Raw genomic sequence first — 103,476 nt, 5'->3', positions numbered from 1 at the left:
GTTGACATCGACTTGTGCCGTATTACACACTATGTTTCAATAAAGTTTAAATAAACAGAAACAACCAATCAATCAATAATATTCAGAAAGTGAAGGAATACAATGACAGAAAAAGCCAAAGTGGAGCTGATGTGGCGTTAATATCCATCTTTCCAGCTACCAAGCCAACCAAGTACCGCCTCCGCTCCCATACATCAACATTCAGTCATCTGAACTTGAGATTTGTTTATTTTGGGAAACCATTGACAAAATCTACAAACTGCTGATGTTTGGTTCTGGTTAAACTGGTGTGAACGTGGCTGGTTCACCAGAAAACAGAAATGCTCTGAGACTTCAGTCCAGAACCAGAACCATGTGAGAGCAGACCTCCGTCCTCTTCTGCTACCTCTTTGGTATGTGAGCATGCCTCATGTCTTCTCAGTTTCAGATGTATACCTGGAAGTGTTGCAGCGCCGCTCTCAGGCCTTATACTAATGGCATCTAGGAGTGACACAGGTAGTCGCTCATTCCATTGCAGTCCACCTCTCTGTGTTGGTCCTGTGATGGACATGTGACCTGTCCAGGTGTCCCCTGCCCCTCATCTGGTAGTGCTGGGACAAATTCCAGCTCCCGCTACCCTGCACTGGAATGATGGATGGACAGAATAAAGACTTCCCAACTAATAAAATGAATAAATGATTAATACAGTTACTTACCTACGTAAAGCAACCAGTTATAAAGTGTTTTAGTAAAAAAAAGAAAGTGCCCACTTACATTAAGAAGCCACCTGTGAACATAAGTTATCTCAACTTTTTCAGATATTTTCAACATTACGGGCTGTTTCAGTTCAAATACACAAGTAGTTTTCCAGTTGTCGTCTCTTCTCATCTGGAAATTTAATTCATTCCAGCTTTTTATGTGCAGTGTTCTGTTCGGCTGAGGGTCAGATTGCTCAGTAGTCTGGAGAAAAGTCTGTAGTTTTCCCCTCTCTCTGTACTCTCTTCTTCTTGTTGTCTGAGTGAATTCTGTCTGAAGGGATCCTCCTGAGCTGGGCTAAGCTTCCAGTTTTCCAGATGATGATACTCATAAAACATCCTACCATGGTAGGTGCACTTAAGTTTGATCACTTACATGTCCCATGAAAGGGCAGAAATCCAATATTCAGTACTAATGAAAAATTCTACATAAATGTGACCATTTACATAAAAAATAAATAAATGGGATCTAAAACCGAACACTCCAGCACCGTGTGAACAAATTCTGAACACATACCATCATGTTTAATGCACTGGGTCCTTTTACTGAGATCATTTGTGAACCAAGCAACTGCATGCTCTGATAGTCCCAATTCAAAGAGTCTAAATTTTAAAATATCATAGTCCACAGTGTCAAATGCTTTTCACAAATCAATAAAAAATTATGCACAATGTAGTTTCTTGTCTTTACGAATAATGTTATTCACCACCTTCCTCACAGCTGTGTCATGGTTCAAGGTGTATGTTCTTGTTTCATGTGTCTGAGTTTTGTTGTTTTCGTGGTTTATCTTCTTGGTTTCTTGTTTAGGGTCATGTTTATTTCTGTGTTTTCTAGTTTCTGCAAATTAGTTCACCTGGTTAATTAGCTCATTCACTTCACCTGTGCCACGTTAGTTCCTCCCTTGCCCAATGTTGTTCATGCTGTTTCGGTTACCTTGATCTTTGAAATTAAACCCTGGATAATCACGCTTGTCCGTCTCCTGCCTCATCAGTCTGCATTTGGGTCCTCACCTCCTGTCCTGTGTCCTTTTTTTCTGAAGACTGAAACTTAGATAAAATGTGATTTGAATATAAAAACTCCTTTATTTGATCACTCACAAGAGACTCAAGAATTTTGGCCAAAACTGAAAGGTTAGATTTAGAGCCATAGTTAGTTAAAATCACTGGGTCACCACTTTTTTAATAGAGAGAGAACAAAAGCTGATTTCAGGATTGTAAGAGGCTCTGCCACAAAATCAGCTGCCAGTTTTAAGAAGTATGGATCTAATAAATTAGGGCCACATGATTTAATAATCTAAATCTTTAAGAGTTCTATGAACTTCCTGAACTGAGAGAGGTACAAAATCGAAAAGTTCACCAGCAAACATCTGAGAAATCTGGTAAATCTGTGCAGGGTTTCACAGAGACAGCTCTCTCCGAGTCAGACAAAGAGCCAGAAGACACGAAATGTTCATTAAAACCATTTAAGATCTCCATCCTATCACATATATCCTGCAGCTGAACCCTGATTTTACTGAAAGTCTCATTTAAATTTGAGTTTTATTAAGTTTTATTTATGTGTGTTGACTAACTTTAAATTCACATAGAATTTTTTATTCATCTATTTATTTATTTATTTTTTTATTTTTTTAAGGTGTACAGTCAAAGTGGTCTTTAGCATCATTTAAACCATGCAACAGACAGTATACAGCTCAGTGAAACTGCTTCCAGTGAATAAAACAGGATGAATTATATTGAGACAGAAAGATGACAAGCATGGCCTTACTGAACAATATGATTGCCAGTTAATTATATATTTAAAAGGTTGGTGTACAAACAGCCGGATTATAAACATCCACTGTTCTCCTGAACTTGAGACTCTGACCGCTCTACGTAGGCCCTCTTATCTGCAGAGAGAGTTAACAGCTTGTCACCGCAGTCTATGTACTCCCCGGTGCTACGAGGCAGCGCAAGGCTTATCCCGAGGTGGCATTTACTGTGGCACCATAGTTTGTGCAATATGTACAAGGTCCCACCAGAGGTTAAAACATACTCGACCAGGTTTTCTCAAACCTGAAAGAGGTATACAAAACAACACCCCTACTCCACCTGAGCCTTTCAGTCCACATCTTGCTCATTGTCCCAGCCTATAAACCCCCCAGGAGAAGCATCCAGCCAGTCAGGGGGACTGTGAAAACCTGGATAGAAGGAGCACTCTGCCAACTCTAGGACTGTCGACAACACAGTCTGGACTGTCTTTGATTGCTTGGAGTTAAATGAATACACTGAAACTGTTCAGTTTTACATTAAAACGTGCACATACAACCTCACAGTGGACCAATAGTTCAGAGTGTTTAGCAACTGGAAACCCTGGATAACAACAGAGGTGTAGTCTCTGATGACAGCTGAGACTGCTTTTAAAACTGGGGACCAGGTTGCTTATGCCGTGGCCAGAGCGACTGTGAGGAGGGGCATCAAAACTAAATCTCTTCTTCACCCGCTTTGAGGCAGAGAGATTGCACACTGCTCCCCTGACCTTAAGGCCTTCCTACAACCATCTGCTCGAGCTGCAACATCAGGTCAGAGGGGTCCTGAAAGCTGTAAACCCCCACAAAGCAGCAAGTCAGGAATACCGAGCAAAGTACTGAGGGCCTGTGCAGACCAACTATCAGGGGTCCTGATGAGGATTATGAACACCTCCCTGAAACAGGTCACCGTCCCATCCTGCCTGAAAGCAGCCACCATCATACCTGTCCCCAAAAAACCCACAATAGGCAGCCTGAATAACTACAGACGGGCAGCACTAACCTCTGTGGTCATGAAGTGTTTTGAGAAGCTAGTAGGGGCCATCTACCTGCAAGCTTTGATCTACAAGGCAAAGAGGTGAACAGCTGACGGCACTGTGCTCCACACTGCTCTGAACCACACGGAGGAAAACGGAAACTGTGTCAGGATGCTTTTTGTGGACTTCAGCACAGTGTTTAACATCATCCTGGCGAACATCCTCATCAAGAAGAAGACTGACCTGGACTTCCCACTAGCCACCTGCGCCTGGAATCAGAGTGGGGCCTCACACGTCCTCCATTCGTACACTCAGCACAGGTTCCCTTCAGGGATGTGTGCTGAGTCCCTCCTGTTCAAGCTCTACACTCGTAACTGTGTCCCCCTCCACAACTCAAACATCATCATCAAGTTCACCGATGACCCCACAGTGCTGGGTCTCATCTCCAGCAGCAATAAGACGGCGTACAGGGAGGAAGTCCAGAGGCTGCTCACGTGATGTTCAGCAAATAACCTCTTACTGAACACCAACAAAACGAAGAAGATGGCGATGGACTGGAGGAAGAGGAGAGCAGACCACACCCGCTGCAGGTTAACGGTGTCGGCGTGGAGAGGGTCCCCTCTTTCAGGTTTCTGGGTGTTCATGTGGCTGATGACCTCACATGACACCGACACAGCAGCAGTGGTCAGCAAAGCTCGGGAGAGACTGCACTTCCTGAGAATGCCCAGGAAGTGTCACCGGGAGGCAAATCTGCTAAGAACTTTCTACTGTTTCACAGTGTCGAGTGTGCTAACCTCTGTAGTATGCTGGCTGCACTGGAGAGGACAGGAAAGCTCTGCAGGGGGTCATAAAAGCAGCAATGAAAGTCACTGGCAGCCCCCACCCCACCTCCCTGGAAGACATTGCTGTCATTTAGTGGCTAAACAGGGCGAAGTGGATCCTCCGGGATCCATTACATCCTGGTCATAGCCTCTGTAACCTGCTGCCCTCTGGCGGAAGGATCTGCACAGACTCAGAAATAAAGTATTTTCTCTTATTCTAATTTTTAAAAAAGAAAACAACTATGAAATAATTCCTCATCAGGGCGTTAATAAAGCAATTTTCTTTTTCTTTTAAAAGTAGGAATATGTTTTTTAGGCTTCAGTGTCATCACTGCAGAAATGTTTTTCTTTTAGGATGATGTAGTAAGATCTCTTTTTTTATTTTTAATAATTTATTTATTTGTTATAAATAACTAAAAAAAAATCCAAAACAAACATTATTCCAGAGCCTGATGTCTGCTGTAGGTATGACAGCTTGAACCTTAGTGTTCCACCTGACCTGAAGAAGCCTCTGACTGAACTGTGTTGTGAAGAGAGGATGTGCAGAACTGGCCGTCATGTTTAGCAGCTCTTGCAGCTCCAAGCATCTTTAAGAGCAATATTTGTGTTTTCCAGTAGATGGCAGCAACAGCTGTGGTCTGTCAACAGTTTATGCTGCTTTTCATCAAAACAAATGATCTAACAGAACTATAATGTGGTAACAATAATAACAGCTTCATCACCATGGTTACAATCACCACCATCACTGATTTCTGCAGCTCCAGAAGACAGACAATGTGATTTCAATCTACTGGATAAAAGCCATCAGAATGAAAGCTCTGCTTCTTTCTGACCTACGCTGCAGTGCTGCTCTTCTCAGTGGCTTGTAAAAGGCTGAGTGGGCGCTCACCTGGTCTGTGATTCCTAGTGGGTCATGCAACACATCAGTGGGACAGAAAATGTCTGTTTCTTTTTTTTTACATCTCGGTATCTATTTGTTTTGGTGAAGCTTTTGAAAAGTTTGGTTTATTACGGTGAGACATGGGGCTCCCCATCTTCTTTCCCCACCTTAATTTCAGTTACAGCATTCCAGTAATACCATGAGCTTCCACCCCTGCTGTAGGTCCCATCCCAGTCATCAGAGTATAAACACCTAATTCTACAGCATGTTGGTGAGATACAGTTCAATAAAACTCCATTTTAAACATTAAACAGTAGTACGTGCATTCAGAAATTTAGGGAAAGTCAAATTAAGTTCACCTTTAAAGGTTTTAGTGGATTTTAGGTCCATCTGACATTATAGAAAATTAACTGTCTTTATGTGAGCAGTGTGTATAAAATGAATTAATTCAAACAATAAAACGCAGCAACACAGATATTATCAGGAACGTGGACCTAAACCATCTACCAGGTTTTAGTAATATAAATAATCTGCAGGACTTCCATCATGAATCGGTAAAGAGACAGTCATGATTCCTGAAGACATTTTTAAATCACCAAGACAAGTATGAGGTTATTTATATCCCTTTACAAAACAAGGCTCTCCATCTTCAGCCCTCATGGCCCTGCAGCCTTTCAATGCTTCTCTGCTTTAAAACACGTGACTCAAATTAATGGCTCAATAGCAAACTTGTACCTTTCCAGAGATCCATTTAATTTAAATCAGGTGTGTTGCAGCAGGTAAACATCTAGTACCTGCAGGACAGTAGTGCCGTGTGTTGCTGCATGTTTAGCTCTCAGCTCCAGCTCCGCCCACGACACTGCTTTGTTTGGATTGGCCCGCATGGACAGGCGGCCAATCACATGTGAGGATATAGGATCATACCATCATGTGAAACAGAGAGGATATAAGGCGCTACACTGCGAGTGAGACAGCCGACAGCGTGAGTGCGTCGTCTCATCAAACCCCGACAGAGAGAAACCGGATCAGCTTCCAAGATGAGGCATCTTCTGTTTCTGAATGCCGGCCTGCATCGAGGACATTGATGCTGCTTTGAGTTTGGTTCTCGCTCTGTTTTCTGGATTTTTTTTGCTGTTTTTTGTTCATTTGTGCAATATAAGATTTTTGTTGAAATGGTAAACAAAAGTAGTGGTTTTGTATCAATAAATGCAGAAAAGGAGGCAAATATATGGCTTCTTGTAAAAATGCTGAACACAAAAGGGTTTTCAAAACACAATTGATTCATTTTTGAGAAGTTAAGGTAAATTATGGGACTAAAAAAGATGCTAAATTAAGAACGTTCCGGAGCCAAAAGAGCCGAACATCCCATCACTACAGGATAGTGGGCCGGGAGGACCAGGGTTGGGGATCACTGCTCTAGAGGATTAATTACTCTCTGATTATTACGTCACATATGCTGGAGCCTGTCTAAGATATATTCATAGCTTACTTCATTTTTCCTCCAGTTCCACTCAGAGATGTTTCATCAGAGAAAAGATCCTCTCCGACATGTTTATGTAGTTTTATTCTTTAATCACACCTTTTCTTAAACTCCTATAAACTGGACATTAGAAAAACCGATGCTCAGCACCGAAAACATTACAGAAGAGAGTCCAGACTACTCTGGTTTCAGCCCGGTGGTCACTGAAAACCAGTCTGACCAGCAGTGTTCTGGTGGAAGAAGCTGTGGATCTGCTGGGCGCTGGCCTGACCCACCACGGTCTCCAGCTCAGCAGCAGAGACGTTACAGAGCTGCTGGATGGTGGAGAAGTTCTGTAGCAGAGTCTGACCTTTGACCCTGCCCACCCCAGGAATCTGCTGGACCAGAGCCAGGACCAGCGGGTCCAGCAGCCGACACGTACTCTTCCTTCTGAAAGGCTTCTCTCTGGCTTCCCCATGAACCTGGAGACATAGAGACGAAAAAGATTTTCCTCTGTTCCTTTACAAACCATCAAATCTACCCTGATGCCTTAAAATGCAACACGATGAATGCAACACCACAAACTCAACACTGCGACTACAACAGGAAACACACACTGAAACACACAACTCATACACACAACTGAAACCAAAAGCACAGAAAGGTCCGTTTCTGCTGCATTTCCCACGAGTCTTTGCGTCTGCATTCCCCCTGGAAGCGTCTCTGTTATTGGTCCAATCAGAGCATCATGGTCTGCTGAGCTTTTTCTTGCTCTTTTATCTTTGCAGCCATTTATCTCTTTCCATAAACATAATTATTCATAAGCTTCCATTATTATATGTTCCTCACTTAAAGCAGCACCAAGGAACTCAGGAGTTCTATCTGGATGCTCTGACAGGTTTAGTCGACTCCACCGTCTTTTTTTACTCTGGATTAGGGCTGGGCGATTAATCAAATTTTAATCACAATTACAATCTGGGTTTATAACGATCATAAAAATTACTTTTGTCCTTCGCAGTTTCCTCTTGTGTTTTCAGTTGCAAATCGAGCGCCGCCGGCATTGCAGCGCTCTGCTGCAGACTCCTCCCACTGCCGCAGACTCCTCCCACAGCTGCAGACTCCTCCCACAGCTGCCGACCTCTTTGGTTTTATTTAATGTGAGTTGCCAACACCCCTGCACAGTCGTGACTAAATAATCCACCAGCTCCCAGAAACACAACAAACGTTATAAACAAACAGAACTTTTTTCTCAGTTAACACAGAGAACAACTCAGGATTTAAGAAACTCATCAACACGTTGGACAAACGGTATCACTGCCATCTCACCACCATTTTAGTAGAGTGTCTCTTCCTGCCTTGTAAGATGAGGATGATGAGGGTGTTGTGAAGGACGTGGCTACAGTCCGATGTTTCGCCACCACTACGGACCTGTGGTCAAGCCGCCCTATAGGGCCGTATAGCAATCGCACGCTACATTCATTTTATTGACGCGGATTTCAACGTGAAAACAAAATGTCTAGACTAATTTTTTCCAGACCACACAGGGCAGAACGTAGCTGCTGGTCTGAGACACACAATATGCGGACCTGGTGAAAAGAAACTAGTCTGTATTACCACCGACAAGCTTCAAATGTCACACTGGAAGACTGAATTCTACTTCTTGCCACGACCCTCGAGTTGACTCGACTGATAATCTTAAATACTTACGATTTGAGTGATGAGCTGTGAGGCTTCCGTCTGCCCGCCTACCGGCAGCAGAGACAGATCCAAGTCAAACGCCACAAAGGTCTGCACAGCAGAGAAGTACTGCTCACTGAGTCTGGTCCTCTCCACCAACACCAGCTGCAGGAAGCTGCTACTGACCTGAAAACACCAGAAAGAAAGCAGCTTCAGACAAGAGAAAAGAGCACAGAGAAGCCAACATAGATCTGGTTGGTCTGGCTTCATACGTTACGGTAGCGAACCAGCTTCCTCTTGTAGCCGTTTCCTGCTACGATGTCACACTCAGACACGTACAGGATGCTGGTTTTGTTGGGAAGGAGGAAATCTGCTACGTCAAGTTCATTTTCAAAGAGGATCCTCACATCTCCACCTACAGCAGAAACTCAGCTTGTTTAGGGAGGTCTTCTTCACAGAGATGTTCAGAAACACAGATCATGTCAGGGTGCTGTGGCACTCTTCATGTGACACAAAAAGCTTCTTAAAGAGCAAATGGTTCCCAACATACATTTTAGATTTAAAAACATCAGGTTTGTTCCTTCTCAGAGACACGAGGGATAAAAAAATTTAACTGTTATCCCCATAACAGGAGGAAACACAACCAATCAGATGTTGTGTCTCAAAGCAGATCTTAGTGCCATCTAAACAATCTGCTTCACTCCAGGACATCAGTGTTCGTCTCCCTTTCAGTTTGCTGTTTTACAACGTTAAAAAGGACGCTGCAACCTCAGCCTTCTATGGAAAACGTTTATGTTTAATCTAACACTGAATGATGACGTCCCTTCTAGTTTGAATTCTTGCTTGTGTTGTTCTTATTCTCAGATGTAATCTGATGGAGAAAAACATCTGCCAAAGGACTGTAGAATAGAATAAAATAGAACAGAAGAATCTCACTGCAACTTCACCCCCAACTTCTTTCCAGATAGATCTATTTACTTATTTCTGTTTTTTTTTTTATATTGAAATAACGATACAGTGCACAAAAATAAAGAACCACAGTGACTTTTTTCTTAAGGACCCGATAAGAACCTGCAGCCCCACATACAGAACACCTGTTCTACCAGGTGAGCTGTCTGACCCCTCCCAGTCATATACAGAGTAAACACATTCATTTGGGTTATTATCTTTCCCCCTGTTTGTTAAACATTATAATAACCCACATTAATAGGTTTACCCTTTTATCTTAGCAACTGTGAACACACACATTTGTATATTTAGATTATTTAGATGTATTAACATACTTCATGTTGAACACGTTTGTTTGTTCTGGCACATTGTTGAAGAGTGACTTATTTACTTACATTTTATGCATCAATAGATTTTAGTTTTATTGCAGCATCATTATTATTTCTCGGGAACATCAGAGGTTTTGAGCTGTGATGCTACTGGTCACTAAAATCATAAATACCTTTTAATCCTTGAATTAGAGAAGAATTCCTCCATTTCTCGCTGCACACGATGTGCCCATAAGGAGGACCAGCGTTAAGGGAAACTGCTGGTTTAGACTCCATTTAACGGGACAGAGAGAAGCTTCATCCGGACAACGACCGACCGGCCAGAGGATAAAGAGTTCCCGACAGATTAACACATGAAGAAAACAACTACACTTCCCACAAAAACTTCCCCTGACTGAGTTTTTAATTTACCTCCAGACCGGAACAACGTCTTCTTCTGGTCTTCTGTGAATTGTGTATCTTCTATGCTGCCACCTACAGGCCAGAAGGAAAAAGGCCTTCCTGCTTCTTCTTCGTGGACTGTTTAGTTCACATTCTATCCCTCTACCGCCACCTACTGAACTACACCGTCAACCACACTTCTCTATCTATCTATCTATCTATCTATCTATCTATCTATCTATCTATCTATCTATCTATCTATCTATCTATCTATCTATCTATCTATCTATCTATCTATCTATCTATCTATCTATCTATCTCCATATACATATACATATATATATATATATATATACATATATATATATATATATACATACATATACATATATACATATATATATATATATATATATATATATATACACTTAAAAAACTTAAGTTTTTAAGTACTTTAAATGACACTAACTTTAGGGCGGTTCAGTTTTGGCCAGGGATGTTTTCTATTTCTTTATCAACTGTTTTGAAGTGAAATGGAATTAAATGCATTTTTCTAGACGTTCCTGGAGCTTAAGTTTACAATATCGAAGTCCACTAAAATCCATTTAACCCTTGTAGGTAATCGGGGACTCTTTTTGTCCTTTTGGGGAATTTTGCGCTCAACTTTTGGCCACCATTTTTGTTGTGTTGCCCCAAATGGTATGATTTTTTGTAAAAAGTGTTTCTTTTAACGAACGTTGATATTCCAGTTTCAGTTTCATTCAAAGCGCAACAAGTCGCTGGGGACAAATTTACTATCCTTTCGTGGAGGGCAAGTAAAGTTCCCTCCTAAAAATTGCTATTAAAAAATTACGGAATAATATGTTTTTGTTGCTCAGATGTTTTAATCATCTTAAGTCCTAATCAAAAATACCAAATATGAAATCATTCGAATTATTTTTAACCATTTAAATGCCCATTTTCTAACACAAAGCCACTGTTTTTATGAAACAAAAAAACAGAAAAATTGAGTTTTTTTTCCATATAATATATTTTGGGTGGTTGGGGACTTCATGTAAAGATCTTAGATATACAATAAATTAATAACAATCGATTTAGCTGCAATTTTAGTTTTTTTTTTGGCAGAGTCACATTAATGATTTACTATCCTTTCAGGTCATAGTGGGACAAACAAGTTCCACTGACTCCCATTAAAACCACATTTTTTAACACAATGTAATCATGCATCCTCTAATGTCAGAGAAAAATAGTAAAATTAGTCATTTTTACTATTCATCATGACGTTGTGCCATCATAGGCCAATACTTGAAACATCTGTCATTTCTCAATGGTACAACCATTATAAAACACTCTAATAACTCTCCCTCCCATTTTCTCTGAAACTTTTAAACCAGCATCAAATTTCTCAATAATAACATTTATTTTGCATATTGCAACATTTTTAAAACCACAATCAGTACTCAAAATCAAAGGGATGGTTAACATCACTAATTACAGGTTATTCTCACCGTATGCTCGTTGTGATAAAAACTCTCCAGTGAAAGTTTAACATCAGCTGATGTCAGACGGCTGCTTCATTTGAAAGGAGAACCTGATGTTTCGCTTCCAGTCAGAAATACAAAGAAAGCAAAGCATCACTTTCACCATCGTTTTTAGTGCCGTGGCGTCTGATATTCAGCCATCTTCCTTTGTCACACAAATCCATCCAGAATCTTCTGATGACGTATTGTCCTGGAAATGATGGAAAGTTAAAGTTTATCTAACATTAGCTTGAAATGGTTGAATCTCCTCCTATCTTTTCTTCTGAGGCTGTATTTTTACATCCATCATGTTAATAATTCAGCTTTATTTTCACCATCACTTACATTTCCAGCTTTTTGTTCCCTCCATCTCCACCTTTCTGTCAGATTTAAGATCAGCTAATATCAGAATACACTAAACTGTTGACTGTAAATAGAAGCAGGTATATACATGCAAATCACTGTTGTTTTATTTACATTTAGTTGTTTACAGGAGTTTGCTACTTGTGGGCTGCAGTCATGGAAAAGTTCAAGTTTTAACATCTGGATCTGACTGACATTAGAAAATTATGTCCAGAAATGTCCACTGGTGGTTACAGAAAGGTTCAGAGACAATCAGTCAGAAACGTATGAGACTGAAGACAACACTTTAATTCAAGATAAGAGCTTGAATTTAAAACAGAAGCCTTACTTTTACACTTTACCAAAGTACAAAGTAATGTAGGGCCCAGAAAAGCAAACAAACACAATAAAAACATGAAAAAAATAAAAAAATCAGCTTACGCTGACAGATGCCACTTGCTTGTGAGATGACCGAAATCTGAAGATTAGACTTCAGGAAAAAGGAACACAAACAAAATAATTATCCCTGATCAGCTGATCTTCTCACGAATCTTACACCCGAAGGAGGTCCAACGTGTGTCTCAGCCTGGTTTTATGTCTCCTCATCCCTCATCCTCAGAGTCCAGTGGTCCTCGGTTCAGAGGGAGGGATGGTCTGATTCGCTGCCAACGATTTGGCGGCCAGATGATGTGAGAGGCCCGACCATGAAGGAGCCCCACGGACACCTGAGGACAGAAGAGACATCATGTCCAAACATGTCCTCATTACAGATGTCCCACCATGACAAACAACTGGAGAATAAAGTAAACCCTCAGTCATCTGTACAGTTCTGCATGGAGTAAAACAAGATAAATGATATTGTAGTAGAAAGTAGAAAAAAGTAGAAGAAGAGATGAGCTTGGTTTCTGACCAGGACCGATCTGTGACTTTACTGCAGCTGCAAAAGAAGACATGATGACGGAACTCGCCCTCTGCAGCCGAAGAGCCGAAACATCAACATGATTAAAGCGGAGGATGAAACAGCTGATGGCGTCATCATGCTGTAGCCTGATTGGCTCATTAACTCTACCTAGCTTAGAAAGATTTCAAGGTTTCTAGTAAATTTGAAGCTCAGTTTTGGACTCACTGGCTCTGTTGGGACTTGGTGGGCTAGACCAGTCTGACCAGTCTCTGACCACTGTGACCATTATCAGGAATAAGACTGTAATATAACATGCAGAGTAAGGTAAGCTCTGAACTCTTTCAGGATGAACTATCCTCCGTGTCCCAGCTGTACGTGTGTGGTAGGAGTGATCTTTCTATTAATATCTGGGAGTTGTGGTAGCCGCGGATCTCTGGACTGTCCAGCAGAACTGTGGCTTTGTCCAGTCACTGCAGGCTGGAGACTTAAACATTAACCTTTTATTGTTGTTTGATGTTTTACTTTGTATTATTATTTTACCTGTGCAGCACTTTGGATACCTCTTATAAAAAAAGATTGGTTTGATTTGAAAAACCAGACCAGCTTTGCACAGCTGCTGGTCTATATGGGATGGCATTTTTCTCACTTCTTGGATAGATTTAGTCTTGCAGGAAACCTGGGCGTCTTGTCTGGCCTGTAATGTGCTATCCATATCAATCACCTTTTTCTCTGCTGAAAATGTATACAGGTTGACAGGAGCAAACAGCAGGCAGAGGGCCTGAGTCAGTATGGGAATGTTAAGAGATGAGGAGGAGTATGAACCTCAGGCTTCATGAAACATGTAGAAAATTATTCAGTTCATGATTCAGATTATGTAGTGTGTATGCAGTTCTATAGAAACATGCACTCATCCTCTACCCTGAAACCTTAACAACTACAGACAGAGAATAACATCAGAGTACAAATATCAGCTCCAAACAGGTTTATAGATCAATCTGGTTCAACATCTTTCTGTCCAGATGAAACTATGACCAATTCTGTCGGACTAGTCCACCTCAGGATCCACCAAGCCTTTCATGAGCTTCCTTCTTCATCAGCCTGAACATGCTCCTGTCAAAATCTGCCTGAGGATGATTTTTTTAAAATCCCTGTCTAATAAATCATCTTTAAACTTTCTCTGCTCTTTTAACACAAATACTGCTGTAATGAATGTGTTTCAGCGTCCACAAAGTTATTTGACTCAACTGATGTGATGAGTAGCTTCTCATTCCTTAAACAACTATGTGGGAAGACACATCAAGTCAAGTCAGGTCAAGTCACTGGTATGCTTTAAGCAGAGGAAACATGGCAGAAACCATGAACACTGAGTTAAATTCAAATTCAAACTTTATTTGTATAGCCCTTTTCATACATTGTCATGCAATACAAAGTGCTTTACAGTGTAAAAACATATATTAAAAATCTAAGAGTAGAATAATGCAAATGCTATCTACTTTACATTTGAAATCACACACATTCACACACACACACACACACACACCCAAGCGCGCAACACACAGCACAAACAGATGATGCCACTCTTCTTTTCATAGAATTAAAAGTATTCCTTCTAGTTCCTGTCTCTTTAACTGAAACGGTTTAAGAACAAAGTTTGAGAGAGAGATCTAAAAGACAAGATAAAAGACGATTGGCTTGACACCACTGTGAGGAAGCAGTACCTTGGGGACCCATCCACACCATGAGCGCCCCGCCAGCAACCACAGAGGCCATCGCCACAGGAGCCGCCAAGATCGGGTCAGGCGAGGGCCCCCACCACAGCCACAGGACTGCAATGCAGGGCCCGTCAGCCATCCCGTCCAGGTCGACCCCCGCAGCGACAACCCTGCAGGCCGGAGAGACAGCCCACGATGTGGAGGATCCCCATGAGGGAACACCGGAGCTAGAGGATAAAAGATAAAAAAAAAAAAAAAAAAAAAAAAAAAAAAGATAAAAGCTGAAAATAAAACACAGTATAAGATACTTAAAAGAGCATAAATAAATCAACGTAATAAGAACAATAAAAGAAAATTAATATATATTAAAAAGTCAATTTAAGACCAAGATACAAATGACTGATAAAAATAAACAAAATAGATAAATAAATTAATTAAAATAACTGAATAAATAAACTAATGATATTGTTAGTCAAATAACTAAATGATTAAGAAGTTCAATTAAAAGCTAAGCTAAAAAGATGTGTCTTGAGCCTCTTTTTAAAAGCATCTACAGTCTCTGCAGACCCGAGGCCCCCTGGCAGGCCGTTCCACAGGCGAGGGCCACAATATTGGAACGTGGCCTCGCCATGTGTTTTGGTCCTCGCCTTAGGAATGACCAAAAGGCCGGTACCAGAGGACCTCAGGGTCCGCGAGGGTTTGTAGTCTAAAAGCAGGTCAGATAAATAAGAAGGCCCAAGACCATTAAGACATTTATAAACAAGTAAAAGAACCTTAAAATCAATCAATCCTGAAACGCACGGGGAGCCAATGCAGCGATTTTAAAACTGGTGTAATGTGTGTGAGTTAAGAACTGTCCAACGTACTATTAAAAACTGGAAGGATAGTGAGGAACCATCATCTCTGAGGAAGAAAAAAATCATGAATGGTGGTGAAAAACACCAGAAGAACTCATGGCTATGTTTAATAGTGAAACATTTCCCCACATGCAATATGAAAGGAATTCAAGGCGATCGAGACTGAACAGCTGTTTATGTCATGATCAGTGTTTTTGGTTTTTTATGGTCTTGTCATGTTAAGATTTGTGTTGCTTTGTGCTTCTTGTCATTAGTGCACCTGGTTTGGTTTGGCTCATTACTCAACCTGTTTCCATTTATCTCACATGTATATATACCCTTTGGTTTAATTTATCCCCAGCCAGTCCATTGTTAGTAGATTGTTAGTTTGTTAGCCTTGTTAGTCTTCATGTTCTTTAGGGTTCATGCCAAGTTTAGTCCCACAGTGTTGCCTTCATGGTCTTTTGTTTTGTAAGTTTGTTTTGTAAAATCCACCTGCCTCCTGCGGTGCTATGATCTTGGGTTGCTGCAGTTGGTCAGGTCTAGGTTCAGGTCTAGGTTCAGGTCTAGGTTCAGCAACATTATGTGCCCAGTGAATGAGGTCAGCTGATACCTGAATATACTAAATGAGCAGGTTATTCCATCTTCCCTGATGGCACAGCCATATTCCAACATGATAATGCCGGGATTCATCTGGCTCAAATTGTGAAAGAGTGGTTCAGGGAACATGAGACATAATTTTCAAACATGGATTGGCCTCCAAGTAGTCCAGACCTGAACCACACTGAGAAACTATGGGATGTGCTGGAGAAGGCTTTGCACAGTGGTGGGACTCTCCCATCATCAATACAAGATCTTACCGCACCACTGAATGGAAATAAATCTTGTGACATTGCAGAAGCTAATTGAAACAATGCAACCATGAACGTTGCTTTAATCAAAGCTAAAGGTAGTCCAACAAAACCCCTTTGGTTTTGGAGGAGACTCTTGTTTGTATTCTCATTCAGTGGAGGGGGAAAAGGGTAAGGAAAAGTAATAAAGTAATAACGAAGAGTGGGGAAATTAATAGGTGTACATTAGGAAGAGTGGAAATGTGAAAAAGTAATTGCAAAAGAAATGACCTTGTCCTTGCACATCTGCTTCGTCAGCCTTCTTTTTTTTCTGCCCCAGATGGATAATTCCTCTTCATAACGAAGCCCATAAACCACTCACTGAAACAACCTTCTTCGGCAGGGGGCCCCCTGCTGGTGCGGGGCCCTAAGCGGTCGCTTAGTCTGCTTAGTGGGAACACGGCTCTGCGTTGATGTTGCTGTTGTTTCCCGTTTCTCCAGATTATGTGTGTACGGCATAGTCGGGGAGGTAGGGACATTCTCCCGCCAAGTTCTGTCTTTATAAATTGTGTATACCAGTTTTTGACCATATGCCTGCTTTATAAATGAGGCCCCAGATCTCAGTCCACTGGAGCAGCTGTGAACATCCAGCCTCTTTAGCAACAACCCTTTGTGTCTTCCCTCCTTGTACAAGGTGTCAATGGTCGTCTTTTGGACAACTGTCAGGTCAGCAGTCTTTCTCATGATTGTGTAGCCAACAGAACGAGACTGAGACCATTTAAAGGCCTTTGCAGCTGTTTTGAGCTAATTATCTGATTAGAGTGAGGCACCAGGTGTCTTCAATATTGAACCTTTCCACAATATTCTAATTTTCTGAGATACTTAATGTGGGATTTTCCCAAGTTGTCAGTTATAATCATCAAATTTGAAAATTTGAAATATGTCAGTCTGTGAGTAATGAATATCTACATTATACAAGTTTCACTTTTTGAATGGAATTACTGAAATAAATCAACTTTTTTCATGATATTCTAATTTTATGACGAGCACCTGTACATTGTGACTTGTTTTAATATTTCTGGTCCATTTTCATCATAGATTCATCAGATTAAATCAGTAGTGTCATGATGCTCCTTTCAAACATATAGTGATAATTTTTAAGCTCATCTTTTCTAAACCTTTACAACCTTATAATTTTAGACACAAATATCATGTAACAGCAGTGTGATGGGTCCATACCGGTCCGAAGCTGTTACTGTCCAGACTGTGTCCATGATGATCCCCCTCAATCCAGAAGTGGCCATCAGGGACTCGAACATAGCGGTTCTTGTAGCCCAGAGTCCTGAACAGATGGTCAGAGGAGTGTTGAGTTTACAGAGATAAGTTAGTCTGTGTGTGTATGCATGTGTGTGCGTGTGTGGAGAGACTATAATGAGTGTTTTTTTAATGGCTATGTTATCTATTTTTGGTGTGTGAAGGCTTATTTTAATATGCATGAATTGTTTTTGTTTTATCTTGTAAAGCTCTTTGTGTTGCCTTCAGCATAAAAACCGCTTTATAAATAATCTTTGATTTGATTTGATTATATTTAATGAACTTTTATCATTTTAGAAAACATGAGAAATATTGGTGAAGTTTCAACAAAATTTGTTTATTGTAATATAATATTTTAATGTAATATTTATTTTTTTAATATATTATAAATTTATTGTTTAAGAATTTATTGAATACATTTAACATTAAAAATTTTTATAAATCAGATATTTTTTTGGGGATTTATTTGATTAATTTACATACTTATTTTACATATTTATACACTTATATATTTACACATTTTGTCCAGATCACAGTGGCTCTAGAAAACCACCAAACATTTACTTCCAGGTATCTGGAACTAAAGTATCCAGTATTACACATTATGATCCGAGTTACTTTTTAATTAAGTTTTAAATGTACATGTATGTACATTTTGCACATGTGTGTAGTAATCCTGAACACCTGAACTGACCCACCTCCTAATAAAAACTGAAGCCAGATAATAAAGGTGTGAAAAATAGAAGACGTTACACCCCTGCCTTGAAAAATGTTTCAGAATTAAACATAAAAAATGAAACCTCATGTGGACAAATAAGGAATTATAGTTACTTTTATTAAATAATTATAGTTAATATCTTCTATGTTACTTTCATATTTACCAAATTCACCCTGCAGGCCAGACTGGACATACATTGCACTGGTTTTGGCCCCCAGCCTGTATGCTGACAACCCTGTGCTAAATCATCCCTGCTGGTCACATAAACCACCAGATCATTGGTCAGAAAGAATATGAGATGAAAACACACCGAGTCCAACTGCACCAAAGGGGGGCAGTGCTCCTCCTCTCCTGTAGCTGCTTCATTCAATCATAACCCAAAGCTCTTCATCACCACTCTGGACTGTTATAGGCTTGTCCTGATTTATAATCAGAGGTTGTAGCCGCAGTGACCTTTTAAATGAAAATTTGCCTGCAGCTCCTGTGGTCTGTTCCCAGAGAAAAAGCCCTTTAGTCCTGTTGACCTTCACATCATTACAGAAATGAAGGCCACGTTCTTGGAAGACTTCAATAAAAAGTAAGAAAAATTCTATTGAAAGTGAATGTGTGTTTAGTGTGTGTTACGGTTTTTCGTTTTATTTTTTTAAATGGTGAAAATAGTTGTCGTGACTAAGAGCTCAGTAATAGCTTTGTAACTGGGCTATCATCAGACACACTCTTCAGTCCTGTCCTTCATGAATGAAGACAAATCAGAGACTGGACATACCTTAACTGAGGCGTTAACCTTACACAAGATGGTAAGTTGCTATTTTTGGATTTATTCCACACCTTATCACTTTTGCCTACCTCTGTTGTGGTCAGTCCATGTTCTCTCAAACACATGCATACAAAAACACAAACACTAATAGAATTTCTAACAGTGGATTTATGTCTGAGTATTAACACATGTGTAGTAACAGTGACACTGAGGGCAGAGACAGGGAATTTGAGAAAGAAACCCAATGCCAGCTGAAGATAATCCTCAAAACAAAGATGAGCCAACTGCAGGTGTGTTTTTAGGGTGGTGTAAGCAAGCACGTGACATGTTTTAATAGTAATAGTTTAATTTATTTTGTGATGAGAATATTGTTTTATAAATAAAGCTCATAATTAATCTTACAGATAAACAATTTTAGGTAAGGCAAGTTTATTTTTATAGCACAATTCAACGACTGGGTGGTTGAAAGTGCTTTACAGAATCCAAGAATCATAATTAAACATTAAAATCAAAAGAAAAAGGAAAAAGAAAGAGCTGGTACTGTACTGGTGACAATTTTAATGCCATTACTCAAGTGGAATTTACATGTAGCAAGATGTGTTATTTCTTTTCTTTTTCTTAATTTATAGAGATTTTGTTTTAGGTGTCTGTTTCTACAAGTAACGTATTTGTTTTCCATTTTCTTATTTAGACGATGACCCTTCCCCAAGAAGATGAAGGCTTTGTACCAGATGTTCAATGACATGATAGAAACAAAGTCGCCACTCAAGTCCTCAAGGGACCTTGCAAAAGATGAAGTCTGGAAATTCAGAAACCATAATCCTTTGCCTTTGGATGGCAACGTCTTACGCTGGAGGAGAGACCAGCTGGATCTGCCAAGACTGTCTGCACTGGCTAAAGGCCCATTTATGCTCCCTTACATGTGCAAATAGTGACGTCGCTGTACTCATACTTCCATGCGTGTTTTGCGTTGCCGTGGTTGTTAAGTCAGTTCCTCCACTAGTGGGCAGTCCTTGTCAGAGTTCATTCCTGTGAGCCAACGTCAGTTTCAGACACCATTTGGCAGCAGTAATGAAGTTGTTTAGGATGCCCAGCGTGCCCTAACACTCGCAAATCCTTTCTGCAAAAGCTTGTGAAATTTCTACAATTGCTGTCCTCATCTTCAGTCTTCTTCTGCTTTTTGTTCCCTCCCTGACCCTCCTCTTCTTCTCTGGTTTGTTTCTTTTGCTGGTCACATGTCAGCTATTCTGCTCAGCAATTTTTGGTGGTATTACTCCATCTTCTGTGTCAAGCGAGGGATAGCGAAGTTCCCTGAAAACAGACAAAATTACAAGCATAACTGACGCAGGTCTGTCAGTCTGCCTATCCATCTTCTGCGTCAAGCATAAATGGGCCTTAAGACTTCTTTGTGCATACCCTCCACTAGTGTACCATCTGAAAGTGTCTTGAGTAGTGCAGGTGACATTAGAAGAGACCATGTTGACCAGTTAATCTTCCTGAAAAAGAATTTGGAGTAGAAGTACTGTTGTTTGGATTTTTGAGGTTTTTGTTTGTATGTATGTGCTAAACATAAACCTAACTTTATTTTTCACAACATTGCAAGCATTGGGTGAATAATTTCAGGTGGCACACAAGTTCCTTTTTTCACCACAACGAACAAAACTGTTTAAAAGGCCAAAAAAATGCCAATTTTTTATGTTTGAAGATGTCATTTGAAGATTGTGTTTTGTTGCTTGAAGTTAAAAGCTCAAGTGAAAAAAAAGCATTATGCTGTTAAAACATGCACTTTTATTTATAAATATAAATGCCAAATTTATACTAGGGCTGGGCGATTAATCAAATTTTAATCTCAATTACGATCTGGGTTTATAACGATCATAAAAATTAAATGATCCGATTATTTTTTGCCCTTCGCAGTTTCCTCTTGTGCTGTTTTCAGTTGCAAATCGAGCGCCACTGGCACTGCAGCGCATAACTTCGTTTTGTCGCCAAAGACCAGCACTCAGTTAACACAGTGAACAACCCGGGATTTAAGAAACTCAACAACACGTTGGAAAAACGGCATCACTGCCATCTCGTCTCCATGTTAGTGGAGAGTCTCTACTGCCCTGGATGATGAGTGTCGTGAGGGTGTTGTGAAGGACGTGGTTAGCCACCGCTACGTGGTCAAGCTGCACCATAAAGCCGGATATAAATCTCACGCTACATTTCATTAGCAAAACGAAATGTCTCCAGACTCATATTTTCCAAATCACACTAGGCAGTACATAGCTGCTGGTCTGAGACAAACAATAGTTACTGGGACCTGGTGGAAAGAAACTAGTCTGTATTACTACAGACAACATCACAGACAAAATGTAACACTGGCTGCCTATATATACATATATGTGTGTGTGTGTGTGTGTGTAGGTACGTAGGTAGACAGAAAGATATACATTCACATTATTAAAGTGAATAATGAATAATTGTGTTAAATAATCCAGATTTCAATTTTAATCAAAATAATCGTGATTCTCATTTTTGCCATAATGGAGCAGCCCTAATTTATACTAAACTTATTGCACTGTATCGTATTGTCACAGAGTTAGCCGAAGCTTTTTATGTATCGACTTATGGACCATGTATGTGTATTGAATCGTGTGTGAGGGAGAGATACACACCCTTACTCTCTACTTTTAAGATCAGGCTTCAGACTTTCCTTTCTGATAAATCTTACAGTAGTTCTGGCTTGGAGACCTTTTTCCATCTCTTTAGTTCTGCTGCTATAGGCCGAACCTGCTGACTGTTTTTTTTCTTAAAAAACATCAATCTACAGATATGTTAATATTTCTGTTATAAGAATAATGTCACTTCCTACCGAATGAAGTCACCCTCCAGGCCAATAACACGTTTGATGATCTTCTGTTTGGGATTTCTGGGGGACCTGAAGAAACAATACAAATGGATATAAATATGAACAGAGAAAAGGCAACAGACATGAAACCCAACAAAGACACAGCCATTGTCTTTGTTGGAAGTCATTTCATCTGGATGACTGCAGTGTTTTATTAACACACGAACATGAACACACAGGTCGACAAACATAATGACCTGGTGTTTAGCATAATTCCTTATATAACCAGTAATGATCTGGGAACTGTCTCAGCCCCTGGTGTAGGACCCCTGGAGTGAGGTTTACGATGACTGACCCTAGCAGGAGGATAATATACTCCTTTAACAGCTGTTCTCGTGCTCAGAGACACACTGAAGCAGTGTTTCTCAATCCAAGTCACCAGGACCCACTGCGTCACATGTCTTAAGCTGTGTCCCAATTCAGGGTCTACGCACTTCGAAGTGCAGATTCGTCAGCTACATGTGTCATTGTGGTGCGCCAAGCACTGTCCTATTTAGAAGGAGCCTCCAAATCCACCCCACAAATCCGTACTTCGTTTGGCCTCCAACGAAGGCTGCTGGTGATGCATCCATACACAACCTCTTTTCTCCCAGAATTCATTGCGCACAAGACGGTTGCGAGACCTCGAAGGAACCATTTTTTTTCTTTTTTTAAATAAAAATACTTTAGAAACATGATAAAACCAAGAAAATTAAAACATCTTTGTTGAACAATGGCATTAAAATTCTTTAATATTTTGTATTCGTGGGTTTTTAAGGGGTTACTGAAGTGTCTATCGGCTGGAAAACAACATAGCGTCAGACAGTTTTTTTTTTAAACATTATTCCTCGGTGGTGTTAACGTGCACTAAAATGTTCTATAATATGTAAACTTAGTAAATTCAGAGGTTTAAGTGACTCAGTGTCCTACGTTGCTGTTATGGGAAATTCTTGTTGGCTAGGAAGGTTGTCTCATCTCACAAACGTTAAGCAGACTTCAGAGTATTGAAAATAGTATCGAGTATCAAGCATTATTCTTAGTATCTATATCGAGATACTAGATACGCAATACTATTTTCGATGCTATAGAGGGGGAAAAAATTATTGTTCCTGTAATCAAAGTCAGAAGACTACAAAAATAACAACACAATATAAGCAATACAACAAAAATACACTAATAAGTATAAGAAAATACATTAACAGCTTAAAATAAATGCATAATTTTAAAGCTCCATTAGTTTGTGCAGAGATAGTCTTCATATAGTCTAACAGTGTTGTCAGGCAGTTTGCTCACTGTGGTGCAAAAAATAAAAACTGAAAAAGCATTTCAGCCACTAGTTAGTGTATTTATTTATATAAATGTCTTTTTCTTCACGCTTGATACGAGATCAAGCAAATATAACGAAAAAAACTAGTTAAGACTATCTACTTTTAAACTACATTAATTAAAAAACATTAAAAAGATGAGCTTTTAAAATGTTTTTGTAAACAGCCCACATTAAAAGGCTTTAATATCTGACTGTAAACCAGGGTTTGATCATCCAGTAGCAGCTTTGTGCAAATCATTTTCAGGCTGGGTATGGAGCAGAAGACGAAGTCTATGGGGAAGACGTCTACGGGGAAGACGTTGTCTACAGGGAAGACGCCTACGGGAAGACGACGTCTACGGGAAGACATCTACGTGGAAGACGTCTACGGGGAAGACGTTCTCTACAGGGAAGGCGTCTACGGGGAAGATGATGTCTACGGGGAAGACGACGTCTACGCGGAAGACGTCTATGGGGAAGACGTTCTCTACAGGGAAGACGCCTACGGGAAGACGACGTCTACGGGAAGACATCTACGGGGAAGACGTCTACGGGGAAGACGTTCTCTACAGGGAAGACGTCTACGGGGAAGACGACGTCTACAGGGAAGACGACGTCTACGCGGAAGATGTTCTCTACAGGGAAGACGTCAACGGGGAAGACGACGTCTACGGGGAAGACGTTGTCTACAGGGAAGACGTCAACGGGGAAGACGTTGTCTACAGGGAAGATGTCTACGGGAAGACGACGTCTACGGGGAAGACGACGTCTATGGGGAAGACGTTGTCTACAGGGAAGACGTCTACGGGAAGACGTTGTCTACAGGGAAGACGTCTACGGGGAAGACGTTGTCTACAGGGAAGACGTCTACGGGAAGACGACGTCTACGGGGAAGACGACGTCTACGGGGAAGACGACGTCTACGGGTGTTCCTGCAGCTCGAACACGAGCCTCTTGTGAGTGCTTCTGGATGGGGGAGGGGCCTGCGGGATAATCTGCGAGAATTGTAAACAGCCAAAGTGGCATTTAGGTATTGATACCCTGTGCTAATTAACATCCAACTAGATATTAAATTTTAGAATTGATTAGTATCTGAGAATTGATTTTTTTGACAACACAACACATAGAAAAGAACAGGAGCACATTTTCAAAACAAACTGAAGAGGAAGAAGTTGCAGAACACCGTAAATCTTTGCGAAGACTTATGCCATATCAATATCTGCTCAGTCGCCTGGAAGTAATCTCTCTACATCTGGAGCCGTTAGCGCTGTTAGCTGCCTGTCAGCAGCTCTGGAAAGCTGTGGAGACTCGCGGCTGGTTGTGGCAGCTGCAGGAAGAGCAGCTGGAAGTTGCTGCTGCTACGATTTGAGCTGCTGTATCTCGTTAGATGAGGTAAAGAATAAAGTCCGGTGTTACTTTTACGCCACATCCTCAAATAATTGGTTTGGGTTTGAACTGTTTGATTTGGATGCCTTTTATCAGAATATCTCCCCCATTTTGGTATGCTGCATGTTAGGACTGCTGCCTTCTAGGGTGTGCAAAAAAAATTTTTTCAAACTAATTCTATCTGTATTTCATGTCTTATGTCTGCTGTTCATTTTATTTGTGGCTTTTATTCTAATTTTATGCACAGCAGTTGGTACAATGCTGTTGTTTTAAAGTGGTTTATAAATAAAGCTGGGTTGGATTAAAATTATGCTGAGTTGCCATCTCAGCGAAGAGGCTGTGTACTTTCAGCTCTTCTGGGTACACCTTATCCATCCCAGAGCTCTGAGACACATGGAGCTTTTTGACTTTCATAATGTCTTCGTCATTATTCAGTTTCCATAAAGGCACCAGTCCTCCTCATCTGTATCCTCTTCTGCTTTTCTTCTGTTTAACAGTTCATCAGATCATATCCTCTTTTTTAATTCATCCAGTTTACCTCTTTTTTCTTCCCCAATTCCCCCCTCCATCACCTCCTCCCATCCGTTACCGTGGGGATACAGGCGATCATGGCTGATTGACAGCTTGAAAAGCCAATGAGATTCACCAGAGCCACAGAGCTGAACACTGACTGGCTGATCCCATGGGAGCTGCAGCGTATCAACGTGTGCATTAGTGTGTATTCATACTGTGTGTGTGCAGAGTGACGGGTGATCTCCTCTTCAACAGAAGAAGAAGGTTCACTCACTCTTAAGGTCTCTCACCCCTCTCCCTCTTTTATATTCCACCTCTCTTTCTGTCTCTCTTCCCATCTCACTGTTGCTGCTGAGAGCAGAGGAGAGAAGTCATTTGTTCCTGGAGATTCTGGTGGAAAACAGGACGTTAACATGCAGCGCTGCGTGTCGTAAATAAAACACACACGCTGCAGCCATGCCAGGAATACCTGCTGGTGGAAATCTGCTGGAAGCTACGTGGGATGTTCATGGTGAGTGTTGATTGCTTCATTAACTGTATGTTTGGTTAGACTGCAGCAGTCCTTCAGTGCTGTGGCGACTCAGACAGATGAGAGGAATAAAAAACAGGGCTTTGGATTTTTGTCGCAGGTTTTAAACCGGCCCGAGGATGCTGCTAGTCCAATTCTTCAGTCCTCACCTGGTGAATCTAAAAGTGTCTCTTTCTGGATCTGCTAGCTTGTTTGTTCAGAATTGAGCAGCCTGGTGAGAGAGGAATGTGGAGCAGTGTTTATGTCACTCCACAGGTTCACCTACTGAAGTCAAAGGCAGACTGTGCAACAAGATCAGCCCATGCAGGGGTCTGATTTTTTTTTTTTTTTTTCAACTTTCTGAAAAAGCAGAGAAGATTCAAACTGAAATCACTTTGACAAGAACCCCCGAAAAACTAAGCCACCTGCATCATTACAAAGGTAGAGGTCTACTTTACTAATTCCTACGACTACTAAACTCATTCCTATGACTATTTTACTAATTCCTAGATGAATTGGGCTGCTATCCTCTGGCTTTTATTTTAGGTAGATATAAACATTTACATTTTCTACTGTTTTCCAGGTGAATTTACTCAAACACAGTAAAACATAACTTTATTCTGGCACTCTAGTAGTAATCACGCCTGTCTCAGCTTTCTTTTGAGACCAAGATTATACATACAGCCCTTGCAGTTCATTTGTTTTGGGTGTCATTTCAGACAGGAGGTAGATTAAAGAGGCCTCGTCAAGAGGTTAACTGGTGTGGATAGAAGATTTATACTGGTGTCAATAGATGATTTTAACTGGTGTGTGATGCTTAAACAGGAATCAGGAAAAGCTCAGCACAGCTTCCAGGTGTAGTTAGAGTTTAGCCGTTCAGGGCACAGGATTGGCTGTAGGGTGATCCACTTCCACAGTAAAACAGACATTTACACACACTACTCACCTAATCTAACCTAATCTTACCTCTTACCTCCAGTCTTTATACTCATAAATAACATCTGTGCTTGTAGTGAAATTCAGCACATTTGAGCTGCAGCTAAACAATGATCAAGTAAAAAGAAATACAGATTTTCTTAATGCTGCACAAATAATCTGCTTTGTAATGTCTATATGCAGCAAAACCAGAATCTGGGATTCTGAGCTTCGGTTATGAAGACGATAAAAACACAAATGACTGTTCAGTAGTTACACGTCCATGGTTGTGACATGATGACATCAGCAACTGCTCCTCTTAGACCACAGAAGTCCTCAACCTTCCCATTATTGTCCCCATTCCATTCACTTTTATTCTGCAGCCACTTGTTACACACCTGCTTTACACTCACCATGTAATGGTTCCAGTTAGAAGTTAGAAAGCTGCACCATCACACGGCAACACAGAGCTTAAGTGGTCATGGTTCCCATCACATGACACGGCTTGGTTTAGTACAGACGCCGTATTATACGCCTGACAATGTTGTCATCACAATATTGAAGCCAGTCACAGTAATATATCACTGTGACTGGCTTCCGCCATCAGTGTGTGAATGTGTGTGTGAATGTGATGATGTAAAGAGCTTTGAGTGTTATTCCAGGTACAGTAAAGCGCTATATAAATACAGGCATTTACCATTTGCCATAAATCTGGAGAAATTAAAACCACAGGTGTCACCAGGTGACTAACTGGCCCTCCAGAGGGCCCATTTGGCTGATGGTTTTAATTTGGTAAATTTAAAAATGACGTAGAACATATTATCTGCAGGATTTTCATTAAGGCGGGACATGGCAAGCAAAAACCCTGTTTTTTCATCACCTGGTCAATTTTGAGATTTTAGTTTTTTTCTGCCTTAACATGTTTTCTTTCAGACTAGTTTGAAGAAAATGGAAAAAAAAACACACTTGATGTTTATTTCATAAAACTTTGTCAGCATGCACACCCAAATCTGTTCAAAATTCACCGAAAATTTCCCTTTTTATACGAAGTGCAGCACCGCGGTGGTTGTCTGCACTCCACCAACTTTGGTATTACTTAACGTTTTGCTCATTCCTGTCAAAGACAACACAAAGCGCTTTACAAGATAAAAATAATTCATGCAAATTAAAGTAAAACAAGCCTTCACACAGCAAAATAAGTAATATAGCAATAGAAAACAAAAAACAACGCACCCATTATTATCTCTCTCACACACAGTCCCATTTCCTGATCCTCCTCTTCTGGTTTGTTTCTTTTACTAGTTGCATGTCAGCCATTTTGCTCATCACTACCCCCATGAATTCCGATGATATTGCTCTGTTTTCTGTGTCAAGCGGCGGATAGCTAAGCTCCCTGAAAACGGACCAAAACTGTCCGTCCATCTGCGTACCGGTCTTCTGCATCGAGCATAAATAGGCCTTAAGCCTCTTACATACCAAAACCAGTCAATATTCTTGTCACCAAGAAGAAAAATATCCTTACTTTCATTCCACACTAGATCTACATTTTCACATAGTTTACCCAGATATTCAATATTAGAACTGGGCGGCCTGTAACAACAACCTATTAAACGAGCTTACAGTATGTAGGGTGATTCTCTAGCCAAATTACTTCAATGTCAGAACTTGTAATGTCACTCTGTAGAAAAACTGGAATGTGATCGTTAAAGCTCATTAGGCCAGTGACTGACTTTGTTCCGCCTTGTGGGTGATAACCAGCTTTTCATACGTCAAGTTGGCTCTATCACCTTTCTCTCTGGCAACTTTCAACTTCGGCCACAGCGCTTTCCTCTGCAGCTGCACAGCTTCCGAGAAATCTTCTTTAATGTAGGTGCCCTTTCATTTCTTGGCAGAAGAAAGAATTTGTCTTTAATACGAAGAATTAAGGAGGTACCTATTCTCTGGCCACGCTTAATGTCCATATTTGTGCCATCAAGGCCCAAGTCTTTTGAAAGCCTCTTTTTCTCTCTTTTACTCCAATTCTCTCCCCCTCCTCTCAATTAAAATGTTTGTTCTCCTGCTTCGTTTTCCAGTTAATCCAGCTTGGTGAACATTCCATCCAATAACTGCTTGGAATTTATCGTGTATATCATGTATATCCAAGGCTGGAAAAACTATTATATTTGACTGATGGGAAATATAACAGCACTGCAGCAACAGAAGCAAGTGTTGACAGTAAGTAGTACCAGGGTCATTGTTACTGCTGCATAAAAAAGGTCATGAAGAATCTCAGCTGGTGATCATCATGTTTAGAAATAAATCTGCAGCTCGTCACCTGCCGTCTCACCTGTATCACACATTCATTAACCACTCAGCTCACTTCCTGCTGCTGCTGACTGCATGCTGCTGCTGGCGGAGGCTTTGAAAATATCAAAGTTTTATCATCCTGTAGTGCTTTCCTTGTATTAACTTAAAAAAATCTCAATTAGGCTACTGACCAATCAGCATCACCTGTTATTGCTGACTGATAAGAATAAAACGTTTAGTCTGTGGATGGGTGCCAGTATCCGGCAGGCCAATCAGATGCACCGATGTAGAGCATCGTGACATTTTCTTTTTTTTTCACCAGCAGGCAAGTCAGTAATTGTAATTGGCTGGTTGGATACGGTGTTTATGTTAACAGGAAGTTGGACAGGTGTACCTGGTAAAGTGGATGCTGAGTTTATGTAAAAATTGCTTCCCATCAACTTCAAACAGCAACTTAAAATAAATAAATGAGTAATTTTATCATTCTGTAGTATTTCTGTTTTAGACCATGTGTCCTCTAAACAAAAGTCTTCAGCATGTCCCTGTTTATGTTTCCTCATTAGGAACCTTTTTTATATAACCAGTAACCTCATCAGGACCAGCAGTCTGCATGGGGTCAAAAAAAGGGTCCTAATGAGGCAGAAAACCATTTGTGTGATTCTGGGTTGAGGTGGGAAATAGGTTCAGATAAATATAAAAGAAACCAATAAAAAGAAACCAATACAGTGTCATATAAAGATAGGATAATAAAGAAAGTATAACAAGTCTCTCTGTGTCTGAAGAAGGTTCCCAAACTTTTTCTGCAAGGCCTCCCTTTTCATCGACAAAAATAATGTCAAGCCTCCTCGATCCCACTCTCACATGCACCCAAATGCTTACAAAAAAACGTACAGAGAAATGTACCACAAAATAGTCTTTAGTTTACTGGCTGCTGCTTCGTTGACTACAGTTAAAACCATGCCAGTAGCAGAGGGAACGATCGGTTCCTCTGCTGTAGTGTGAGGCGTCTGAACCGGGAAACTAAAAACTACTTCAGGTGAGTTGATCTTTTGATGAGACAGATGCTGCTTTAGTAAAACAACTCTGCTATTTATGACTGTTGAGTAGTGTATTTCTAAAGTAATCAATAGGTTTTCTTTGTGTTCAGGATGAGACTTTCCCAAAGTGGGGTTGTAACTTGTTTGGCTTCATACTGTCAGATGCTGATATTTTGAGACACACATTACACTGTGTTCTCTCTTCACTATCCATCATGACGAGTCCAGGTTTTCCTTTTTTTCCAGTAGTGGCTTGATGACAGCTGTTTTTAGGGTCTGTGAGAAGACACCTGAAAGCAGAGATGTATTTACAAACTGTAGATACGTAAGGCCAGGGCTCGAATTACACCGGAGTTTTTGGGGGCCTTCGTTGAGCGTGCACCGTGACTTTGCATATCATGTGCACAAGCATATGTATTAGTGCACATAGCGCGGTCAAAAATATGGTTACTACAAAAAAACCCTCTGCTGCTACTGTATGCAGCCTGTTTAATCAGACACAGGGATGGAAAGTTCTTTAAACAACCATAAAAGAAAGCATTAAAGCTTTTTTTATGTGGACGCTCACAGCACGCTACAGACAAACAACACTGCTGTCTGCGGTGCTGAAGGAACCAGAACGGATCACATTTGGAGGATTTAATTAATTAAAATAAATAAATAAATCAAATACAAAGCTGAGAAATTATTGCTATTCTTTTTGAGACACATCAGGAACCTTTTTGAAAAACTAAATGTAACCTGAAAGTGAACTATTTTTAGTATCAGCTGAATGTCTTTAGGGGACATTTAGACAAGATCCCCTTAGCTCCCCCAAAACTCAAACCCTGTCTAAGGCCAGCAAGTGGAGGTTTTTAGATGGCCAAGGATCTCCTCCAGTTTTTAGGACTGATTGAAAAAGTGTGTCATGGTGTTCATGTCTCTGAATGAACACACTAGCGTGTCCTGCCACTGGCATGGAAGCACTGACTGGCTGGTTTTCTGAATTTTGTCAGTAAAGAAAGAAGCAAACTCCTTTCAGGCCCGGTTGGATAGAAGTTCTGGGTTACTGACCCAGGAGGATCAGTTAGCCTGTCAACAGTAACGAACAAGGCTCGAGTTTTATTGCTGTTCTTAGCAATGATGTCAGAAAGAAAGATGGTCTGTTTTTCTCAGCTCCAGATTAGAAATCCTCAGCCTCTCTTTAAAGATCTCATAGTGAACCTGCAGCTTTGTTTTCCACCACCTGCGTTCAGCGTTTCCACATTCTGGTTTTCCAGCTCTTACCAGCGTGGCATTTTTCCATGGAGCTCTCTTTTTGGCAGCGATCACTTCCACCTCAGTGGGATCAATGACATCAATAATGCTGTAATTTTACCATTGAAATGACCCACAAGCTCATCAACTGAAGGCCGGGGGAGGGGTGATGGAGAGAAAGCTGGTAGAAACATTTCAGTGGGATTTTCACCAATTTACCTTGATAACCTCAATAACAGCATCTCAAAGAAAACACAGGAATGATCAGACAGAGCAACATCCACCACCACAACCTGGAAACATTCAGGCCTTTAGAGATGACCAGATCCAGACAGGGTCCTCTGTTGTGCGTTTTTTCTTTCACACGGTTAGGCAGACCAGAGTTATCAAGAACACAATTCTTTGGTCTCTTTGTCCTTCGGGTTATCAGCATGAATGATCCCCAACAATAACTACACGGTCAAAGTCAACACTGATTATTAATAGCAGTTGAGCAAAGTCATCAAAAAACGTAGTATTTAGGTGGCCTGTATGTGTCAAGGAACAACACACGAGAGGGATAAGTCATCTGGAGAGCCACTTATTCGAATGAGGAAAAGTTTTTATTACATATCTGCTTGTAATTTTAATGTTTTTTTTCTGTCTGTGTATATATATATATATATATATATATACACACATGTATGTATATTAACTGCACTTATTTTTCACTATTTCAGGTTGTTCATAATGTTTTCTACAAAGATAATTTATTAAATGTAAACATCTTGATAATGTACTTGTACTTTTTTGTACTAAAACAAGGGGCAAAATGTGGAGTTTTCATTATTTATAAGTTATTATACTAATATTTTGCTGGTCTGACCCCCTGGAGATCACATTGAATGTGGAACCAGAACTAAAGTGAGGGTGACACCCCTGATCTCTGATCGAAACATTACCTGATCTAATACATAACACTCACAGATAATATGAACTATAATATGAATAATATAATATTAAATAGTATGAAAGCCAAAGATACTGGACAGGGGGAATAATGTGATGTAATAGCTTCCATACACATGCAGAAATTTACATGAAGCTGCTTCAGTCTTCACAGACCACCTCCGTCACTGCTGAAAATTCAGCTTCTGCACCAAAGGTTACCCACAAAAGAAAACAATGATATAAATAATTATTATAAATAATGCAGAAAGCGGTTGAAGAGACCCAGCAGAGGACCAAAGACTTGCTTAGACAACAAGGTGTGGTTGCTCCGCCATCCTTTCAGGTTGTAAAACTGTTAGCATGTTGTTGTGAGCATGTTGTTGATCAGTGTGTAAAGATCCTTCAACTGTGTGTTGACTTGTCCTTCATCCATGAGAAAATCATCTTGGGATTTGAACCAGTCAAATGTTCTATATGATTAATGATAGGTTAATCTTAACCCATAACTCAGATGCTGGGAGGAGAGCAATAAAATTAAATAAGGCTGAGTTAGTCTTAATTTTACCAAGAATCAATATACCTCTCTATCTCACGTTGGCCTTTTATCTGTCCTCTCTCCCCAGATGAAAAGTGACAGCAGTGACAGGAACGGAGGATAATCATGATGGACGGCAGACTGATCTGTCCCCAGCCACAGGAACAGCATCCCTCAACCTCCCCTTGGCTATGTAGTACTGCTCCCTGAAGGATACATCGACCTTGACATATCTCAGCGAGCATGACAACCTGGCACAGACTGAACAGAAAGCTCCTCTCTCTTTGCCAATAGCTGCTGCAACAACAGTTTCAGGGACCACACGTCAGCAGAAATCCACTTTGTCCTGCTGCAGGAACAAATGAGGTCTTATTTGTGAAGTTAGCACCGCTAACGGTTGACTCCATAAGGGCCAATTACTGGCTAAAAGGAAGACAGGCCAAAATGCAGGAGACAGTGGTTGTGGCTTGTCTGCTGGCTGAGCTGTCTCTTCTTCTGGCGCTTGAGGGGGTTTCTTATTGCCCTGCAATGTGCCGATGTGAGATACGACCATGGTTCTCTCCCAGTTCAATTTACAGTGAGGCTGCCACAGTGGACTGTAATGACCTGGGCCTCTCCGTGCTACCGGAGGGACTCCCCTCAGAAACACAGGTACTGCTACTGCAGACAAACAACATTGTTAGTGTGGAGAAAACTTTAGATAGCTTGGCCAACATCTCTGAGATTGACTTGTCTCAGAACAACATTTCTTCAGTGAGTGATGTTTGTCTGGGGTCTCTCCCCCAGCTGCTGTCACTCCACATGGAGGAAAACTGGGTCCAGGTGCTTCCTAACAGCTGCCTGGCCTCTCTACCAAATCTCCAGGAGTTCTACATCAACCACAACCTCATCTCCTCCATCAGCTCCGGGGCTTTCCGGGGCGTCAGCAGACTGTTGAGGCTCCATCTCAACTCCAATCGACTGACAAGCATCAACAGTCAGTGGTTCCAGCCTATCCCCAACCTGGAAATACTGATGCTGGGAGAAAACCCCGTCCTCTATCTGTCGGACATGAACTTTAAACCTCTGGTTAACCTCAGAAGCCTTGTGCTTGCAAGGATGAATTTGACAGAGATACCTGATAATAGTCTGGTTGGACTTGAGAACTTGGAAAGCATTTCTTTTTTTGACAACCTGCTGAAAAGAGTGCCTCACCTGGCACTAACAAGAGTCAGGAACCTAAGATTTTTGGATTTAAACAAAAATCCTATTGAGACAATCCAGAGTGGTGACTTTAAGGACATGATGCACATTAAGGAGCTTGGCATCAACAACATGCCTGACCTTGTATCTATCGACAGTTTGGCCATGAACAATCTGCCAGAGCTGACGAAAATTGAGGCCACTAACAACCCTGTGCTGTCCTACATCAACCCGCAGGCCTTCCACAAGCTGCCCAGGCTGGAGACTCTGATGCTGAACAGCAATGCTCTGAGCGCGCTCCACTACAGGACTGTGGAGTCCCTGTCAAACCTACGAGAGGTGAGCCTGCACAGCAATCCGATTCGATGCGACTGTGTTATCCGTTGGGTCAACATGAACAAGAGTGCTGTTCGTTTCATGGAGCCGGATTCACTGCTCTGTGAGGAACCTCTGGAGTATAAAGGCCAGTATGTCAAACAGGTCCACTTCAGGGAGATGGCAGAGACCTGTTTTCCATTGATCTCAGGTAGGAGCCTTCCAGATCAGGTTAAAGTCCAGAAATGGAGCTCAGTGTTGTTGCATTGTCGCACATTTGGAGAGCCAGAGCCAGAAATCTACTGGGTGACCCCGTCTGGTGACAGAGTGCCGCCTGGCAGGGTGTCTGGTAAGTATTACCTGCACCCTGAGGGAAGTCTGGGCATCTACGATATCACAGAGCAGGAAGCTGGCACATATATCTGTGTGGCCCAGAACCTTGTTGGAGCAGATCTGAAGTCTGTTTTAGTTTTTGTAGACAGAAATACTTCCATACCTTCCAGAAAACCTCTACAGGTCCACATCACATCTGTTCACTCTCATTCTGTTATGGTTTCCTGGGAAAGTTCAGGTGCTCTGTTAACCCTCCTAAAGTGGTCTGTTTTAACAGAAAATCATCGTCTCATGGTACCGTTTAGAGCCAGGCTTCCTGCTGATGTAAAACAGTACCACATCCAGCAGCTGCAGCCATCTACCTGCTACCAGGTGTGTGTTAGAGTCACCGTACCACAGCCTGGGTACAGCCAGGACTGTGTCAACGTGACCACCAAACAGACAGCTGTCCCAAGGCAGAAAACCCAGAACTGGACAAGTCTGGTGATGGCAACCTGTGCTGTGTTTATTATCCTACTTTCTGTGGCTTGCTCTATTATCTGTATGTCTCCATGCAACCAGGTGTTTTACAGGAAACTGACAGCTAATCCAGCTGAAGCATCACTTATTCCCATCCCTCATTCCTCTTTCTCCTCCAGTCGCCTTCAAGTTGACAAGGATGGGATGTAGGTGGGAGAAACTGACAGACTTAGCAGAGGACTCAGATAATAACCAACCCTGTATGTAACTGTACTGTACTGTGGGAAAAACGGAAGACACTGGATGATATGGTTTCATTACACAATGTTTGTACCAGAACTCGGCTGAATGGCATCACAGGAAAATTCATACACAGTTAAAATGACCTTTGTGTATCTCAAACTTTGTACTAGTGCAGTGTTTCTCAATCCAGGTCCTTAGGACCCCCTGCCCTGCCATTCATTTCATTCAGGTGTTTTAAAGTAGGGTTGCCTCTAAAGCATGCGGGGCAGTGGGTCCTGAGGACCTGGATTAAGTCTAACTGTCTAGCGTCACAAAGCAGATATATTAAATATAATAGTAGGTAGGTGGCTACTGGTCATTAATAAAGCAGAAAGTATTCTGTCTAAAGAACAAAAAAGAGCTTCTGTATCTGCTGTTAAATTAAATTGTGCAGAGCAAACATATCTTATAACACCAAGTTAAAACAACTTGTTAGCTAAAAAACTGAGTATAATGTAAACATTTTTATGAACAAATACATTTTTCATTAAAACCGTGTGGTGTCTTATAAATACTATAGTCTCTTCTTAAGTGTGGACAAAATGCCAGTTAGTCTCATCTTCATCTGAATCACACAACTATGGAAATGTGGGTCATGTGGGGCTCCCTTCAGATCCCTTCAGATCCATTTTCTTAAATAAATTTTAATCTTTTTAAAAACTTCATATATGTTACTTTATATTTTCATTGCATGCTTTTTCTAATAAAATATTTATTTATTTTACATATGTTTACATATAAATATGTAAAATAAATTTTGATGATATTTTATTTATATATTTACACATTTGCACATTAATCACAACTTCCAGGTCACAATGGATCTATGAAATCACCAGAAATTTAATCCCTGGTATATAAAAAAGATACAACAACTTATCTCCGTGCCTTGGAAATGTTTTCGATTTAAACAAAAAGAAAGAAAAATCAAATCTGAAATGGGCTAATTAGGAATTACAGTTACTTGTATTCAAATATTAAAGTTCATATCTTGTATGCTATTTTCATATTTACTGAATTTATCCAGTGGGCCAGATTGGATCCTCTGGAAGGCCAGCTTTGGCCCCCGGGCTACATGTTTGACACCCCTGCTTTGACACTTTAAAGTAAATAGAAAGTAACAGTCAGAGCTTGAGCTGTTTTATTGGTAGTATCTTAATAAGTAGGTATGTGTAAAAAAGTGTGAAAACATTGGCAAAGCCACTGTTTTTTAAAATGGACAACATTCCCTGTAATTAAATATCCAATATGGATTCCCAGCACAATGCCCGGTGCAGTGATGAATCGGCTCCATGTGGAAAGTGATGGGGGGCATTTATCAGCAGGCCTGGTCATATATCAACCCGGTTTTAGCAGCTTGGACGGGGCTTTTAGAGCAGGGCCATTTGTCTCCGCCACAGCAGCTAAAATATGAGCCATTAGAGGAAGGTGCTGAACGGGTCACACGCTGCCCCAGCCATGCCCTTCCCTGGATGACCCTCCACAGCTCATGGCTACTGGATTCTTCTGGTGTCGGGGATGAGCTGGGACCACAAAACCAGGACAAAGCATTTCAGTCCAGAATAGGGTGGCGAACACTACAACTGGTGATAATGGCAGCCACTCGCCAATTAAGAGTATTTCAGCTATTAAGATGGAAAAAGGATGATGTAGAGGTGATATCACGTCATTTAGAGCAAGGGTGTCAAACACAAGGCCTGGGGGCCAAAACCATTCCCCAAAAGGGTCCAATGTGGCCGGCAGGATAAATTTGGTAAATATGAAAATAACAGAAGATTTTAACTGTAATGTTTTAATAAAAATAACTGTAATTTTGAATTTGGCCACAGTAGGTTTAAATTTTATATATGTAAATCTAAAACATTTCGAAGGCAGGGAGATAATTTGTTCAGTCTTTTATATCTTTCTTAACAGATCTGACTTCAGTTTGTATTATGACCTGAGTCAGTTCACTATTACTACACACATGTGGAAATGAACATGTATATACATTTAAAATAACTGAGATTTTGAAAGGTTACTCTAATCCTAATGTGAAATTTCAGTTCCTGATACCTGGGATTAAATTTTTTTTATCATAATTCGTTGCTCACTGGCTCTAAACACACAGAGAAACCACATGCAGAGAATTCAATTGCCACCAGTTAAAGGCTTGGGTCCAAGAGCCAGAAGGGGCTCGAGGGCCGACTAACCTAGACTCGCTACAGAGCAGTGACACGGTGGCGAGTTTGCATTGACAGTGGTCGACCGGAGCAGAACTCCCTAACGGGACCCACCGCCACTCGTCAGTCAGTCTTGCTGCAGTGCTGCGTCTCATGTAAACAAACTGGAAACAGGTTTATCAAAATGAAGAGACGTTTTCTGTCTGGCACTTACCGAGTCCGTCTGGTGACATCAACATTAAAAAAAAAACAAACAAAAAAAAAAACTTGTGGCCATGGGTTACTGATGCAATGAAAATAGACAATTAACTTTAGACCATGTGATAATTAAGCACATATTTATGGGCAGTTAATATATAATCTGATTGTATTTTAACACTGAGATGCAGTGGTCCCTCGCCATATCAAGTTCATCTTCTTCATCTTCATCTTCATCTTCTGCAGTCTCGCTGTTTCACAGATTTGTTTTTGTATGCAGCACTGCATATTTAAGTATATGTAAATCCTATTTCAACCATTCTATGTCCAAAGCTTACGGTAGGAATCAGCCCACCGTGTGTTGTGTCTTGATTGGTTGGTAAACATCAATGTGCCGTTAAGATTAAGATGATTAAGAAATTCATGTTGTTAAATATATGTGTGTGTTTAAAGTGTGTGAGAATGTTATAAATGTTCATTATAGTTTGGGAAAGGTCTATAAAAACCCAGAGGAGGGATAATTAGGCCTTAACTTGTATTTGAACTGAGAAAAATTAATAAGGTCATCATTTTGCAGATTTCATTCAGAGTGTAACCCCTCAATAAACGAGGGACCACTGTATATATAAATATAAATAATAACTGTAACTGAGCTTACTGGGTGTCATACTTAAAGTGTAACTACAACCCTGGGGGAACATATGTCCAACTCAAAAGCCCAAAAATTATTTACTGCAATGGTCTGTTACCATGACATCCGTGGCCACGACTTTGTAATCTGGTGTCATAGATCAAATCATGATTTATCACAACACAGCACTTCAGTAAGAGACACTTCATTTGGGTGCTGAAGGTGCACAGCTTGAGATAAAACATAGGCAGTAGTCATTCATGGCCCTTCGCGTTAGTGACAACAAAAGAAATTTGAAAAGAATTTTTTTTCATTAACAAAACTAATAAAAACCTTTGTATTAACAAACATATTTATTTACTTTTCCATGTAATTTTCAGTTTAATCTATTTATTTATTTGGTGCTTTTTAAAAACTCTCTCCTCTTTTATTAATTTTCCTGTATTTACTTTATAGACCCGAAGGTTTTTTTTTTTGTTGTGAAGACGTAGGGTCCTCTTATAACCGGGCTCTAACCATTGACACATGCTAACTGTTGTCTGGGGTTGTGACACAACCGTAACAGCAGAGGGCGCCGGCTTTGTTTAAGCCAGTGACCTCACTGTGGCTGTAACAGCAGAGAAGAAGTGACAGGACATGAAAAATGGGCTGTTTCCGAATGTCCACCCTACTCCCCAACCCCCCCTTCACTACATAGGGCTGCACTACATAGTGACTCATTCTCTTGGCGATTCGAACACGAAGCTGCCTATTTTTTCCTCGCCACAAACCACGTGATTACCGTCACCACGGCAACCACAACCCACGTCAAGATGTCATTCCAAACCCAATCCAAAGTTGTGTGTAAATATTTTTATTTTACGCCTTATGTTGTATTTTATTCTTTGTTTGTTTGCTTATTGGTAATTTCTCACAGCTCAATTTTTTCGCCTCCTTGCGCCATGTTGAGCTTCTGCCCGCAATGCATTGTGGTCTATATTGACCTGTCTAGGGACCATTGATGCTCACTACTTTTCAAGGTGCATTGTGGGTTATTTTGAGTGCCCTACTTTTTTCTCTCTGGACATTCGGACACTCCTATATACCCTCTATATAGGGCACTATGTAGGGAGTAGGGTGGACATTCGGACACAGCCGTGGAGAGGCGCGGTGATTGTCCAGAGCAGAGTGGACCAAAAGCCTGGTAAGTTAACAGACAAGTGAGGCAGAGTCATGATGGCAGTTGTAGGAAAATGGTGTTTCATGCAGGAGAGGCATCAAACAACTGACAGGCAGCCAAGAAATATGGAGTTACAGAGGGTAAAGTTCGAAGATGGAGCGTCCAAAAAGACAGTCTGAAAAATGCTAACATTGAGAGAAAAGCATATCGTGGTCCTCAAAGCGGCCACTTCCAAGAGAAACGGAAAAAAGGCATGCTCATTACCGGAGCTATCATTCACCTGAAAGCCATTACCAAGGAGTTAAACATACCCACCTCCAAGTTTAAAGCCAGCATTGGCTGGTGCAGAAGGATAATGCATCGAAGCCCTAAAGCTGAAAGTGAAATAAGATCCATTTAATAATGATGAGATACAGAATCCGATTGGTCGACTAGTCGTTTTATTAGTCGGTGACTAATCGACCATCAGAATAGTCATTCGTTGCAGCCCTAGTTGACAGTGCACAAAAAGGTGAGAAGTGTGTTATTGTGAAGTCAACTAGAAATGAAAATAGTTGGGTCACCGCCATGCAGACGGGACAAAGTTGCCCCCATATGTCATTTTAAAACGCAAAGTGCTGAAAGAGGCAAAGCCGGCTGGCATTGTTGTACGTGTTCAGGAAAAGAGCTGGATGGAGAGTGAACTTGTGGGAGACAGGACTTTTAGAAAAAAGAAAAATATGCTCTTTATTGATGCTTTCCGTGAATAGCTGACTGATGCTGTCAAAGAGAGGAAGATGAACAGCGACTTACCACGGGGGTGACGAGCCAGATACAGGTGTTGGATGTGGTGGTTAGCAAGCCTTTCAAGGATAATCTGCACAACAGTGTAGCTCCTTTCCGGTGATCACACACTCACACCGTCTGGAAAAATTCAAAAGCCAGCTCTATGCGGGCTTTGTGAATGGATCCTCCAGGCATGGGATGAAGTAACACCAGAGAGCATCATCAGTGGATTTAAACAGTGCAGCATATCAAATGCATTGGATGGGAGTGAGGACGATGCTCTGCAGGAAGAGAGGAGGACTGCAGCATGAGTGGGAGTGACGGCGAGGACAGCGAGGCAGAAAACGTGAGTAAACGACTTGTGATGAGACATTTACTGAGCAAAGTTTAGACAGTTTGCCTTCTAGCTGCAGCATTGCAAGACTTAAATGTTTCATTGCAACGATATTTCTGCTACGGTTCAATATTGTTTTACTGCACAGATCTTTTAATGCAATATTATGTTTGCTGTTTTTTTATATTCAAACTGCTTCACAAAATGATCTCACTTTTATGGTTCATGAATTACTAGTATTTAAATTCTAAATGGCTGAGTGAGTGGTTCATTTACATGTAGATATTACATATGCAATACAGATCAAAAATCACATTAGTCTGGAATTATTATTTCAATGATTTTCTCAGAATTTCAATAAAACATAGTTTATTTAAGCAAAGTAAATCTTGTTTATCAAAGTGTTTTTCTGATGATTAATCTTAGTCTTATAATCAGGGTTGTCCTGTATTCAGATCAATTTTCAATTTTCTTATCTCCAAAATTAATATTTCTGTATTTTATCTGACATCTCAATCATTCATTCACTTTTTTTTCCAGTCATATTTAGTCTGCATGATTTCCAATCTTACATTTTCTTCCTCTATTAATTTCTCCAAGCGTAATAATTCCTGTGTATCCTTTTTACTTTTCTTTGTCATTGGTCCAACAACATGGAGCAGGTCATAGGCTCTGAGTGCACGGTGGACTATGCAGCCCATCCAGCTCGCTGTTAAAATACAAACATACCACAAGTCTGACGTGGCAGTCTATGGACAGATGATGGACACAGCGATCAAAGACCAAAAGATATGACTGATATCCACCTCCTGAGCAGCATCTTGTTTACTTCATGTAACCTCTTTCAGAGAAGAAGAGTGTGGTGTGGAAGTCAGTAAAAACAAGAAACTCTGAACCAGGAGAGTCAAACTCCTTTTAGTTCAGATTTTCACATTTAATCTGATCTCCAGTAAAAAAAACAGCAAAATAACCTATAAAAAGTGACACTGTTCATGTCATGCACCAAGTTATTTTTGTCAGGTGATGGAGAGTAGAGATGCAGAATGACATGCAGGAGTAAACGCTGGAGGAGGGAGAGTAGGAGAAGCTGGAGGAGATGGAGGAGAAGAGGATGGAGGAGGGAGAGTAGGAGAAGCTGGAGGAGATGGAGGAGAAGAGGATGGAGGAGGGAGAGTAGGAGAAGCTGGAGGAGATGGAGGAGAAGAGGATGGAGGAGGGAGAGTAGGAGAAGCTGGAGGAGATGAAGTTGGAGGAGGGAGAGTAGGAGAAGCTGGAGGAGATGGAGAAGAAGAGACTGGAGGCTCAGAGATGAGGTTAAAAGAATAATCATGTGTTAGTCATGACATGAAGCATTATGACAAACGCTAGCGATGATAATCTGGATCAGAGCTTTCAAAGTTCAAACACCAGACATCATGAGAGGCATGCTGCCTGAAGTCAGAGGTCTTTTTGATCGGGTGGAGGTCCTTGTTGACCAGGTAGAGGTCTTGTTGACCAGGTAGAGGTCTTGTTGACCAGGTAGAGGTCCTTGTGATTGTTGTTGATTCTTCCAACATGTCCACTGAAGCTGAGGAGGTTAAAGACCTGGCTTTGCACCTGTATGAGGCAGAAACACCTTAATGTGGCCGTTTGTCACATACACGAAGAAAGAGTTGATGCCTGAACAAGAAGAAACTGTCAGGAATTTATTTCTGCCAATGATCTGTAAATGATGATATTCCATAAATATGTAAAACATGAGTTTGGAAACTTTGGTTGAGTTCATTATGTTGACCCTTCTGAAGTTTGCTGTTCACTTTTCATTTACAAAAAAAATCAATGGTTCTGTGTTACACTTATTTAAAATAAAATGTAATACTTCATTATGAATAATGGACATTTTATTCAGTTTCATTCCTCCTGTGGTGCCAGTTTGACCTGCCCACCACTGGGTGGTGCTCTGTAAATGATGATATTCCATAAATAAGTAAAACTGGTGGTACTGAGTTGGTGTGAAGATGACTAACAAGGTGAAACACAGAATTGAGTGAAATGTTTTGCTATATGCTTTACAACCAGTCAAACCAAGAAAGGTATTAAGCTTAAAAGCTGCAACATAAACTAGAAGAACGACTAGAAAACACGGTGAGCTGAAAGATTAGTTTTATTAAAATACGTCTGCCCCCCCCCCCCGAAATCAAAACTTCGTCCCTGATTTTTTCTATTCTTGCATAGATACCAGCGTAAAGATGGTAAGTAGTTACTTTTCATTCATCAGATACCAGACACGTCAAACGGAGAATCCTGGACCAGAGAACGACCTTCATCTCTACCTCCACCCTGCTGCATTTAGTCAATGCACATGTTACATCGACATGTCCTCTTGTCCTTATTCCTATCTCCATTATTATCTCCAGGGGGCTTGTAGGTGTCCTTAAAGTTCCAGTTAAGGAACATCAGATAACTAGAACAATTAACTCTGCCGATCGATCGTTGATGGCAACCATGATGCAGCCTCAGCCAGTCGGCCGGGCAGCATTGCTGCTGCTGGGGTGAAAACACACCAGACTGCCTGAATCTTAAAAACCTTCCAACACTTCAAATACAGACAGATTCCAGAAGAACATCAGTAATTCACAGGTTGTGGACTGAAACCATCATAGTCCCATCCTAACATGGCTTCAGAAAGAAAAATACTATGGTCGCACTTGATCTAAATGAAAAGATCAGTGATGCATTTGAACAAGGTAACTATGGCATCAGCATTTTTTCTAGATCTATCAATAGCTGGGTGTCTCCGAGGTCTGAGTCATGCCATCGTCCAAGGCTCTTAATGGCTTTCTCTGGGACTGTTGGAATTCGGCTCATCGCTGATGTAGAACCGCTTGCTTATTAATTGGCCTTTGACCACAGAGATGCTGTGTAACTTGCCTGCTTTAAACTCCATTCTTGCCCATGATGTTTTCCTAGAGTACATGAAGTAATCGTTTTGTTGCTGTGATGAAGGCCATGTCAACCATGCAGGCTCTAATTGGCGGAAGCTGCAGGCTGCTGTAGGTCCTCACACCTCCCCCTATTCACTTTGTATATTATTGACTTTGTTCATTTATTGTCTGCATTACATAAAATATTATTTACTGATGACACAAGTTTGTTTTTATACCAGAAAAATCCAAACAAACTTGAAGAAATCATAAATAGTGATTTTAGTTTCAGTGCAACAAACTTTTGTTTTCTGTTCTAATAAAAAAAACCTGATACCAAACAAATTTGTCTCATAAATAGAGATGAAATTACAAGAGTCTGCTTTACAAAGTTCCTGGGATCCTTATTGATGAATTCATTCATTTCAAATATAGAGGAAATACGTATACGCAGCTTTGTTCTTAATATCGTCTTCTGCTCTCTGTACGTCTCACCCTTTAGAAAACTTCATTTGAGCCTCATTATTTTATCTGGTGTAACACATAGTATGGTTCCTCATTGTTATCTCGTTAACCTCATTCCTACCTCATTCCAGTTTTCCTTCCTTTGCACTTTTGTGCAGATCTGGAATGAGCTGGATGAGAAATTAAAAATGTCTCATTCCATCTCCATCATCAATAAAAAAAGCAACTCCCAATACTGTTCAGCTAATTCTGGACTAATTATTAATTGCATCATGAACTCTGTCATCAGATGAGTTAATTTTCACATCATTGTTGTTTCTATTGTGTTCTAGTGTCCTGTTTCTCTTCAATAGTGTTGCAGAAATGTTCAGTTATGCCTTGACCATATTTATCAATCTAATGTATTCAGAATGCAGAGATTATTTGTTTTAATGATATAACCGGCCCATGTTATGTCTAAAACCATTATGTTTGTAGAAAACTGGGTCTCTATTATAAACTTTAAGTAGCTTCTGTCCACACTCCTGACACTGTCAAATTCACAGACGACTTAGTTATCGTATCGATGACCTGATTACTGAAATCCACTGACTGGTGTAGGTCACCCTACTTAAATATTACAACAGAAATGCTTGTTGACTTTCGAAGGTGTCCTCCACTGAGACCCAAGCAGAGGAGATTGTTAATAACTACACTAATAACACTTGGATGAAAAACTGTCCTGTGATCTTCATGTTGATGCTGTCTGCAACAAGGCTCATCAGCAAATGAATTTTTACCGAAAGGTTCACAGTTTTGATGTTGATGTACTTTTATGCAACTGTTTACTCTTTTTTATTTACTCTTGTTTATCCCTCTTAACTTTCTCTTTTATTTTTTAATACAGCTCCCTTTCCCTCAAAAATAAAAACAGATTGCAGGGGGATTGTAAGAACGTGTAGTAAAATTGCAGGGATTAACCTGAAGGACCTCTCAGCCTTTTATCACATCAGAGTCATAAGCAAGGTCCATTCAGTCCTTACGGATCAGAGCCCCCCCCCCCCCAGCTCCTGTGTTCCTGCTGCTTTCATCAGGGCACAGGTACATCTTACCGAAATGCAGAACTAATAGACACAAATATTCATTCGTCCCTGCAGCCATTGCTCTGCTGAACAAATTTCTTTATTCTCTGTTATTTATCATTATCCTTTTGCTATTTATTGTTGTTTCTGTCTCATTGTTGCACCGATTGATTGTTTTACGGCTTGCTGCATAGCAAATTACCACACAGGGATAGTAAAGACTCCTTTAACTGTGAACCTTTATCTACTGCCCATGTAAACATATCAGCTGGAATCTGATCAGACTGATTTTAATCAGATAGTTAAAATATTTGTCCTTCTAAATGTAGCTAAAGACGTCTTCTATAAAGATTATGTCTGTACGAAAATACAGCATTCATATGAGTACTGTTTAATGAAAGAAACAAAAATAATAACCTCGTGAGAATACAAGTATTTTATACGCAATATTCAAACATTTTATTCAACATGGATGAAACCCATAAGATTACAGTTTGATTCATTCTCTTTTCCTTTTAATGACGATCTGACCACAGATCAGTTTCCCAGTTTGCCTCCTGGTTTTTACAGACGTGTGGCTGCCATCAGATTCAAAGTTAGCTAATATTTTCCATGAAATAGTAAAATGTCTCAGTTTCAACATCTGATATTTGTTTATCTTTTATTGTGAATAAAATATGGGTTGATGAGATTTAGAAATAATTAAATTCCATTATTTACATTTTACACATGCAGATTTTTGGAACTGGGGTTTTAACTGAGCTCAGGCATCCCCGTTTTTGTTTACGTATTTGTTAGTGTTTACATAAACTCATGTATTACAGAACTGGTCTGATTTTAATGCACTCTTGCTTGGACCCGGGGATCACAGCCACCCATTTCTGATGGATTTCACTGGATTTTATGAAAAAAAAAATCTTTTTGTTCATTTGTTTTCAGGATCAATAAAAAACTACTACATTTTATGTAAGTCTGTGTATTGCTGGAGGCAAATGAAAGAAAATATATGGGTGCAGGTTGAGATGAATTTCATTAAAACAGTCAAACACAGCATTGGAACTGACTCGCTCTCACATTCAACCTGTCAGCAGGCCTGGACCTGGTCACGGGCGTAGACAGACAGTAGCCTGGGACTTAAGTGGCCTGACTGGTCTGCTTGAAACTCTTCATGACCCTTTTAAGTAGCTGTAATAGTGAACTTGGTACTACTTACTGTCAAAACGTCCTTCTATTGCTGCAGTGCTGTTATTTCTCCTATTAGCCAAAATATAAAACTACTGGTTATTCAAACCTTGGATATAAAGGAGGTCCCATATGGGATTTCCTGGTGTCATAGATAAAATATTAGCTAGTGTGCTGTGTTAAACTGACAGGTGGATATTTTGATAATATGGCTCCTTGGTCTGTACACAGGTCCACATCTGTCCTTGTCCAACTCAGAAACAGCTCCAAGCAAGTCACGTGATCAGATGGCAGCTTAGGCCAATCCACTCAACCCAGCATTGCCAGCATTTCTGGTGATTTTCACCACTGTGACAACTATTTTTATGCCATTTGTTTCTACTACCATTTGTAAAAACATCATGACTGATTCAAGCAAGACATCTGAACCAGGTCTTGCTGTAAAGACGAGAGGGATGTCTGGTCATAGAAAAAGGTTGTACTTGAGAAACAACATGGCTACCTGGAGGTACAATTTGGTAAACTCCAGCAGATGGGGGAATATGTGGAAGAAAAGTTATGAGCCATACAACTAGACTTAGTATCAGTAACCGAAAGCCTTAGCACCATCATTGTGGAGCTGAACAAAATACGGTCTGTATGGCTAGTTAACCAGGAGGGCCCGATGCAGCTAAAGCTAGCGGACATGGAGGACCGTAACATTGTGCCACTGGTCTACCAGAAAGTCTCGAAGGCTCCACTGCTGTGCAGTTTCTCAAAGAATTGCTCCCGAAGTGGTTCTACACTCTGGGTGATATGGAGGGCGAGCTCATGCAAGCTCACCTTGTGTTCAGTGACGAGAGAAAAGATGCCCCTGCGCACTAATCTTTATTGAGCTTAGGTACAGAACTCAGCAGCTTATTCTTCATGCTGTAAAGAAATCTTCACTCATAATAGATGGTAGATCGGTTTGATTTTCACCAAACTACAGCAACAATACTGTCAGGCGTCAGCAGGCTTTCTCTCAAGCCTTTCATACGGCCCGAGCTGAAGGAGTTCACCCTGCTTTACCCGCCACACTGAAGATTAAAGCAGCCAGCAAAACTGAAGTTTTTCATTCAACAGACAAAGCTAAAAAATTTATTAGCTCCCTCCCGGCGACGCGACCCCCACCTGTGTGGAGCAACTGCATCCCGGAGCCGTGACAACCAGACGAATATGTCGGCTAGCAACGGATCTTTGGTTATGATGCATCGCCCAAACGCTGGTTTGCTAGTTAACCTGCATTGCTGGTGTTTTTCCTCACTTTTATCATTGCAGTTGGAAGGTACAGTATGTGATTTTTTCCAGCCTGAGCCGTGCTAGCACTTAGTTTATTATCCTTCTGGTCCTCTCTGAATAGATTCCCGCTCTAATTTTGTAATTGACTGTGACTCAGATCATGTTTGAATGCTCAATTATTCATTTTCTAATGTTACATAAATCACATCCGGTGAAGCTGCTGCTGACTACTTCTTTTTACTGTGGTAGCAAATATTGGTGTTGGTGTAATACATGTACTACAGTAGACTGGCATCTAAATGATTTGCTGACAAGATGATTCAGTCATGTTGTTTATCTCAACATAAACCATCATTAATACAGGAGTCCTGTTTTCACTGTTGTATTGAACCTTTTGATGAGGGTACAGAAGAGAAAAACATTGGACGAGTGCTTTTTGTAGTTTTATGTGAATGTTGGTCCATAATAAATAGCTTTGGTGATTACTTAGTCCGTGTGTGTGTGTGTGTGTGTGTGTGTGTGTGTGTGTGTGTGTATACATACACTTGTGTGAGCATATGCATGTAGAATATGAGTTGTGGGGGCCTGAGTAAGTGTACGACTCCCAACTTGATCTTGTGTTGCCTGTCAGTGTTCCTATTTTCAAACACCTGAATGTGAAAAGAACAGCTGCACCATCTGGAGGAATCATGTACGGTTTTTGTTTAGGTGATTATCGGACTTTTAAATAATAACACTGAGACGTATAAGAGTGTCTGATGAAGAGGAGAAACACATCCAGCACAAAGATGTGGACAGCACAATGCAATCAGCTTTGGACATTGCTGTTACCATGGAAACCGCCCACAATGGCAGTCTACACATCAAACCACCAAAACACACTTTCTCTCTCTCTCTCTGTCACACACACACACAGACACACCCTCAAAACAGTGTGTTAAAGAGGCCGCACTGCCAGTAAATTAAAGGGCCAATGACATGTTTCCTGCAGTAAAATAATGTGTCATCACCTCAAACTAAAGAAACACGTTTGTTTTATTTTATTTTATTTTATTTGCAAGGGTTTCTATTTGTCTGGTCGTTTCAAACTCTTTCTTACCATCCTGGAAACTCTTCAGTCATAGTTCCTGGTTTTCCGGGCATGATCCAGTTTGTCCGGAAGTGCATTCCAGTTAAAGCCCATTTATGCGCGATGCAGAACTGCATGTACAGGTTGGTCTGCCTTCTGCATCGGTTACGCGTGTAATTTGGTCGGTTTTCAGGGAGCTTAGCTATCCATCACTTGATGCAAAAGACGGAGCAAATCCAGCAGAAATTGTGTGGCAGTGCTGAGCAGAATAGCTGACATGCGACCAGGGAAACAACAACAAAAAAAAAACCAGAGAGAAGAAGTAGATCAGACGATGGCAACGCCAAACATGCATGGAAGTATGAGGACAGCGACGTATGGCGGTTGAAACAGACGTTGCTATTCACACACGAAAGGGAGCATTAATGGGACTTAAAGCTGCATCTAACAACCAAAACATTTCTATCTTTGTCAAGTCACTTCATTTTTTAACTTAATTCTTATTTGCTGTTAAGATCTCATATTTAGTAGATTGTGTGTTCGGAAGCCTGACTTTTAAATTTGTTTAGTAGGAGCCTGATTTTGCTCCATGAAATATTATCCTATTGGGCGTCTTGTTGTATGTGCAGTTTCAGGTATGACAATGACAACATTTAAAACGGACGTCGCTATTTTCTTTGTTTATATTTCATTTCTTTTAAAGTTTGTTTTCAATGCAGTTATTCTTCCAGCTCCCTGCTGTTGTGTCTGTGTGGTGGAGCGTGTCCTGTCCTCCTGCATCATTGCGTGGCATGGCAGCTGCTCGGCGGCAGAGAAGGCAGCTCTGCAGACGGTGGTGAAGGCTGCACAAAGGACTGTGGGACGCAGTCTACCCACCACCACGGACATTTACACCTTCAGATGCAGGAAACGGGCCTCCTGCATCATGAAGGACTCTACTCACACCGCACACGCACCGTTTGTCCCTCTCCCCTCAGGCAGGAGGCTGCAGAACACTAGGACCACCAGACTGAGGAACAGCTTCTTCCTGGAAGCTGTGAGACTGGCGAATTCTGGAGGACCCCTGTAGCCCCTGCTGCCCTCCCCCATGCAAAACATGTGGAATACACACGCAAACATTTGGTATTGAATCTTCATCTTCATTTTCATGTTGTCCACATGTGCAAAACTGTGGTTTTGAAACATTTTCAAATATTTCCTACATGGAGAATTTGATCCATGTGTGAAGAATACATGGTGCACATGTGAAAGCAGGACTTTAAAACATTTTCATGTGACCCACACATGAAGAACATGTGATTTACATGTAAATGCAAATGTGAACCATATTTGGTCCATATTTGCATGCATGTGGTTTTGAAACATTTTCATGTGATCCACATGCAGTGTTGGGGAGTGACAGAATACATATACCGCTGTTACGTATTTAGAATACTAATTATGAGTAACTGTATTCGGTTAAAGTTACTATTTTAAATCTGGGCATGTAGAATACAGTTACTTTTGTAATACCATTGCAATGCTTTTATGTTTTTATGTTGTTTATCTTCAGCGCTCCGTGTGCGTGGCCTGGACACAGCTGAAGCCTGCACGTAGCACTCAGCTAAAGCTAAGTAGTTTGGAAAGGTGCTAATGCTAGGCTAAAGAGCAGCAAGATGCCTTCCATCTCCACAGACGACTACCAAGACCTATTTAAGAAGATAACAGCGATGGAGGCGAAAGTTTGCCGCCTTGAAGTCAATATTGAAGTAAATGGACTGCATGGAAATGAAACAACCTTTTCATTGACCCACAACAGCGGCGGTGAGCAAGCTAACAGATGGCTACAAGGCACAGATAACACTACTAAAAAAGAAGCAGCCTCTATAAATTACAATAAATCATCAGGTAAAAATCCTCCCTGGAACTGTCTTGGTGCAAAGACAAAAGTAAATCATGCCTTCTGGAAAAGGGAGGACAACGTATCACGGGTCGGACGCAACGAGCTGAAGTCTATGATGAGACTGACTGGCCTCCGCTCCCTACAAAACAAAGGACTTCTTTTACCCTCTACATGGTAGGAAACAGGACTGGACAACCCAGACTGGGAAGGTTAACAACAAACCTCCAAAGCACCTGAATGTGGAACTACAGAACAGATTTGCTCCACTATCAGAGGACTCGGGATCTTCATTGGACGACCATCTGTCCCAGGACTGCGAGGTGAGGACTAAAAGCCGATCAGAAAGGAAAAGGCCCCACGGGGAAAGCTAAAGGCTGGTCCTGAAACTCTCATTATTGGTGATTCTACTGTAAATGATGTTCAGTGGATGTATGGAAAGAATACCGAAGTCCTCTGCTTTCCTAAAGATTTGATCAGTGACCTGCAGGACAGAATTCAGAAGCTGTGGCTGATCACCCAGATGTGAGAACCATGGTTCTACATACAGGGTCACATGATGTGTCCAAGCACCAATCTGAGGCTCTGAACCAGGACTTTACTGGACTGTTAAACACAGCGAGCTCTCTGAAAACAGCAGTTTTCATCAGTGGACCTGGTCCTCCATCACAAAAGGAAAGATTCAACAAATGTATGTATGTGTGTGTACATGTTCGTACAGTATGTGAATGTATGTGTGTATATTTGTATCATTTCTGGGTTTCTCTCACTCTGTTTGAACGCTGGCATGTTGTTGTTGTTGTGTGTGTGTGTGTGTGGGTGTGTTTTTGTTTTTTTTTCTGACCCTGAATGTGGGATGTCGAGGGTGGGGGGAGGGGACTGTTCACAAGTTTAGTTTATGTGTGTATATATGACTCCATTATGCAAAATCAATAAAGATTGTATAAAAAAATAAAAAAAGAGAAAGAGAGCTCCGAGCTGCTGCATCTGCACGCACCACCATGTTAGAAAAACTGTGTGTGAACTAGCTCACATGTACACGTTTTAAGAATAACTTCAGTTTCCCACCATTAATCAAGAATTGATTAATTAATTAGACTCTGCACTGACTATTAAAGAACTAAATACAGGCCTACAAAACAAAAATTTTTAAAGAGCCATGACCTGATCAGTTTCTGGTCAGTTTTTTTAAAGCTTTTCATGCTAGACTTATTCCATTACTTTATTATGTTTTTGTCAATTCTGTCATTTGGTTCTCTCCCTTCCTTCTACATTGAGACAAGTCTATTATTATTCTAAAGGACAAGGGTCCTTTTCTTTGTACATCCTATAGATCAATCTCTTTAATGAATGTAGATGCAAAAATTGAAGCAATGGCCTTAGCTCACCGACTTGAAAAGGTTCTTCCAACAACCATTTTCAAGGAACAGAATGGCTTTATAAAGATGCATCATCTCTATTATAACGCTCACACTCTGTTGTAATCTACTCAAAAGAAACAAAAGTTACGCCTGAAGTAGTAATATCAATCAATGCTGAAAAGCCTTTCGATCAACTTGAATAAAATAATCTATTTACAGTTTTCGCTAAATTTGGAGAAAGTTTAATTTCATGGATACACCTTCTTTATACACTTTATACCTTTGTGCCAGTTCTACCACTAATAACATTCAATTCATTTTTTCTCCCCTCATGTTTGCACTTGTAATATCTATTTGAGGACCTCTCTCACTTTTAATGGCATTACCAGGACTCATACAAAAGTCAAACTATCGTTATATGCTGATGACTTAAGGCTTTATGTCGTAAATCCAGTAACAGCATGTCTTGTTATTGTTTCATTCTTAGATTCAGTGTATTCTTAGGGTATAAAGTTAACATTGCCAAGAGTAACTGTTATCCTATCAACAAACTAGCCTTGCAGCTCTCCCAATCTGAAATTACTTTAAACTGAGCCCTTTGGGGTTTAGGTATCTTGGGGTCAACATAGCTAATCACTTTACGCTGAAGATTTCTTCCCTTATTAGCTGAGATCAAGGCAGATTTTCAAAAATGGAGTTCCCTCCCTGTTTATTTTTTTGGGAGAATAAATAGTTAAGAGGAACGCCCTGCCAAAATATTTGTTTTTGTTTTGATGTCTGCCTGTTTTTTTACCACTTTATTTTATTTTATTTTATTTTTTTTACAGAAAACTCAATTATCTTTCTTTTTTTGTGGGATGGCAAAATACCCAGAGTTAGATAAAAAGTACTTCAGAATTGTAAATTATATGGCGGCCTCTCTCTGCCAAATTTTCAATTCTACTACTGGGCTGTGAACATAATGTAACCCACATAATATAAATGATCCGCCTTAATGTTACAAATATATGGACACAGTTTATGATATGACTGGACAAACCAATCATATAGTTAATAGATCAAATTATTTCTGCTCATCTACTTCCTGTTCTGGTCAGACCGTGTCTGTGTAGCTGTGCATGCAAAGATACCACGCTGGTACTGCATTGTGGGAAAAAGTTAATTATTTCATGGAAAACACCAGAAAACTTGCGCTTGAGCTTCGGATAGAGTCCACGGTAGGGGTTATAACTGCTGCTGATCGGTGCAAGTACATTTAATCAACTCCATAGCTGTGTTATTGTTAGCTCCAGTGTGCTAATGCTAAGGTGTCATGTTGACAGATGAGAACAGAAAAAAAAAAACAAACAAAAAAAACCTCTTTTGTGTGTGTGTGTGTGTGTGTGTGTGTGTGTGTGTGTGTGTGTGTGTGCAAGTACAGGTGTGTATATGTATGCGTATGTGTCTGGGTCTGGGAGTGACAGACAGAGATTACACTAGAGTCTCCAGACAGAAGATGCATTTCAGGAAATCATGGCCATTTCTCTGTATGGCTGTAAAGCCATACCTACTGTATGCTGCATATTTGAGGATTTTAGTTGGCCATGAGTTCTTAGGTTGTTTTGCAGCAGAGTTCTCCACGGCTCCTGTGGTCTCAACTCCAAGCTGCCTGTAGCTAAGAGCTAACCGAGCTAGCCCGGAGCTAACGGTAGCTCACTAGCTAACAGAGGTAGGCGAGCTAAAGCTAAGGCGTGCTGTTAGCCGGCTAAAAACCGTGGTTGTGCTGCACTCTCCCTTCTTGCCGCGGATATTGGATACCTGTCAATCAAAAGGACACGCCCCTAATTATGCCGAATTTCATGATTAAATAACATCTAAACGATAATTAAACCCCCACCCCCCCCCCCCCAGTTGTCATGAAGGTAAACTTGACTTGACCTATTAATCCTAAAATGGATTTTTGTACCAGGCCCCTAGTGGATGAGGGGGGAACTGCAATTTTTTGTACTTCTACACGGATTATGGCGTCATTATGTGGAACTTGCTGCTGAACTTTTTCTGCTGAACCCCCCACTCATTTATATTATTTTCTTTTGTAAAAACCAGGCATAAGTTCAAAGCTACACCAATGCCTCAGAAAGTCATTTAAACCCTCCACAGTGCTCCTGTAGTCTAACCTACTAGTCCATCTAGCATTCCTTTTATTCCTTTTTACATATTTGTCCACAAGGGTGCTACAAGTTTTTCAATAACTACAGTTACATCCTGGTACAAATCAATTAGTGTACCTTGGTGTCAACTGGCAGCACAGTCATGTCTCAGTCTCTCTCTCTCTCTGCTTTATTAACTGGTCCAATCACCGCGAACCCCTCTGGCCTTACCTGCAACCCTGTGGTTTTCACTACCATTAAGATATCATTTTTATTTACTGCTCCCACGGTTTTAACCCCACTATTAAAAAATCCTGCGTTTAAACCCACATTCACCACTCCCTCTTTCTCCTTATGGCAGGATAAGTGGCTGAAATTATTTTTTTAAGGATAGACATGGCTGCTGAATTCTTCCACCCTTCCAACCTTTTAGATATTTCCAAGTGAGGAACCGTGCAAAATCTTTTTTCCCCGACGTCCTGAACTTTGGGGTGAACTTTTACAACTTAATCCTTTGCAAAGGTCTTTAAATTAAAAAATATATAGTTCTATTCAGTTATATGGTGATTTAACCACCATCACAAAAGAAACTTAGGAGCATGAACTAGGATTGATTTTTGATAAACAGTGGTGGAAATACACACTGAAGGTCATTCACAAAACCTCTATTTGTGCCTGTCTGACCTTAATACAGTTTAAGGTTGTATTTAGATGTCATTACTCAAAGACAAGGCTGGCACAGAGTTTTGCAAATACAGAATTACAAAGTCAGCCTACCATCACCTTAAGAACATATCAAGGGTAAAAGATGTGATGTCTCAGCAGGACCTGGAAAAACTAGTCCAGCTTCCATCTTTAGTCGGCTTGATTATTGTAACAGTGTTTTTACAGGTTCTACCTAAAACATCAGTCAGACACCTGCAGCTGATCCAGAACTCTGCTGCTCCAGTCCTCACTAAGACCAAGAAAGTGGACCACATCAGTCCAGCTCTGAGGTCTTTACACTGGCTGCCGGTCCATCAGAGGATAGACTTTAAAGTTCTGCTGCTGGTCTAGAAAGCTCTGAATGGTTTAGGACCAAAATACATCAGAGACCTCTTGACCCAGTATGAACCTACCAGAACCCTCAGGTCATCTGGATCCAGGTTCTTATCAGTTCCAGAGTCAGAACCAGACATGGAGAAGCTGCATTCAGCTTCTATGCTCCACATGTCTGGAACAAACTGGAAGAAAGCCTCAGATCAGCTGAAACAGTTTATTTAGATCCAGGTTAAAGACCCACCTGTTCTCTGCTGCATTAACTAGTTTTTATTTAGAAGTCAAAATCTACATTTGGTTCTTTTAAGCTGGAATCATGTTTTAATATTGTCTTTCCCCACACTGGAACTTTATTTCTTGCATTTTATCTATTTTATTTTAACATCTTCGTTCTGTTTTTATTTAATTAATTGCATTTCTTTTAATCTTTGTTTTTTATGCACTTGCACTGCTTTCTGCTCCCTGCTGTAATGTTTTATGTAAAGCACTTTGAATTGTCTCGTACATGAAATGTGCTATACTAAAAAATTTGCCTTGCCTAGTGACAGATGTGGTGGCTCACCCTGCAATCTTATGCAGATGTTTTTCTCTTGTCCAGTCCTGACAAACTTTTGGCAAATTTATTTCAACACCATGTCCAAGATACTCTTAAAATCTTTTGACACTTCACTACACGCTGGTATTTTTGGTCTTCCAGAAGAATACTGTTGACACTCTATTTATAGGAGCCAAGTGTTTGTGACTGTAGTTCACCTTGTTCCTATTGGGGGGGTCTGTATCGTTTCATGAGGAGGCAATGTGTGTATCTAAGAGAAAGACATCACTGATTAGATGTTTGGCCCAGAAGGGCAAAAAGTTTTTGACTGCAATAGCATTAGGCTAAACTTTATGTATGTTCCTTTATGTACAATCAAAGGAATAATTTGTTACTTAGCTTGCATCAAGAAGAAATAGAGTCGACATTTAATCATTAAAGGCAGTGTAATGGCAAAAATGTGCATCAACCTACTCCAGGGTCAAGCACTCTTAGTAGCTTCGCTCCTTTAACACTATTAAAGAACTGGAAGTAACAGCTTTTATGTCTGTAATTGCTAGATGACACCTCTTTCCTAACTGCAGATCCACAACAGCTCCTTACACAACAGAACACAACGGGTCAATGAGGTTCTGTCTTTTTAAAAGTAGAGAAAATTACATACATAAAAAGGGGATACTTAAATTCTACAACAGACCGGGCTTTGTGCTCTGCTGCTCTCTGAAAACCTGAGGGCTCCATGGACTTAGGAAAGATTTAAGAGGACTCAAAACCTTCCCTTTGAAGAGACAATTTGATTACTAAACTGTTTTATTTCCTGTGTATTGATGAGAGTTTATTTGCTAATATCTTTTTCTTTGATTTTAAAGTAAGATCTTTACAAATAAAATGCATTTTTATTATTATCATTATTATTTTTATTGTTGTTGTTGTTGTTCACACTGTTTCACATGAGATTTACATGTTTTTCACATGTTAAGTCATATGTGGATGTAACGCGAACTAGTTACCAGAGTGTAATATTAACCCAAATTCTCTCCTTCATCATATTGAAACTGAACTAAACAACCACTTCAGAATAAACTGCTGTCACTAGTCAACACTCAGCTACATTAACAACCACAGTAGAAATGTTAAGGCCCGTGAACTTTTTAACCACTGACTGAAAACCAGCAGGTTGACTAAACCTGCATCATTTTGTAGTCATCCTTTAACCTCCATGTCAGTGTAATGTGTGATAACCATTACACAAGAAGCAGCTCCCAGTAGCAGAAGAGCCTCCTCAGTGATCATTGACTCTGTCATCATTCTGGCTAAATGAGTGTAAGGATGCAGGGTCACACAGCGGAGCTAACTCTGTTTGGGATCTGTGAATTACAAGGAGCAGGAGCAATATGGAACAAAAGACTCAGAGACTCATCCTGTCATGGATGCTGCTTGTGGACCAAATGACAATAACTTAATAGAAACAATAGCTTTTTTTAACCTCATGAGCCTAAATTCACACAGCAGCAGAAACTTACACCCTAACAGGAAGAGCAGGATTTACATTTTCTGCCTCCACCTGCTGCATGTAGGAGTGTTGCTCCTTCCAGCATTAACATACAACCTTCATCCTGCCCCCAGTATGTCATCTGACTAACAGGCTAAGGTAGGGAGGGATCTGCTGCTACTGAACGGGCAGATGGGAAATATTACAAGTGGAGGCAATTCCCTGCTCACTGAGGGAGGAAAGCAGAGTTTGATACTGGTGTGATGGAGAGGAAGGACAGGAAACCCGGGAGGAAAAACAGTCAGAGGGCAATGCCAACACATCCTGTTACCCAGCATGCTGTACAGAGCAGAAGAAAGAGAAATGATGCTCACATATAGAAGGATTTACCAGCAGTACAGCTGTTCATTACAAGGCTGTACGCATTATTGTTGAGAATGACTGTGATCTGGTGTCTTCTTTCTTTAACAGAATAATAAAACAAAGAATAATACAGCAGGAAAAGTCATAAACAAGTCCTTCCTCCCCCTGCTGACCTGCTGTCCAGAGGTGGGGTTTTCAGATAAATGACTTTATCTGGCCAATATAAAATATAATCTATCAGTGAATGCAGAGAAACAGTCTTCATAGTGTTCTCAGCAAAAAAAATACAAAACTAAAAAAACTTCAACCACTAGTTAGTGTACTTATTTTGTCATGGTCTGTGTGTTTTCTTTTGGTTTTGCGGCCCTTTTGGTTCATTGTCTTGTCTTGATTTCCTGTTTTATTTTGAAAGTTCGTTCCTCTTGTGCTTTATATTATGTTTTGCTTCTTGTTCATTAGCTCACCGGGTTTGATTTTCGCATTCACTTCAGCTGTTCCTTATTAGTTCCTCACTGTATTTATACCCCTTGGTTTCAGACTCATGTCAGATTCATGTCATGCTTCCTTGTCGTGTGTTCCCTGAGTTTTTTGGTTTGCCTTAGTTGCTGCCTTCTGCCTCTGAGTCCTGCTATTGGTTCCTTACCTCTGCCACACCGTGACATATTTATATAAGTGTCCTTTTCTTCACAGTATTTGAGATGAGATTAAGTAAACAACAGAACAAACAAACTAGTTGAGATCATCTACTTTTTTTTTCTTCTAGTTTTTCAGAGTGTGAGTTTCAGAGTTTCAAACCAAAGCTGCCAAAAGTCCCCCCATCGCAACTCGCAGCGGTGCAGAAGAAAAGTCCAACTGCCCAGATTTCAAAGTAAAATTGAATCCTTACAAAATGATGTTTGGAGAAGATTTTAACATTTCAAAACTTAGGTTTCAAAACTTTTTTGCAAACTAATGTGGTGGGAAAACGATGCCACATGTAAAACTCTGAACACGTAGACTTGAAAACAGCAAAGTTACAACTAGAGGTTTGAATCCCTGAAAATGTGAGACTGAAACTCTGTAAAATGCATCTTGCACTTATGAAAAATAAAAATTCCAAGTACAAAATTATTTTTGCAGAGATTCAAACTTTTTAAAGACTTTCAAAATACTTTCCAAGGTTTCAAAACTTATTTTCAGACTTCAAACACTGACTTTCAAGGTTTCAAAACGTTTTCTTTCAGTGTCAGATTATGGCAGGATTCTCTCCCATAATTTCTGCTGTGAAGTGGGTCTGTTTAACATGGAGTCTGTGGGGATTTCCAATTTTTTGCTGCATAGGCTTCACATTTTACCAGCATAGGTTGCTGCTTGGGTAGCACCCACAACTCACTAAGAAGAGTTTTCACATCAGTCTCAAAGTCTACAATAACACCAGAAAACATGGCTAAATTTGCTGCTAGTTGATGTTTTTGTTTTTTTTGTAATTTAACTTTATTTTAAATTTTTCTGCCTAACACAAAACAGACACATTCTTACATGTTCGCTGTCCAGTGATGATGTACTTGTGAATCATTTCAAACTGAAAATAAACTCCGAGTTTAAATTAAATTAAATCAAATAAACAAACACAGCCGTATATCAGCAATGTTTCATAATACGGCCATCAAGCCACATGTATTTACAAGGAAGCCATTCCAACACTTTCATCCTTTCAGCTCTGATTCTGGCCAACATTTGTTTAAAGGAGACTGATTCCAGTCACATACAGGGTGTGCAGAATTATTAGGCAAGTTGTATTTTTGAGGATTAATTTTATTATAGAGCAACAACTATGTTCGCAATGAACACAAAAGACTCATAAATATCAAAGCTGAATATTTTTGGAAGTTGGAGTGGGGCTTTTTTAGTTTTAGTATCTTAGGAGGATATCTGTGTGTGCAGGTGACTATTACTGTGCATAATTATTAGGCAACTTAACAAAAACCAAATATATACCCATTTCACTTATTTATTTTCACCAGGGAAACCAATATAACAACTCAAAATGTACAAATATACATTTCTGGCATTCAAAAACAAAACAAAAACAAATCAGTGACCAATATAACCACCTTTCTTTGTGAGGACACTCAAAAGCCTGCCATCCATAGATTCTGTCAGTGTCTTGATCTGTTCACGATCAACATTGCGTGCAGCAGCAACCACAGCCTCCCAGACCCTGTTCAGAGAGGTGTACTGTTTTCCCTCCCTGTAGATCTCACATTTGATGAGGGCCCACAGGTTCTCTATGGGGTTAAGATCAGGTGAACAAGGAGGCCATGTCATTATTTTTTCTTCTTTTAGACCTTTTCTGGCCAGCCACGCAGTGGAGTACTTGGATGCGTGTGATGGAGCATTGTCCTGCATGAAAATCATGTTTTTCTTGAACGATGCTGACTTCTTCCTGTACCACTGCTTGAAGAAGGTGTCTTCCAGAAACTGGCAGTAGGACTGGGAGTTGAGCTTGACTCCATCCTCAACCCGAAAAGGTCCCACAAGCTCAGCTTTGATGATACCAGCCCATACCAGTATCCCACCTCCACCTTGCTGGCGTCTGTGTCGGAGTGGAGCTCTCTGCCCTGTACTGATCCAGCCACGGGCCCATCCATCTGGCCCATCAAGACTCACTCTCATTTCATCAGTCCATAAAACCTTAGAAAAATCAGTCTTATGATATTTCTTGGCCCAGTCTTGACGTTTTATCTTGTGTGTCTTGTTCAGTGGTGGTCGTTTTTCAGCCTTCCTTACCTTGGCCATGTCCCTGAGTATTGCACACCTTGTGCTTCTTGGCACTCCAGTGATGTTGCAGCTCTGAAATATGGCAAAACTGGTGGCCAATGGCATCTTGGCAGCTTCACGCTTGATTTTCCTCAGTTCATGGACAGTTATTTTGCGCCTTGTTTTTTCAACACGCTTCTTGCGACCCTGTTGACTATTTTGAATGAAATGCTTGATTGTTCGATGATCACGCCTCAAAAGCTTGGCGATTTTAAGAGTGCTGCATCCCTCTGCAAGACATCTCACTATTTTTGACTTTTCAGAGTCCGTCAAATCTCTCTTCAGACCCATTTTGCCAAAGGAATGGAAGTTGCCTAATAATTATGCACACCTGATATAGGGTGTTGATGTCATTAGACCACACCCCTTCTCGTTACAGAGATGCACATCACCTGATATGCTTAATTGGTAGTAGGCTTTCAAGCCTGTACCGGTTGGAGTAGAACAACATGCATAAAGAGGATGATGTGATCAAAATACTCATTTGCCTAATAATTCTGCACACACTGTATATTGTGCTCTGGTTTCTAAAAATCTGGAGGAAAATAAAAACCCTACTATTGCTAAAAAAAAGTTCTAGTGTGTTTTTGAACAGAAGATCAGTTCTGACTAATGACAAAATTTTGCAATTTATAAGGATTTTTCATCTCTTAGGAGACATTACATGTCAGATAAAGGTTGTTCCCTACACACAAAGCCTTCAAAGCACTTGTTCTTTAAAAGAAATTAACAATAAAAATTCTGTATCAATATTATCTACGTTATCAAAGACGTTGTTTATCACCCTGTTCCCACCTGCTTCTGTTTATTCAGTGTTACATGAAGATGACGATAACTGACCTGAACACCAGCAGCATGTTCTGAAGTAACCACAGGTTCAGGGAGCTTTGTTAGGATATATACTAGTGATGAATCACACTGCCTTGTTTTTGGCTAACTCACATAACAGAGACGATGTCACCTCGTTGGACCTGGTAGTTCCTCACACTCCATCGGTTCAACAGGACCACATCACACTCTGATCCTCCACCTGGGTTCAGAAATGGCTGGAAATAAACAAAAACACACAGCAACAGAATTTATTTAATCATCACAACTACAGGATTTATTAAAAACACTGGTTGGAGATTGTAGAAAGGCAACAGGAAGTCCAATCAGCACTGGTTCCAACTGAGGTCTGCAGAACATCTGAACACACAACACGTCCGGCAGATGGTTTACAGCAGCAGAACACACACCGGGTGCCTCCTGCCAGCAAAGACCAGGAAACTGAGGCTACAATTCACACACACTCACCAACACTGGACAATAGAAGATGGAGAAACGTTGCTGGTCTGATGAGTCTCCATTTCAGCTCCACATTCAGATGCTCGGCTCAGAGTCTGCTGGAAACATCATGAAAACATGGATCCATCCTGCCTTGGATCAACGCTTCAGCCTGCTGCCGGTGTAATGGTGTGGTGGGTATTGTTTTGGCACACTGTGAGCACCTTAGAACCAACCATGGTTTAAAGCTGGATTTATACTCAATCTATACTAGATACAAACTTCAATGGTGACGGTTTTACAGATGTCCTTTAAAACCTCTGATTTGTTTTTCCACAAACGAAAACAGGATGTGTGTAGGTCATTTCATGATTGCTAGGACATTTCATAGACAACTGCAGCAGCTGTGCGATCTCTGAGTGCTGCTAGCCTGCAGGTTAACTTAATCAGTTACACGTTTCATCACATTCCCCCACAAGAGTTTCCTTCTCATCGCTTGTCGGACTGTTGAACGAAGGCTGAATGTAAACATTAATCTGCTTCTGATCGCTTCTTTAGTTAATGTTTAGTGCTCTGTGGAGGAATGTTAGCTACCAGCTATCACACGTTATCAAGATGATTTTGGTAACTTGTCTGCTTACACTGTTTATTGAAATGTAGAGAACTCTGGACAAAAGGAACCAGAGACACACATCTAAGAAAACCTGCTCTGGAATTCATGTCACATTTGGACATTTAACAGACCAACAGGATTAGCTTGTCCTGTAAGAACACACTTTGGCTTCATCTAAATCAATAGTTAATAATACGGGAGTTTGGACTGGTCCCACTGAATCTTGCACAAGTGTGAGATGTAAGTGAAACTCGGGATCCTCGGACAAGGATCAACTGTCTGCCCAAGCTGGCCATGAAACATGACTGTCAGAAAAGACAGGGATAGTGAGCTTATCTTCCTCGTTTAAGCTTCCTTCTCAGGAATTAAACTAGGCCTAAACTAGGGGTGGAGCCTATCCCAGCTGTGTCAGATGACAGACCTGGACAGGTGGCCAGTATGGAAGATGTCCAGAACTAACTAACTAAAACTCACCATTGAAGATGCTCTGATCTTTAACATTTATCTGACATATGTTCAGGTAGACCTAAAGAACTCCAACTTCCTCTGCTGTGGACCTCGTGGTTTCTCTGATGGTGGATCTGTTGCAGTGTCTCACCTGCATCGAAGCTCCCTCTACTCGCGCTACGTAAGCCAATCTATCGAGGACGGTAACTGTGACTGGAACAGCGACAAAGAATCCACTGACGAAAGCTCGCAGGTAGCGCCGGCCCGCCGTCTGCGCCATGAGCAGGCTGGAGGGGAGAGAAGACCACTAAAATCAGAACATGTTGAGGTTTATTGATTTCAGAGAGGACATACAGCATCTCAGGAATCATTCCTATTCATTGCCTCTCATACTGTACAGGTATAACAATTTAACCCATTGGACACTGAAGATGACTACATGACCCAGACGTATACAACATCCAGGAACTTTGTCAGCTGCATATCAGGAGTACATCACCCTGAACCTGTTCTGTACTGGGAGTTTTTCAACCACTTTGTTTTCCATAGTGAAGTCCCAGAAGTCCAGACAAGCGTATATACATATATGTGTATATATATATATATATATATATATACATATATGTATATATACATACATATATATAAATATAGCTAAAGCCAGTGGAGTTTATATATATATATATATATATATATATATATATATATATATATATATATGTATTCTACTATTCTACAGTTATTTAGCAGACGCTTTTATCCAGAGCGAATTACATTTGAGAGAAAGAACAACACAAGCATGAATTCAAACAAGATGGACGTCATCATTAAGTGGTAGTCAGACTGCTGGGAGTCCAGTTGGACCAGGTGCTGTCATGTAGAGCTAGAGGCAGTGCATATCTTTTTGTTTTTTGGAGTCATTTTGTTTAACTACAAGATCACGATTTCATCACACAATATCATCTTGGGTGTAAGTGCAGCAGCTTCTTCAGTACCTGGTTGAGCCAAAGAGCTGGACAAATCTTTCTAACTCATTCTGAGTAGAAGAGTTAAGCTAAGTGTGGAAATGCGCCTTAAACAGCTGAGTCTTTAGCTCGCTTTTAAAAGTGGATAAGGACTCTACGGATCGGACGGAGTTTGGTAAATCGTTCCACCACCGAGGAACAACAGAGGAGAAGAGTCTAGCTACTGATGTGGCGCCACCTTGTGGTGGGAGCACTAGGCGTCTTTCACTGGCAGAGTGTAACTGTGGAGAGGGAGTGTAGCTCTGGATTAAGGAGTGAAGGTAGACCGGAGCCGTTTGGGTTATTGTTTTGTAAGCCAGAAGCAGAGCTTTGAATCTGATGTGCTGCAACTGGAAGCCAGTGGAGAGCGATTAGCAGCAGAGTGACATGAGCTCTTTTGGGCTGGTTGAAGACCAGACGTGCTGCTGCGTTCTGGATCATCTGCAGAGGTTTAACTGAGCATGCAGGCAGGCCAGCCAGTAAGAAGTTGCAGTAGTCAATGCGTGAAATGACCAGAGCCTGGACCAGGAGCTGGGTCGTGTGTTCAGTCAGGTAGGGTCTGATCCTCCTGATGTTGTAGAGAGCAAATCGGCAAGACCGGGAAACCGAGGCAACATGGTCCTTAATGGTCAGCTGGTTGTCTACCATGACATCAAGATTCCTGGTAGAAGATGTAGGCACAAGTGTGATAGAGTCAAGCTGCACGCTTATCTGTGGTGGTAAAGAAGGACTGGCTGGAAAGACAATAAGCTCGGTCTTCGACAGATTTAACTGAAGGTGTAGATCCTTCATCCATGCAGAGATATCAGCAACATGCTGATATTCACATTGAGACGGTTGTGTCGTCAGGTAGGAAAGAAAGGAAAAGCTGAGTGTCATCTGCATAGCAGTGGTAGGAGAAACCAAGAGAGCTAATGATGCACCGAGCACCCCTGTTGTCAGCCTATGTGATCTGGACACGCCCCCCACCAAGATGCTTGGAATGATCTCCCTGTGAGGTAGGACATGAACCACGAGAGGACAGATTCTGAGATGCCAAGCTCCGAGAGTGTGGAGAACAGTTTATGATGGTTGACTGTGTCAAAGGCAGCAGACAGGTCCAGCAGTATAAGGACTGAGGATTGACCAGTGAATATATATATATATATATATATATATATATATATATATATATACACACACATCCCATGTACACCAAGATGAAAATCCAAGCTCCATGAACACATCAGGAAGATGGCCCCAAGGGATAAAGCATTGAGTGAATGCGTCAGGCAATGGGACCTGGACGAGAATGAAATGGAGGAACCATCATGGGGGACAAGCCCCAGGAGCACAGGAGCAAGCTTTGAGTACCAGGACAATCTGGGCCCAGATCTACCACACCAGACAGGACCCCAGGTCTACCACACCAGGCAGGACCCCAGATGCAGGCTTTGAAAAGAGGTCTCTGAAACAATCCAGCAACTCACAGCAGGGTGCAAGATACTGGCAGGCAAAGAATACATGGAACGCCATAACCAAGTATCGTACAAAGTGTACAGAAACGTCTGTGCAGCATATGGACCGGAGACCCCTAGGTCACAACGGAAACACCTCCCAAGGTGGTGGAGAATGAGAGGGATAAGATCCTGTGTGACTTCCAGATACAGACCGACAAAATGGTGGAGGCCAACCAAGAGGACATTGTGATCATGGATAAGCAGCAAAGGAAAGCCGTAGTGATGGATGTAGCCATCCCCAACGATGGAAATATCAGGAAAGAAGGAACATGAGAAACGGGAGAAATGCCAAGGACTCAAGGAGGTTCTGGAGAATCCTGGAAGGTGAAGGTAACAGTAGTACCAGTGGTCATTGGAGCACTGGGGGCCGTGTCCCCCACACTGGAGAAGTGGCTCCACCAGATACCTGGAGAACCATCAGACATCTCCATCCAGAAGAGAGCAGTCCTAGAAACAGGTGATCGAGCATTTTGCTGTTGATGCTCCTAGACTGGAACTGTCCTACCCCGAGCATCAGAACAGATCCGTCTTAGAATATTTTAAGTCTCATTTGTTTGCTCTGACTTTCCGCTCCAGCTGAGCAGAACTTTGTTAGCTCCATAAGGTTTAATAGTTTCAGTCATTTCAGTTTTTATTGCGTATTTTTATTCTGTGTATTTTATAGTCAGTATTTTTATTTTTTATTTTTGTGAATTGCCTATGTACAGCTCTGTGGGCAGCAGTGGCTGTTTAAAATGTGCTCTTATAAATAAACTCAACCTGTATATTAATGAGTAATTAACCCGAGTAAAGAATGCAGCCACGACTAAAACATGCACATTTCTGTTCATAATCTTACAGCTTCTGTCTACAAAGAGTAGTTGAATTTTTTATTATAGAGTGAAAAGAATTAATATCATGAATATGCACTATAAGTAAAACTGAATTTGAAAAGGAAACAGAACAAATTACATGTCGTCTCCTCTGTGTGGGTCTACATGTCCCTGAAATAACCTTTTTGTTCTTCCTATCTCATCATCATGAAGCAGCTCTGTACTTTTTGTAATACTGATGATGATATTTAGCTGCACAATATATTTGATATCGTTTAAATATTGATATCAGTATTACAAAGATGATTTGACCTGAACTAGCTACAAATCTATTAATAACATCTACATTAAAGTCACAAGTCCTGCTGTTGTTCAGAACTATAACCTACATATGAAACATCTGACATCAACTCTTGATATTTAAGGATTTGTTTGACAACTTCAAGCCATACCATAATCCAATATTACATATCTCATGTTTTCCTAATATCCTGCAGCTACAGAGGACTCAGAGATCGATAAGCTGAATACCGACAACAGTTCAGCACAAGGCAACAAGCTCAACAAGAAGGAACTCACCGGTCTGAGCTTTTTAACTGAGTTCAGTATTGTTCATTTTCATCTTTCATCAATAAAAAGTAAAAACCTGAAATGGGTCAGATCCGGTAATGAAACAGTCTGTATATCTACAGCAACATCAACATCCATCTCAAAGCAGCATAAAAAACCGGGAAGACTTTAAATAAATTATATAAACTGCATTTATATTTGGCCAATAATCCTGATTCCAGTTAAACATTTCCTCAAAAACTGATGTTAAATCTCTTCAGCGGGAATATAAAGACAAACAGAACTGAAGCTTTTTCCCTCTGGATTCAGAGTCAAGCTGTTTGTAATCACTAAAGATAAAATCATACACTTTACGTAAAGTTATGTTTAAAGAAACATAAGTTATTTAAATGTGAGAAAAACGTCAAATAAAGTTTGCTCTCTTGTTTCACAGAGACAAAAACATTTTGTAGTATAAAGTTCACAGATTTAATTTCTACAATACCAACAAAGAAGAAAGTTGATAAATCTGTAGTGTATCGGTTTTACATTTACTTATTGGTTTTGCTATAACACTGAATAATAAATGTAATAAAGCAGAAGTCCAGAAAAACACGATATAATTCAAGGAAAAAATGAATGTTCAACTTCTTAGTTCACAGATTAGACGTAGTATTTCAGTACATTCAACCGCTGTCAGCTTCAGCCACAGCATGAAAATAAAGTTCATCGCTGGAAAAACAACTTAGCAACACTTTCTGCATCAAAACTCAAGGGATAAATTTCTCCCCATCTGATTTAATCATCTCAGTCTCAAAAGGACGAATCAACTTCGTCATCTTGATTGGCCAGCACTAGTTTGGGTCATTGATTAACCGGGTCAACATCTCTGTGGCACCTCTCCTGCCAGACAAGAGTTGACCTGTGAGTGCTAACAGTTAGCTTCTGTGGCTAACCGCTCAGCTGGCTCAGAGATGTGATGACAGAAAACTGTCGATAACCGCAGTGAAACATTCAGGAAAGAGGTTGGAACTCTGTGTAAAAACCTATAAAATAACGTTTTCTCAATTGACAGCAGCGCTGGAATATCCTGTAGCTAACACACCTACCAGCAACGTGACTTCCGTCTTCTGTCTGTCCAACAACACGTGCTGTCCGTGCTGTCACCCGGGTCCTAGTGTACGCCCTGTTTCTACCAGCGCTGCTGGGACTGGTGAATGGCATAGAGCCATGGAGTGTATGAAAGTGGTCACCGCTTCGTACGTCAACGGCACCGCCATATTGGTCCTGGCAATTTAACAATTTTCAATAGGATTAAACGAAAGAAAGTCGCCTGATCTTCTGCAGCTTGGGACTGAAAAACCATAACAATAACACTTTTTAAGCCAGGAATTACTTTTCACAGTAAGAATGAACATCTATTTATTTATTTTATTTATTTTGGGCACTTGTTAGTCACATAAAGTTGTTATCCCAGTTGTTAATACGAGAGTCTTTAAGACCCACTTATGCTCGATGCAAAAGATGGAAAAAGGCAGGGATTTGTCCCTTTTTAGCACCTTTTCAGTATAACAGGGTTTACTAAAATAACATTTCCTACTGTTGGAGGAGAGAGAAGGGGGGTCACTGGTGCAATGCATTTCTTAAAGTGGTCACATGTTAGTTTTTCATAGTATGTTTCAAAATAACAAGGGGTTTCAAAATACATTAGACGTGATTACTGGTTAACAATTACATTACATTTTCAAACCTTTTCCCCCATAGCTCAAATATAAAATCCCAATCAGCTAAAAGTCTTACAAAACATTTAGAAATTAGATTAGAAAAGTCCAGGACAGCAGTCGGACTGAACAGAAAGGATGAAGAATATCAAGTCAGTTCCTTGATTCACACTTTGGGCTATAAAGCTGAGGACATTTTGTGCACACTATATCAGATATTAAAAAATACAAGCTAGTTAAAGAGGCAAGTGAAACTGCAAGTATGATATATGAAAGAGCTCAATAAAAGATGCCAAGAGCCAGGGGGATTGGCAGAGGCCTTCATTACTTCAGTTTATAAACTGCCAATACGGCCCACTGTGGGATAAAATGATCCGAGATAGATTAGTGGTTGGTATTAGGCATCACAGCCTTTCAGAAAAATTCCAGATGGATGGTGAACTGATCCTAGACAAAGCCATTACCGCAATAAGGCAACATGAAGAAATTAAAAGACAGCAACCTCTGGTGCAAGACACAAATACCAAAGAGGCAAATGTGGACTTGCTAAAATTCAAAAATAGCTTTCACAAAGAACACCAGACATGAAACTCAGCCTATAGAAAGGGACAGACAAATAGAAAGGAGAAAAAAGCTGCAGAAGATGTGGAAAAACACCAGTTCACTCCTGTGCAGCACTTAAAGCAGAGTGCAGAAAATGTAGAAAGAGAAGACATTTTGCAGTTGTTTGTCAATGTGGGTGCAGCACTAGAAGATGAAGGTGGGTGCAGCACTAGAAGATGAAGGTGGGTGCAGCACTAGAAGATGAAGGTGGGTGCAGCACTAGAAGAGGAAGGTGGGTGCAGCACTAGAAGTGGAAGGTGGGTGCAGCACTAGAAGATGAAGGTGGGTGCAGCACTAGAAGTGGAAGGTGGGTGCAGCACTAGAAGATGAAGGTGGGTGCAGCACTAGAAGTGGAAGGTGGGTGCAGCACTAGAAGATGAAGGTGGGTGCAGCACTAGAAGATGAAGGTGGGTGCAGCACTAGAAGTGGAAGGTGGGTGCAGCACTAGAAGATGAAGGTGGGTGCAGCACTAGAAGATGAAGGTGGGTGCAGCACTAGAAGTGGAAGGTGGGTGCAGCACTAGAAGATGAAGGTGGGTGCAGCACTAGAAGATGAAGGTGGGTGCAGCACTAGAAGTGGAAGGTGGGTGCAGCACTAGAAGATGAAGGTCGGTGCAGCACTAGAAGTGGAAGGTGGGTGCAGCACTAGAAGATGAAGGTGGGTGCAGCACTAGAAGAGGAAGGTGGGTGCAGCACTAGAAGTGGAAGGTGGGTGCAGCACTAGAAGATGAAGGTGGGTGCAGCACTAGAAGAGGAAGGTGGGTGCAGCACTAGAAGTGGAAGGTGGGTGCAGCACTAGAAGATGAAGGTGGGTGCAGCACTAGAAGATGAAGGTGGGTGCAGCACTAGAAGAGGAAGGTGGGTGCAGCACTAGAAGTGGAAGGTGGGTGCAGCACTAGAAGATGAAGGTGGGTGCAGCACTAGAAGATGAAGGTGGGTGCAGTACTAGAAGAGGAAGGTGGGTGCAGCACTAGAAGTGGAAGGTGGGTGCAGCACTAGAAGATGAAGGTGGGTGCAGCACTAGAAGTGGAAGGTGGGTGCAGCACTAGAAGATGAAGGTGGGTGCAGCACTAGAAGAGGAAGGTGGGTGCAGCACTAGAAGATGAAGGTGGGTGCAGCACTAGAAGAGTAAGGTGGGTGCAGCACTAGAAGTGGAAGGTGGGTGCAGCACTAGAAGATGAAGGTGGGTGCAGCACTAGAAGAGTAAGGTGGGTGCAGCACTAGAAGATGAAGGTGGGTGCAGCACTAGAAGAGGAAGGTGGGTGCAGCACTAGAAGATGAAGGTGGGTGCAGCACTAGAAGAGTAAGGTGGGTGCAGCACTAGAAGTGGAAGGTGGGTGCAGCACTAGAAGATTAAGGTGGGTGCAGCACTAGAAGAGTAAGGTGGGTGCAGCACTAGAAGAGGAAGGTGGGTGCAGCACTAGAAGATGAAGGTGGGTGCAGCACTAGAAGAGTAAGGTGGGTGCAGCACTAGAAGATGAAGGTGAGTGCAGCACTAGAAGAGGGAGGGGACAGCAGTCTTTTCGGGGTGGTTTCTGCAGGGAACAAATTGAAGACGTGGAAAATGGAAAAAGACAAAGTGAATTGTCAGGACATTTCCTTCAAGTTGGATACTGGTGTGGAGGTTACAGTCATTCTAGCCTACTCCAGCTCCGGTCCTTGAGGGCCACAATCCTGCAAGTTTTCCATGTGTCCCTGCTCCAAAACCACCTGACTCAAATGAATGAGTAATTTTTGCTAAACTTAATTGGCTGTTGGATCCATTTAATTTGGGTTAGGTGTGTTGAAGCAGGAAACATTGAAAACCTGCAGGACAGCAGCCCTTGAGGACCGACTTTGGATACCCCTGGTCTGCTCAAAAGAACATCACAGCCCACCAAAGCAACAATACCACTGTGTGGGCCTGGCAGTGAAAGGTGAAGGTCAGGTGACAGTCAGTTTCATGGGGTCACAGAACATAAGGGCAGGACTACTGCACAACCAGTGTATGTGGTACAGAAACTTGTTTGATTGGGTTTCTAGCAATCATAGACCTGCAGCTAATGTATCTTGTCGACTGTCAGCAGACCTGCAAGCTGAGATGAAAAAACAAACAGTACCACAATGTTTTTGCAGGACTGGACTCCCTAAGAGGAGAATACAAAATCAAGCCGAGGGAGAAAGCCAAGCTGTTTGCATTGTCGCTGCCAAGATGGATGCCTCTCCCATTGTATGACAAAGTAAAGTTCAAGTTTAGGTTTATTTATACAGCATGTTCACTGCAACACCAGCTGCCCAAAGTGCTGAACAACAACAAAAACAAAACAAAAGTCAAAGCAGAGCTTGTCAGAATGGTGAACTTGGGGTAACTATGCCAACAGAGGAGCCCACAGGCTTGTGTGCAGGAATGGTGGTGGCACTAAAGTAATCAGAATTTGCTCTGATATGACTCATCTAAATGAGTTCATCTCCCGTGAAAGACACGTTCTACCAGCAGTAGATGAAGCTCTGGCCAAACCCATAGGGGCAACCATCTTTACAAAGCTGGATGCAACAGCTGGATTCTGGCAGATACCCCTGCACCCAGATTCAGTCACATTGACTACATTTATGACCCCTTTTGGGAGATATTGTTACAAAAGGCTCCCATTCGGGATTTCCTCCTCACCAGAACACTATCAAAGGCAGCTAACGCAGATGCTGATAGGGCTGGAACGAACTGGTTAAACAACAGTATTCACAGTATATGTCTAAGATGCTGTTGTAGAAAAGCTGAGAGTTTGTGGAAGAAAACTGGTTTGCATGTCTACCTGCTTAACCTGAAAGATCTCCTGGCTTCCTTTAATGATGCTGTTAGAGATGCAAGGGCTGCCTACTTCTCAAATTTAATCTCAAAAAGTTGTGGTGTTATTTAACACCATTAGTAAATGAATGAATCCTACTGCTCCTGCTGCCCCATTGCTTCAAATGAGGATTGTGAAAAATTCCTGGTCTTTTTTTATGAAAAAGTTAAAACAGTGAGAAGCTCTGTGTCTCCATCAGCTGTGTTACTGTCTGTTATCATAGATAACTTTTCACCTGTTTTTGTTATCCAAGCTGGTCACATTAGTTGGCTCAATGAAGACATCCTCTGATGTTCTACCTACATCCCTATTTAAAGATGTCTTCCAGGCTATTGGTCCCTGTGTGCTAACAATAATAAGCTTCTCTCTGCTGCTTGGTCAAGTTCCTGACTATTTTAAGAATGCTGCCATTCATTCCCTCTTAAAAAACCCAAGCTCAATCCCTCTTTTTAGTAGCTATAGATTCATTTCAAATTTGCCATTTATCTCTAAGATGTTAGAAAAAACAGTTGCTAAGTGGCTTACAGCTGCTTTAGAGACACACATATCCTGGATCATTTCCAGTCTGGCTTTTGCAGAGCTCACTCCACTGAAACGGCGCTGCTCAGAGTCACCAATGACCTCCTGATGCAGAGCGATGCAGGTCATTGCTCTGTGTTATTGTTACTGGACTTGACCTCAGCTTTTGACGCTGTAGATCATCGTGTCCTGCTGGACGGGCTGAAACACTGGGTGGGGGTTTCAGGATCTGCTCTTAAATGGTTCTCCTCTTATCTTTCAGGGAGATTAGTTTCTGTGACTGCTGCAAAGTTCAAATCCTCTTCTTCATCTCTTGATTTTGGTGTTCCACAGGGATCTGTTCTGGGCCTTTATTGTTTATTTTATATTTGCTGCCTCTGCTTCACATTATATGCTCTTTTAAAGATATTTCTTACCGTTGTTATGCTGACGATATTCAGCTATTTATTTCTTTCAAATCTCAGGATGTTTTTAAGATTCAGATCTTGCTTGAGTGTTTGGATGCTGTCAGGAGCTGGATGAATGATAACTTTCTTCATCTAAATGATGCAAAAACGGAAGTCCTTGTTTGTGCCCCTGATAGATTTTCCCTAAGATATCTGAATTGCTTGTTTGCTTTTGTTTTTATCATCTCATTCATCTCATTTATCATCTCAATGAAGGCATTCATGCCTTCATCTCATCCAGACTTGATTATTGTAATTCCATTGTAATTTGTCCTCACCCAAAGTGGAGGTCTTCCAGGATTCAGATTTTCTTCTGTACAAGCACAGGTGATGTTTTCGCCTCCTTCCAGATTCTGTCTCGGAGCGAGTGGGAGATGAACTGCATGATGATACGGCGGGAAGATTTCTGTTTATCCGAGTGGGGAGCTAGCCTGTGAGCGATGTCCAGCATTGATCAGCTGAGCCAGGAGAGACTTCAGTGAAGGGGTTCATTATGAGCTGTCTTATATTTTCATCGTGACATTCCTCCACACCAGCCACTCTTAGATTCCACCTTCTTTTGTACGCGTCCAGCTCAGTCACCTTTTCACGTAGAGCGGTATTTTCCTTCTGAAGTGAGGCTATTTCTGCTTCATTCTTTTCAATTTTGGTTGTATATCATGCATATGTTTAGCCAAGGAGTCCTGAGAATCAGGAAGCACTGTTAGCTTTCGTATCGGACTCCACGTTCACCACCCTAACCCTAAACATTCCACCTGCATTTTTTCAATACGCAGCTCCACAGAAAGCAAGGTCGATGAAGCATCAGGAGACTTAATGGTCGGATTGGGTTTCTTGGCAGGACGAGTGTCTGTAGTTTCAGGGAGAGGTGTAAGGTCATTTTCCCGGGTCATTTTCAGTGAAAGAAGGTTCCAGCAATTTCCTAGAGTAAGTGTGCATTGCATTGCATTTGTCAACACTGAAGTCCATGTTCAAGCACAAAGGAAAGGGAATACCTGGTCAAATGGACGGATGAAAGAAGCCAAAGAAGTAAAAAATGGGAAAAAATGTACAAAAGATATTCCAGTTACGGTTACAACAGAAGAAAAAGGTTAGTATTGCACCAAGAGCAGCAAAAAGAGGTTAGTCAGTATAGCTTTGGAACGACAATGTTACACAGACGCCATCTTGGCCGACTCTAATCTGCCATTGCTGTTGTTGTGCTTTTGCATGCTTTTTGTGGGTTGAGCAGGGTCTGAGTTTGCAAGTGCAAGATGACGTGAAAGACATCAATGTTCCCAAAAGAATCCACTTCCAGTTTATACTGATATACTGGACTTTGTTTTTTACCCTGGAGGCCATTGTCAAATCTTTGTGTTTTTATCCACATAAAACTCTGTTGTATAAGATGGAGTAATTTGGAAATATATTGTCCCATGTGGCAGGTGGATACAAAGAAAAAAACGTACATGGGGGATGGGCCGGTGGTGTTGTTCATATCAAATAAATAAAGCAGAATGGACTACATAAATGAAAGAAAACAGCCAGACTAGCTAACTAAGGTTCAAATCAAAACAAACAAAATCCTAAATTACTGCACTGACTACAAACAAAACACAACCAGAAGCAGCGCTGCCAACTGAACAATAAACAAACAAAGAAAACTATGAAAGAAGGATTACAATTCTAGCTGGCCCGGTCTCCAACAAAAAATGGAAACGACCATACAAAAGCACCAAAAAGAACAAATAGAATAAATAAATTTCTGAAAAGTAAAATACTCTGACAACTCTGCTGTGGTCGGATGTATCATAGATGGACAGGAGGAGGAATACAGGGAACTGGTGAACAACTTTGTGGACTGGAACAGCAGGAACTGTCTCCTACTGAATGTGAATGATGTATCTTGATCAGAAGATGTGGAAAAATTGTCTTTCAGGCAAAAACGTCTCTGGACGCTGACTTGAATAATAAAAAGAAGTTTATTACAAAAGTTCAGACATCAAAACAGATTTCTGCAGCAAAATCTGGAGGTCCCAAAGCCAGAACGAAGACCTAAAGACCTGATGTAAAGTTCTGTCTTATATATGGTTTAAACAAAGAAAATTCCTCAGTCCTGTATCCTCCAATCATAGAGTTTGCCTATAGGATGCTCATTTGCATGGAATGCATGTTCTTGTGTCAATCCAGTCTGTGGGACAGAGAACCTTATATGGTAAAGACTTAAGTGTGTACCATACAAATGCTATGCTTAGATACCTCATAAACAATACAAACGGGATGGTTATTGACTCCAGGAGGAGGAAACCTGCACACCAGCCCATCAGGATCCTGGGTGAGGAGGTGGAGGTTGTGGATAAAAACTTGGGTGTGCTCTTGGAAAGCAGACTGGACTGGAGGATCAACACAGATGCTGTGTACAGGAAGGGGACGAGCAGGCTCTATTTCCTGAGGAAGCTCAGATCCTTTAATATGTGCAGCAAACTGCTGGAGATGTTCTTCTAGTCTGTGGTGGCTAGCGCCATCATGTATGCTGTGGTGTGCTGGGGGAGCAGCATCAGCTCCAGGGATGCCAGCAGGATCAATAAACTGATCCATAAGGCTGAAAAAATCATTGGACACAACCTGAAGACACTGGAGACAGTAAGAGACAGAAGGTTGCTAAACAAACTGGTCTCCATCATGTACAGTTCCTCACATCCACTAAACTGCATACTGGAGGGACAGTGGAGCCCTTTCTCAAACAAACTGCTGCAGCTCCGATGTCATAAAGAGAGCTTCAGAAAATCCTTCTTTCCTTTCACAATAACCCTGAACAATAAGTCCTCAATGTGTGAGAGGTGATCATCACTCTTCATTTTACCCAAACATAGTCTGTGTGTATGGCTATTTTATTCATTTGTGTTTTTTGGGGGCTTATCTATCTATCTATCTATCTATCTATCTATCTATCTATCTATCTATCTATCTATCTATCTATCTATCTATCTATCTATCTATCTATCTATCTATCTATCTATCTATCTATCTAATCTAATCTAATCTAGGATGCATCAGCAAACGTGTTGAATAGAGAGAGGAGAAAATAAAATAAATTATATTAATAAAATGAATAAATAGTATATTTTCACAAAGCTATTTTATCTTATTATTATTATTATTATTATTTAGGCAAAACAAATCACTGGATAATCGACAGGTATAAAGAATGTACTCGGAACTCTGGATGTACATTTTCTGTGGCATCTTCCGTTTTCCGCTCCACATCAGTAGGTGGTAGTAAAGCGTTTTAAGTTGCCAACCGCAGAAAACAGCAGAAGAAGAAGCAGCACCGGCGGAAGAAGCGGATTGGTCTGTCCAGAGTCGGGCTCTCTCATTCGCTGTTTTTGAACACGCGCAGCCAACATGGCCGCCAGCGACCCTAATAAGTCCAGTGGTAAGTTGATATTGAACCAATTCTCTGGATTAAATTATTTTTTTCCGCAAATTTTAAATCCTGATTATGTGATTAACGCAGACTTTATCGGACCATAAATGCAGCAGTAATGTCGGGAAGCTTCTGTGAAGCCTTCGTCTTTATCCTTCTGAGACAGAAGCAGCTCTGTTGTCGTATTAAATCAGTTCAAACACGTTCTTACTAGTTTCTTCTACAGAAAGTTTGACAGTAGTTAAGTTATATTCAGTGTGTTCTGAACATCTTACTGCCTGACTCTCCTGCTGCTCGTTTTCTTAGTACTGGTTTAAAACGTTTTCCGTTCCTTCCCCACAGAATTTACATGTTAAGAAAATAAAAAGATCAATTACAGTTTCTATAGTTTTTAGTCCTGACCAAGGATTTTATAGAAAATCACTCTTGTATAGGACTTTTTTATATTTCTCAGTAACATAAGCCAGTACATTACTCACAGGTTTTGGGTTAATTTTGTGTTAAATAATCAGAGGTTGTGTCTCCATTCAGGCGAGGACAGCATATTGGAGCCGCTGTGTTTTCCAGAGCAGCAACCTGGAAGCTCCAGTACTCCCAGTCTGCAGCGTCCCAGTGCCGAAATGCTGGTGTGTCTGTTCTGTTCGGAGTCTGTTCCTCTGCTGCAGAAAGACCTTCTCCTCAAACATTTGCTGCTGGACCACAAGCTGGTCATCGCTGACATCAAACTCATCGCAGACCTGCCAAAGTACTCACAACACCACATTTTATTATTCCACCAGTTTGTCAGCTCTCTGAAAGACCACTTAGGTCTCGTTGGGTCAGGGGTCAAACGACAGCCTGGGGGCCAAAACCGGCCCACAGGATTAATTATGTAAATGCAAAAATAACATGGAAGACATGAACTGTAATATTTAAAAAGAAATAAATGTAATTCCTTATTTTTTAACTTGAGGTTTAATTTTTTATGTTTAAATCTTAAACATTTCCAAGGCAGGGAGATAACTTGTTCTTCTATCTTTTATATCTTTCTAACTTAATAGATCTGACTCCAGGTTCCATTATAAATCAATCAATCAGACTTTATTTATAGAGCACTTTTCATACATAAATGCAGCACAAAGTGCTTTCCATGGTTAAAACAATGCCCCCCCCCCCCAACCACACACACACACACACACACACACACACACACACACACACACACACACACACACAACCCTCTCCCTCCCCGCGTCCTCTCACATACCAGTACGTACAAGCAAGCATACACATACACACAACACATACTTGCACATGTTAAAAGACTAATGTGAGGTTGAGCACAGATGAGCCTGGTAAGGAAACACTATCACAGGGAGCCGTCTGCACCGGGAGCTGTTCACAGGCCACGACCGCCAGGACACCGACCCAGGGCACATGGCCAAGAGAGAGGCAGAGGAGCCACCCAACCAAGACCGAAAGAACCCGCAGGACAGAGCCGCAGCAGCCACAGCCGATGAAAGCCCCCGGTGCAGAGAGCCCCCTCCGAGGAAACACTGGAGAAATAACCTAAAAATAATATAAATAGAATAAAAGCATAGAATAAAATAAAAATGGGTTAACATAGAAAAAGGCTAGGGGAATAAAATAAATAAAAATCAAATGAATTATTATTAATTAATTATTTATTATTAATTAATTATTATTATTATAATTATTAATTATTATTATTATTATTATAATTATAATTATAATTATTAATTAATTATTATTATTATTATTATAATTAATTATTATGAGGCCAGTCAGTTCAGGTGGTCTGGATTACTACACGTGTGGAAATGTACATGTATGTACAATTAAAATAACTTAGATCCTGCAAAGGAACACTGATCATAATGTGAAATACTGCATTTGTCACTTCCAGACACCTGGGATTAAACGTTTGGTGATTTTAGATCCGTTATTATGTGTAAACTGTAATCAACATGTAAATGTGTAACTGAGGTCAAATGTTGTTGAAACTTCACTTATTTATCTCCTGAAAGTTCAGGTTTTTTCATAATGTTTTCTAAAAGGACAGTTTTGTAAACATCCTGATAATGTGGAGTTTTCATTATTTAAAGGTTATTATGCTGTTTTTCTGCCCACTAGAGATCAGATTGTGCTGAACTGAGCCTGAACTAAAACTAAAATGTGTAATCCATTCAAATTTTTGCCAAGATAAATATTGATGCACATTTAACCACTGACTTGAGAGAGATATGAATAGCTTGAGTTCCTGATAGCTGGTTGTGATGGAGGCTGGGCTGTGGTGCTTTGTGTCCCCCATCAGATACATGCTGTACTGGAAGGGCAGATTTCTGGAGCAACCAGTTACAGATTTCTGCAGCGTGATTAAGACCAACTCCACAAGCCCTGTTGGTGAGTAAACTGGGACTAAACATTACAGAAAAATATTTTATTCTCATCAGACGTCTCATGTTAGATAATAAGTCGGATACATTCGATGACAGTTTAAACATCCAGCTTCTGAAAAACGGCTAACAGAATAGAAATTGTTAATTTCATGTCTCGTCCTCTCCACAGAGAAACAAGAGCACTACTTTCTGCTGTGTGACGTCCTTCCAGAGGACCGACTCCTCAGAGAGAAGCTCCAGCAGAAACGACTGGTAATGCTCCAAATACCACAGCCGACGTTAAACTGGGAATATCTGGATTCACTTTCCATTTCTGCAACCTGGATCCCCCCAAAAAACTTTAGTTTCTGTTCAGTTGTTGTTTCAGCTAAAATCACAATATCAAGTATTTAATTAATTCATTATCTATACCGTTTCGTCCAATGAAGGGTAGCAGGGAAGCTGGAGCGTAGCCCAGCAATTAACAGACGAGAGGCAGGTACACCCTGGACAGGTCACCAGTCCATCGCAGGGCCGACACAGAGAGACAAACAACCAATCACCCTCACACACCTAGGGAGAATTTAGACTGACCAATTAACCTAACATGCATGTCTTTGGATGGTGAGAGGAAGCTGGAGAACCCACACATACACAAGGAGAACACACAAACGCCACAGAGAAAGACCAATTTTTTTAACCTCCCCCCAGCCGAGGCTCCAACCAGCGACCTTCCTGCTGTGAGGCTGCGGTGCTAACCAACATAACACCGTGTATCCCCAAATATTTAATGTGAAAACTACTGTATGTTAATGTTTAATAGTTTTTTTAATTGTCCATTTACAATATGTAATATTTATTTATTTAATTAGTATTTTCAGGTAGTAAATTTAAAGTAGACATCCATCCATCCATCCATCCATTGTCTGCCGCTTATCCGGAGTCGGGTTGCGGGGGAAGCTGCCTAAGCAGGGAAACCCAGACTTCCCTCTCCCCGGCCACATTCACCAGCTCATCCAGGGGGATTCCGAGGCGCTTGTGTTCATGATCTTGTTCTTTTGGTCACTACCCACAGCTCATGACCATAGGTGAGGGTAGGAACGTAGATCGACCGGTAAATCGAGAGCTTTGCCTTTTGGCTCAGCTCCTTCTTCACCACGACAGACCGATGCAGAGTCTGCATCGCTGCAGACGCTGCACCGATCCTCCTGTCCATCTCCCTCCATCCTTCCCTCACTCTTGAACAAGACCCCGAGATACGTGAACTCCTCCACCTGGGGCAGGACCTCATTGCCGACCCGGAGAAAATACTCCACCCTTTTCCGGCTGAGGACCATGGTCTCAGATTTGGAGGTGCTGATTCTCATCCCAGCCGCTTCCCTTGCTCTCACTCCAGCGAGAGCTGAAGATCCCGGCCCGATGAAGCCAACAGAACCACATCATCCGCAAAGGGACAGGGACCGGACAGCTCGTACAAGCAGGTCCGGCACTCCATACTCCCCGGAGTACCCCCACAGGAGTCCCCGGGGGACACGGTCGAACGCCTTCTCCAAGTCCACAAAGCACATGTAGACTTATTCAGCGAATTCCCATGCCCCCTCCAAGACCCCGTAGAGGGTGTAGAGCTGGTCCACTGTTCCACGACCGGGACGAAAACCACGCTGCTCCTCCTCAATCCGAGGTTCGACCATCCGACAGACCCTCCTCTTCAGCAATAGACTTTACCGTGGAGGCTGAGGAGTGTGATCCCCCTGTAGATGAAGCACACCCTCCGGTCCCCCTTTTTGAAGAGGGGGACCACCCCCCCCCAGTCTGCCAGTCCAGGGGAACTGTCCCCGATGTCCACGTGATGCTGCAGACAATGCAATTGCAGCCGCAAGTCTGATGATACGACTGCAGCCTAGAGTGTCCTGGTGCCAAGTACACATGTGGACACTTTTATGCCTGAACAAGGTGTTTGTTATGGACGGTCCATGACGAGCACAGAAGTCCAATAACAAAACATATTCCAACACAGGACCTGCATTGAAGCCCCCGACAACATAGCCGCTAGGATCATCAGGACACGCAAACTCCTCCACCACGAGGTGGCAACTTAGGGAGGAGTTATTTAAAAGAATCATTTTTAATACTAAAAATATAATGTAGTAATTTTATTTATTTACAATATGTCAAACTTCTATTTTGTTTATTATATTTAATATAATATTAGTCATATTCATTCACCACCTCTTGGTAATGTACCAGCCAAGAGGAAATTAGTGGCCTCTGAGCTCTCATACACTCATGTTTCTATTCATGTTGTCCTCCAGCTGTCCTCTGTATCCACCTCTTTGTTTCCTGAAGTCAGACTGAATGTTTGATGCTTTACAGAAAAGATGGTGACAAACAAAACTGGGATCTCAGTAAGAAAGAAGAGATTTCATGTAAAGAAGTTGTAGTTGTTGAGCCTTATTGGGGTGCCTGGAAAAGCTGCATGACTTTACAGTACATGGTGATGTTACTGAAAACTGAGCAGTCCTCCTGCCCCTTTATGATCTGCAGTTAGTCTCATTGACGGAACTGGAGGTAAAAGGACTAAATCTGGTCACATCCTGCATCATTCTGTAAAGATCAGACCTCGGTTTGAAGAAGGAATCTCCAGTTTTGTGACGGTTTCTCTGGTGTTCTGCAGGAAGAGGTGCTTGAACAGCAGCAAATGGAGAGAGATGACCACAGCTTCCATCGCCCCTGCATGTTCTGCAGTGAAGACTTCACTGGAAACAGGTAACACAAGTTTAAGGTTCCCATGAACGCTGGAAACCAAAGAATGACCATATTCCAGGACCTGCATTCGATCACATCTGCGTTTAAGACTTTGGATAATTTAGAGATAGTTGAGGACCACATCTGAGTCTCAAGAGGAAGGGACTCGAGCTTACATTTGGGAGGTTCACAGAGTCACAGGATCATTCTTTACTTGGAAATTAAACCATCAGTCTCTGGTTCTCTGGTCCTCTGTTATGCTCTGTTATTAGCAGATTGGGTTGTTAATAAATATTTTTTAGCTTTTACTAGAAAGCTCTCACATGGTGTTTTCAGGTCGTCTCTACTGAACCATATGGCCCGAGAACATTCGTTCAGCATCGGGCTGCCAGACAACATTGTCTACTGCAACGAGTTCCTGGACACGCTGCAGAACAAACTGGACAGGTAAGACCAAACCAGTTAGCACCTCTAAACCGCCAGAAACCAGACTCTAGGTCCCACTGAGACCAGACTTTACAATAGATCATAGTCCAGCTGGATGAAACTCAGTCACCGAGTCTCCCGTGTGTGTTCTGGCATTCTCCAGTGGTACCCTGTAGGTAATGTTTTACATTACTCTTTTTATTGAATATTAATAATTGTATATAGACATTCATTTATAATGGCTAATAACTAGACTTGCTCCTTATAAAACTCAACAACAACCAATCACTGATAATAAATACAAATACTTCCTTCACTGAACTGAGCTACAGTCAGGTTCTGTGTTACTTTGGACTGACCCACTGAGGCGTGTTCATACTGAGCGTTTGTAAGCAGCAACATGTGATGAACAAAGAAATTATGTTTAGAGTGTTTTCTGGTGTCTGGATAAGTTAGAAAGACAAATCACAATGGTTGTGTGTTGGAATTCCAAAAGGTGCCGGGTTAGATGTTAGTTTAGCACCAATCCTTAAACATGTCTAAAATTCTTTCACAAGAAGTTTATGAAAACCATAAATAAACTGCAAATCATTTACAGTGAAGCTTATCAGTCTTAGCCATGTTATGCTAATGCTTATGCTAACTGCTAAACCCAGTACATGTCTTTTGTTACAGTCCTTGCAAAACGGTTGGTCCTTGAAGGGAAGGGAAGCTGGAAAGAGGCCCTTCAGCTATATCCAGTTGTGTCCAGTTGGGTCTCAGTTATGTTTAGTTGGCTGCACTTTAGAAGAAGGAGACTAGTTGCTTCTCGGTTGAAGAGGTTAGCAAGCGGTCTACCAGGTGGCTCTCTTGGAGAAACTCTCCTTTGTTTAAGAAGATTCCAGATTCAGGATTGCTCATACAAAACAGAACAGAGAGAAATGGGTTGTTCTGGAGATTGGTGTGAGCGAGTTGAAGTTACCAGGCTTTGTTCTCTGGTGAGGTCTGGAGGAAAGCATAGCTGCTGTTCCTTGGAGTCTGGGGGAGGGAGGAGCTACCTTGATCCTCCAGGATCAAAGCAGGGAGTGATGTGACCTGGTCAAAAGTCTGGATGGAGGAGAGGCAGATTCAGGGGAGTCAGGAGTTTATCTAGAAGCTGGTCGAAGTTGGTGGGAGTGGCTGCCTGGAAAGGAAGTTTGATCTCTTGCACAGTAAGAGTGTCAGTTTTAATGAGTGCATGGTTCGCTGTCGTCCTAACATTGCTGTTCTCCTTCAGTCTGCAGTGTTTGTACTGTGAGAAAATATTTCGGGATAAAACCACGCTGAAGGATCACATGAGGAAAAAAGCTCACAGACGGATCAATGCCAACAATCGGGAATATGACCGCTTCTACATCATCAACTATCTGGTAAAGACAGGAAGCACTCCGGGTTAAATTCCAGGTTTTTGTGATGTTAAACAATGAAACCACAGCAAATAGTTTTCAAACTTTCCAAAATTTAATGTGACTTTTAATATTCTGAACGGTTTGCACAGGGGTTTACTAAAATAACTGATATGTCTTTATTCTCTTAGAATGAACCATTTGTATCTACTTGCCGTGGGTCCACATACATGAGGCACCGGACATATTTGTGCCACCATTTTTTCTACAGTGTCTCTGAAGGGACAAACAAGTCTGTGTGAAGCGAGAACCTTCTGTGCTTAGAAACTGTTGTACCGGCTTTGCTTTCTAGTTGCTGCAACACTGGGATAAGTAACGCTTTAAAAGGCGCATAGAAGAAGACACATGCACCGTCCACACACAGATGAAGACACCCATATCCACCGCAAATTCACAACTGTTCTATACCCACCTTAACCACTAGATTATTCATCATCACTGAATATCATCATCATCATTCTAGACCAACCAAAGCAACAAGACAGAATTTACTCACTAATTTAATTACTAACAGAACTTTGTAGAAATACCACACAGCTCAACGGTGACCAAGCCTTTCTCAAGTCTGGACTTTCAGGAGAAAAATATTGACTTTCAAACAAACACAACAGAAACTATTTACATATTTACGCTTTTTCCTTCAGATGTTTTTTTTTTGTTTGTTTGCTATTTAGTTATTTATGCTACTACACTGCCCAAAAAATGAAGTTAACACTTTAACAACACATCTTAAATCTTGATTAATGAAATATTCCAGTTGAAAAGCTTTATTTATTACTTAGTAGAACGTGTTGAGAACAATTAATCAAAAGAAATCAAAATTATTAAGCCCTGGGGCAGGGGTCTGGATTCAGAATCATGCTCAAAATAAATGTGGAAGTTCCTTCCACACATCTACCACGCTGAACTTCCGTAGCTCACCTAAAGGGGCCGCTATCCATCACAATACACTCCGCAGAGCCACACTAACTGTTGCTGAGACAGTGATGATATAAGTGAAAGCACCCAGAGGTGCCGGAGACCCAGCAGAGTTTTAAGGGTTAAAAGTGAAAATAAAATTCTTTCTAATATTTATGTAAATGTCATTTTACCATCTGCATGTTTTCAGAGGAGATCATGTCTGATTTCTTTACGCCTGGTTTTTTTGCATCCTGTCTGAGATGTATGTAGAGAAAATCTGAGGTGGAAATTTAGCAGCATTGTTGTTTGTTCTTTAGGAACTGGGGAAAACCTGGGAGGAGGTTCAGAGTGAAGACGACCGTGAGATGGTTGATGATGATGATGAGTGAGTATCCTCACCAGGAGCTTCGGGGGTTGGATTTTATCTCATCTGCCTTATTGTCCTCAACACATCCAGAGTAGATGTTTGATCTTCCTCCCAGATTCTCCTCCAGCTGACTGACATGTCTGTTCTCTACAGAGACTGGTCAGACTGGAGAGCTCATCCAGTTTCTGCTGTGTGTCTGTTCTGTGACCAGCAGTCAGAGACCATGGATCAGATCTACACACACATGAAGGTAAAAACTGGTCACATGACTTTTACACACCTGAAGTTAAACCAAGCTGGAAGTCAGTTTAGTTCTCCCATCAGTGATGAGAACGCCAACATGGGCTCCATTCAGCATTTCAGATGTATAATAAACATGACGGGTTCATAATAATAATCATCATTTCTTTGGCAATTTTCTAAACATGTTCATGCAGCAGCAAGTAAAACCACTGCAAACCAAAACATAACAGAATTTAACTGTGGCACAGCAGTTCAGTGAGTGAATAAAATCAGAAAGGTTCTCTGATAAAAGAAGAGACTTAAAGAAGACTGTGCTGCCTGATCTCTTTAGACAGTCCTGGAGCCTCATTTATCGAACTGTGCGTAGCAAAGCGAACTACACGCGGCGTCTGCGGTGCAAAAAGCAAATGCTGTGCACAAAAACTTTCAGATCTATCAAAGCATGCGCACGTACGTCCTACACCGGTTTCCGTTTTTAAATCAGAATCAACTCTAAAGCGGCGCACGTGAGGGAACGCCTTGCCCCGCCCACATGGTGGCTATAATTGTTCAGGTGGACGCCTGCAATACAAATTAATCACATCATTTCCATGATGGCTTGGGAGGGAAAAAGAGGGGAGAAGTGGAATTTTTCGGGGTGTGAGACAGAGATCCTGATGGACCACGTTGGAAAATGTAAAAATGTTTGATTGGTGGGCACGGCGTGGGCATTACTGGTTAGGACTGTATCGATTAGACAATAAAAATAGTCGACAATGAATTTACCCGTCGACTATTGTCAGGAAAAAAAATAAATAAATAAATAATGCAGAGTGAGACATCGTCTTCTTTCTCTCTCTGCTGAGAGTTACACATGTGCAGTAAAGTCCGGCAGGGGAAAAATGTGGCGGCCGACCGGGAAGCAAAACGGCAGCAGAGGACGTCAAAAGTCTGAAATGACTTCACATGAAACTTAGAAAATAAATTAAATACATGTGACATTTGTAAAGCGGACCTTGTGTACCACGGAAGTACGTCTGCAATGCTCGAACATTTAAAGAGGAGGAACGTCAGACTTACATAACAACCTCATGCAAGATTTCAAAGCTGAAAGTGACATAAGATCCATTTAATAATGATGAGATACATAATCCGATTGGTCGACTAGTCGTTTTAATAGTCGGTGACTATGAAATGAAGGAAATGAAGACTGTCTTGACAAAAATTGAGACAACAATTACAAAAGGATTGTGTTAAGATAGATGGACGGACGGACGGATGGATGGATGAAAGAACGGACAGATGGATGGATGGACGGATGGATGGACAGACGGACGGAAGGATGGATGGATGGACAGACGGACAGAAGGATGGATGGATGGATGGACGGATGGATGGACAGACGGACGGAAGGATGGATGGATGGATGGACAGACGGACGGAAGGATGGATGGATGGATGGATGGATGGATGGATGGATGGATGGATGGACGGACGGATGGATGGATGGACAGACGGACGGAAGGATGGATGGATAAATGGATGGATGGACGGATGGATGGACGGATGAATGGATGGATGAAATCCACCTCTTGTATGTTTCAGCGTTGCATCACTTCTAGACCTCCAGTCTGTCCCACTCTGCTGGATCTCAGCATAAATGACCAAAGCTTCCTTTTCGCATCTTCTTTTACTGGTAGATGTTGGCAGCAGACTCTCCACCTCATCATTTCCTTCATTTTATTCTTTGCTGTTGGTGTTGCATATTCCTGTTTTCCCAGATTCTGTGCGTACGCCATGATCAGAGTTTGTGTGGTGGTAGGAACATTCTCCCGCCAAGTTATGTTTTATAAATCCCAATAGTTGAATATATTTGGCGTACGCCGGTTTTTTAAATGTTTTAGAAATGAGACCCCTGGTCTTAAACAGAATCTCTGGAAGAACTAAAAGTCCTCTTAAGAAGATCTCTGAGTTTGTTCATGATTCATGTGGTTTAGAGACATTTGAAAAATAAGAGGTTTGAAAGACCACAAAGGAAAAAAAATATTCTAAATAAACTGGCTCTGAGGTATACACACCTATGTGTCATCAGCAGTAGAAACATCTGGTCTGACTCTGGTTGTTTTGTAGGAATCTCACGGCTTTGATCTCCATAAACTGAAGACAGACATGAGTAAGTAGACCGATCCCACTGCTTCATTAACGCATTCATACCTCAGCATTTTCTCCTTGTTAATGAAACACACTCAGTCCTCCTGGTGCTTTATGGCAGATAGCTGCTCCAACCCCAGTATCCCCCATTTAGTCATGAAGAAAAAAATCTGGAATCACCTTCTGCTCACGAGGAGGAGCGATGGTTTGTTTCCCAGCTTCTAAAGACCAAATATCAAACACTGAACCCCAGGTTGCCCCTGATGCATCAGTGTGACAAGAAGAAAACGTTCATTTATGTTTGATGAAACAAACATTTCTCGTACTTGTGCAGGTGTTAATATGAAAAATTAGTCTGAAACAAGGAGTTCAACATGAAGCTGGACAAAAGATGCTGGTTGTTCCCTGTCAGCTCTGACATTTAGAGTACATCTGTGACCAGAAAAAACAAATCTAAACCAGATCCCACACAGGAGGACAGAAGAGGGATGAGTGGATTCAACTCATACAACCATAGACTGTATATAAAAGATGGGCGGAGGTTAGGTTTCTAAAGAGCTGAATTGAAGCTCATTGGGCGGTTCCCACCGTCGCCATCTTGGCAACGTCACGCATGTTGTCATTCCCGGAAAATCCAAGAATGGGCAAAGAGGTGGAGCTGAGAGGGGGACTGTGAAGGTGGGGGTGGATGATTGACACCCATCAAACTCCGAGCTGCCTGTAGCTAAGAGCTAACCGAGCTAACCCGGAGCTAACCAGCAGCTAACCAGTAGCTAACCAGCTAACTAAGGTATGCGGGCTAAAGCTATGGCTAAAAACCGCGGTTGTGCTGCACTCTACCTTCTTTCTGGGGATTTGTTCTGTTTTGGAGCCCCTAGTGGACGAGGGGGGAACCGCAATTTTTTAGCACTTCTGCATAGGCTTCACATTTTACCACTGGAGGTTGCTGCTTGCATACAACTTAGATTGGACCAGGAGCACTTTGATTTGGTTCTGGTCCAGTGGGACAGGTACGTGTTCAGTTAAAGATGGTGTCAGTTTGTGAGACCTGAGGAGATGTTACTCTTCTACGGTAGATGGACAGGTGGACAGTTGGACTGTTGGACATGGTTTTTGTTTTTTGCGACAGACAGAAATGTGTTAAACCTTTGTATGTTCGGCTGACCAAAAGTACACTTTTAAAAATCCATGCAAACACTTTAAACTGACTGGTCATGTGATCAAAGATCTGAAACTCTTATCAACTCCCGCATGCGTCTGATCAGCTACAATCAAATGAAAATTACTTAAAATGAAACTGAAAATTTTAAAGATCAGATTAAATCCTGATTTCATTCATCATCTGACAGAATCACCCTTCAGGAAACATCTAGACATCTGAATGACTCTGCTATCCTCCCATGTACACTGGGACAACATGGTCTTCCAGTCAAATGTCCTGGTCCCACTGAAGCCTCAAACTGGTCCCATTCTGTCCAGCTGATCCTGATCAATGACGATTATTGGTTGTTATTTGTGAAGCTTTCGGAAAAGTTTTGAACATGATTTACCAACGAAGTCCTGTCCTCCCAGACCTTAGATTCTACCAACAAGTGAAGCTGGTGAACTTCATCCGGCGGCAGATCCACCAGAGCCGTTGCTACAGCTGCCAGGAGAAGTTTGACAGCAGAGACGAAGTCCTGCATCACATCGTGTCCAAGGACCACATCATGACTCTTCCAGAGATGTCCGTCTGGGACCAGCCTCAGTATGTTCCACTTTATCGTCCACTTCTATGCTCTACATACCACAATCATCCTAAAACCCTCTCATCTCCCGTTCTTCCTAAAATCGTCTCATGTATCGGCTTGTCCTATGTCCAGGTCCATGTCCGAGACTGGCCCACCAGGTATTGATGGAAAGACAACCACGCCTATGAATGAAATAATAATAATTACTTACATTGCCTTGTTGATTTATATGTACTCGTCTCATAAACTTAAACCAACACATCCTCCGTGTCCCTTTATTCTATACGTAGCAGAAACCTGGACTCATGTAGATGATTAAGAATATCATTTTAGGAATACAGCTTAAAGTGAAACTGATAATAATAATAAGTAACATTAAGAAACCTTTATTAGTCCCTCAGTGGGGAAATTGCTTTGCTGCAGCAGTACAGGTGCAGTAGCAGAAGCACGCAGGTGATATAAAAAAGAACACAGAAAAATATTAAGTAATAACAAGTACAGTATATGGTCTGACAGGTATTCAAAAGAAATAAATGACCAGATAAAATGTCTTTACACTGGAACAAATATATAACTAACTAACTGCTGGTTTCTGCTGTGGGTGGTGATCTAAGAATGCCTGAAACAGGGCGGCTCAGGGCGAGCAAAGCAGTCTACGCCTCTCTCTCCTGCTCTTCCATCTCCTCTCACACACTCCTCCACTGGGGATGGTGGACCAACCTGGTCTAACATATTAAGATCCACTCAACTGGTTGATTTTTTTAAAGAGCTCACAGATAACAAGGTGACTAAAAAAAGACATTTCTAGTATATTCCTGCAGTTTAAAAGGTTCTCTTTATAAAATAGTAAAGCCTAATTAGCCTGCTTGTAGTTACATGCATCCATAAGTAGATCTGTTTTATCATGATGCAGTTAAATAAAAATGGTACAGAATGTAGATTTTACAGTATTTTGAAAGGTCGTACTCTAAAAACTAACAAGCAGTAATTAAAGGTTTTTAAGGAATGCACCAATGAAAACCATCAACAGTAAATATTCTAGTAAACCCTGTAATACTGAAAAGGTTCCAGGATCTTTCAGATGCAGTCAGATTATGTCTAAAGTGGAACTGAAGGATCTCATATGCAGCCTCACCAATGATATAGGCTCCTGTGTGACTAGCAAGTACCCAAAGTTATTTATAGATTATAAAACATTGTCCATTTTTACTGTTAAAACTTATTTCCAGGATCAGTGTGGCGGCACCATTGACACATGAAGCAGGACCAATGCACCGTCTACATGTCTGACAGAAACCACCCAGCAGTAGAGAAACCCGTCATGCTAGCTAACTAGCATGTATAGCTAGCTAAATTGTTAAATGGCCAACTTGTAACTCCTGTTTTAAAGGTGGCATCACCTGGTCTTTTCATGCATCCTCTAAGTGTTTTTAAATATCTTTTGAAAATTTATTAAACAAAAAACATCAAACATAGAGCTTGTTCTGACCAATTGCTCATACCACAACTTTGTCTCATGAGAGTTCGTGCAAGCTTTTGACTGATGTTAATGAGGTGCATGCTGATTGGCTGCAGGGAGGCCAGAGTGGGAAGGGGGGCTGGCCCAGTGCGTGCACAGTGCATCCGACTCCAAAACATCAGCTTAGTGACGGCGAGCTAACCTGACCAAGCAGCAGCTTACGGAATTCAGCCATTTATGTTAATGTTTGAACCAGACTCTGAGCCTAAGAAAGGAGATACTGAGAAGCACGTTTACAACCAAATGTTTACAATAATTTACATGGCAGAGCACTTCACCCCGCTTATAAAAAAAGAAAACACGGGGCTCGTTTGTACATTTGTACATTGCACTAGGCTCATTCCTTAGCATTAGCATTAGCATTAGCATTAGCTGCATCAGTAGTAAAGCATGACTTTATATCATTTTATTCAAGAGGGGCTGGCTTATCCAAATAGCCTCCTGTGATGACAAAATCCCAGGAGCAAATTAAAATCATGCGTTTGCAAGAGTTTACCGTTGTGGGTGATTGTGCTATGAACAAAAGGCCCAGACGGAAAAACTCAACCGTCTTCACAAGAAAGGCTTTCAGGGAAGTTAACACTTCGGTCCAACAGCAATACACGTTTTAGCTTAAAAAAGTGAAATTTCTCTGTGATGACTCCTTTTATCAAGCAAAATGAAAATAAACTCCACCCAAACTTGATTTATATCTGACCCAGTGTATACTACAGTTCATCACCACTGGCACCGGCGGCCACCGCCAGTCTCTCCTCCTTCCTCCCTTCCCCTCATTCACCTGCTGGCCGCCTCCATCACCTGCAGCTGATTCTGATGCTGCTGAGGAAACTCCACCGCTAGCAGCAAAAAGTTGTGTAATTTTAACACATTTAGCGGCATCTGCCTGAAGAGCTTGCCTCTTTCTGTCTCCATTTTTTTCGGCGCCTCCTTTACGTTTTTTGTTCTCCATCTTATTCTGTCTCTTGCTGAATGATTGACTGACATGACAACCGTGGCCCAAGAGGGAGGGGCATCGGCCCTCGGCTGTAATTGGTCCAGCCCAGAATCAATCATGACTAGTGGGTCAAACTATCAGATTACCATTAGTACCATTAGTAGCCTAAAAAATATAAATGAATTAAAAACAAACCGGGTGCCCGGTATGCCCGATGGCCAGTCCAGCACTGCCTTTGTCCCAGCTTATCCTAAAACTGTCTCACATCCTGGGGCTCATCTTAAAACTATCTCATGTCCCAGCTCGTTCTAAAACCGTTTAGTCTCGGCATGTCCTAAAACCTTCTCGTGTCCTCGTGGCTTATTTGAAAACTCTCTCAAACTGTGTCACGTTTCTGCTCGTCCTAAAACCAACACACAGGTCACCAAGCCCTGACATTAACAAGTAACATTAGACAAAGGTCTAAACCTGACTAAAGTTGTCCACCTTCTCTGCAGGTACTACTTCCCCACGTATGAGAACGACGCTCTGCTGTGTACGTTGTCTGAAAGTGAGGAAGACGATGGCGATGAGACGAAGCGCAGAGAGGACATCCCGGTTATAGCAGAGGACGTTTCTAATCTCAGGGCTCTGAAGGAGACCAGCGTCCTCAACCAGCTGCTGAAGAACAGAGGATCCTGCAGCTGATGGATGGATGGATGGAGTTTCTCTTCATCTGACTTGGTGTGCATCATAGTTTCCATGGAGACATGAACAGTGTTCTCTGCTATGCAGCTGATAAATATCCACCAGGAGGCTGTTCTCCATTCAGCTGCAGCGAATCTACGACTTGTGTTGGGTAATAAAGAGGAGCAGAACCTTCTGGTCTGAATCCCTAATTATGTTTGAATATTTCACCGTCTGATAAGAAGCATGCTGAGTAAATGTACACGTATGTGATTCCATGTTCAGATTCCTTTCAACATTAGCATAGAACAGATCTATAAATAATAAGCAGACAGAAAAACTATGTGTACAAACGGGGGGGGGGCAAATCTTTGTTAATGGTTGAACTCACTATTTTAAGTTTGAATGTCCAGGGTTTGAATGTGAATGTCAAGAGAGTAAAATGCTGAAAGTTGATACTCTGGCAAAAAGCAGATATTGTATTAATTCAAGAATCTCATAATTCAAGCAGATATTTCTAAAATGCAAAGCAGACAATATGGGATGGTTTCCTGTTCTAGCAGCAGCTCTAAATCTAACGGAGTCATTGTCATGTTTAAAAGGGATCTGCCTGCTAAAACTGAGACAACTCACCGCGACTGCTCAGGGCCGCTGACATGTTTTTACATCAGTATATGACACAAAAAAAAAGATGTCTAAAACCACACGCTCGATCAGGAAGTGGTCACCTGAGGCAGAGGATGCTCTGAGAGACTGCTTTGACATCACTGACTGGGATGTACTGCTGAGACAACATGGTGAGGACATAGAGGAGCAGACTCACTGTCTGACAGACTACATCAACTTCTCGCTGGACGTAGTCTCCCCCAATAAGACTGTCCGTTGTTATCCAAATAACAAACCTTGGATAACACAAGATGTCAAAGCTGCCCTCAACAGGAAGAAGGTGGCTTTCATGAACCATGACAGGGAGGCAATGCAATTAGCACAGCGGGAGGTGAAACAATGCCTGAAGGTGGCGAAGGACACCTACAGAACGAAGGTGGGGGATAAACTGCCCCAAGTGCAACAGGTCTAGGACCCCCTACAGTTTGCCTATCGCGCAGGTCTGGATAAGGGGCACAGTGAGGATCCTCTTCTTGGATTTTTCAAGTGCCTTCAACACAATCCAGCCCCTGATGCTTCTGGACAAACTGAGGGAGATGCAGGGTGACCCCTGCTTGGTGTCCTGGATTGGTAACTACCTCACAGAGAGACCGCAGTACGTCAGGCTAAAGGACACCACATCTGACACTGTTATTAGCAGCACAGGAGCACCCCAGGGGACGGTGCTGGCCCCCCTCCTCTTCACACTCTACACCTCAGACTTCTGTTACAACTCAGAGCTGTGTCACATCCAGAAGTTTGCAGATGACACATCGTGGGGTGTATCAGGGATGATGGAGAGGACGAGTACAGGAATCTAGTCAGTGACTTTGTCACCTGGAGTCAGATGAACCATCTCCAGCTTAACACTTCAAAGACTAAGGAGCTGGTTATTGACCTCAGGAAGTCCAGCCCACAACCACGTCCAGTGACCATCAGGGACGATAAGGTGGAGATTGTAGACAACTACAGGTACCTCGGGTTGTGGCTGGATAACAAGCTGGACTGGACATGCTGTACAGATCACCTGTACAAGAAGGGCCAAAGCCGTCTGTACTTCCTGCGAATACTGGGATCTTTTAACATCAGCAGGAAACTCCTGTGGATGTTCTATCAGTCTGTGGTGGCTAGTACGCTTTTTTATGCTGTTGTCTGCTGGGGGAGTAACATGACAAAAAGGTGTGCTAACAGGCTGGAAAAACTCATCAGGCGGGCGGGCTCTGTGGTTGGCATGAAGCTGGTGCATGTGAGGCTCCACCACACCTCCACCATGTCTCCGCTGCTATTCGTGGCGGTTCTAGTTAATGGTTTGGTTCCCACCGGGTCTGCTGCAGCGTGTTAGAAGCATTGCAGAGGCGGAGAACGCACCCAGAACGGGTCAAACTTAGCAGTTCAGATAGGGGCAGACAGGGAATCAGACACGGGAGCAGTATAAAAACGTCCAGTATCTTTCAAAATAAAAGAGCTGCTCAACTGTGTAAACATTACATCATTTATCTGTTTTTTTTTTTGTTTTTTTTTCTCCATCATGCACGACGAGACGTTTATCCTGGAAGTGGAGAATCACAAGATTCCCCAATTCTCCTGTGAGTTTTTGACCTGCTGGGCGCTGCGCACCTGACACGCCCACAGTGTGGATTGACGCGCCACGGAAGTCGGAACAAAACAATGGCACAGCCATAACGTGGCACACATGCACCCAGTGGAAATAAGAGTAACAGACAAAAGTTCAGTTAGAAGAAATAAGAATAAAAAACTTGTTGAGCCCAGTACCACAAAGAATCACTAAAAACCAGCAGAGTGGATTGTAAAACCAGTGTACTCACGCAGCAGCTGCTGAACCATAGATACATAATTAGTCCATCCATGCTTATAGCCAGAAAAGATCAAGGGAGGGGAAAAACAAGACGATAGAAAGGGGACACTGCAGATCCTCAGAGTGTCTCCTGTCACTGGACATTATTTAATGACTGGTGTTTCTTTTTTGGCAGCCATATCTGTCAAAAGCATGTTACCCTTATATGCTACTCTATGATCACTAATAAATACACATTTTACAGCTTTTGTACATAAAAACCTAAAATATGTCCCAGTCAGAGTACATTCTGAGCCTTTAATGGCTGTTTGGTTCATCGAATTAGAGCCCTGTTGTCTCATGAGGAGGGGCCAAACCAACAATAGTGAGGCATCTCTGCCACACAGGAGACCTAGTGGACAAGGGACGGAGACAAGATAATTGTTTAGAAGTCTTTTAATGGACAATGTGCTCTCAAGTTTTTGATATTTTAAACAAAAAGCATCACTCCTCAACCCAGCCAGCTGCAGAGAGGAAGGTATGTAATGCTGGTTTTTTATCTTTTTAATAATAATAAAAAGTTTTAATTCAGAATTATGATCTAGAACATTGTAGAGACGATCTAGAACAGCATTTAGAAGTGCATTACATGCTGCATTTACTGACCACTGGACAGTTGTTTAGCCAAGGGAAAGCCAGCTAACTAAATATTTGTAAGCATTGTAAAAATGGGCAGATTTTTGTTTTTTTTGTCCTGTCCAGCATTTTTAAACAGAATGATGGTCTGGCTGCTGTGCCAAGAGGAGCTTTATGGGTATAAGGCTCCTCTTGATAATCTCTTTTTTTATTCCTTTATTTGTTTAAATATATTGTTTTATCTTATTTATTTGGTATTATGGAATTTATGTAATCTTGTTGGACCTGACCGGAGGAGACAGGAGGAAAAAAAAGAACAGTAATAGAGAGAAATAGTAGAGACAAAGATACAGTGGATAGAAGCAACAACCCTTCAATCCAACCTAACACCATGCCGACAACCAGCTGCTACACCTGTACAGGAACACAACAGAGAATTTCTTACAGCTTTTACAGGTAAACTAAGCAGACAATCATCAGTTCCCATCAGCCCTCACTAATGGGAAACATGAGAAATTGAGAAGTATTCCTGCAGATTTCATCACCTCTGATATGAGATGCTTTCTTTTGTCTGAGGTTTTTTGGTGAATATAGTCATTTCTGAAGTACCTATGGTGGACTTGTTAACTTCAAGGTGTCCAATTATTCACATTTCCTGCCACTTTTTCTGCTGCTAAAGAATCCCTCCGTATATTATACATTAAATCTGGAGAAAGTTTACAGTTCCTCAACTGTGTCCCATTTTGAGAATTCTCTTTTCTTCTTCCATAGCATTTATAGTTATAGTTTCAAAATGGTGCCTGTGTGTGTGGTGTGCCATCTACTGCTCAATACTTTGTGTATTTATGTGTTGTTTTTAACTTACATGTCACCTCCACATTGACGTTTGATCCCCAGATACTCTTGTTGCTTAGTCTTTTTGCTGACTTATTGGTGCAGTTTGATTACAATGTACACAATTTGCAGCATATATCAATATATATATATATATATATATATATATTTTTTTTTTCTTTTTTCTTTTTAGCATATATATTTTTATCTCAGCGGCTTTTCACTCGCCTGCAAATCACTCTGCTGAGAGCTGAAGAATGACCAAAATGAGTTTTCTCCGCAGTGTCTTCTTTTCCTTCAGCTGCTCAGTAATGCAGTAACAGAGTTACAGCATTAAAAAAGTAATTAATTACTCGGAAAAGTAAGTACTGCATTACTTTAAAAAAAAAAGTTCAAATATGTTCCCTTTAACGGAAATCCATCTGCATGCTCATTTATTCATAATAAAAACCTAAATATTAGATCTGACTAATGAATGAAACAGAAACCTAATAAAAAAAATGATTAATGCCAGTCTACAGCGTCAGTTATGCTCGTAATTTGGTTAGTTTTCAGGGAGCTTAGCTATCTGCCACTTGATGCATACCGTAACAGGTGTATTAACCACATGGAGAAGGTGCAGCAAGGCTCAATGCAGCAAAAAAAAACCCAAAAACATTTCCATCATTGCTTTTGACATAATGCCAGCTTTTGTGGGGGGAAAAACACACACACACACACACACACACAATAAATAAATACCCAAGTGTTTCCTTATGCTATTTGTAAAAAGAGAAGGTAGTAATTCACTAGGTTAAATTTTCCTTTATATTCCATTTCAAACAAACAAGCAGTAAATAGCAAAGGGAAAGTAATCTATTACCCATGCACCCAGAAATAGATATGCACCCCCCAGTAAATGGTCCCAGCATTTTTTACTGTTTGGGAATATATTCAAACCATATACATCTAATTATTATGATTAGGCAATTTTATTTTCAACAGGCTGCTAGCTGTTGTTGGTAAGTTCTCAAGGGTTGTGAATGTTCTCTACAGGCTGTCACTACACACCTTGAGAGGGGGTACTTTTTTCTGCAGGAGTGCTGTTTTCAGCACAACACCGGCTGATGCTGAAGCGGATCGCCCAATTTAAATAGAGTGAAAACTAATAAATGGTTTGGACTTAGCATCCTGACACAACACAGCAACTGTTCTACTCAAACATTGAGTGTATTACCCAGTTTTCAGCTAGGCGATTAGTCCACGTTTTCAACAGTGGTCAACAATAAAAATAGTCGACAACAAATTTAACCCCCGACTATTGTCTGCAAAAAAAAACTAATAAAAAAAACTACAGAGTGAGACATCGTCTTTTTTCCTTATCCCTGCTGAGAGTCGCACCTGTGCAGTAAAGTCTGCCAGGGGGAAAATATTCACATTCAGCTTACAAAACAAATTAAATACATGTGAGATTTGTAAAGTACATCTGCAATGCTCGAACATTTAAAGAGGAGGCACATCGGACAACCTCATGCAAGATTTAAAAGCTGAAAGTGGAATAAGTTGTCATTTAATAATTATGAGATACAAAATCCGATTAGTCGACTATTACATTTAATAGTTGGTGACTAATCATCTATCAGAATAGACATTCGTTGCAGCCTCAGATTCAGCCACATCACTCCGCCTGCTCTCCACTGTAGCAGCAGCACAACTCAGAACAGATGTGAAACTTATGTTCATCCAAAACAAAAACGAATCTTGTCTTACAGTAGTAATGCACTTGTCTAATAATAGTCATTTATCCTCAGTAACGGTGTTGAAACAATGGAAAGAGCAGTTAGTAACGTTAGTAACGGCGTTTATTTTAAGGCCATTTCTCCCATCACTACTCATTAAATACTCATTTTGAGTTTTCACTTTGCTTTAGGGACCACAAAAAGGTTAACTAATGGTTGGTTGATGAGATAAGGATTGATTACTCATGAAGTACTGCAATCTGGGATCTTATGTGCAGAACTACTTTTGATCAAGATTAGTCTGTAAATAAATAGTAAAACAGAGTTGGTATGGATTTGGTACTGTTGTCCAACTTTATAATATGAACCACTCACCAGAAAGGAGATAAGAGACTTATAATTAAGCAATAATTAATTAATCTTTAGCTTTTTAATCATTAATTAATCATTAGTCCCTGATTAGATGTCAAGTCATTTTATGACTAACTGAGCATTAAGTAATAATTTAATCATTAGCCAATCATTAGTCCCTGATTCATTCCTCATTAGTTACTGAGTAACTAAGCCTATTTTGTGGCCCTTATTGTAAAGCATTATCATTCTCCTTATACATCAGCTTTTTGTTGATGACATTAGTTATGAATTCCTAATATTTCTCGGGAACACAACTCATATAATCATTTCCATCTAGAAACAAACATAATTATCTATCAAAAGCAACAAAATCTTTATAAAAAGGAGGGTGTGTAACTAACTGATTGGCAGGAGGAAAAAGTCCATGTTGGCAAAAGTTATCTGGGTATCAAGTATTAAGTACGGATACCAGGGACTTTTTGGTTGACCATGACAAGTCAGATTAAAATCCCCTCCATGCTCAGAAGATTGTCAGCACAAGCAAACCAGTTACCATCCATCGGTTCATTTCCTATATATTTCGCTTAGTCCCCTTGCTGGAGCTGATGGAGTCTGTTCCAGCAATCAGCTGGAAAGAGGCAGGGTACACCTCTCAGGTCAAACTCACTGCGCTTTAATTTGTTTTCTTATTTCTCTTGAATACAATCAATAATCAAATTTTTGTTTGATCTAAATATTCATAAAAACACACTATTCTGAGGTAAATGTTGAGGTATATGTGATCACCTTCACCTCTAGTGTGTATTGAGAGTAATAAAAATCTGGAGATTAATCTGGATGTAACCCAGTGTTAATTTGACCATTAGCTATATGTTATTTTTTTGTCAGCTTTATGTTCTTTTGGTATTAAGCCACCACTGCTTTTGCAACTGCTGTACGACAGACTATCTACGTACACGTACACGTAGATGGCAGTGAGAGCGGACTCAGTGTGCTGCAGCAGAGGAAACGTGAGTGTGTGTGAGCCGGTTGCCTCCTTTGTATACCCTCTAGACCAGAGATTGGCAACCCGCGGCCCTTGATCCCTCTGATGTGGCTCCCTGGCTTTTGAAAATAATTAATGTGTATTCAAATAAAATGTATTCTTAAACTTGAAGCCGTGTGTCTGAAAGAAGTGAAAACTTTCCTGAGCAGCAAAGGGCTCATACTTCCTGAGTTGGAACAGCCAGAGTGGCTGGAAAAGCTACTTCATGGTAGACATGACAGCACACCTGAACATATTGAACACAGCTCTTCAGGGGAAAGGACGCACAGCTCTGCATGTTGGAGGAGGTTTTGGTATTCGAGCGCAAGCTGACAGTGCTTGCCAGAGATTAACAGAAAGGTTCACTGTCTCACTTCCCCAGTTTGAGAGAGTTCAAAGAAGCTCACATGATAAATTCAGAGTATTTACATTCTGCAATCACTGCAAACGTCGCCAGGGAAACAATTCTGTTGAGAGGATAAAAAAACTACATTATTCTTCTCTGTCACTCCCCTAAGCCTCCATCCATCCTAAATACAGCTGCATTGGCAGCTGTGAATTAAACTAATCTTGAGATGGAAATGGCTGACATAGCAGACAAAGACAAATGAGTGTCCAAGTTTAACCCCTTGGCAGCACACCTTGAAGATGCTGCAGTCAGAAGGCCCAGAATCACAAATGGCATGATACTGAAAACCTCCCCAAACCGGACAAACTTGTGTTTGAAACTTGGAAACATTAGGAGGAAAAGGTATGCACTCCTGTTGATCTTTGTATCCACATGTGTAGCAGGTGTTCTCCAACATGAATTTATTGAAAGCAAACATGGCGCACGCCTCACAGATGAGCTTCCAGTCCTGAGTAAAGATGAAGGTAATACAGGTAGATGTTTTTTTTTTTGGGTTTGCTGCTGGTGGATAATTTAAGTTCAGTGTTTTTTCATATATACAAGGAATCATATAGATAATGGGTATTTTCCTTAAAAGTAACCTTCAACCCAACGTCTTTTTTTATTTTTTAAATGTTTTTGTTACATGAAGAAATATAATGTCGTTTTCTCTGCAGTCATTCATTGATTTAATAAATACAACACATTTTGTTTATATAGAAAAAAAAGGCAAAGAACAAAACGTTGTATGCAGTGTTATTTAATTTTCGATGTCAAAAAGGATTTGTGGCTCCCAGTGTTTTCTTTACTGTGGGAAATGGGTCCAAATGGCTCTTTGAGTGGTAAAGGTTGCCGACCCCTGTTCTAGCCTTAAGTCGCCTGCTACTTCTCTGACTTCGGCCTGCTAACCTTAAGTCGCCTGCTACTTCTCTGACGTCAGCCTGCTAACCTTAAGTCGCCTGCTACTTCTCTGACGTAGGCCTGCTAACCTTAAGTCGCCTGCTATTTCTCTGACGTCAGCCTGCTAACCTTAAGTCGCCTGCTACTTCTCTGACGTAGGCCTGCTAACCTTAAGTCGCCTGCTATTTCTCTGACGTAGGCCTGCTAACCTTAAGTCGCCTGCTACTTCTCTGACGTAGGCCTGCTAACCTTAAGTCGCCTGCTATTTCTCTGACGTCAGCCTGCTAACCTTAAGTCGCCTGCTACTTCTCTGACGTAGGCCTGCTAACCTTAAGTCGCCTGCTATTTCTCTGACGTAGGCCTGCTAACCTTAAGTCGCCTGCTACTTCTCTGACGTCGGCCTGCTAACCTTAAGTCGCCTGCTATTTCTCTGACGTAGGCCTGCTAACCTTAAGTCGCCTGCTACTTCTCTGACGTCGGCCTGCTAACCTTAAGTCGCCTGCTACTTCTCTGACTTCGACCTGCTAACCTTAAGTCGCCTGCTACTTCTCTGACGTAGGCCTGCTAACCTTAAGTCGCCTGCTACTTCTCAGACGTAGGCCTGCTAACCTTAAGTCGCCTGCTACTTCTATGACGTCGGCCTGCTAATCTTAAGTCGCCTGCTACTTCTCTGACGTCGGCCTGCTAACCTGAAGTCACCTGCTACTTCTCTGACTTCGGCCTGCTAACCTTAAGTCGCCTGCTACTTCTCTGACTTCGGCCTGCTAACCTTAAGTCGCCTGTTACTTCTCTGACGTAGGCCTGCTAACCTTAAGTCGCCTGCTACTTCTCTGACGTCGGCCTGCTAACCTTAAGTCGCCTGCTACTTCTCTGACGTCGGCCTGCTAACCTGAAGTCGCCTGCTACTTCTCTGACGTCGGCCTGCTTACCTTAAGTCGCCTGCTACTTCTATGACGTAGGCCTGCTAACCTTAAGTCGCCTGCTACTTCTCTGACGTCGGCCTGCTAACCTTAAGTCGCCTGCTACTTCTCTGACTTCGGCCTGCTAACCTTAAGTCGCCTGCTACTTCTCTGACTTCGGCCTGCTAACCTTAAGTCGCCTGCTACTTCTCTGACGTCGGCCTGCTAACCTTAAGTCGCCTGCTACTTCTCTGACGTAGGCCTGCTAACCTTAAGTCGCCTGCTACTTCTCTGATGTCGACCTGCTAACCTTAAGTCGCCTGCTACTTCTCTGACGTAGGCCTGCTAACCCTAAGTCGCCTGCTACTTCTCTGACGTCGGCCTGCTAACCTTAAGTCGCCTGCTACTTCTCTGACGTAGGCCTGCTAACCTTAAGTCGCCTGCTACTTCTCTGACGTAGGCCTGCTAACCTTAAGTCGCCTGCTACTTCTCTGATGTCGACCTGCTAACCTTAAGTCGCCTGCTACTTCTCTGACGTAGGCCTGCTAACCTTAAGTCGCCTGCTACTTCTCTGACGTAGGCCTGCTAACCTTAAGTTGCCTGCTACTTCTCTGATGTCGACCTGCTAACCTTAAGTCGCCTGCTACTTCTCTGATGTCGGCCTGCTAACCTTAAGTCGCCTGCTACTTCTCTGACATCGGCCTGCTAACCTTAAGTCGCCTGCTACTTCTCTGACGTCGGCCTGCTAACCTGAAGTCGCCTGCTACTTCTCTGACGTCGGCCTGCTAACCTTAAGTCGCCTGCTACTTCTCTGACGTCGGCCTGCTAACCTTAAGTCGCCTGCTACTTCTCTGACGTCGGCCTGCTAACCCTAAGTCGCCTGCTACTTCTCTGACGGCGGCCTGCTAGTTGTGGAGTGGACTGTATGTGGAGAGGGACTGCCATCTTGCCAGTGTCAGTGGTGGGGATGAGACTGCGACTGCTCTGTCCTTCTCTTCTGGATCACTTGAGTATTTCTATCAGGATCGAAAACCACATTTATCATAGAGCTCTATGTGCACATATACTATTTCTTTCTTTTGCTGGCCAGCAATTACTTTTTTAATGCTCGGAGAAGCTATTGGACATTTGGGCTTTGATGCCCATGAAGCATCACTTTCATATTAAAGACTTCTCTGGATTTTTTTTTTCTTTTTGTTTCTGAACTGAGAGAGGACTCAAACATTAAATATCTTCATTTGGTTAACATAAGGTCCAGACAAAATATTTTCCCAGCCAGTACTTCATATTTCATGTGTGAGAAGGTACATCAAGTTGTGACAAGTTTCCTTTTAATTCAGGAGTTTTGTGTTTGGGATATTAGAAATGATGATGTCCAGAGTGTAGTTTGCCTATTTTCTCTTGGACATACTTGCTCCAGTCCAGTAATATAAAAGGAGCTGTGTAGGATAGTAAAATGCTATCAGAACCTGAATAAATTTTTCTTTGTTCTTTTGCAGTATTGTTTCATCAATTATACTTATTTGGAGTAGTTTACATTCTGGTTACATGAACACAGTCTGATCTTTCACGATTTTCTGTCATGATTTGTCAGGTACTCTTTTCATGTGTTTAAACATACACTAATATAGCACACTACCACCATCCAAGAACACATTTATTTATAGTGGTGAACATCTTAAGCTGAATTTTAGGTTAAGCTTCTCTTTGTGATATGGTAAGGTCTTTATCTCAGTATGAGAAATATTCTTGGATGTACTCTTAAGAAATATAATTGTACTGAGATAACCTTTTCTTATATCATGTGCAATGAGCTGGAGCTGGAGGAGGTTAGATTTTTCATCAAAAGAACTGAATATTGACATTTGAGCTCCTGTGTGCATCAAAGGGAAAAACAGAGACAGAACAGCAAATGAGTGAATAGGCTATGAAAGTAAAATTTAACATCCAGCTTGTTGTCGTGGCAGCAGAGATGAGAACTGTTGTTAATAAATCCATAAAATCACACCTGGAAACTGCAGTAGAACAACAGCATGGCTCCATTGAAACCTGGGAAATGAACTGAACATAATCAGTTTGTGTTTGAGTATAAATGCCTCAGTTGGTTATGAATTAGTTTGCTTGTCAATAATGCAACAAGCGCATCTTGTTTAAAAAGTCTGGCACAAACTCTCTCCAGGACCCCTGAATAGACCTTAGGCTGAGGAGTGTGATCCCCCTTTAGTTGGAGCACACCCTCTGGTCAGCATGCAGTAACAATTTCTCCCATTATCATCTGGATTCAGTCAACTGTTTTTCACTGTTGCGTTATGTCTGTCTGAGACAAAACATCAAGCTGAGTCTCCTGTGTCAATTTGGATGTAAACTTTGTGTTTGGGGGGTCTCTCATGTGGTCTGGAGTCATTGCCAGAGACTTCTTGCTTTCAGTGGTTTAGAAGACAGCCTGAGTGGCTTCACCGCGTTCTTGTTTGTCTTGGATCAGAATCACCTGAAAAACCATCTGGCTGGGAGGATTTATGAAACTTGGGAGAGACGCACAGCTTGAAGACATGCTTTCAGAAGCATAGCAAGAAACGAAGAAAACACTAATAAGTTACAGCATTTATAAAATACTTTGAAGAAAATGTTTAATCATTTTACTAGTGACTGCAATTTTGAATCCTTCTCCTTTAACTACATACTCTTCCAGTTAACAGCTAACTGACCCATATCCAAACTTATTGCTCAAGTTGTCATGCCATTAAAATAATCAACTACACAGTGTTTTCCACATGTGGATGAAAAATTGAAATAATTACAAATGCCCACCAGTTGTTTCCTACTCCTCTGCTCCGGTAACAGTCCTGCAAAGAAAATAAAGGAAGTACTATGGGAGATTTCCCATGGCATCATTAGAGGCAGACTCATAGCAATATTTCTCAAGAGCCAAGTCACAATGTTTCCCCTCCAAACTTTGGAAAAGCTGAGACAGGAATTACAAATAATGGGGCGCCAAGAGCAAATGGATGCAGAGGAGGGTGGGGGTGGTGGGGAGCTACTACAAAAACCTTGTGGTGCTGCATTTCAGCAGAATGACAAAGGAGAAAAGAAGGTCAGAAAGAAAAGAGGAAAAAAAGTCAGTAGAACAAAAAGAGACCAGCATATGTGTTTTTATATGCTCGATGTGTACATGGTTATACACTACAAAAGGTTTTTAAGCTGTGATAATTATAGACCTGAACAAAAGTTGTAAAAAGGCTGTTCATTTCCAGTTTTAAATAATAAATAACTATAACACTTTGCTGTTATTTATTTATTCATTTTATGAACATGTAG

At 41.3% G+C, this 103,476-nt stretch overlaps 4 protein-coding genes across 8 annotated transcripts; 2 read left to right on the top strand and 2 right to left on the bottom strand.

The window, feature by feature from the left end:
- Nucleotides 1–6,769: 6,769 nt before the first annotated feature.
- On the bottom strand, nucleotides 6,770–10,065 carry faap24 (FA core complex associated protein 24). Its single transcript, XM_041996307.1, has 4 exons — nucleotides 9,783–10,065; nucleotides 8,605–8,747; nucleotides 8,363–8,518; nucleotides 6,770–7,137 (listed from the first exon to the last, which is right to left on the bottom strand). Exons 1-4 carry the CDS (start codon nucleotides 9,883–9,885, stop codon nucleotides 6,877–6,879), a joined length of 663 nt encoding a protein of 220 aa, XP_041852241.1. The 5' UTR covers nucleotides 9,886–10,065; the 3' UTR covers nucleotides 6,770–6,876.
- Nucleotides 10,066–11,420: 1,355 nt separating this feature from the next.
- immp2l (inner mitochondrial membrane peptidase subunit 2) lies at nucleotides 11,421–67,163 on the bottom strand. 5 transcript variants are annotated; one of them, XR_006011793.1, is made up of 8 exons: nucleotides 66,797–67,054; nucleotides 62,278–62,413; nucleotides 60,743–60,846; nucleotides 21,778–21,843; nucleotides 17,371–17,473; nucleotides 12,294–12,577; nucleotides 11,856–11,890; nucleotides 11,421–11,721 (listed from the first exon to the last, which is right to left on the bottom strand). XR_006011793.1 is itself a non-coding variant. In XM_041996309.1 (6 exons), exons 2-6 carry the CDS (start codon nucleotides 62,404–62,406, stop codon nucleotides 12,455–12,457), a joined length of 525 nt encoding a protein of 174 aa, XP_041852243.1. In that variant the 5' UTR covers nucleotides 62,407–62,413; nucleotides 67,100–67,163; the 3' UTR covers nucleotides 11,421–12,454. The 5 variants fall into 5 exon arrangements, 2 of the variants coding, with proteins under 2 accessions (XP_041852243.1, XP_041852242.1); XR_006011791.1 differs by having other exon boundaries at nucleotides 11,856–12,577; XR_006011792.1 differs by having other exon boundaries at nucleotides 11,421–11,890.
- On the top strand, nucleotides 25,302–35,528 carry lrrn3a (leucine rich repeat neuronal 3a). Its single transcript, XM_041996302.1, has 2 exons — nucleotides 25,302–25,508; nucleotides 32,533–35,528. The coding sequence occupies exon 2, from the start codon at nucleotides 32,889–32,891 to the stop codon at nucleotides 34,941–34,943; it is 2,055 nt and encodes a 684-aa protein (XP_041852236.1). The 5' UTR covers nucleotides 25,302–25,508; nucleotides 32,533–32,888; the 3' UTR covers nucleotides 34,944–35,528.
- Nucleotides 67,164–75,403: 8,240 nt separating the features above from the next.
- Nucleotides 75,404–91,166, top strand: znf277 (zinc finger protein 277). Its single transcript, XM_041996306.1, has 12 exons — nucleotides 75,404–75,515; nucleotides 76,038–76,251; nucleotides 77,821–77,909; nucleotides 78,075–78,157; nucleotides 80,559–80,650; nucleotides 80,966–81,076; nucleotides 82,311–82,443; nucleotides 83,697–83,764; nucleotides 83,900–83,996; nucleotides 86,099–86,141; nucleotides 87,692–87,866; nucleotides 90,800–91,166. The coding sequence occupies exons 1-12, from the start codon at nucleotides 75,485–75,487 to the stop codon at nucleotides 90,987–90,989; spliced, it is 1,326 nt and encodes a 441-aa protein (XP_041852240.1). The 5' UTR covers nucleotides 75,404–75,484; the 3' UTR covers nucleotides 90,990–91,166.
- The last annotated feature ends 12,310 nt before the right edge of the window (nucleotides 91,167–103,476 follow it).

Source organism: Melanotaenia boesemani, chromosome 10 (genome assembly GCF_017639745.1).
Source record: "Melanotaenia boesemani isolate fMelBoe1 chromosome 10, fMelBoe1.pri, whole genome shotgun sequence".
Classification (NCBI taxonomy): domain Eukaryota; kingdom Metazoa; phylum Chordata; class Actinopteri; order Atheriniformes; family Melanotaeniidae; genus Melanotaenia; species Melanotaenia boesemani.
This window is presented reverse-complemented; position numbering and strand designations above follow the sequence as displayed.

Coding starts and splice junctions, on each gene's coding strand:
- faap24 (XM_041996307.1), bottom strand. CDS start 9,885: ATGGAGTCTAAACCAGCAGTTTCCCTTAACGCTGGTCCTCCTTATGGG. Junction 8,519..8,604: donor AGCTGGTTCGCTACCGTAAC/GTATGAAGCCAG, acceptor TGGTGTTTTCAG/GTCAGTAGCAGCTTCCTGCA. Junction 7,138..8,362: donor CACAGCTCATCACTCAAATC/GTAAGTATTTAA, acceptor CTATGTCTCCAG/GTTCATGGGGAAGCCAGAGA.
- lrrn3a (XM_041996302.1), top strand. CDS start 32,889: ATGCAGGAGACAGTGGTTGTGGCTTGTCTGCTGGCTGAGCTGTCTCTT.
- immp2l (XM_041996309.1), bottom strand. CDS start 62,406: ATGGCGCAGACGGCGGGCCGGCGCTACCTGCGAGCTTTCGTCAGTGGA. Junction 60,847..62,277: donor TAGAGGGAGCTTCGATGCAG/GTGAGACACTGC, acceptor GTTTATTTCCAG/CCATTTCTGAACCCAGGTGG. Junction 21,844..60,742: donor GGTGACATCGTCTCTGTTAT/GTGAGTTAGCCA, acceptor TTGTTTCTTCAG/GTCCCCCAGAAATCCCAAAC.
- znf277 (XM_041996306.1), top strand. CDS start 75,485: ATGGCCGCCAGCGACCCTAATAAGTCCAGTG. Junction 83,765..83,899: donor ATGGTTGATGATGATGATGA/GTGAGTATCCTC, acceptor TGTTCTCTACAG/AGACTGGTCAGACTGGAGAG. Junction 86,142..87,691: donor TAAACTGAAGACAGACATGA/GTAAGTAGACCG, acceptor CTGTCCTCCCAG/ACCTTAGATTCTACCAACAA.